This window comes from Rhinolophus sinicus, linkage group LG03, assembly GCF_036562045.2.
Source record: "Rhinolophus sinicus isolate RSC01 linkage group LG03, ASM3656204v1, whole genome shotgun sequence".
Taxonomy (NCBI): Eukaryota; Metazoa; Chordata; class Mammalia; order Chiroptera; family Rhinolophidae; genus Rhinolophus; species Rhinolophus sinicus.
The window spans coordinates 103,103,716-103,245,045 of NC_133753.1; the positions used below are offsets into that span (position 1 = coordinate 103,103,716).

Below are 141,330 nucleotides of genomic sequence, written 5' to 3' on the forward strand. Positions count from 1 at the left end.
CCAGTGAAGAATGTGTTAGCGAGCAGGTAACCTCTAGGGCTCCATGTTGCTATGGACCCTCTGAGAGCTGGGGACAACATGCCTCAGGATCGTCCCACTGAGTGAGGGCTGCTGGGGGGGGGGGGTCAGTCACCAGCTCCTGCCCCTCAATGGTTGAGGGTCCCCCAGGGTGTTCACACACTCACCTGGGGCCAGACATTGCCCTCAGAGAGAGTTATGGGAAGCTGTTGGCAGGAGACTCCAGATTGGCCAAGGGCATATGGGAAGGATACCAACAGTCTCAGCCAGGTGGGTAAAAGTGCCATGCCCCCTCCAACATTACAAGTGAGGTCCCCCCAACTCCAAGAGCGCTATCTCTTCCCTTTCCTGCCTTCTCTCCCACATTCAGGTCGAGCTGGACAGCTAACATTATTCTTGATCTTTCCTGCGCTGTCACCTGTCTCCTCGGTTGTGCTCAGGCTTTTGCCTCCTCCTGGCCTGGCCTCAGCTTCGTAGGTGCGGGTCAGACACTCAGACACTGGTGTCTCTCCCACCATGGCCTGCTACTTACTCTGCTCAGAGCATCCATCTAACTAACTGGTATTTATTCCTAGATGTGTCTGTTTCCCCAACTAAATTTAAGTTCTGAGAGGATGAGGTTGGTCCCATCTGCCTCCTCTGTGGATCCCAGGGTTTATCACTGTGCCCTGCACACAGCGACACTCCATAAAAACCTCATTCTCCAGACGAGGAGACACGGACCTGAGAAGCAAAGTGACCTAAATCCCCAAATGCTTTACTGAGTCCCAACAGTAAACTTAGCCCTACGGGGTAGGACTTGTTGGCCAAAAAGAGGAGATAATTTGGGCCCTGCCTTTGGCGTACATTCAGTCCAGCTGAGGAAAGGGGGACCCTTGTGGGCACCATTCACACATCCAGCGCACGTGGAGTGTCCTGCCAATTGTTGGAAATGCAGGCAGCCAGGGACTGCCAGCCCTGTTTGCTAAGCCACATATGGGTCTAGGAGGCAAGAAAACTAGGAATGAAGGGGATTCCATCCCTGTCCTCAGAGAAGCCCTGTCCAGCAAGGAGACCAGAGCACCCTGGGAGAAGAGGACCACCTGAGGGGATCAGGTGATGGTGCGCAACATGGACAGTAAGGGACAAAGTAGCTCAGAGAAGCAAGTGATCTGGGAAGACTTCATGAGGGAGGCAAATTGGGGCTGAAACCGGAGGAACAAAACAGGGTTTCCTGGCTGCCCCAGCCCTCAGGGACTGTGCCTCTGGCTTGCCTCACTTTTCCTTTCATCATTTTGCAGTGGAGGTTTGGTCTCTCCAAATACCCTGGGAGTTCATAGAGCTCAGGAGACCCTACTGGGTGAGATGAAAGGACTTGGTCGAATTCCAACACCAAAGCCCTGAGTGACCTCGGGCAAATCCCTCTGTTTCTCTGGGTCTCAGTTTCTTCATCTGTTAAATGGGTTCATCCTCACAAGTTTGCCAGGGGAAAAGGAGACCATGCATGGTTTCTGAGCCAGGAGTGGGCAGAGCCCCTTAGAGATCATGCCACCAGCCCCTTCATTTCACAAATGGGGAAACTGAGGCACAGAGAGGCCAAGGGCCTGCCCAAGCACACTTAGTCAAGCTCAACAAGTCCTTGTCTGGGACTTGGCTTTCAGGACGAGGGTAGTATGTTCCTCTCCTGAGAAGCCGAGTCCCTCCAGAGTGACGGGGTCCCTACTTGGGGGTGTGTGCTGTCTTAATTGGCATCTTGAAAATGTTAATTGAGGCAAATTATGCAAAGGAGCCCAGACTGGAGATGCTCATTTGAATCTCAACAAGATGCTACATTAAAAATAGCAGGAGGAAGGAGGTAAGTTTAAGAGTAGAGGGAGGCTGCCAGGCCAGATGCCCTGAGAAGGTCCAGGTTCCTGGGCCTCTGGTGGGGAGACCAGGCCTCAGAGCCTGGTCGTCAACTGTGGCTTTAATAACCAGGCATCCCCGCTGCAGTTCTACTCCCACCAGTGCCTGCCACACACTGGACAGCCAAGCAGTGACTAACAACCAGGCATGACCATGTCACTCTTCTGTATGCAACCTGCCGAGGTTGCCCGTTGCCATCAGGACAAAGCTAAACTCAGTCCTGTGCTCAGGCCTGTCCTGCCTGGACCCTCAGCCTCCTGTCCCACCATGTCCCCAGCACTCCCCATTTCTCTAGCCAAGGGAGCGCCCATTCTCATCACGCCATCCTCACCCCGTCTCTGAGCCTTTGCACAGGCCACTCCTAGAACAGCACCGTCTTCTTTCCCACCAGGAGAGCTACGTCAGATTTCAGGCATCAGCTCAAAGGCACCTTCCCAGCTCCTTCAGGCCAAGCTGGCTGTTTCCAGCTCTGCTCTTCCAGAGACTTCTGTAGCACCTGCTCTTGGGATCAATGTGTCTGTGGGTCTGGCCACCCTGGGCTTCATGCTCCCCGAGGTCGGAGGCCACATCTGGGTATCCCCTGGGCTCTGCCCGACCCAGAACTGGCTCCCTGTCCTGCACAGGGAAGGTTTGGGGTGTATGTCGGGAAATGACCAAGGGCCGCCTCCCTGTGCCCTGCCTTGCACCCCTCCCTCCAGATGTAGCTGAACAGGCCTGGGCGACTCTGGGCCCCCACCCCAGCCTGTCCTCAAGGACAGAAGGGGGAGGGAGGGGAGTGAGGAGGCCTGGTTATTAATTAAAAAGCAAGTCATGTGCAGGTCCTGCTTCATTCCAATAAAAACCGTCAAGGGTATTAATTACCAGATCTGGTGATAGACATGGGGTAGGTTTACTCAGCCTGGGTACGGAGCCTGGTGGTCAGAATGTCAATGAGCACCCAGCCTCTGAGGCTCAGTCTCGGCTGAACAGGGGCTGAGAGGTGAGGGCACCTGGCGTGATGACCGATAATAAATAGAACACCACCACCCGTTACCTCCTGCCCAGCAGTGACAGAGTACTAGGCAGGGGCCACGTGACCACCTTTTTCACGTGACTTCTGTCATCTCACTCCCAATATCCTCTTGAGACTGGTCCTATTTTTATCCCCATTTTGCAGCTGGGGACATTTGGGAGCAGAGAGGTTTTATCCCTTGGCAAGGTCACACGGCTAGCAAGTAGCAGCCTGTGCTCTTAATCAGGGAGCCAAGGACCTAGACGTGCTGGCTGGCGTCATCAAAGCAGCCCTTCATGACAGGCGGGGAAACCGTGGCAGGAGAGGGCATCACCTGCCAAAATCATACTTCACATTGGTGGAACATAAATCATGTCTCCTCCTCACCAGCTAAGTGTGTGTGTTAGGACAGGGTGTGAGGCCCCAGATGAGCCAGGGTTTGGGGGCTGAGGCCACCTGCTCCTGCCTCCCTCCTCACCTCCTCACCGCCTCCCCTCCTCCGTCTGCCAAACTCTCAGCAGCCCAGCTGGGCTGAACCAACCCAGTACTTCTCTGTGTCAGCCCCGGAAAGCGGTCTCAGCCCAGCATTAGTCCCAGTGGAATTAAAATAGGCCTGACCTAAATACGAACACAGTGCCAGCGCTGAAAATACGGCTGTGCCAGCAGAAATGCTGACTGGGAAGGAAACCAGTGCACTGTGGGATGAACAACCCCCACCTGGGAAGGGGGCCAGGCTGCCCCAGGCCCGGGGCCAGTGAAGTCTGTGGGACTGAACACTGACAGTTCACTAAAATGTCCCCAAGTGTGGCAAAGAGGTGGATGAGAGAGGACAACTGCCCCCCCACCCCCGGTCCCCCACCAGCCTGGCCAATGGCAAGCTCTTAGAGCAAGTCAGGGAGCCCGTGGCATCGCTGCTGTCTGAGACTCACAGAGGGGAGCTAGCCACCCAAGGCCGCACAACTCCTGAGTGGCAGGGGTGGGGAGAAAGGTTTCTGGTTTCTAGTTTCTGGGAGAGAGGAGTGAGTGGGGGATAGCAAATGGGCTCTGAAGCTGAAACTTGGGCCCATGACCCAGGGAGACCATGCTGGGGGCAATGGCTTTGACTGGCCTTCGGTGGAGTGGGGAGGGAGGCAAGCCTGAGCTTGGCCCCTAGGATTCTGGCAGAAAAAAGCAACAGCGCTGCGGGTCGATGTGCAAACAGGCAATGAGCGAACTGCTCTCGCTGGCAGGGGCAGCTTCTTGGGCCACACAAGGTCCTGTGCTCAGGGTTCCACGCTTGGTTTAATGCTCTGCAGTTGCCATCTTGAAATTCTTAATCATTTTATCTTTGAATGTGTGTTCTGTAAGTGAATCCAACGTGACAGCGAGCAGGAGCAGGACCAGGGCAGGTACTCAGGACATGTTTGTCCCTTCCGTGCCGTCATATTCACATACAGCGTTGGTGAGGCCCCATGGGCAGGGAATTTCGGTGGACCCAGGATGGGCAGTTCAGTAAGACTCAAGCAAATACAAGGTAAGTATCTCATATCAAGGAACCACTGGGGGCCGTGAGAGGCCCTGCTTTCTCTTCAAACCAAACCTTGCTCCAAATGCAGAAGGAAGGCAATGGCTTTCTAAGAAACACAGAGAACCAAGGCACCCCACCATATCCTTTCTTACTTGTTACTTCCCCGTATTAGCCAAAATGATGACACTGAAGGAAAAGGAAAGATAGGGCAACTCATAGTTTCTTTTCCTTTTAGTCCTTCCTCACATATCATAAGCCAAAGGCGGAGGGATAGTTGTGTATCAAGAAGTGAAATAAAAACAGTCGAGTTACTTGTGTGCAGTGTTTCCACTGTTGGGGTGAGAATGAAATATATATATGCACATACAAGCCACAATATGAATTGTGTAAATTTGGTGATTCTACATACAAGTTAAATGTTCTTATAGCTGCATTCAAGACTGGCATTGAACTACATAAAAATGAATGGTAAAGAATGAGATGTCGGGGCGGCCGGTTAGCTCAGTTGGTTAGAACACGGTGCTCTTAACAACAAGGTTGCTGGTTCGATCCCCACATGGGCCACTGTGAGCTGCGCCCTCCACAACTAGACTGAAACAACTACTTGACTTGGAGATGATGGGTCCTGGAAAAACACACTTAAAATAAATAAAAGTTAAAAAAAAAAAGAGATGTCAAAATGTGAATAATTGAAATTTTTAATTTTTCTGTACTTAGAATGACATCAAATAGCAAATTAAAAAACAAACAAAACACCACGAGAAGTCAAAAGAGAGACCACAGAAGGAAAACGTTTTATGTTTTAGTACTTTTAAGGACACATTTTTCCTGCTTCTTGAACAGTGTACCCCACGTTTTTGTTCTGGAGTTATATAGCTGGCCCCAGCCCTGGGGCTGAACCATTCAGGGACCAGGCAGGAGAAGCGTGTCTCGTGTGGTATTTTCTTCTTTTCCCAGTTCTCTGCAAAGCAGATTGAGCAGGGGTACTGGGGGCCTGCAGGGGCCCAGCCAGGCGGCTGACCAGCCTGAGATTAGAGACTCCTTCCTGGAGGTGGAGACAAGAGAGCTGGGCCTGGAGAAGGGAACAGAATGTTGGCAGACAAGGGGGCTTTGAGGACACCTGGTGGTCATCTGTCCAGGAACCTTAGGGTTCTCCGAGTGCCGGGCTGGCCCTGGCAAGTGTGACCACCTGAGCAGCAGTTCCAGGAGGCCTTTGGCACCGGCCCCAAAGGAGCCAGAGCAGGAGAGGGTGGAAGACCATGCCTCAGAGAGGGGGTCCTCAGTGCTCCCGGTCCAGGCCCTAGACAGGCCCCTACCCCCTCATTCAATGAACACACATCTACTGAGCTTCTTCTTGCAGTGCTCTGGGTACAGGACATAGAGCAGAGAACAAGACAGGCCAGAGCCCTGGCCTGTGGGGGACAGCTAACTGGAAATGACCAGGAGCTTAGGGAGAGACGATCTCGGCCATCATGGGGGACAGGAAGTTCCAGGTTCAGCGGGGTTTGAGATAGGTTGGGCCTGGACAAACTGTTTCTCCGAGCTGGACAGTGCTGTCAGGGAGCCTGGGCAGGAGGCTAAGATGTCCAGAAGTGTTAAAGGGCACCTCTCAGGAGAGCCCAGTGGGCAGGGGGCTAGCGGCCTTGAGCGGGTGGGCTCTGAACAAATTAGAAAGTGGCTCTGCTCTGGGCAGATGCTGTGCTGGGGTCCTAGGGGTGATGGGCTGCCTGTGGAGGCAATCCCGTGCCACAGGCCTGGTGAGCTCAGTGTGGCCTGCACTTCAGCCTGGCTCACCCGCCCACAGCCTGCCAGACCACTGAAGCCTCGCATGGCCGGTCTAGATGTCCAGTGTGTCTGTGTTCTCAGGTGTCTGGCCCACCACCCCACTAGGGTCCCTCAGGCTACAGTGGGATGGGGCCCAGGCCAGGGAGTAGGGGCCTCGCAGCTAATGCCCTGGATCCTTCTACATGCCACACACCATTCTGATCCTTTAGCACTCAGGAACTCACTTCGTTCTCATGGCACCTCCTCCAGGTGGGCAAACTCCTCATCCCATGTGATCAGTGAGGTCACTGATGCACAGAGAGATGAGGTTATTTGCCCAAAGACACACAGTTAGAAAGGGCTTAGCTAGAATTTGTATTCTTAACCAGTGGGCCAATGAGCTTTCTCTTTATCTCTGGGTTCCCTTTGGTTCTGGTTAGCTGGCCCCTTTTAGACCATTTAGAATGAAGATGAGATAAATTTATCAAAATGTTAGCTCAAGTCCTCATGTTTTATTAAAACAATTGCAAAAACTGCCATTACTTTTGCACCAGCCTAACACAAATGAATGAACTGAGGTGCAGAGAGAAGGGACTTGCCTGCACTTGCTCAGCAATGCCTGCCTCCCTGCTCCGGAGGGGACCAAACAGTCCCGTTCTGTCACCTGAATGCCCTCGGAGATCTCAAAGGGTCCCAGCCTTCAGTCTTGGGGGACATGACAGGCGAGGGCCTCAGTGATTGGGCGGTTTGTACCAAGAGGCAGAAGAGGGCTGAAATCCAGCCCAAACTCAGCTCCCTGGTGCAGGGTGGGGCCCTGGGATGGGACCTGCGGTTATGGGGCTTTGGAAAGGACGTGCAGAGGGTGAGCCCCTGGCTCCTTGCATCGGTATACTGCACCCCTTTGTCACCCGGGGAACAAGGACACACGCTTTGCCCATCTCCTTGGGGACCTGAGCTGAGAGTTAGTTGAATGTATTCTCCTACATTTTCCACCTGGGTTACTTTCCCCTCTCCTCCCTCATCTCAGCAGCCCAGTTGAAGGTGCAGCTCCCACCCACCCCTGACCACTTGACAACCCCTCTTGAACTTCAAATGGACAGTTTGCAATTTGCCCTCTTGCTATTGAAACCAAGGTCATTTTCTGTGACCTTGGTCCAGAGCACTAATCTTTTTAAGATCAATGTTGATTTAACTAAATCAACATCCCTCTGGGAGGCCCACCCTGGAGTTCCGGGCACACGGAGGTGCGGAGGCCTTCCTGTGTGACATGCTTCTCTGGAGATGTGTGGGGGCGGGTCGGGGAGGGGGCTTCAGGGCATCTTCCAGGTGATGGGGACAGCGGAGTGGTGTCTCTTATTTTTTCAGGCCACAATAGTGCCTGTTAAGGGTGTATCAGCCTGATTCTAGCAAGGAGCTGAGGCTTTCTCTGGGCCTGATCAGCTTCCCAGTTCATGGAGGTTGTACCAACTGCCCAGAACCCAACAACTCCCAAGGACCACAGTCACGTGGGATGTTGGGGGCTGGTCTGTCCCCAGGGCCAGGACAGGGAAAGTAGGCAGAGAGGGGCTTCAGGCCCTCTCTGGGCTCTGCCCAGTTAGCCAAGCTCATGGGTCTCTGGCCCCACCATTCAGCAGCCCCAGGTGAGGGGACAGAAAGAGGCCATCTGTGAGCTTTCCAGGGCTCTGAGGAGTCTGGGCCCACTGCCTCCATGAGCACCAGCATTCTCTGCTCATTTATTTATTTTCAGAGCAGGCAAGTGGATTTGAAACGCTCCTTCTGAATGTTTAGCCCAGGGGGGAACGTCAGGCTTATGAATAATGCAGCACATCAGGGACTAGGGCTTGGCTGGCTCGTCCTGTCCGGGAGGCTCCAAGTCACCACAAATGGGCCCTGGACAAATCCTGCCCTGCCACTTGCTGCTCTGTGCAGTTGGGCAAGACTCTCTGAGCCTCAGAGTCCCCAGACAGAACATGGGGCTGCTGAGCTTCTCCTCATTGCTGCCTTGGCCCTCCCCTGGGGCACTGCTGTCCTTGCTCACGGCCTCATAGACTATCAGAGCCCACCAGCCTTTTCTAAACACGGACCCCATAACAGCAGAGACTGACGGGGATTCCAGGCTGTTGGGGGGCACAGGTGGAGTGAGTGGGGCTGTTGGGTGGCAGCAGCGGGCACGTCTCACCCCGTCCTTGGAGCATCTGGGTGGGCTCTCTTAAAGGGACTGTTTTTACATAGGCAGGTTGCAGTCCTTGCTCCTAGCCTAGGCCTCCAGCCTCACTTCTCCTGGGCAGAAAGGGGGTCTCTGGATGCCAGGAATGTCCTGCCTCCCAGGACCTGTGCCTACAGCAGTGGTGCTGTCCTGCTCCTTAGCCCTCTGCCAAGACCCCTCAGACCACCTCTGAGCTCCTGGGGCACTAAGTCACCAGTGAAATCCAACTCAGGTGTGGAAGAACCATCCTCTCTAGGCTGCCTCACCTCCCCGTGGAAGTCACACCACAGCTCTAGAGTGCCCTCTGTTGGTGGGGCGACAGATGATGTGCCCCACAGCCCTCAGGCATCTAAGTGGCTACTGCCTAGGCTGCAGCAGGGATGGTTTCAGTTAGACATGGGGAGGATTGTTGGGTGTTAAAATGGATGAGCAAATGGTCAATCAGCGAGTTGTCTGCAGAGGAGTGGGTGGCTTGGCGGGAAGCAGGGGAGGGACATGCAACCCTGTGGCACTCCTATTCCCCACGCGTCCCTCAAGCTCTGGGAGGCAGTGACCTCATGCTACTCTCTATCATAATATTTACCAACAGCACTGCAATTGAGCCAGGCAGCTTGGCAATTATAATCATGTTATCATTATTGCTGATAATTCTGATCATAAGCATAAATTATAAACAGAAGCGGGGCACAGTCGGTGGGAGCAGAGGCAGGAAAACCTCTGGGAGGGTGTGTGGGGGGTGAGACTGGCTCCCTCCCCACTCACTCGATCCCACCCCCTTCTGTTTCTAGCCAAGGCCAAGTGTCCTCTCCAGAGGTTGGCCCAGGGATACTGGGGGCTCCGGGTGGCATTTCCCTGCCAGAGTCCCAGAGCGGTCCTGGCCACCTCACACAGAGCCCCACTATGCCTCACAGAAACTATTAAGGCACAATTATTACAGAGACAGTCATTCCAAATTGATCTTTCAGTTACTCCACAGCTGCAACCATGGAGACGGCCCTAGCTCAATTACATGCCTCTCGCTGTTCTTGAAAGATTCCAGCGGACAGAATCAGAGGAAGAGACAGAGAGCAGAGACGACGGAGACAGAGGCACACGGAGAGAGAGAGAGAGAGATGCAGAGAGCAATGGACACAGAGACCCCCAGAGACAGAGTCCCAGAGGCAGAGACAAATAGACCTGAGTGAGATAGCTGAGAGAGATAAAGGCTGAGAGAGAGAGAAAGAAAGAGAGAAATGACAGCGAGATCACAGGAAAGACAGAGCTGATTTAGACAGAGACAGAGACAATCGAGAGAGACAGCTGGGATCAGACACGGAGAGAGTATGGGAGGGGAGACAGAGGCCAAGCCACAAACAAGGACATAGAAACAGACCCACGCACACATTGTACTGGAACTACCTAAAAAGAGCAACAAACAGATGGAGAGAAATAGAGACCAACAAGTCACCTGAAAGCAGACAGATGATGTCCATTTTCTTTCCTTCATTCATTCAGCAAATGTTTGTAGAACTCTACTGTGTGCCCGGCTGGACACTGGGGTTGCCGAGGTGCACAAGCTCCCCCAACCCGCCCCCAACTTCTGCCCTCACATGAGCTTAGAATGTAATCAGTTAGACAGGGATGAAATAATCTCTCACCCCATGTAAAGTTTTGAACAGGCCAGGTGCTCTCTGAGGGCCTGGGTGGGGTGGGTGGCCCGGTCAGTGCACTCAGGAAGGCTGAGATCTGCAGCACAAGCTGCGCTTGGGGGGCAGGCAGGTTTAGGACTGTGCATGCAAAGGCGCCATGCAAAGGCCTCCCTGATGCAAAAGCAAGGACTTGGTTCCAAGGCCTGGGCCAGACCTTCCCTTGGAGGGGGTGGGGGCTAGAAAAGGCTGGTGGGGAAAAAAGGGAGATCTGTGTGATGTCTTCTCCTGGGGTGGGGAGTGGGGGTGCAGCAGGGTCTTGGGTTCCCAGATAATCCTGGGGTGGGAGAGAACTATTTTAGCACGTGCTGGGGCCCTGAACCAGTGGGTCTTTGGCATGGAGGCTGGAGGGGGCTGTCCAGTTGGTTCACCATTCCCAGGGGCCTCTGCAATCCCCATTCCCTCCTCAGGCTGAGTCGTGTGCCCCTTCCGGCTCCAGGGCCCAGGGCCCCTTCATTGCTGTACATATAACTGCTGGCCCAGAGTTCCCAGCAACAGGGACACAGTGTACATGACGCCTGGGGCAGAGGTGCACTTTGGCATGGAATCAGGGCCCTACCTCCTCAGGGCTAGTCTGGCAGCCTGTGACAGAGGAGCCAGCCTTGAGTGCCCTGTGGCATAAGGGAGGTGGCTGTGGGCCGGTGCCGCATGGCTGTGTGGTTAGACCACAGATGCCAGAGCTCAAATGGCTCTGAGAGCATGAAGCTCAATACTCCTGAATTGGCATGTGAGTCACAAAGAGCTGGGGACTCTGTACAAATGCAAAGTCCCAGACCTCTGTACCCCTCACGTCTGAGCCAATGCACCTCCTAGAAGGATCTGGACCTGTGCGTTTAACAAGCATACAAGTGAGAAAACTGAGGCCCAGGTCCCCCAAGGTCAACAGCTGGGCTGAGATGGAAGATGCTCTCACATGACCCCCAGTTCCAGCTCGTCCACTTGCCACATCCGATCCCTATCTGTGTGCCAAGCTCTAGGCTGGGGCTGAACTCACTGTAGGCCTTGGGCTGTAACACAACCTCTTCTGCAGGTGAGAAAACTGAGGCTCAGAGAAGAAACCACCCTAAAGATGCAGCTGAGTTTCAGCTTCTTGCCGTGCTAGACTTCTAGCAGGTAGAGGGTGCCTGGCTGTTTGGTGTCCCCTCTCCGCCCAGCCCTCCACTGAGACACACACCAAGCAGAAGTCCCCCCATAGCTCTCCAACAGACCTTGTTTTTCTGAGTGTCTGGGGAAGTTGCTTTGAAGTGCTTTTCCCTTCTTTTTCCTTTTTTGGCCCTGAAGTTGTCCTAAATCTTCACTGATTTATAACTAAATTTGCTTAGCAGAGCAGCTGCCTGGTGTTTGCTAGAAAATAAAGCCTGCTGGTTCCTGCTGTGGTTGGGAGGCTATGGTGGGGGGGAGAGGGGAGGTGCTGGGCCCAGGTAAGAGGCTGGAGGTGCTGGGACCTGGAAAGCAGGGGTCCCTTGTGGGGGGCTACATAAGAGGCAATGCCTTTGTCCCCCCTGTCCCAGGCCCTCCCAGCTAGGGGTCAGGGAGGCCTCACCGCAGCCTCAGTAATACCCGCTTCTGGACAGCATGTTAGACATGACCTCAGGCACCTATCTGAGCCTATTTCTTCCATAGAAGGGGCCTGATGTGAAACGTTAAGCACCACACCTGGCTTAGAGTAAGGAGTCAATAAATGTCAGTTATTGTTATTAGTCATATTCATAAGGGCGGCTCCAGGACCCTCACTCCTGCTCCCACCCAGTGCAGCACCATGTGCACCTCTTATATCTGAGCTTCTATATGAGAATCAACTGGAAAAAGGCTCTGTGGCTTAAAAAGAGTTGGAAAACTATCCCCCAGACCTGCATGATCCAATAAGTAGCCACGAGTCACATAATAAAGTCTGTTTCATCCAAATTGAGATGTGCTGCAAGTGTGAAACAAACACTGGATTTCGAAGACTTAGTGTAAGGAAAAGAATGTAAGGTATCTTAATTTTTTAAAATATTACACGTTGAAATGAGCACATTTTGGATAGGTTGAGTTAAATAAAATACGTTATTAAAATTAATTTCACCTGTTTCTTTTTAATTTTTTAATGTGGCTACAAGGAAATTTAAAATTTCCTCTGTGGCGTGCATTTGTGGGTCACTTATTTCTTTTGGCCAGCAGTCCCCTCAACTACTCACCAGGGCCAAGCCGAGTGCCTGCGAGGCTGGCTGCAGACCTGCCCACATCTGAAAGGAAGACCTCCCTGCGTCCCAGTTGTCCCGCTCCAGTTTGCCAGGGTGCCTAAAATCCCAACACTAGGGCTTTATTTTGGGGGTTCTGGAAGGTTTGGAGGACTCTAAGCGGTCACTCTGCTGATCAAAGACCTCAGTGAAGGAAATGGTTTGTCCTCAGCAGCCTAGATAAGCCATGGAGACAAAGGTCCAGGAGAACAGAGCCCAGACGGATGAAAGGAGATGCCAGGAGGCCTGGGGTGGCCCTTCGTAGGGAAAGGGGGCTGGAGATTTAAGTCACAGATTCTGGGGCCCCCAAACAAGCCCATCCCCTACACTTTGCCCCTGTGCAGCCCACACGACACCTACGCGCCCTGGCCGGTAGAGACAGTTAACATGGAGGCTACCACCTATGGCCACCTCGTCTGCCCTTGTCTCATGGATCCTGCATGCTATGCTGTCTTTGAAAGCATACTTCCAAATATCGAATTTTATTTTCCCTTTGGTTTCTATGATGGAATAAGAGATATGCCGCTCTGAAAATAAATATGGGTAGTTGATTCCAGAGCCATTCATCTCATTTTTAAAGGATAAATAGCAATTACCAGATAAAATCATATTGACGAAAATACAAGGAAAGCCATAGAGATGGTGAAAAGGAGTGGCAGGTGGGGTAAAGAGTCCTGAGGTCTACCCCAGCCGCTCACCCTGAGCTCCTGCAGGCAGTCTTTCACCTCTCAGTACAGCAGTGCACTTACCCAAAAGATGAGGGTGTCGGGTTCACTGTCCTCATCGTTAGTCCCTTGTGGTCACATACAGGGCATCACAGCTCCAGGCTCCCTCTGGGCTTGCCCTAATGTTCAGAGAAGGGTTACCTTGTTAGGGATGGCTGGGTTGTCTCTCTATTTCCTATCCCCATGGAGTCTTACCTTCAAGGAACAAAGAGCCAGAATTGGCCCAGAATCGTGGGAAAGGAAATGATACATGGAGGAGATCAGGGACCCAGGTCTGGGCCCAAACCGCAGGGGAGCAGGGGGTTGAGTCCATATGGACAGTTCTCCCTGGAACCCAGTTTGCTGGTCAGAGAACCTGGAACATACATGGCCAGGAAGAAGAGACCAGCTCCTTTTTCGGTCATTCCTGGGCTGATGGGGAAACAGGACGCCCCATTACATAATCATTCACTTCTGCAAATGACCCTACATTCTACATTCCCATCTGTGAAATGGGTACTGTTAGGCACACATGGTTAAGTGAACACGGGCATGGAAAGGACTTTGTAACAGGAGAAGTCCTGTGGCTTCAAGGCTGTTAAGAAGAAGGCAGCGAGAGGAGCCTCAGTTTCCACACCTGCATAGTAGGCGGGGACCTGGATTGGTGTGGGGCAGGATGTGGCAGGGCCAGTGCAAATGGGCTTCATAAGCCTGGCAGGAGAAATTCCTGAGGGTGAGGAGTAGCCACTTGCAAGTACTTCTCAACCAAACTCTCCTTGCAGCTGAGGGAGCAACTGCTGCCCATCCCAGAAGAACAGTTCAAGCAGACTCTGAGCCTGACGTCCCTAGATGAAGCAACAAATATACTCCAGGCACCACGCTAAACATTTTTGCTGTATTATATGTCATTTAATCCTCACAGCAATTTTATGAAGGACTATTTTAGCTCCATTTTACAGATGAGGAAGCTGAGGCCCAGAGAGGCCAATTGATTTGGCTGAGGACACACAGCCAGTGAATGTGGAGCCATTCGTTATACCCCAGTTACATGCGGCTGAACGGAGCCTAGACATGCCAAGCCAGGGCCTTCTGCTGTGCCACACTGCCCACAGTCTCTGCCTGGACAAGGTTCGGTCAGGCGGGCTGTTCCCACTGGGAAGACAGCCCAGAGGCAGGAGGGTGGAGGCATCCACCCCTGGTGCTCCACTTGTATTACTGCTGCTCTGGATTTTGCATGCAGAGGGCAGTACTGACCACACAGCAAGCCTCAGCTGTCTAGGCCTTTGGCTCCAGAGGCTTCTGGCACTCTGCCCCAGGATTTAGGGTCCAGGAAGCTTTCTGTCCAGAAACCAACAGCCTAGTCAGCCAGCTCTTTCTGAGACCAGCTTCCCCCGGCCAGGCCCACTGAGGCCATGCCTTACCATCAGCACCTCATGGGCAGGTACAGATGTGATGGAGGGACCACAGGACAATGGGCAAAATGAGGACTATAGAGCCAATCCCAACAGTGTCACTCACATGTTGTATGTCCCTAAGCAAGTCACTTCACCTCATTGTAAAACGAGGCCAATAGGACCCCTCTTCTAGGCTTAGTGTAAGAACAGCTATTTGATACACACTCTGCCCAGCACCTAGTAGACGCTTAACAAGGGAGCCCATCACCACTGTCATCCACCCTGGGGCCACGCTACAGTTGACTGAGAGGCTGCAGGAAGGGGGAAGTGGAGACTCAGAGAGATGAACTGCCTTGCCCTAGGTCACACAGTGGTGAAAGGAAGAGCCAGGAGGTGAACATGAACAGTCAGGCTCCCAGCCTTGGCTCTTCCCCTCGGCCATATTGCCATACCAAGGCCAGCACAGGGCGGGTGGGGATGTGGGTCTAAGGACCACACAACAAGGTGCCTCCTGGTGATGAGGGAGAACAGGAGGTACTCCAAGGGGGCAGGGGGGCGGCGCGGGATAGAGTGAGTGTACCTCATTCTTAATCCCCACTTCTCTGGTCAATACTCTCTGTGGGCAAGCCATCCAGGGGACACCAGAGCCCCTCTGGGCTCAGCCTTGGCCTGGGCATTGCCAACATGGCCTGCCAGGGAAAAGCGCAGTCTGGTAGGCTTGTGGGCTTGCCAGGAGGAGCCCTGGCCAGCCAAGGTTAGCCTTAACCAAGTGCCCACCATGTGTTCAACAGGGCCCCAGGGGGCTGGGGGGAGACCCTGCGGGTTTTGCTAGGACAGAGTAGATTCCCAATCCACATTTGGCTCTCTCCATCCAGGCCAGGAGCTCCCTGGGGTTGGGGCCTGCCTGGTTTGTGTCCCTCCCTGCAATGTCCGGCACAGCAAGGGCTTAGCACAGGGCTCAGGGCACTCCTTGTGCTGAGTTAACATGTATGGCCTTGGAGAGATGGGAAGTGTGCTTCCTGATTCCGAAGGACGCCTGGTATGGTGGGGGAAAGTGGTGGCAAAAACCTGGGTCAGGGGATCAGGAGGAGGGCTGCCCAGAGACAAGATGGGACCTGCGGTGTCCAACTGGATCTGCTGCGACCTTGGGCATGTCACTGCCTTCCTTCACATGCCAGGGGACAAAGGCTGAAAGAGGTACCTGGGCCACGCCACCGGAAGATAACCTGGGCAAGGCAGGAGTGACCAGCCGTGCTGACTTCAGTTTCCCCAGACGACGCGCGCCGGCCTACGGTCACTCCAGGCCCCGGTCTCTTCTCCTGGGATCCTCCCCGCGCCCGCTGAGTGACCTTGACCCTCCAGCCTGGTCTCTGAGCCCCGGCTTCCTAATCCGTCCGTGGCCAGCACTGAAGCTACGGAGGGGCCTCGCCGGGCAGCCAGGGGGCGCCGAGGTCGCAGCGCCCCTCCCGCAGGCCCCCTTAGTGGCGGGCGCTGGGGCGGCGCGAGCGCGCGCGCGGGGCGCGGGGCGGGGGCGCAGCACTCCCCCCGCGGTGCCCAGGCCAGGGCGCGGGGCGGGCCGGGCGGGCTAATCCCGTATGTAAATGGCAGCCAATGGAGGGTGGTGTTGCGCGGGGCTGGGATTAGGGCCGGGGCGAATGGCTGGCAATCTTACTGGGATTACAGAACAAAGAGCCTCCCCGCGCTCCCGCTCTCGGCTCCGCTCCCCGCGCCGCGCCCCGCCCTCCGCCGCAGCCCGCGCCGGGGGTGGGGGCCGCCGAGCGCCAGCCCCCCGGCCGGCCGAGAGCCCCCGCCGCGGCCCCCTCCCCGGCCCGCGCCCCGCGCCCGCCCGCCCCCGCCGCGCGCGCCGCCCCGCGCCTCCTCTGCCGCGCCGTCCCCCATTCTCCCGGATTAATTAAGGAGGCAGCGGCAGGAGGCTGCGTCCTGGCCGCGGGCCGGGGCCGGGGCGCCGCTGGCAGGAGCGCTTGGGGATCCTCCAAGGTAGGAGAAACTTTTGCGGGGGGCGGGCGCCCAGGCCCTTCTCCCCTCTCCTCCAACCTCCGTGGCCCCCGCCCCTCCCCCTCAAGGTGTTACAGAATCTGGGTCCGGCTTTTGGGTGCATTGCGAGGCACGTGACTGGGATTATAATTCGGGCCGGGGGAGGGGAGGCACGGCCGCCCCCACCTGCCGGGAGGGTGTGGGAATAGGGAGCTGTCACCCCCGGCCCTTCCGGAGGTGGGGGGCGTCCCAGGCGGGCAGCGGGCGCCCGCAGGCTGCTGCAGTTGGCGAATGAGGTCAGTTGTGCTGCCCGTGAGGCGGTCGCTCCCGTGTGGGAGCCGAGGGGGCTGGGAAGGCCGCGGTCCCCCCACCTCTGCCTTCCTCGGGCTGGGCCATCCCCTGGCCCGTGCCCCCCATTCGCAGGCTGAGTCTAACACAGCGAGTACTGGCCCAGCACACTGTTTGGGTCTTCGGGGAGGGGGCTGGCCTGAGCGGTAACATCTGAACCACTGGTGGGGGGCAGGAGTCTCAGAGGATGGCAGTGTGTGTGGGGGGGACAAAGGGTTCAGAGGAGCAAGTTGGGGCGCCCCGTCTGTGGGCAGTGTCTGAGTTTTGCAGATGGGTGGGGAGGCCAGGCAGTGGAGGAGCCACAGGGTGCGTGATGCCCACCCCCCATCCTGAATCCCTGGGAATGATGGGCTTCACACCTCTCCTGGGCTCCCCAGTCCCACCTTCAGCTAGGGAAAGGGATGATGCCCTGGGTCCAGAGGATGACCATGCATCTGAGAGTGCCCTCTCTGCGGTGCTGGAGGGGGCTCGAGCTCTGGAGGTCTGGCCCTGTGACCCAGCCTCCCAGGACCAGACCTGGGGTTGGAGGCTCCCAATCACAGCCAGAGTCAGGGAGCACAGTTTGTAGGGGTCTCCCTGCTGGGCACGTGGGGGAAGCACTAGCCTTGGATCCTTGGATGGAGGGTGGCACTGGTGATGTGGGGTGTGGGGCTGCCCTGTGATTGCTCTGGGCCTGGCAGCAGGGTGAGGGGTAGGCCCGGACAGCAGGCACCTGCCAGAGCTTCTCTTACTGCTCACGGCAGAAGGAAGGGGTGGCCAGAAGCTGTTCTCACCCTCTCCAGCCATCGTGTTCCTCTGTGTGTTTGGTGGCCGGGTGGCTAGGACTGCTCGCTCCTCAGTACTGGCCTTGGGCTTCGGGGCTTGGGAGGTGCCTCAGAGCAGCCCATTTATTTCAGCAGCGTCATTCCCAAAGGGAAAGGGCACCAGCATCGATTATTTATTCGGAGCAGGAGGCAGCGGTGGCTGGGAGGCTGGTGGCTGCTGGCTGCTGGCTGGGAGGGGATGGGCACAGAACAGCGACAGCAAGGATGGGGTCAGTAAGGTGGCCCTCTTGAGCCACCCAGTGCAGGGCCCAGGATGGTTTGAGGTGGACTTACCTCTCCTGAACAGGGACAGGTGGACCATGGGACAGGCCTGGCCCAAGGCGATAGGATGTTGGAACCCCCAACCTGCTTTTGGGATGTGGGAGGCTTAAGACCACACCCCATTCTGGAGCCTGCTCTGAGAGTGACCTAGAAAGTCGCAGCTCTGACTCAGTGGGTCCCAGAGGGCCCCAGCAGCGGAAACCAGGAGGATTGGCACTCTAGCCGCTCATCCAAAATGTGGGAGAACTTGGGGGGGGAAGGTTGTAAAATTGGGCCTTACAGACAGCATTATAGGGGTGCACTTAACCTACTTAAGAGGGCTGTTCTCTAGATGCTGGAGGAAGGGACATTTATTGCAATGTGCTAATCACAGATACTTTTTATGTGTTCATTTAAGGCAGTCTCCCAGAGCTGGGCTAGCCCCTGACACGGTGACAGTGCTTGAAATAGTTGGGAAGGCAGATGTGAACATAGGGGGCTCCGCTCGGAGGCAGCTGTTCTTGCAGCCAGCCTGTCTCCAGCAGCCAGGGTGGCTCAGTTTGGTCGTGGCCTGGTTATCAGAGACCCTAGGTGAGGATCTCAGGGTGACATGGTGGGTGATGGTTTGGGGCGATCATGCCCTAAGTGCGACCTTGGAACCACAGACCGCATCTGCTTCATCCCCATTCTCGGTCTGGTTCATCTCCTCCAGCTCTCATCTGCCCACGCAGGCTTCCTCGGTCCCCTCATTGAATCCTGTGGTTTTCCTGAAGTGCCTTTGCACATGCTGTTCTTACCTGGAAGGTTCTTCCCACCCTTCCCCTGAGGTGAACTTCCTGTAATGGCCGTGTCTGGCGAGGGTTGGGGGGCAGGGGTTATAGAATTTGTTTTTTTCCTCTCGTTGGTCTGGTCTTAGCTGGCTGTCACGTCCTCAGGCTAGAAGCCTGAGTTGGTCCCCAGAGCTGGCCAAGGTGCTACCTCTGTGTCCCCGTGCTATCCTGTCCTTCCTCTGTCCCAACATTGATCTCACTCAGAGGTTACATGACTATCTCCTCAGTTGCCCTAGGGACAGGGCAGGAACTGAGACTTGCTTTTGATTCCTTGGTGCCCCAGGGCTGGTACCCAAATACTTGGTGAATGGCTGCTTGAGTGAGTGAATGAATGAATGAATGAAGTCCTGCTCCAGAGCCTTGGCCCACATTGCTAAGCAGACTCTCCTGTTGTTCCTCAATTCCGGTCTCTGGGGCAGGTCCCCCACAGTGGTAGGAATCCCAGGGTCTTTGTCTGAGCTTCCTGCTCATCATCTTCCCAGGGCCTCCTCGTTCCCTGTGTCTTCTGAACCTGAGCTGGGCTTTGCTGCCCAGGTATCACCATCCATCCCACTTCTCTCAGTTCTCTGACTCTTGGCCATTCACGTGCATCTCTGTTTGATGGCCGGCAGCCAGGGACGCAGTCAGTTTCTTTGGGACAATCCAGGTGCGTGTGCCCAGCATGATGGGGCCCACAGAGGCCTTAGGGGGTACCCAGGAACAAGACCTGCAGGGTCAATTCACAAACACCGGAGAGCAGAGCAGGACCCTGGGCCAAGGGCTCAGGACCTCCCAGGATGTGGGGAGCCGTGGACCTTGGGGAGACTGGAAGGGAATTCCCAGCAGGAATTCATAAGCAGGGGCAGAGTGGGGGGAGAGGGTTTGACTGTGGGGGAGAAGGAGGAGGTGAACCTGGTCAGTTTACCTCCAGTGGGATGGATGTGCCCCTTGGTGGCAGGATAACCATGGAGACGTCTGTGTGTAGGTGTTGGTGGGTCCCAGCACTGGGCCCCCAGCTTCCTCCGTGTGGTGATGTCTGGCTGGGACTATCTGATCCTGCTGCTCACCGGGGCCGGTGTTGTGTCCTTTCAGACTTTGTGCTGTGGGTTATAGTGATGACAGCAGAAGCTCAGAGACCTGGGGGGAGGGTGCTGCCAGGGGCTGAGCCTCTGTTCTCTGGGGTGAGTTAGATTTCCTGAAGGAGCTGGTGGGCTGTACTTGGTTCATACCAGACTTGGGGTGACTGGTGGCAGTGTCTCAGGCAGAGAGGAGAGCTCTTCTTCCAAACGCCATTCCTCTTGGGCTGGAGCTGGGCCTGGCTGACCCAGAGCTGTTTGCGTGCCCACCTGTCTCCCTCCTTCAGGACCACCTGCTTCGGGTTGCCAGATTTAGCTAATAAAAATAGGGACGCCCAGTTAAATTTGGATTTCAGATAAGCAACGGATAATGCGGTGTTGGGGACATCACTTATACTGAAAAGTTAACTCATCGTTTATCTAAAGTTCAGACTGAACCGGGGGTCTTGTGTTATCTGGCAACCCTACAGCTGCGGTCTGTTGAGGACGGGGGAGGGAGAGGCTCGGGGTGGCTGGGGCCTGAGCTGGGGTCAGGGCTCCATGGGAGGCTGCGGGGGGAGGGTATGGAGTGCGATTGAGTCTAATTTCCTTGGTCAGGCATTCTCCAGTCTGTGGTCCAAGGTGCAGATCTCCTGTTAGGCCTGGTGGTGTGGGGGGCTCAGGGTCCCCAGTCTGTGCAGCCCTGCTTTTGTCTTCTGTGCCACTGGTTCATACGGCACAATAAGAGATGCTGGGAAGAGGGAAGTTGCCAGGGCCAGCCTGTCAGAAACGAACTCAGGATTTGCAGTCAAGATTTGCAGAGCCAGACCTGATCACCGGAAGGCTGTTTCTCGGATGCCCACCTTCAATGTTTGGAGGTTCTGTCCCTGGCGCCCCTGGTAGGAGAAGGTCCTTGCTGGGCCTGTCACAGGTGTGAGGGGCTATCCCTTTGGAGGGACGCTAGGTGGTTGCTGGGAATTGCTGCCATGCTGCCATCTGAGGTAGGGCCCTCCTCCCCGCACCCTCCTCCCTTAGCGCCTGTGCTGTGCTGAGGTCCCTGGAATGTGGGAGGATGGGGCCCATGGCCAGGAAATGAGGGGCGGGGTCTCATGGCTCATGCCCTTGCCACCAGTCCAGCCGTATGCTCACATGTAACATGGAGTTGATACCCCTGTCCTGCCTGAGCCCCAAGGTGGCACTGTGGTTTGAGGGGCTCAGTGTTGCATTGTGGGGACTCTGCAGCTGCTCTTGGGTATGTGGGTCACTCTGGTGCAGGTGTGGAGTGGAGACAGGCTGGGAAGCCAGAGGTAAGAGGTCCCAGCTTGAGGGCGCTGAGCCAGGCTGTGGTTGGGGAGGGCAGGGGAGTTGAGAGCGGGAGCAGCTGGGCCCACAGCTGGAAGAGACCCTTCAGGCTTCTCTCCTGGAGGCTTGGACAGGGCCAGGCCTGTTTGCTGGTTGGGGTCTATGGAGGCGGGGGGTCTGTGTCTGTCTGTCCATCTGCCTGTCAATCCAGCAGCAGTGAGACTTGCAGAGGCAGCACATCTAGGGCTCTGAGGTGCTGGCATCCCACCGCAGGTGGCAGGTAGGCGGGGCTCACCTGCCTGTTGTTACATAGTTGCTGAAATGCCCAGGTCTCAAGTATGCCATCCAAGGAGATCGACCAATGCATGCTCATGTGGCCCAGCCCCTGTCAAGACGTAGAACATTCCATCTCCTCCTAAAGTTTCCTCAAGCCCGTTTATAGCCAGACCCCTCTGCTCCCCACCTCCAGCCCCTACACCCTCTGGCCTGTTTTCTGTCTCTATAGCATCTTCCAGAGTATCACATGAATGCAATCACAGTTTGCAGCCTGTTTGGCTTGGTTTATGGGGCATAATGCATCTCTCACATTGTCTCAGGTTCCTTTTGCTTGCTGAGTAGTATTCCATCGTGTGGACCCACCACATAGCTGCACCCGCTCTCCTGGGGTGGAGATCTAGCACACCTGGCTTGACAAGCCCAGCTCTGGCTCAGGACCACCCAGAGGAGCGGGTGCCCTTTTCTCATTTTCACAAAGTCACTGCCTGCACCCTACCCCCATCCAGAGCTGACCTGAACCAGGAGAACTGCATGCCTCTGTCCGCAGAGCTGGAATTTCATCCTCCGGTTCTGGTGACTCACATACAGTGAGGCCCGATGAAATTACACCTGCCTGTGGCTGCCCTCAGGGCTGAATCGTCCGCCATGCTGGTGGGCTCCTGGACAGCTGGGGGGCGGGGGCTGGCCTGAAGGGAGGGGAGCTGTCTGTGCCCTGGGGTGTCTTGCCCTTCTCTGTGTGCCCCACTCCCCTGGGAAGCTGGGGGTCTCTGGCCATGTGTTTCTGGTCTCCACTCCTGTGGCTTGTTAGCTTGGGCTAAAACTCTTTTCCTGAAACAAGGGCAGGGCTTCTGGGGGTAGGGAAGGAGGGCAGTCACAACAGGGCTGTGTGACCTCGGGCAAGTGGCTTCACTTCTCTGTGCTTCCATTTGGTCATTTGTAAATAGGAGAACAGAGCATCTGGTGTACAGGGCCAGTGTAAGACTCAGCTCCGGTAACCGAAGCCGGTGGGGTTCCTCAGAACCTTGGAGGGCCCCGGGGGCTGCCAAGGGGAAGGAGGTAGGGACGTGTGGGCATCCAGCTCCCTGTGTCCGCCGTTGGGCCAGAGTAAGACCACTTTTGTCTGAGTTAACTGTTAGGGTTCTAAATAAAATATTAGGTTTGGGATGCACCGCTGCCTGTGGTCGGTCCTCATGAACAGTGGCGTTTCTCCTGAATGTTGGTGCACGCAGCGCTAAGATTTCAATTGGTCACGGAAACTTCTAGTCAGGCCGATTCCAGCTCTGCCACCTGCCCGCTGTGTGTGACTTGATCGGCCGCTGCATTGGCTAAGCCTCAGTTTGACCATCTGGAAACCCTGCAGGGTTCCCAGGTGGGCGTCATGACTGGCAGTGCACGAGTGATGGAGTCCAACAAGATGGTTGGGCTTTCAGGGCTCCCGAAGGAAAGGGCACTCCCTGGGTCATCGTCTGGCTCGCATGGGTGTCGTGAGAGATGTGGTTTTAACTTTGTTTTTTGTGCAGAAATGATTGACTTTTCCTGAGGAGCTGGGCTGCCCCCACACCTCCTCCCTGCACCCCACCATTGCCCCCCCAGACCCTGTGTCCTCAAAAGCTGGACCCCTCATTCCGACCTATGGACTGTACTCAGTGGGAAGCCTGCAAAGAATGTGGCAGGTTAGCCCGTGCAGAAGAGCCCTCGGGCGCTCCTGGGTGGCGCCCTAAGCAGACAGGACCCATGCCTGCCCACCCACCCAGCTCCAGGGTGGTCCTGGCGTACTCCAAGGGGGTCTTGTGACTGGGCCAGTCTGATGTCTCTATCATGTTTATCCAGGAGCTGGTTTTTCAGGTGTGGCAGCTTTTAGCAGAGAGGCCCAGGTTGGGAGAAGTAGGGCCTTTGGGAAGGAGGTGGTTGCCCTGGCTCCCAGCTGGGGATGCAGCCCTCTGGGCAGGTGGGCTAACCAACCACATCCTCCCTCTAATTCTGGGCCATGCCCATCTGGGGCCAGCCACTCCCTAAAACACTCTTCTCAGTACATCCTAGGGAGAGATGCTCTATGTCACCCTGGGTCAGAAGCCATGCCCCTCTTTGGGGGGTCTTTTGGCTGCCTCGGGGCTTCCCCACTTCACAGTAGGGTACCATGGAACCAAAGCCTTTGAAGCCACACAGACATGGGTTCAAGTCTCAGTTCTACCACTGACCTGCTGTGTGGCCTCAGATAAGTAACTTCACCACTCTGAGCTTCATTTGAACAAATGAGGATGGTTATCCAGACATTGCAGGGTTCTTGGGAGGATGAGCACATTCAGTCTGGGGAAGCTGGTAGACATTTCAGTTAAGAGCGTGTTATCATAAGAAACAGCCAAACCTGTAAAGAATTTTTATTAGAGTTTATTTGAGCCAAACTGACATATGCTGGGGAGCAAGATCTCAAATGCTCTGGAGAATAACAGTTTGCAGTTTCTTTTATGCACCTGAAATTAGGGAGGGAACATAAGGAAGATTACATGAAGGTGGGAGAAGGCAAGGTGAGGATTGGGTTACGGAATGGTTAAGATTATATGCTCTCTTGAGGGTGGTCACACTTCAGAAGGAGGGGTCTGAATAGGGGGCATTTCAAAGGTGTGTTAACCTAGATGCACAGAAACCATGGACAGGGCTATGCTTATGGTGAAAATAAGCCTTTTACTAAAGAAGTTCTGTGCCTGGGGTGTGACTAGTCACCCACCATGACCTGCCCAGTGAGGAATTTATGATCAGATCACACTGTGAGGTTACTTTCCCTGGAACCCCTTTTTCCTCCAGAAGTGTTTCCTCACCTTGTCACATGATGACCCCAGAGGGGAACTGGACACCATCATTTCCTACTTTGCTTTTAGCCCCCGCCCCTCTGGGGAACACACCCTCTGCCCATGGAACATGGGGTACGCTGTGCCTCAGTTTCTGCTGCTGCAAGCTGGGAAAGTTCCCAGGGTAGGACTGGTTAGTGCCCTTGGCCTGTTCCCCCCTTGGAGTGTGTAAGCTGCATCATTATGAGATGGCTGGGGCTGCTCGGGTATGGGCACTGCAGCTGGTTCCTGGAGAGCCTGCCCTCCCTGTAGGGCTGCAGGGGAGGGGAGACAAGCCCACTCTCAAGTGTGTCTAGGGCAGCCTGCAGGAGGTAATTTTGCTGGGCCCTGGAGGATGGGTGGGATTCAGACCCAGGAGTAGGCAGGGATGGGCATTGGAGGGGTGGGGGCAACAGTTTGAACAAAGGTCCAGAGACAGGAAATGACTGTGCATGTGGCCAAGTAAACATTTCACTACAGAAGTGGCAAGGCATCCCACAGAGACCAGCTTGGAGTATTGTGTTGAGTCCAGTGCGGACCTTCAGCTGGTCGCCTCACTCCCAGGCTGGGCGTGGCCCGGCTCTGCCTGTTTTCTGTGCCAGCCATGATGAGTTTCACTCAGTTTCTAGAAATACTGTGCTTTCCAATGTGCTGTTGCTTCTCCCTAGAACACGTTTTAATGCTCCCTGTCCATTTCAGTGGGCTAATTCTCACTTGCAGGTCTCAGCTTGGATGTCACTTCCTCCCAGAAGCCTTCCCTGATGCCCCTCCCAAGTCTGTGTTAGGGTCCCCTCTGTCCCTACAGGCCCTGAACTAACCCTGCGTAGCCCTCATCACATATTGTGTTCCAACTGCCCTTGGACTTGCCTGTCTCCTTCCAGTGTGTCGAGGCATGCTGCCTTGTCCCTCTGTATCCCCAACACCGAGCCACATAGAGTGAGCGTCCAGTACAAACTTATGATGTGAATTAGAAGTGAGCTAGGTGTCAGGGCATTTGGGGTAGGGTCTTGGAGGACGGGGGGCTTTTTCCACCCTTCAATACCAACTTCCTCTGATTCGCGCCCATGCTCCCCAAGGGCTGCCTCTGTTGGTCTGGCTGTGGCTGTCAGGAACGTCCAGAGACAGAGGTGGTGATGGTGGGGGTGCCATGTCTCCTAGGCTGGGGACAGCACAATTTTGGGGGTTTCCCCTCGTGAAGGGCAGCTGGTGTGCCTGGAGAGAGCACAAGTGTGGAAGCTCAGAACAGTTAATCCCTGGGGCTATTTAGACACACATGATTGATAGTATGCACGCACGTGTGTGTATGTGCATGCATGTGTGGTATTCTGGAGGCCAGCACTGCCTGTGCCAGATAAACTGACATTGAGCTGAATCCCAGCCACCAGCCTGGGATGAGTCGTGCCCGGTGTACAGAGCCCCCTCTAGATTCACCGGGTGGCAGAGGGGCATGAGTCCTTCAGTTAGGAGTATGTGTGGGTCCAGGTAATAGAAAACCTGACTACAGAGACTTAAACAAAGGATTTATTTGTTCCTCACAAGAAAAAGCCTGTGGGTAGGCAGTCAGGGACTGGAGTGGGGGCACAGTGATGTCTTCAGGGGTTCTTTTCCTCCCTAACAGTTTAGATTTTTTTTCGTTTAAAATTATTTTCTTTAAAATGTGCACTTCAGTGTGTTTCTATATATTCACAAAGTTGTGCGATACTCACCACTATATAATTTCAGGGCATTTTTATCACTCCAGGAAGAAATCCAGATTCATTAGGTCACTCTCCCTCTCCCCTCTCATCCCTGGCAACCACTGACTTTGTCCCTACAGATTTGCCTATTCTGGACATTTCATATAAATGGAGTCATGTATCATGTGGCCTTTGTGTCTGGCCTCTCTCACTTGGCATAATGTTTTTGAGGTTCATCCACATTGGTGGCCTGTGTCAGAATTTCATTCCTTTTTATGGCAGAATAATATTCCACATAATGGATATACCACATTTTGTTTATCCGTTTCTCAGTTGGTGAACATTTGGGTTGTTTCTACGCTTTGGCTGTTGAGAATACTGCTGCTGTATAAGTTTTGTGTATAAGTTTTTGTGTGAACTATGTTGTCCATTCTTTTGGCTAAATATCTAGGAGTGGAATTGCTGGGTCATGATGGAAGTTCTATGTTTAACGTTATGAGGAACTGCTAGACTACTTTCCAAAATGGCTGCACCATTTTCTATTCCCACCAGCAGTGTAATGAGGATGCCAGTTTCTCCACATCTTTGCCAAACTTGGTATCGTCCATCTTTTTGCTTATAGCCATCCTAGTAAGTGTGAAGTGCTGTTTCATGCGGTTTGGATTTAGCACGTTGGATTTTGTCTTCATGCTTGTGCCTCGTGGTCTCAAGATGGCTGCATCCCCTCCAACCTCACAGCCATGATTCAGGTAGAGAGGTATTAGGGCACACTCTTCTTGAAGCTTTGCCTTCATGCACACCTTCTGAGGGACTTCTCCATATTGCACAGGTCCAACCCAGGTCACATGGTGCCCCCTAGCTGCAAGGGAGCTGGAAAGACAGAGGCATCAGTTTCCTGGCCTATTGGGAGAGGACCAGGGTTGGGGATGCTTATGGGCAAGGCGACCCCTAGTCTCTGCCCCTTGTGGCCCAGGCCAGTGAGAATTCCTTCATTTCTCTAGGAGCAAGAAGAGGGATGTGGAGCCCCCCAATGGGTAGGGTGGGGACTTAGGTCATGGATGCCTGGCTCTGCTGTAGCCCAGGGTCACCGTTGCCCATTAGCCAGCCCCTGCCCTGGAGTCCAGGGGCCCACACCTTGCGGAAGACAGTGTCAGCCCCCTTCCAAGCCCCCCCGACTCCCCTGCCCACCCAGGAGTCCTGTAGCCCAGGCTCCCTCAGTCTTATCTCAGGGCCTTTGCTGCTCATTGCCTCCCAACCCAGAATGAGCTATGGGACTTCTCGCCTTTCAAACTGGCCCAGGCCAGAACTCTCATACACTGTTGATGTGAGTGTAAAGTGGCATGGCCGTTTTTGGAAGTTTGGTAGTTTGTTTATTATTGACGTAAAATCACACCATAAAATTTACCATTTAAAAGTACTCTATTTGGTTTCTAGTGTATTCACAAAGTTGTGCAATCATCATCACTATCTAATTCCAGAAAATTTTTATCACTCCCGAAGAAAACCCATACCCATTAGCTGTCACTCCCCATTCTCTCCCCACTCCCAGCCCCCTGGCAGCCACTAATGGTGTCTCTGGATTTTGGCATCTTTTTATAAGGTTAAATGTGCAGTTACCGTATTACCCAGCAATTCCATTCCTAGGTATTTATCCAAGAGAAATGAAAACTTAGATTCATATCAAAACCTGAGGAGAAATATCTATAGTGGCTTTATTCATGATTGTGTCAAAGTGGAAACAATCTAAATGTCCGAGTGTCGCACGGATACACAAACCCTGGTCCATCCATACCTTGGAAAGCTAGTTGGCAGTGGAAACAAGAGAACTCCTGATACAAACAACACAGGTGAGTCACAGCTGAGTGAAAGGCATAGACCCAGAAGGCTACATTCTGTATGGTTGCAGTTATATGACATTTTGGAAAATGTTAAAACTGTAGGGACAGAGATCGGGGTTGACTAAGAATCGGGTGGCTTGACTAGAGCTACAGGGGAGTTGGGCGTATTGATGCAACTGTTCTGTCTTGAATGTGGTGGCAATTACATGATTCTGCCTTTGTGAAAACTCATAAAACTACACCCTAAAGTGAATGTTACCGTATGTATATCACACCTGGATTTGGAACCCACCCTCCCATGTAGGGTTAACCTACCCATTTGTTCTAGTTGGGGTCACGTTCCCCTTGACATGTAACTATTGAGTTTGGGTCTTTCGGGACGGCTGATGTGACTTCTGCCTAGCGCTGGGGCCCAGGGCTCCTTTGGGGCTTCCTGCCACCTTCCTCAGACACTTCTCCCTCCCCTGTTCCTGAGCCTCTTGGGTGGGGTGTGCCATCATGTGCTTATGGGCCATGACCTGTTAGAGCAGAACATGCTGACCTCTTCCTTTTCAGTTGAGGAAACTGAGGTCCAGGACTGGAGGCAGAACAGCTGGTGAGAAGTTTTGGAGCCAAGACAGATGGGGAAATAGGGGAATGAGAGTGATCAAAGGCCCCTTTGGGGCCTCTGAAACCTCCCAAAGTGGGAGAGAAAGAGTCCTCAGCTGGACAGAGTGGCTCAGATTCTGCCTGGAGGCAGGAAGTGGCAAGTGGCTGATTGCTGTGAAGTGTGGGAATGGCTATTGGCCCCTGGAGAGAGGGCCACCGATTTCTGCCCGTGGAGCCCAGGGTGTCACTTTGGGTAACCCTCCAGCCTCATTATTATCCAGCTAAATCCCAGCAGACAGTCCTCAGGGTCTGCCAGGTGGGACTGACAACCTGGACTACCTCCTGGGGAGACCTCAGGAGACCAAGGTTGAGGGGGACGGACAGGTGGATATCTTGGGTGGTGACCCCCTAGGAGGTGTGGCTCCAGTCTCGGTGACACAGGCCTCAGGTTTATCCTGGTGGTAAGTCGCTCACCATGTGTCCACCCTGGTATCGCTGCCGAGAGCTCTTGAGACTTCCATGAGGATGGGCGTGGAGGGCATGGCCGCGGCTCAGCCTGTGGGCACAGTGTTGGAGCTGGCTCACGCCCAAGTGCCCACTGCCGGCCACCCACCTCGGGGAACTAGTTTGGAGCTATGTCAGCCCCATGAGGGGGATTCTCACGCTAAATGGATCCTCGGAGCGGGGGCTTAAGGGTGCCAGGGGCAGGGCCTGTGACTCCTCCCCACTGACCTGCGCTTCTGCTGGGACAGAACTTTGGAGAAGGAGTGACTTTCTCTTCCCAGGCTTCCGATGGGGTTTCTTTGGGGGCATGAAACTTGTTCCATTTTCTTGGCTCAACGTCCACTGCTACAGACGATGAAGGCAGACTGGGCAACCTGGAGTCTGGGGTCTGCTCAGAGGCTGGCGGCTCCAGGAATCCCCTTCTGCTGTCTCCGTAACCCACCCCACATCCCAGACAGCCTATGCTCTTGGCAGCACAGGACTCTTCCTTGGGCCGGCGACCCCATTTTTGGCTCAGACCATGACATCTCCTTACCGTTAGGATCCTTCTGGTTGTCAGGGCTCACAGTGCCTCTGGGAAGCCTGCCTCGGACCTCACTGATCCAGGAGAGAAAGCCCAGCCCCTTGTATGAAGCCCCTCCACCCACTGGAAGGGGGGAAGGCCCTCGAAGAAATTCTAGCCCAAGTTCTGAATTATAGATGGGGGAACAGGCCCAGGGAGGGGTGGTGCCCTGGCTGCCCTTTGGAGAGTTAGAAGCCTGGTCTCCTGACCCCTAGCCATGGAGCATGGCTGTCCCTGGTGGCCCAGAGGTGGGTGCTGGGTTGAGTAGAAGCCTAAGGAGGGTGAGGCCAGGTGCCTGCTGGGTGGGGCCGTGAGCCCATCGTTTTCCCCACCAGAAAGGCTCTGATGCTCCTCATCCAGGTTGCTCATCCTTCTGAGAGACCTGCTTCTGTCTGGCAAGGGGGCTCTGGGGACATGATCGCCCCAGGGGCTGGCACCACCCCAGTGTGGGCTTCTTCCCACCACCTCCTGACACCCAGCCCTCAAGCGCTGCAGATGCTTCAGAACCGGTACATCTCCACCCCTTCCACTACACTCTGCTGATGAGCTGCCGAGGACCAGCCAGAACTGGGGGGGGGGGGGGGGGCAGGTGCTGTGGTCTCCTACTGCCCAGCTGAGTGCCAGGCAGGCGTGCATTTCCCATCCAGGTTCCCTGCACATGAGGGAACAGAGATGTCACTGTCTTGCCAGTCAGGAGACCAGTGTGAGCTGGCCTAGAGCTGGAGACGCAGCGGTCGGGAGGAAGGAGCTCAGCAGATGATGTCAGTGAGAAGCCCTCATCGCTGCCGTTTCTTTAACGAGCGCGCATGATCTCAGGCCCCGTGCCAGACACTTTCCACATGGTAGCTGGCGCGGTCCTCACCATGCTGAGTGGCAGAATCAGTGGCACCATTTTGCTCATGAGGAAATAGGCACGGAGAGTTCAAGTGCCTCCATGGAAGCTACCATCTGGTGACAGCCGGGCCGGGACTTGATCCAGCTTTGGTTGACCCCAACACCCAGGCGTTTCCCCCTCATACTGAGGGGACAGCCTGGTGTCAACAGGGCAGCGGGGCACTCAGGCTGACCAGACGTGAGCGTGGTGGAGTTGGAAGAGCTGGAGGGGGGCCTTGGATGCCAAGGACACCATGTTGGCTAAGCTTCTCCCCTCCTCTCAGACCTCCAGTTCATTTTAGCTACTCGCTCACCCACCCGACACATGTGTGTGGAGTGCCTGCTGTGGTTCTGGGGCACAGCCGTGAAAATCCCTACCCCCAGGTGCACATGTCTGTTGTGGAGGCTGCCCGGCCTGGCCTTGGGTTCCGGCCTCTGACGTCCTACACACACCTTCCCATCCAATGGAATGAACCAGCCATGGGGTGGGGACCCTTCATGGTCTTAGATTGGCAGTGGGCCTGGGTGTACGGGCCTTTGGCTCAGCGTTTGGGCCTGTGTCCTGAATTCAGAGGCCTTGGTACCCATCTGGAAGGACCTGGGAGGCCTGGCCCCCATCTAAGAGACTGTGTGTGTCTCCATCCACCTCATTGGTTCTGGGTTTCTCATCTGAAAGAATGAAGCCCTTTTGAGCCCTTCACACCCCCCTTCTTTCTCCACCTCCTTTCTCCCCCGGATCCCACAGCCTCCACCCCTCCCACTCCTCGCCCTCTGCGCCGCTCCCCTGCCCGCCCTGTTTGCTGCACCAGCAGTGCTGTTCCTCTAGGCTCCTTCACCAGCCTCCTGTCTTCTGATCCCCCAGCCCTCAGGCCCCACCTTCCTCCCTTCCCCGGACTCTCTGATTCTCTTGTCCTCAGTTTCCCTCTGATTTCTCCCACTACATTCTCCCTGGGCACTCTAGTCCCTTTGAGTGCTGCCTTCTACCAGGTGTTCTCAGATTTTGTCCCTTCGGCCAGAACCCCCCACAAGCCTCCAGCCCCTGATACCCACAGATTACAGGTGGCACTCAGCATCCCAGACTTGGCCTCTCAACTCCTCCCTTCTGTTCCCTGCTGCGCTGGGGATGCCATCATCCCCTCCATGTCAGAACCAGGAAGTCCAGGTGCTTCCTTCTCCGGACTCCTCCATTGATTCCATTACAAACTCTGCCCTTCTCCCCCAACCCATTGCCACCGTCTGCCTCAGACCTGGCCGCGTCTGGCCCAGACTGTTAGAGAAGTTTGCTAACTCCCAGTCCCTGGCTCCAGTCCTGCCCACCATAGTTTGCCTGCCATATCCTGCCAGAACCCCTTAAAATGACCTTGTTTTACCCCCGCTCCAAACCTTATGGTGGTTTCTGTCCCTAAATGATGACCTTCTGAGGTCCTTGACCTGGCCCTAGCAGCCAAGCCTGTCTTTTCACCCACCACTTCCTGCCCTGACCTGAACATTTCTGCCACGCAGAGCCAGGCCCAGTGACCTACCCCATCCACTGACCTGCCTGAGCACAACTGCAACACGTGGGTGGCCCAGGCGGTGCTTGAGTTTCCTGGGTAGCCAGTAATTTGGCACTCTTTCAAACGGGGCTTGCTGTATTTGCTCAGCATTTATTTCCAGGGAGGTGGGCGCTGCAGGGGGCAGAGCGGTCATCCCCCTTGTAGATGAGCAGTGCTTGGGCACAGTTCCCTGGCCCTGCTCCTCCCCTGCAAACTCCTGCCCCCCCATAATGTCAGGCTCCGCTCAGCTCCGGTGTCACCTCCTCCAAGGAGCCTCCCCTGACTTCTCTACCTGCTGTCCTGTGCTCTGGTGTGTCACTGATTTTTATCTTTAACGGAAGTATAATAATTTACTTAGAGTAAAATGTGTAAATCTGAAGTGTCCAACATGATGAGGTTTCCCCTGTGTATACACCCATGGAACCACCACTCAAATCAAGTTGTGTCACACTGCGTTTTAATCTTTTCTCCCCTGCATAGCCTTTTTGATTGTAATTATCCTCTCCTCCCAGCCTGGGACTCTCTCAAGGGCAGAAGCACCGGCTGCCTGCCCCAATGCCGTATTAAGTGAAATGTGATGGTGTTGGTGTGTGTGCGTGTGGCTGTGTCCCCACATGCATGACCATGAGTTGGGGGAGGAAGGTGGCAGGGGCTGTGGCTGTGGGAACTTGTGTGTTTTGAGCCTGGCCAGGGGCCCCACTGCAAGGCCAGATGCCCACTCTTCAGTAGGGAGACGGGTTGGTCCCATTCCCCAGCCAAGGGCCTCAGCTGGGAGCAGCAGCCCCGCCCGGAGAGGCCCCTGCTGGCTGAAGCCTGGAGATTAGTCTCCAAGGCCACGACGCCAGTTGCCATAGGCACGCAGGCCTGAGTCAAGATTGCGATTTCTCATCCTGGTCACGCAGGCGGCGCCTGCCCCTGCCCACCTGCCATGAGCCGGAGCCAGGCTTTAAATAAGGGGTGGAAACTTGACCCCACCAGAGCCCAGACACCCCATAATACCAACACCATCCTTCCCATCTCCTCTGGGGTGGCAGAGAAATGGCAAAACCTGAATTTGGGGGTTCCCTTCATTGTTTTAGCTCCCAATTGTTTTAGCTCCCAGAGCACATGCATGGCCCTCGCCTGGTCCCAGGGCGCCCAGTCTGAGAGGAGGCAGTCCACCTTCATAAACCTCTTCTCCACCTGTAAAGGATAAAGCCCTGCCTTCTGGAACCCTGGACTAAGGAGGAGGAGACAGGGCTTCACACTGCCAGGCCATTGGCCTGTCCTGTTCCCCAGCTTCTCTGAGGAGAAGGCGGGGGGCTGCCCTCATTTTCCCCGGGAAGCAGCATCGGGCATGTGCTTCCCTGGCTTTGCCCTTTGCCCAGCCTGGGGCCGCTCTCCTGCCCTGGGGGTGGGGCAGCTATGTGGGTTGGTTGGTTATTTTTAAGTTTCTAAGAATGAGGTTTCTGTTAGTTTTTTCCAAATTGCAAAAGTGATACCTCCTTATCTCAGGTAATTTTCAAAATATGGAAGAGTAGAGGGAAGAAAAGTCCCTCGTGATCTAGCCACTGAGATGAACAGTCTGGAATTTGAATCCCCGGCTCTTCCGTGTGTACCCGAGGTCAGTAGTCTGTACAGCGTTGCTTTCAGCCCCCCGGGGCCTCTTAGAGTGTCTGCTGTGTCCTTTTTGTGCGTGGTGCGTTTTCACGGATGTATCATTGGCTTTGGCGAAATGCCTTCGTAGGTTCGTCCTCGCGTTTGGACAATTTTCTCAGGATAAAATGGATAGAAGTGCTGGGTCAAAGGGTAGGAAACTGGTTACACCTCTGGAGATGTGTCAGGGGGACTTTCCTGTTGTCCGCTGCCTAACTGGGGATCCCAATACCTGACGTCTTTTTAAAACACTTTATTGAGGAAAAAAGCTGTTATAAGTCAATAGCTCAATACGTTTTAGAAACCGAATTGCCCAGGTAACCAGCACCCAAGTCAGTAGCAGCGCATTTGCAGGCCCAGAGCCCCGTCCATGCCTCACTTGTGTCCCCCATGCCCCCAGCATGACCGCCATCCTGACTTCTAACGTCGGGGTTCGGCCTGACTGAACCGTACACAAATGGAATCCTCCAGTGTGACCTTTTGCTCCTGGATCCTTCCATCATACTTGAGAGATTCTGCCGCGGTGTGACATGTAGGTTGGTTGGTTGTATGTCTGACGGCTTTTTCAACAGATCAGGCCCCAGGGACGGTGCAATGCAAACAAACGCGTGGGCACTACACTGAGGACAGTGCATCTGAGTTACTGCACGTTTACAAAGAAACAGTTTGTTTCCTTAAAGGACCTGCCCTGGTGAATAGGAAAGAGTCTGGAATAGCAGTTATGCACATGGGAGAGCCCACTGTGGTGTGGCATGAACTTGCACTGGGTGTGCCGAGATCAGGGGTAAAGCCTGCCCCCTCTGGGCCTTGGTTTCTCCAGGTGCACATGGAGGTGGTTGCATGAGGGTCCCGTCCAGTTCTGAACACCGTGACACTAAGTGTGTACTTAGAAGCGCTAAGAGATCATTTTTTAAAGTGGCAGAAGTTTGCTTTTGCGATCCTGTTTACTAACTTGCCTCAGTTTCTCCGTAAGGCAAACATACACTGTCCTTGACCTCTGCCCATGTTCCCCCCAGGCCAGGTGATTGGTGGAAGGATCGTTGCAGCTAATCCTGTCTCTCCTGTAAAAACATGTACAGACCCTCTTTACAGGGGTCTTGATATGTGGACAGCTTCCATTTGAAAACCCCCTGGGGCCAGGGACCCAGTGCCAAGGAGGCAGCCTATTCTTCCATTTGGGGGGAGCCCTGCCAGCTGGGGAGCGTTTCCTTGGGTTGAGCCAAAGCCTGTATCCCTGTAACTTCCTCCGGTGTGACATGAATGAACCTGGACTTCGTGTGGGACTTTAGGAGCCAGTCATGGAATCGGATTGGCGAGATGACGTGCATTACCAGGCCTGGCGTGACAGGTGCCACTTGATAGCACTTGGTAAATGGAGCAGCTGCTCTTACTGTTATTTTAAAATTGCAGTAAAATACCTATCACATAAAATTTACCGTCTTCATCATCTTTTAAGGGTACAGTTTAGTAGTGTTAGGTACATTCATGTTGTGCAACCAATCTCCAGAACGTTTTTCATCTTCCCAAACTGAAACTCTATACAAAAAAACCACTATCGCCCTTTCCCCCCTCTTCACAACCCTTTGCAGCCTCCCTTCTGCTTTGTCTCTGTGCGTTTGACTATCCTAGGTACCTCAAACAAATGGAATCATCCAGTATTTGTCCTTTTGTGACTGGCTTATTTCACTTAGCATGATGTTCTCAAGGTTCATTCATGTAGTAGCATGTGACAGTGTTTTCTTCCTTTATAAGGCTGCATAATATTGCATTGTATGTGTATACCACATTTTCTTTGTCCATCTGTAGGTGGACACTTGATGGCTCCCACCTTTTGGTTATTGCAAATAATGCTGCTGTGAACATGGTACACAATTCTTGTTGAGACTTATTTTATCATCAACATCGCTATAACAGGATCTCTGAGAGGTCACCTCTTTCAACCCCTTGTCCAGTGCTTGAGTCTGTCTGTCTAGCTTCCTGCTGAAACTTCTTCCAGGGGCGGGATGGGAGCCCTTCTAATACCTCTGACTATTTGAGGACTGGGAACTGGAGTGGCTTAGGGTGGAGAAATGGGCTTCGTGAGCAGGATCCTGGCAGAGGGGAGGACAACCAGGCATCCTCTGTGTCTCCACATGCCCCACTAGAAGGAAGCAGGTGGGGGCTGCAGCAGGAGAAACTCAAGATTTGATGCTTGAACAAACGTTTCTTAATTGTGGAGACTGAGGGACAATGGTATTTATCAGGAGTGTCTTGGAGACGGAGGTCTTTAAGAATGGATTCCACTTCAACTAATGTTTAATCCCCCCAACAGCACAGTGAAGTGGGTCTGATTGGTCCCATTTTACAGATGAGGAAAGCAAGGTGTAGGGAGATTAAATAACTTGCTCATCAGACTGGCCCCCCAGGAAGACAGGGCTTTTAAAAGGTTGGTTGATTTTCATTTATTTTCCATCCCACCTTATTTCAGAAATTATTTGAAAGACTGATAAAGAAACACAAACTATAGTAAAGTGAATCTAAATTTGGAAATGCCTACCATGGAGTCTGGCCTTTAGGAACATGTTCAGTTATATGTAATCCGACAGATGGAAGAAGCACGGGGTTTGTGTTCTCCTGTAACGAGAAGTATGGAGGTGGGTGTTTCAGCCTTGGGGCGGCTACTCGGACATCACAGGGGTCGGCACCTCTGTTCCCTGGTTCTTCCAGCCTAGGCAGCCGCTCTGGTCATCCTGGCCTAAAGGGGCGGGAAGCATTGGGCAGCCTGCTCTGTGGGTGGGAGGAGAAGTTCAGTGGGGGTTGAGTGAAGCAGTGACAGCGTCTGCCACCGAATCCTAGATGCTCACTGTGGGTAGATCCCCAAGTGGGATGTATGCTTCGTAGCTGCCAATTGGAAAGGGAATCCTGGTCTGGTGCAAAATAAACTAGGAGACAAAAGCAAATGGATGACGTTACAATTGGTAACGGCTGACTTAACTAGGATATGCTTTTTCTTTATCTTTAAAACAATGTGATGTCCAGTGTGCAGAGTGTTTACCTGTAGATACAACTGCAAGGAAGAGAGACCTCCGCTAAAAGTGGCTTAAGCAGTATAAACTTTTATTATCCATAACCCAAAGGTGCCGGACCCAGGGTCGCAAAGGGCCATGTTCTTTCACTTGTCTGCTCTGCTGTTCTCCACATGATGGTTTTACCTCCCGGGCTGGCTCCTTTTGTCCCCAGAAGGTGGTCATGGTTGGGGGTGTCACGTGCAGGAGAAGGAGAACATCCTGGTTTGAGTTGCTTTCTGACAGCCAGGAAAACTTTCCTAGAAACCCACGTCTCCGTGGCCAGGACTGGGTTACCCGTAAGCTCCTCCTCAAACCTATCCCAGATAAGGGGATAATGGGATTGCTTTGGTCTGAGCCTTGGAGAGTCACTAGTTTGCTGCCCCAAGCACCCACCTTTAAATGAGGACTCAATGGGGCGCTTTGGCAGAGTGTGGCGAAGGACTTGGTGTCTTGACCACAAGTCTGGACCCCCTGCAGCTGCTCCAAGGAGCCTGCCCGAGCAAACAGGAGAGGAAGTTAGGGTTGCAGTCTCTGTTCTCTGCCATTTGCAGCAATGGGAGGACAGTGGGGAGGGGGCAGGAATTCAGGGCCCAGGCAATCCCGTTCCCACTGGGGGCCCCTGGGACAGGAAATGGAATGTCCAGTGGGGGGTGGGGTCTCTGAGGAGGAGGGATGCCCCTGCCCCACCCCCAAGAGGGAGAGATTCCTTTTTGTTTGTTCTCTCAAGCTTATTTTTCAAGAAACACAAGCATATGGCAGCGGATGGCGCGGGGGCTGTGTTTGGGTGGTGTATACGCTTGCCTTTTGCAGGGCTGAGTGTATTTTTTCGCCGACTCCAGCACCCAGCTGGTACACAGGGCAGTGAGTCAGAGGCACTCCCCCAGCATCCAAAAAAATCCAGTTCTTTTCAGTGGGTGGTTCTGGGGTTTCCACTGGGAAAGGGATTGGAGAACTTTACAGCAAACCCAGGGCTGAGCTTTGCAGAGGTCTGAGCTGAAGGCTGTGTGTCCAAGAGTTGAGGACTTGGACCAGAATTTATGAGTGGGATGTGGGGAGCAAGGGGGGCCTGGACTCATTTACTGAGGCTGCTGACAAATTACCATAAACTTTGTGCCTTAAAACTTCCGAAACTTAGTATTTCACAGTTCTGGAGGTCAGAACAAAATCAGTACCACTTGGTCAAAATCAAGGTGCCAGTAGGGCCATGCTCCCTGCTCTGGGGGAGAGTTCGCCCCTTGTCTCTTCCAGTGTCTGGTGGCTGCCAGCACTCTGGCTCGTGGCTGCTTCACTCCAGTCTTCAAGGCCGGCATCTTCAGATCTCTCTCTGTTCATCTTCATGTGGCATTCTCTAGGTATCAGATCTCCCTCTGCCTCCTTGTAAGGATACATGCGATGGCATTTAGGGTCTACCCACATAATCCAGGATAATCTCCCCATCTCAAGGTCATTAATTTAATTACATCTGCAAAAGTGATTTTTCCATATAAAGTGACATTTCAGGCTCTAGGGATTAGGGTGTGACTATCTCTGGGGGGCTGTGTTTGGGCCTGTCCTGAGTCCCTAAGGGAAAATTTGAGCAGCCATTCTTGTAGATGGACAGATGGAGATTCCCAGCTGACCCACCCCTTCTCTTCCCATCTCAGCTCTACCCCATGGTGCTGCTTGTGGGTACCCCAAATATATCCTACAGCTGCATGCTCTGCCCTCAGGGTGTATTGGTTATCTATCACTGTGTAACAAGTAGCCCCAAACTTAGCATGTCAAACCACAGTCATTTTTTGTTTTAATCTCTCACAGTTGGGGCTTGACTAGACTCAAATGGCTCTGGTTCAGGGTCTCTCCTATAACTGCAGTCAAAAGATGGCTGGGGTTGGGGTCATCTCAAAGACTTCCTTACACTCTGGTCTGGTGTCCGGTCTGGGGAAGGGCTGGGTCTTCTCAGGCATGTCTAGATCCACTTGGCCTCTCCAGCAAGGTCTCCAGCAAGGCCTCTCCATCAGGATAGCTAGACTTCTTACATGTTGGCTCAGAGCTCTAGTGGTGAGTGTCGCAGGCAGGAAGGAGATGGGAGCAGCTCAGTGCCTTTTAGGACCTGGCCTTGGAGGTGACATGGTTAGAAGTGAGACATTGAGGCCACATACAAGAGGAGAATTCCATGTCACTACTTTACGGGAGAAGTGTCAAAGAGTTTGCAGTCATGTTTCAATCTACTGCAAGAAGACACACCAAAGAGGCCCCTGGGGACCCGGAATGGAGATTTGTTTGCCCAATGGGTTCTGGGAGCCTGAGGACCCAGAAAAGGGCCCAGGGCAGATGTGGGTTCCAGTGGGGCATGTCCTGTTAGGCTTGCAGACTGCCTGCCCTTTGGAGGAGAGCTGGAACAGGGCCCTCTGAAATGCAGGCCCAGGCTCTGGGGCCACAGGGGGGACAGTGCAGGGTGTTTCCTGCTGGATAGTCCCAGAGTCTGACCACAGTCTGGGTTGAAAGCGCTTTAGGGGTCTGCACCAGCTCCCCTCCTGCCTCATTGAGGACCCTGTGCCATATCATGCTTGCTCATGCCTCAGTGCCGGTGCCCCCCTCCTCCCCACCCACCTTCTTCATGTTTCCTGATTCTTCCAAACCTGCATAAACAGCTCCTCCCCTTGGACGCCACTCCAGGCCCAGTTCTGTGTATCAGGCCAGTACTGGGCAGACCCGGGAGGCACACAGGAGTTGGTGGTCTCGTGGGGACCCAGATACCTCCCCCCTGGCAGAAGGATAGTTGCAAGAAGGAAGAAGGAGCTATGGGTGCCCAGCCAAGGGGCAGCATGCCAGCCTAGAGGGTCAGCACGTGAACCTGTCAACAGCTAAGAGTGAACCTGGCGAAGGGAAGGGGCGTCTTACAAAGGGCACAGAGGTGCCAAGAGGCAGAAGCCAGAGGACAGGTGTGTCCAGAGGCCTGCAGGCTAGAGGGAGGGCAGTGAGGCCAGGAGCAGGGGCAGGTCTGCTCGCAGTGTATGATAGTGACTCCCGAGGGCGAGGCTTGTCCTGTTGGTCTGCTCGAGCTGAGGTTGTGCTGCTGACCTGCGGGCTTGGGCTGGCGCCTCCTCCGTGAGGGGCCCCTGTAGTCAGAGTGACTGTGCTGGGATTGGCCCAGGAGGACTTGAATTAGTACACTTGTGCCTGTATGTGTTTGCCAGTGCTTACACTCACCTCTGTGTCAGAGATGTGCTCGTCAGGTACACCCTCTGTCCCTTTCTCTCCCCCTTGCCCCATTCCAGCAAAGGCCACTGAGCATCTACTCTAACCTTAGGATTAACGTTCAATGAATACAGCCAAGCACTTCCCTTTATGCATGGAGTGAAGGTTGTGTATCTCTAAGCCAAGCTTCTTCCCTGTGCCTCTCTTCACAGAAATGATAATATCATCTTTTCACTGGTGCTCTCAGAGAACTCCTATTCACCCTTCGAAACCCATCTCAACATTCATCAACTCAGGGAAATCTTGTTTGGAGACCCCTACTCTCTCAAAGCTAAACAAACAAAATGTTTAAATAAAAGGGGGTTAGCCCTTTCCCCCGTAGCAAGATCTATTCCTGGGCGAGCTCTTGTGCTCGTCCTCATTTCACAGTCCTGTAACTCTCAGTGGTCGTGCTGGCCCCTCAGGCGAGCTCTAGGAGGGCAGGCAGTGCTGTCTGAGTCATTTCCAGGAGGTCTTTAGTGAACAGGTTGGGGTGAAGGGAGACCAGTGAATCATCCCCCTGTGGCCAGGCCTCCAGCTTCTGCCGAGCTGTTGCAGGCTGGCTACCTGCTCCTAAGAGCACATTACCTGGGAGCTGCGACCCGGCTGATGGCCAGGTGGAGGTGTGCTCTCTGTTCTATCCCAGGGTAGCCTAGCTGGGTGGCTGATGAGTGTAGCCCTTGGGGTTCAACAAGTGTGTGTGGAAGGGAGGGTGGGGTACCCGACACAGGTACCCCTGATGCAGAGGGACCTGGACATGCTGGTCCGTGGGAGGAGGGCACGGACTGGGGTGCCCCTCGCTCACCATCCGCGGGATGTGCTGGTTGTAGGAGAGCTGGTGATGTTTGTTTCCTGGTTCGACTCCAAGCCAGTGGAGACCAGTGACCGTCCCTAGCCTGGTAGGACCAGGCCTCTTGCTGTCACTCTGGCTGGGGGCTGCTCTTACTCTGTGTGTGTAAAACACTATCTCCTTTCTTACCCACCCCTGTTCTTTCCATCACTGTGCTCGCTGTCACACACACACTCACCCTCTCAGACATACACTGTCACATCTGCACACACTCCAACACGCTCACTGATGCCCCTCACACTCCTGTTTCTTTAAGCCCGTACTTTGCAAGCTCTGGAGAGACTTGAGGGGTACGGTCTGGATTCCCAGTTGAGCCACTGGCCAGGGAAAGTGTCTGCCCAAGGTGGCCCTGGGCTCTGGGGACAGGTATGCTTCCCACAGGCCCAGGGAGGAGAGACAGACCCTTGTGGGGGTCTCCTCACCTGCGCCTGCCATGGGGCCCCACAGCTTGGGGAGCAGAGCTCTGGGTGAGCTCCACTCTTTGCAGTCTGCCGAGCCCGCTCATACGTGGGTATTCCAGAGGGAAGTGGACTGAACGCTGCAGCATGGGGTGAAAGGAACCCCGGTTTAGTCGGCAAGATCTGGGCTCAGGTCCTGCCTTTGCCACATCCTGGCTCTGGGACCTTGGGTCATGGTGCCTGAGCCTCCAAATCCTCTGACCTGAGGGTGGGTGTGAGAATTAGCTGTCTGCCGGGGGCCTATCTAGTCCTGGGAACTCAGGAAAAGCCCTATTGCTCCTTCCCTCCCCTGCCAGTCCCTGTCAGAGAGAATGGTGGCCAGGCCCCTGTGGCGGGTGGCCAGGCCCGCTTCCTTGGCACTCGTTAGCTTGGCTCTTGGGTCCTTCGGGTGTCCTGTGTGCCCCTTCAAGTTCCTGGGCTCATGGTGCAGATGATCGGCACCAGGGCCCCCGCCATCGAATGCACAAGCCCTGCCCCTGGTCCTCGCTGCCTCCAGCCAGGAACGCGGCCAGCCCTCTGGGTCTCGTCAGCCACCCAGCTGGCCTGTCGCAGCACCTGGGTATTAGTTCCAGTCCTCTGAATTAGGAGCCCTGCCCCGAGGAGGAGCAGAAAGAGAACGGACTGTGTGGCTCATGTGTCCCAAATCTCTTCCTGGCTTTGTCATTTGGGCAAGAATGTCCTGCCTCTGGGTCTTGGTTTGTTCACCCTTGAAGTGGGTGCAGCCCCCTGCATCATGCCACACCCCTGGTCGGAGGTCACAGATGTCAGAGTGCTTGTAAGCGGGTGGCAGCCTCCAAGGGGAGGTCGAGGCCCTGCTCAAGGGGACGCCCAGGGGCAGCCATGGTCAGCAGCAATGAGGCTGGCTCTCCAGCATGGGAGAGGAGGAAGCTGGCAGTGGAAGCAGGGCAAGGGGGGGGCGTGTTGAACCCCTGGATGAAGGGAGCATCTGGGATGGTGGGTGGGTTTTTAAATGGCCTGAGCTGGGAGGTTGGTCTGCAGCCCTGAATTTTTTGCCTCCACCCCTTCCCACATCTGACTCATTTACTTTTGCCAGGCACTGGAGGAGGTCAGGTGCCCATCAGAGCAAGCAACTGTCCCCTGAGGTGTCTAGGCCATGGGCAATGGACAGGAGAGGTGCAAGCGTCCCAGCTGGCCCGGAGTGCCCAGTGCAGGGTGTTTGGGATCAGAAAACCAGCTGAAGTGATGTCCCCTCCCCCTGGCCCCAGGGCTGGTGGGAATGGGCTTTCTGGGCCCCACCCCTGTGGGCACCTCCCATGTGGAGGCAGGGCAGCCGTGACTCAGACGGGGACACAGCACGTGGCTGATCTTTGGCTCAAGGACCGGGCTGGCCTCCAGCTCTCAGCGGCCAGCAGAGCTGCCACTGTCTGGGCAAGGAATCCCGGCAAGGGAGGGAGGTGACGCACAGGCAAAGCTGAGCAGACTGGAGTCGGAATGCTGGAGCTGGAAACATCCCCAGAGACCACCAGACTGTACCTGGCTGTGTGTCAGGATCCCCTGGGAACTTAAAAATACAGTGTGCTGGCCCCCACTGTGGGCCTGTCAACTCAGGGCTTCTGGGGCCCAGGAAGCTGGGGGGTGGGCTGGCAGGTGTTGGCAGCACCTGTGCTACCTGCCTGCTTCCCTCACAGGTGGGCAGAGCAAGGCGGGAAAGCTGGGTAATGGGGCAGGGGTCGCACAGACTGGGAACCAGGACCTTCGCTCCCCCTGCTCCAGCTCCACCTTTTGGAGCTTCATAAAACACGGCTGTCCCCTCTGGCCCATGTCTGACCCTCAGACACATCAAGAGAGTGGCTCGCTTTCCTCCTGTGACCTCCCTGGATAAAGCGGCCCTGCCTCCTCCTTTGGGAGGCCTCTTCTCTTTGTCCGCTCCCCCAGGGAGAGCCCCCAAGCCCGACTCTCACCTTGCAAAGTGAGGTCGAATATTTTGGAGCTGAAAGCAGGACCTGATCTCTTCATCTTCCTCGCTGGTGTCTGTTCCTGTTCTCAGAGTCATTTGCCTTCGTGGCCCTGCTGGTCCCTGTGTGGTGGGACGACCAACCATCCTGGTTTGCCTGGGACTAAGGGGTTTCTGGGCTAAACCCAGGAAAGTCCCGGGCGAACCAGGGCAAGTTAGTCAGCCTGACCGAGTGTTGGCTGTGGATTGGATCAGCTGGTCTCTCTGTTCCCCAAGTCCTGGCGAGTATGAGGAGTACAGTTCTCCCGCCACATGTCGACAGGAAAGGACCCCGCTTGGGGACAGACAGGCAGATGGACAGACCTCATCCCCACTGCCCATTGGCTAGGGGTCTTGGGCAAGTCCCTTCCTTGTCTCTGATGGAACACAGCTCACACACAGTGTGCTCTCCCCCAGACATTCTGACAGGTGTCTCTAGGTGTGCGATGCTGTGGGTCCTGGAGACGCTCTTGGAGGAACACCTGTCCAGGACACCTGTCTGACGCAGCAGCCTCCCTCACTTTCAGTTCCAGGGTTGTTCCTCTGGGGATCAGCTACTTCCAGAGTTGCAATCTCCCACATTGCTGCCTTTTTTCTGAGAGCCAGGCAAGCCGAAAGTGGTCTGACACTTTGTTTACAGCTTGCGAATGTCCCGGCCCCCGCCCGAGTGGCCTGCTGTCACACTTGTTAGTCCTTGAATATTTGTTGAATGCCCATGAAAACCCAAGTAGCGTGTGAGGCAGTGGGTATACGGTAAACCCGAAAGGCGTGGCCTCTGGCCTCCCAGAGCTCAATTTCTAGTTGGGGAAATCAGGCGAGAAGCCCGTGAACAAGTTGCTTCAGATCCATGAAGAAAACAAAAGGAGATGAGGAGCAAGTGCGAGGGGTGGGGCTCCCAGTGGGGCTGTGTGGTCAGGGAGCCTCTGGTGGGACAAGGAGGGAGCGGGAGGAGATGACCTGGAACAGCCTTCCGCCCCGAGGAACCTCGAGTACGAGACCCCGGTGACCTGGGCCTACAGCGCAGGGAGGTGTTGCTTTCCATTCTGCGTACAGTGGGAAACCACCAGAAGCCTCTAAGTGGGAGCGTGACACGAGAGTTTTGTGGCTGCCGTTTGCAGGAGGGACCGTGGAGGCAGGGAGGGCAGTGATGAGGCCATTGCCAGGGCACAGGCAAGCGAGGATGGTGGCCTGGGTGGGCAAGTGGCGAGGAGTGGGCAGATTTGGGTGCATTTGCCCCAGAATGTTTTAGAAGTGAGGGAGAAGGGACTCCAGGCGGAGGTCTCAGTTTCAGTCTAAGCGGATAACCGGAAAGGAGCAAATGTGAGTGGGAAACACGGGGCCCTGTTCCATTTGAATTTTTTGTTAGATGTAATGTTTAATAAAGTCAAGAGATTGCTTAGCAGTAAGGGAGGGAGCTGGACAGGGAAGAAGAGGGGGCCCGGCGTTTGGCAGTCAGTGCCAGGAGGGCAGTGCCTGGGAGGTGGGAGGAAAACCAAGTGTGTGGCACCCTGGCAGCCTTGGGAGGTGTTTGAGGAAGGGAAGGGCGCTCACGGTCTCCCTGCCTGACTCTTGGCCCTTGCAGGCCTTGTGCCCCCAGGCATCAGGGGTGGCTAAAAGTCCCTTGTCACCGAGGGCTTCCTGGCCACTTGTGCCCCAGACCAGAAGCCAGACACCTACATATCACCTGCGATGTCACTTCTGATGTCCTCTCCCAGGTGACACAGCAGCACTTGGCCGTCTCCAGCCTCTCCCCTCACCTAGCTCCAAGCCCTCCGTGTACCAGTATGTGATGGCTTCAGCTGGTACCTCCATTCTCACTGTCCCCTCCTCCAGGGACTTTCCTCCTCCTTATGCTTGGGTGCTTGCCTCCTGGTGAGCTGCATATCACTCTTTGTGCTCTCTGTTCTATGGAGTTTTTTGGTTTATTGGGTGATTTTCTTCCCTCCCTCATTTGCAGTTTAGCACTAGTCCCACCTTCCAAATGAGAAAACAGTGTTTAGGTGGTTGATCAGCGTGGCCGACAGGCCTGCACCTGGATTTCCCCTGGGGGCTCATGGCCCCCAGCTCAGTGTTCATGCCCCCGTCCCTCCCTCAGCAGCTCCAGCCATGTGCAAGCTGCCCCTCGCTCAGAGGCCTGGGCATTGGCAGGAGGGCCTTCTCCCTCCATTTTCCCCAAACGCCTGCCTAGGGCTGGGCCTCCTTAGGCTCCAGCTCAGGACAGAGGGTCCCAGGAGCGCAGATGGCCAGGACAAGGGAGCCCAGCCTTCCTTCTATGCCTCCCTCACCCTCCCTCTCTGACTCCCTGAATCCTTCCTAAATGGATTATGAGCTGGCAGCCGTCTGGTGCGACCTGGAGGCAGGGCTGCAGTGCTGTCTGGTGCCTCCTGCTTTGCCCTGATTCAATTTGTGCTCCAACAGCCGGAGGCCTTTCTGGGAATGGCTCGAGGGACTGGTGGGCAAGGGGCGGCTGAGGGGAGGGGACAAGCCTTGAAGCGCCCCAGGCAGGCAGACCTCAACTGGTCATGCCACGGAAAGCCCTGAACCATGGCGCCTGGCCGCCCTTTCATGCATGTCTCTCCGTGGCCTGTCATGCCCTGAATACTGTGGGTTTCGAACTTTTATAATACTGCAACCTGGGGGAAGAAATAATTTTATAAATGTTCAGTGAATCCAAAACATCTTTTAGCCAACTGCTGGCTGGCCAGTGGTTAAGCTCAGTATTTATCCACAGCAAACAGCAGGCTTGGGCCAGGACAGGCCAGAGCCGAGCTCTAATGCTTCATCCCTAATTCCTTTGAATGCTTCTGTAACTGAAGTTGGACACCTCTTACCTTGTTACATGTGCCAAGCTCCGGTATGTGCTGTTCTGTGTCGTCGATTTCGTGAGCCACTTAAAGGCCACAGTCCATGGTTTGGACCACACTACTTTGCTCTATCTTATACATCGGGCCCTGAGCTGGGCCCTGGGGTGCAGCAGTGACCGGCAGACCGGTCCCTGGCCTCACAGAGCTTATGGTCCAGGGGCAGCTGCAGTGGTAGAAGGCACTCTCGGTTTGGCACCCTTTAAGGTGCCAGGCCCAGCTGTCACCTGCTCGGTGCTCCTCCCCACCATGCCCCTGGTCATGTGCACAGACTCCTTGATCCCCATGGGCCGGAAGCAGCGAGGGCAGGGTTTATGGCCCCCCTCTGATGCCCGCAGCCCTGCTCCTTCTCACTCCCCTGAACTGGGGCCTGTGTACAAAGTACTAGTGGAGGCTGGGCTCAGGGAGGGAAACCTACTGACCTCTCCCTTCTCTTTTGCTTGGATTGGTGAGGAGCGAGCTGCCTCAAAGGAAGGAGCTGGCACTGGGGCAGCCTGTGTGTGGGCCCCCGAGACCTGGTTCCTGAGGACTGGAAAGGGAGGGGCAGGTGGAACAGGAACCGAGAGAGGCTGACTGGTATCTTGTGGGCACCCAGGCCAGGCTGGTGGTGCAGGGACACCAGGCCCGTTTCTTGCCTGAGGTCACCCTGGTGGGGTCGGGGGGAACCTGGTCTGAGGTCGCCCCAGCACAGAGGAAGATGCAGCTCTCCTCCAGGAGCCTCGTGAAGAGGGGACAAAGTCCTTTTTGGGGAGAAACCCTCGTCTGAGATGAAGCCACCTCCGCCCCTCTGAGACCGCGTCCTGACAGCCAGAAAGGGGACTGACTTGGAGGCTTTGGGACAGTGACTTTGTCGGGGGGAGCACGTGGCTTGATACAGAGCTGTAATGGAGGAGCTCGGGGACATGGGGGGGGGGCAGTGAGGGCACCTGACCCAGTCAGGCAGGAGAGGGCAGGAGGTGGGGCGGGAGGGGTTCCTCCCCAGCAGAAGCAACAATTAAAAGCTGAGTGGACAGTCAGTAGATGATAAAGCAGCCAGGAAAGGTGCTCAGCGCAGAGAGAATGGGACCTGTGACAGCTGGGGAGCCATGAAGAATGTTGGCATGTTTGGGGGACTGTCATGCTTAGACGCCCGGAACGTGGGCATCTGGACCAGGAACCTTGAATACCAAGCTGAGGAGTCAAGAGCTAATGTGGGCACTAGGGAGCCACAGAGAGTGTGTGAGCGAGAGAGGGCCATGGCCAGAGCACTGTGCATGGGGAGAGTTGGCGTCTGGGGTGCTGGGCTCAGCTCTGGGGCTGCAGACTTGGGGGACGTGCTGTGGGGCACACTCCTGCCATCTGACCCACTCCTATATGGGCTGCGTGCGAGCTGCTGCACGTCCAGGCCTGTCAAGGCTCCAATTCCATCCTGCATGTAAGACTCTCAGGGCAAAGAAAAGGCCAGCTCTTGATTTGTCCCACCTGGGCAGTAGAGACAGCCCAGGGGCCCAGCGGGTTGGGGTGGGCAGCTGCCACATGTGCCACACCCTGTGGCCCACACCCACCTCTGCCTCCTCCCTTCCTCTATCCAGGTGACCATGGCCTTGCTGGGGAAGCGCTGCGACGTTCCCGCCAACGGCTGCGGGCCTGACCGCTGGAACTCTGCCTTCACCCGCAAAGACGAGATCATCACCAGCCTTGTGTCTGCCTTAGATTCCATGGTGAGTGCCCCTGCCTGCCCCTGGAGGAGTGGCACACCCAGTTTTGTAAGCAGACAGAGCTCCAATCCCAGCTCTGCCACTGAGAGCAGCCTTCACCAACCTGAGCCTGAGTCCCCACCTGCAACAAGGGTCTCTGCCGACATGGAGGCAGGAGGCGTAAGTGAGATCGAATATATAAAAATGAAGTCCTGGGAATAAACGCTAGCTCTGGTCTGCATCCCCTTGTCCTCATTTTATCACCTCTTGCCGTTCAAGGCCAGTCCTTGGCATGGTCACAAGTCTCCCTCCCAGCAGGTCACCTGGCAGATAATGTGTGGCCGTGATTCATTAGAAAGCTGTAATCCCTGATGTTACAGCAAGAGCTGTAGCTGCATCTCATAAATCACGCCTCTGGCACCGCTGCCTGCATATCGAAGCCTGTAGCCATTTATCCCAAATGAAGAAATAATAATGTTGTTTCCCACCAGCCTTTTCCCTCGGGAAAGTTCTGTGATGGAGAAGGTAGGCAGGTGTTAAAAAAAAATCTGCTGTCAGTTAGCTGCATCCCTGCATTTTAGGGTGGTGAAGTTGAAATTCAAAGAGGGCGTGAAGTCACACGGCATGATCAGTTTTTCTTTTCTTCTTAAAACACCTGTCGTGCTCTTTTTTTTTTTTTTTTAACTTTTATTTATTTAGGTATGTTTTTCCAGGACCCATCCGCTCCAAGTCAAATAGTTGTTTCAGTCTAGTTGTGGAGGGTGCAGCTCACAGTGGCCCATGTCGGGATCAAACCGGCAACCTTGTTAAAAGCACCGCGCTCTAACCAACTGAGCTAACCAGTCGCCCCCGGGGCATGACTAGTTTTTAAAGTGAATTTCCAGGTGCAAAGTCTTCAGTTCCCCTAGGACAAAGGGGCTCCTTCCACGCTGTTGCTGTTGTGGATGGCTCTAGGGCAGTTTAGGTGGTGTTTGGGCCAGAGGTGGTGGGTACCCCTGGGGAAGCCGGCTGGGTGCAGGCCCGCCCCTGTGCAGGGCAGCCTTCCTGAGGCGGGGAGCCCCAGGAGCTCAGCCCGGGGTCCTGCAGCAGTGTTAGTTTGCTGGTAGTGGAAGTCTAGCCAACGCGGGCAATGGTGGCCAACACCACAGCCACTAGCCACAGGTGGCCATTGACATTTAAACTGTAACCAGTTAAAATTAAATAATTAAATAAACAATTCAGTTGCTCAGTCGCACTAGCTTCATTTCAAGTACCCAATAGCCACATGTGGCCAGTGTCCACAGTACTGGACAGTGCAGTCATAGGACATTTCCATCATGGCAGGAAGTTCTGTCAGACAGCACTGGTCTGGAGGGTGTTTCAGAGGCTCCAGTGACCCTGTAGTTAGCCTGGTGCCGTGAACAAGACAGGCTCCCGCGGCCCTGGGGCCTTCACCGGGTAGGGTCATTCATCCATTCCCACTGCGATTCTAAGACCGAGAAGGCTGGAGGAGAGACCTCTCCCCGGAACTCATATCCTGCCCCCAGAGCTGGCGTGGAGGGGTCCTGGGATGGGGCACCTTCCCTGGCTCACACCCCCTGCTCCCCCCGCAGTGCTCAGCGCTCTCCAAGCTGAATGCAGAAGTGGCCTGTGTCGCCGTGCACGATGAGAGTGCCTTCGTGGTGGGCACCGAGAAGGGGAGAATGTTCCTGAATGCGCGAAAGGAGCTGCAATCAGACTTCCTCAGGTTCTGCCGTGAGTACCCCGGGGCTCTGGAGGCCCAGGGCACTGGGTCCCCAGTGCAACACCAGCGTGGCTGTGTCGGGGGATGCCCTGGACAGGAGAGGGTTGTGCGAGCTTCCCGATGTGGCCTTATCGGGGTGACCCCAGTTTTAGTTGGAATCATACAGCAGCCTCTCGGTCGATCGAGCCTGGCTGACTGAACGTCAGGGCCAGCCAGACCCAGCCACCCCCATCTGCTCATTGACAGAAGGGGGCACTGATGCCCAGTGTTGTGGCCCAGTTGCGCCCTGACACAGGGACCGAGCACACTTGTCCAGATAGTACTTGCTGAGCGCCTGCTGTGTGCAACACCCTTCACAATGCCAACTCATTTATCCTGACGTCAGTCTTAGGAGGTAGGCACTGTCATTGTTACAGTAACATAATCTTGGAGCCTCCTCCTGGTGGCTCATGGGGACAGAGTGACTCAGGACACGTCCAGCAGCACGTAGGAAGTGCTTGATTAGTGTGAGTGGTTGGTGTGATAGTGCTGCAAGCAGGGCCATGTGCTGGTGTTCTGTTTACTTTTCCCAGCAGGCTTAGCACAGTTACCACTGGTTTACAAAGGAGAAACTGAGGCGCAGTGAACATAAGCCACTTCCCCAGGGACACAAAGCCGACAAGAGATGGAGGCAGGATTCAAGGCCAGGCCTCTGGTTCTGAAACCCATGCTCTTTCTGCTGTGCCCCTTCAAAATCTGGGAGATGCAGCAGGGCACTCCCGGGAGGGGTCCTGGTTGCTCTTAGAAGAAATCAGTAATCAGGGCTGTGAGCCGGAAGCCCCGAGGCAGAGGGGTCGTTCTGAAGACCCCAACTCTTCAACACTGGGCCTTAAGGGCCCACTAACCCAGCCCGTGCCTCTGCATTCTGTCCTCTGGTGTCTTGTACTCACCCTGGCTGCGCTGTGCCCAAGTGCTAGCTCACCAGCCCTGTGTGTCCCTTCTCACCTCTGCCTTTGTCCTGCTGTTCCCGGACCTGGAAGGCCCTCACGCTCCTCTGCCTAGCAGATGCCTCCCCAGACTCCCGCCCCAGGCCCCATTTGGGCCCATCTACCCCTTGCACCTATGCTGTGCTTGCTCCCCACACCACGCCAGCCCCCCACGTGCCCTAGATTTCTATCTGCGCCTGGAGTCCCGGTTGGCAGCAAACTCCTGGGGGAGGTCAGCTTCACCTTTCTGGCGGACTAGGTACTACAGGGTTAGGGCCTGGCCCCAGCACTGAAGGCCAGCATCCAAGCAGACCTTTGAGCCACAATTTGGGACTCAGAGCAGGCCCTTGAGTCACATGCCTGGGGCCACATCCTGGCTCTGCCCCCTGCTACATACTGGGCCTCAACTTCCTCATCTGTGAAAGGGGAGGACAGTGCTACCTTGTCATGGGTCAGTCTGAGGATTAAATGAATTAATACACGGCAAGCACTTGGAACACTGCCTGGCACTTAGTTCACACTCAGTAAACATCAGCTGCTGTCTTACCATTATTAGCATTTTCATTACACCCCGGGCCTGGACCCTAGGATTAGCCATTTCAGGGAAGGCTGTCCCCCAGCATTGGACATATCATTACTGGGGTCCAGCTGCTTCCTTGGCCATTCCCTGGTCCCACTCAGCCCTAAGAGCCCGTACCCTCTGCAAGGTGCGGTGGGGGCTAGGCCAGGGCAGGGTGGGCAGTGGCGGGGTCCTTTGGCCCCCAGTTGGCCAGGCTGGGAGCCAGGCTGGGGCCTGAGGAAGGTGCACCTGGCTTCCCGGAGCCAGGCAGAGCCACTATTTATAGCGCCAGGAACTCGGCTGCTTTATTTCAAGCTTCAAAGATCCCTGGAGGAGAACAGGCTCCAAGCTGGGAGGGGGCCTCTAGGTCCTCCTCTCGTCCCCTTTTCAATACTGTTTTTAGCATCTTCCCCACCCAAGGATTTACTTACACTCCTAAGCCTTCACCCTGGCCTAGCCTAGCAGGAACCTGCCTCTTTACAGCCTCTTGGCCTCCTGGTAGGTTCCCCTTTGTATCACCATTTGGCAGAGCAGAAAACTGGGGCTTTGATTGGTTAAGACAGAGTGTTAGTTTTAGTGCACAGAAAGGGGCAGATAGAATGGACGTTCGTTGAACCTGTTCTGAGCCAGGCCAGCTGGTTTCCCATGAGAGCTCACAGACTAAGGCCCAGAGAGGGAAGGGACTTGCCCAAGGTCACACAGCAAGTTAGAGGTGACCAGGGATGAGACCCAGGCCCTATGACCAGCCCTGGACCTGGGTAGGGTGGTTGAGGTTGAGGCAGGGCTTGCTCACTCATTAATTATTCATTCATTCATTTGTAGTTTGTGTTGGGTGCCCACCTTCTGGGCTCAGCACAGGGCAGGGACATCCCAGCTTACTGGACAGGTGGTGAAATGATGCTCACCACGGCCCCCGTGCTCTGTGTCCCACAGGAGGGCCCCCGTGGAAGGAGCCGGAGGCAGAGCACCCCAAGAAGCTGCCTCGGGGCGAGGTTGGCGGCCGCAACGCCCCGCGGTCTACCCTGGAGCATGGCTCGGATGTGTATCTTCTGCAGAAGATGGTAGAGGAGGTGTTTGATGTTCTTTATAGTAAGATCCTTCCTCATTCCATTTGGGGCCCCTAGGCGGGTGGGAGCCCCAATCTCTGCTCAGCTGAGGAGGCCCCCTCCTGCCACACTATGCACCCTGGGCAAAACCTCAAGGAGTGAGGGCATTGCTCCCCGCCCTTCTGCACCCCCAGGCATGGATCTTCTGACTCAGCACTGTTTCCTGAACCACCGTCCCCTCTGCCTCTGCCCTGTCATTGGTCACTGCCACCTCTCACCTGGAAATGGCCCCAGGCCTGCTTTGGCCTTGGCACCTCCAGGCTGGCTCCCTGCTGCCCACCCACCCTGTGACCAAGGGCGTCTTTCCGAAGCACAAGTCTGATCATGCTCTTCCCTCCACTGTCTTCAAGGAATCCCCATCATCCTCAGCGTGGCGTGAGCGTAAGCGCCCACCGTAGCTCCCTCCCTCCCACCTCCCCAGCCGTGCAGACCCACCTCACAGAACTGCTTCCTGTTCTCCAGCACACGCTGGCTTCATTTCATACCTCGCCTTTGTGCTTCTGTGCCTCTTGGGACTGCTTTCTCCTCTGTGTGTTAGACGCTATTACTCTCTAAGGCTCAGCTCCAGGAAGCACCCCGCACACCGGGTTAGGGTCTCCTCTGGGCACCCACTATGCCCTGTCCCCTCACTAGCCCAGTTGTTCTCAACTGCCAGGGACTGTGGCTGCCCTTTTCTGCCATCCCCGGCCTGCAGTTCAGGGCCCAGCAACAGCAGGTGCTCAGAGGGTGTTTGTTGAATGATGCAGTGAAGGCTGACTGTCAGCCAAGTCCAGGCCTGGCTTTTCTTGGGAAGTTTCAGGCTGCAGAGTCTCAGGGCCCAGTGGTGACCTTCTTATGCCCTAGGTGACCTTGGGCATGTCCCTAAGGGTCCCACCTCATTTATCTCTGACCTGCTTTATTCCTTTCCCTGTTCAGCCTTTGGTTCTATGCAGCAAAGGTCTGTGAGGAAACTCCTGCTGTTGTTTAGATGTCAGGAGAAGGAAGCCAAGGGGTCTAGGGCGCCCAGAAGTCCTGGGTGGGAGGACTTTTCATGCATGATTGTCTGGGCCACTGCAGACACTTTAGCCAGCTGTAGGGTTTGTGCAGCCCCCTGCACCCCTGCCCACTCTGCCCTGGCCCCCCCTTCCCCACCTCAGACAGAATAAGGTGGCAAGGAGGTGACGGGCATCTTTCTGCCTCTGGGTGGGGGCTGTAGTAGGGGAAACAACAGATGTTCCTGACCCCTGGCCCCTTGGCCATCCCACTTCCTCCGTCCTCAGCCAGTCTCCTCTCTACTCTCCCCGTCCCTCATTTGTACCATCTTCTCAGTCTGTCTCTCCTCGCTCTTTTTCTGAATCCCTTCTTCTTGTTTCCTCTCTACTTGCTGTCTTCCTTACTTTCTCTGCCTCTCTCTCAGTCTTCTTTCTTCCTCCCTATGGCTTTTTCTTTTCAGTCTTTCTCCTGCCCTCTTTTCTCTCTCTCACCCCTCTCTCCTCCTCACCGTCTGCCCACAGCCCCGGGCCTACTTTCCCCTCTACCCAGATGCCTGGAGTGGAGAAGAGAAAGGCACGGGAAACCCTCAATGGAGAAGCCCCAGCCCTCAGACAATGGGGCCTTGTCCTCAGATCCTGCCCACCCCACTCCCAGCCTGTGGGGGTTATTCTGTGTGAAGTTTGCAGTTAAGTAGCCGATGGGGTCCAGTTTCTGGAAAACCAGCACCAGGGGGAGTCATTCAACATAGGGCATGCCTGGCCCCCTCCCCATCCTGGCTGCCTTCTCATACTAGGCCCTCTCTTCAACCCCCTCCCCAACAGGCGAGGCCCTGGGAAGGGCCAGCGTGGTGCCACTGCCCTATGAGAGACTGCTCAGGGAGCCAGGGCTGCTGGCCGTTCAGGGGCTGCCCGAGGGCCTGGCCTTCCGGAGGCCGGCTGAGTATGACCCCAAGGCCCTCATGGCTATACTGGAGCACAGCCACCGTATCCGCTTCAAGCTCAAGAGGTGAGTGAGTCAGCTCACTGAGAGTGGGCCAGGGCCTGGTGGCTGTACCATGAGGGCCGGGCCAGGAGAGGTTAGGAGGGTGGCCTGCTTCCATGCTGGCTCAGCCACCTGTGGTCACTTAACCCAGCCAGAGGGGAGGAAACTTCAGACCCCAAAGGGGACCCCGGTTGTAAAAGCTCCCAATCTGATGGTGGAGGTGAGCTCATGGGGCATGATCTGAGCCATGTGTTTGGTCACGGAAGTCCTCCCAGGGGACCTCTTTGTTGCAAAGAGGCTGGACAACACTTGGTTGGGGAACAAATAGCCCCAGTAGCACTCCAGATGTCAGGAACTGCCCGTGCAAAAGTGTGGAGGAGGGAAGCCAGCCTGAGGGCCAGCAGCTCAGGCCCCACCGTCAGCACACAATCCCGAAAGAAGAGGGAGGCAATGGGAGATGGGAGACGATCAGCTGCAGCTGGAAGAACACAGCTGATAGACTGGGGCACAGGCTGAGGGGCAGGGCTGGGATCCTCCGGGACCCAGCTGTGTGGCCCTGGACGCTCAAGCCCTGCCCCAGACCTGCTCCCCCACCTGTGAAATGGGACTGGTTCCTGTCCTATGTACCTCACAGTCTGTTGTGTTCTGCAGAGGGCGGGCTGAGGGGCTGGGCAGTAAGAAGACAGCCGGCAGGACAGGGGTACGAAGCCATCATGTGTCCTCTCCTTCACCCAGGCCACTCGAGGATGGCGGGCGGGACTCGAAGGCCCTCGTAGAGCTGAATGGTGTCTCCCTGACAGCCAAGGGCTCTCGGGACTGTAGCCTGCATGGCCAGGCCACCAAGGGGCCGCCCCAGGACCTGCCCCCTACTGCCACCTCGTCCTCTGTGGCCAGCTTCCTGTACAGTGCCACACTCCCCAGCCACGCCGTGAGAGAGCTCAAGCAGGAGGCCCCGGCCTGCCCACTTGTCCCCAGCGACCTGGGCCTCGGCCGGCCCGGGCCTGAGCCCAAGACGCCTGCTGCCCAAGACTTCCCTGACTGCTGTGGTAAGCTGCTGGGGCCCCCCAAGTCCGGTTGGGGCTGAGGTCACTTAGGCAGGGCCCCTTCCAGGGCACGTCAGGGTGGTGAGGCCTTCCCCAGGCTGAAGGAGGAACGTTGAGGCAAGAGGCTGCGCAGGACAGATGTGCCCTAAGGTAGACCCAGTGAGACCCCAGGCCTTCGCTGAGCCAACACTGTCCTTGGCCTGGGACCCAGAGACCCCCGAGAGGACTCCCGGAGGAGTCTATGGAGAGTAAACATGCTAGGCAGTCACATGCATTTAATGAGCACCGATTACCTACCCATTGGATTAGGGGTCTGGAAGCATCAGAGAAGGAACAGCTGGGTAGGAGAAAGACCTGTAATCATATCCTGACTTCTCTGCTTAGTGGCTGTGTGCCCTGGGACAAATCTCTACCTCTCTGAGCCTCAGTTTCCTCATGTGTAAAATGGAGATGTCCGTAGTACCTGCCTTGCAGGGTCATTATGATTAAATGACAGAGTGTTAGAAATGACAGAGCGTGTTAGTTCTCAGGCCCCGCCACAGCCCTGCTGAATCTGGCGCTTTGGGGGTGGGGCCCAGCCGTCTGAGTACTGACAAGTCCATCATGTGCTTCCGTGTATGCGCAAGTTTGAGAACTGCTGTATTAAAACACACCCAATGCTTGGCACATGGTAGGTGCTTATAAGTTAAATTTACTGCTATTGTTACTGTGAGAAGGGGGAAAAGGACACCATACACAAATACAAATGTGTGGGTTGAGCAGGGGGATGGGATGTAATAGGCCTGAAAAAGTGTTTCCCCCTGTCAAAGGTGGCCTCCGACACCCTGCCCTCCCTGACCTGCCGTTTGGAAAGCAGACTCTGCTGAAGAATGTGCCAGGCCTCTGGTCAGGGAACTTGCCTAGAGTTCATGATCACAGGGCTCAGTTCTGGGGTGCTCCTGGTTGGTGAGACTGTTACCCCAGAGCTAGTGCCTGTGCACTCAGGCTGGGTCAGGGGATCCCTTTGGGGCCCCCCTCGAACCTATACCTTTTCTCTCCCTTGTCCAGGACAGAAGCCCACTGGATCCGGTGGGCCTCTCATTCAGAACGTCCATGCCTCTAAGCGCATTCTCTTCTCCATTGTCCATGACAAGTCAGGTAGGACAGTGCCCATGGCAGCACCCTGACCAGAGTGGGGATCCAGGGCTGGGGGCGGTGCTTACTGAAATGGAAATGTGTCCACCAGCTCTTTGTGAGAGAAAGGACAGCTCTGCACAAAGGACTTGTGAGTAAAACCAGAGTGTAATAGTTACATGTTGCTACATAACAAATTGCCTGAAAACTTAGCTTAAAACAACAAGCATTTTACCTTGTAGTTTCTGTGGGTCAGGAATTCAGGAGCAGCTCAGCTGGGCGGTTCTGGCTCAGGGCCTCTCATGAGACTGTTGTCAAGAAGTTGGCTGGGGCTGAGATCATCTGAAGGCCTGACTGGGGCTGGAGGAGACACTTCCAGGATCACCGGTGTGGCTGTTGGCAAGAGGCCTATTCCTTCCGATGTGGGCCTTTGTAGGGCTGCTTGCTGTCCTCACAATGTGGCGGCTGGTTTCCTGAAGTTAGTGATCCGAGAGAGAATAAGGAGGAAACCACATGTCTTTTATGACCCAGCCTCAGAAATCACTGTCACTTCTGCCATGTTTTACCCATTAGAAGCCAGAAGCTTGATCCAGTCCACAAAGGGAGAGAGGGGAATTAAACTCCACCTTGAAGGAAGGAGTATCAAAAACATGTGGACAGATTTTGAAAGTACTTCATAGAGTACTGAGAGCAGGAAAATTTGGGATTCATTTATACCAAAAAGAGATGCAGTAAGATTTTCCAGCAGTTTTGCCTTGTGGTCTCCACCTCACCTTCAGTGAGAGGCTCTTTCGGAAAAACCTGGTTCCCTGGGATCAAAATGGAGACCTCACTGCCCCAAACAAGGTCCATCCCTGGCAGAGAGAAGACCTGGATATCCATCCAGATGGAACGGTGTCATGGGAGGCCGTGGTGGGCAAGGGTACCAGCTGGAATAGAATTTCGCCCCTACTAGCTGGGTAATCTCAGGCAAGACACTCGGTCCCTCTGAGCCTCAGTTTTCCCTTCTGAAAAATAGGAATAATATCTATGTTTAAAGGTTGTCCTGAGGGATTCAGTAGGATATTATATGTATGAAGTACTTAGCACAGATAAGCTCTTAATAAATTAAAGATGTTACTTTTATAGTTATAATGAACCAAACGATCACCCTTGTTATTCATATTAAATTGAGGCAGAGGCTTTGGTTTTATGGAAGAGGCCATCAGGGCTGGGAGTTTGGGGGAAGCTGACAAGGCTGAGGCTGGTGAGACCCCAGATGTATGAGGCACGAGGGTTTGGTCTTTGAGGTCAGGGTTCAGCCTCTCCTTACTCAGAGGGAACGTTCTCCCCACCTCCTGCTTGTCTGGGGCAGGACGGGCCCAGGATGGACAGGCTGAGCCTGCATGATACCCACTGCCTGTGGGGGAGAGCAGGTGGGGAGACCATCAGAGTACCCTGGATTTGTGTAGGGCCCCTTTCTGGAGGAGGCTGGGGTGTCAGGGTCCGAGGTGGGAATGGGTGGAAGGACTGGGGCTCATCTCTGGGGCTCTGGAGAGGAAGGCCCAGGGCCCGGGGCTGTGGGAAGAGTGTGGCTGTCTCTGGGGCACGACCCCAGCTGGGAGTGTCCACAGGGCAGTGGGGGACGGGGGGCTCCTCACGAGGTAGCCAGGCCATGAGGCCCCGTCTCCAACGGGCCCTCACTTGTACCTCCTGTGTTTTGATAGAGAAGTGGGACGCCTTCATAAAGGAAACCGAGGACATCAACACGCTCCGGGAGTGTGTGCAGATCCTGTTTAACAGCAGATATGGTGAGTGGGCGGCATGGCCCACTGTGTGGCCCAGCAGCGTGCCGAGCATCTCATTACATGGCCGTCACTTGTGTTCTCTAACGTGACAGCAGGAGCCGTATGCTGGCACCCGCGTGCAGTCAACACTAATGTCATCCCCTCTCTAGGTGGGAGGTGCTTGTGTCAATATTTCTGCTCCAGATTCTCCAAGGGGAGGGGCTGATGGCAGAGCCCCAGACCTTCACTCACCTGTGGGAGGCAGGCAGGTCAGGGGTAGGCTGTCAGGTGGAAAATGGCTGTTGACCTCACACGCTTGCAGGTTCCCCACGCACCACGCCGTTTCCTACCTGGCATGGCCTTTGCATCATTTGGGGGCAAACTCCTGCTTGTTCTTCGAGACTCAGCCTGGGCCCCCAAAGCCCTGAGGGTTTCGTCTCTTACACGTCACACACTTGATGTGCCTTATCCCTATGAGGGCCAGGACAGAGCCAGGCTCACAGCACACGTCAGCCCGCCACACTCTGGGCAGCAAACACAGGTGGTAACTGGGCAGGTGTGCCATCTGTGTGGCCAAGCTTCGTGCCCAGTAGAAAGCTCAGCCACTAGTTGGCTGGGAGACGAGGTCTCTGGGCGCCCCCACCATACCTGTTCTCCTCGTCTCCTTGGCAGTCCTCACTCGCTGTCACTGGCTTGCTCACCTTTATGAAGCTCCATCTGTAAGCCCCACTCAGGGTCAGACACAGTGTGGTCCTGGCCGGAGTGGGTGGCTCTCAGTCACTGGGGAGATGACCACACAGGTGAGATGTCATTCAATTCCACCTGAATTGTGCAGCCCCACTGTGGGGAAGTCTGCAGGATGGGGCCGGGGAGGGGACGGGGGGCACACCCCAGAGCTTTCTCCTCTGACAGAGGAGAGTCAGGGTCTCTGGAGCTCCCTGTGTGTTGGGGGTGGGGGGATGAGCACTGCACTGGGAGTCCACGGCTACCTGCCTGGCGACCTGGAGTTGGATGGTCTCCCTCCCTAACCTTGGCCTTCTCGCCGTGACTGCACCTGACGGGGTGGGGCTTTACTGCCCTCCTCTCCTCCTCCTCTCTACTTCCCTTTCTCTCATCTCGTTTCTTCTTCTTCCCTCCCCTCCTACCTTACTAAAGGAAAACTCTTTCTCTACTCGTAACACTTCTGACACCAGAAGTGTGGGTTTTCCCAAGCAACTGGGTGTCCCACAATTCAATTCCATTCTGACACTAACTACCCAGAGTTACACAGACCCTGTAGGTTAAAGGTTCAGTCCCACAAGACTGCCCCCACTGCAGGCACCAGTCACAAATAGTGGGTTCGCAGGGTACCCACACTTCTGTGTGACTTGGCTACACATCCATGGTTCCCACGACCCCCTCTTCTGGTTCGATAATTTGCTGTAACAGCTGACAGAATTCAGGGAGACACTTTACTTATGTTTACCTGCCTATTACAAAGGATGCAAATGAATAGTCAGATGAAGAGGTACATAAGGCAAGGTCTGGAAGGGTCTTCCGTGTGGGAGCTTCTATCCCCATGGACTTTGGGGTGTGCCAGTCTCCTGGCACACAGATTCACCAACCCCTGCGAACCCTTTCATTTAGAGTTTTTATAGAAGTTCCATTAAGTAGGCACGATTGATTAATCATTGGCTTGGTCATTGGCCTTCAGTGATTAGCTCAGTCTCCAGCACCTCCCCTCCCAGGAGGTGGGCTGGGAGGCAGCTGAAAGTGCCAGCCCTCTAGTTACACTGTTGGTTCCTTTGGTGAGCGGCCCACATCCTGAAGCTAACCGTGGGCCCACCGAGAGTCACCTAATTAACATGTACTCAGGTATGATTCTCGCCCCTATCATGGGGTGGGGGGGGGTGGAATAACAAAGGTTTTAGGAGCCCTAGTGCCAAGAACCCAAGTTGAAGATCACATATATTTACTTATTATATCACACATCAGTCTTGCTTTCCTCCTCTCTTTTTTCTACTCGTACATTTACTGGTTTGCTCACTTACCAGTCATGCATTTTGAGCCCCCCACCTTGTGCCAGGCACTCAGGCCAATTCTCGTCTCAAGGTTCTTCAGCAGTTGCCTGAAAATGTGTCTGAAGTAGCAGCAGCAGCCTGCAGCCACGTGCAGTGGTCGCAGGAGGTGGTATATAGCCGCATGATCTAGGACGTGGCAGTGTACATGGTAGGGGCCTCAGAAAGAGAACACAGGTGAGACGGTGAGGTCTCAACCGGTTTGGGGAGTCAGGGGCGGCTTCATGGAGGAGCTGCCCTTTGATCCACGCTGGGGCTGGGGAGACCTGGGCGGTGGGTTTGGCAGTTCCAGGTTGGGGTGCGGCTGAGCGAGGCCCTGGAGGCCTTAGTGAGGAGTCTGATAGCCTGTGTGCCTTTGATGTGGCCACCTGGCCCCCCTGCTCCGCCCCTCTGCCCAGTACTGCTGGTACTGGAGGGCTGTGTGCACCTGAGTCCTCCTGGCCCCGGCAGGTGTGAGCGAGATGGGCGGCAGCTGGGGAGGGCTGGCTCTGTCTGCCCTTAGGGGAGGGCTCTGCCCCAGCAGAGCTGGCAGGCAGCCACCAGTCTTCAGGCCTGTTGTGAGCTCTGGATGTTTCCAGAATGTGGAGCCTTTTCCAGACTTGAGCACCTGGCCCCCACCCACTGCCAAATCCAAGAAGTACTGGGCTTGGAGTGGTCCAGGCCTTGCCCCTCCTCAGGCCGGAGCTCCCTCTGAGCTTTCCTGTCAGCTGTCCTGGGGAGAAGGAGGTTCCCCAGGAATATTGGGGGATCCCATGGGTGGGGACATTTGGCAAGCGGAGGCCTCCCACAGACCCTGAATGGGCAGCTCCTGCTCCTGATTCTGTCCTTTCAGCTACCAGCCCTGGATGAGGTAGGCCAGCGATGGGGCTGGGGATGCAGAGGGGGAAGAAAACCAGAAGAAATGGGGGTTCCCAGCCTTCAGGAAGCCTCACGGACATTGTAACCTGGGAAGAAGTTGAGACGGGATTAGCACTGTGCATGGTGGCTTCCTTCTCTGCGTCCCAGCGGGTCGTGGCTGGAGGCTGGACAGGGTCGTGCCTCCATCCGCTGGATCTCATTGCTGCTGAAAAGACAGGCCCAGAACATCCGATGAACCTGAGTGCTGATGAATTCATGTAGACTCGAAGAACCCATCACTCGAGTGCTGGGGCTGGCTTGGGGTGTGGCTGATGATGTTGGGGGGTGGGGGGAGAAGAAATGGTTTGACAGCTGCTGAGATTTCCAGGGTTTAATTTGACAGTGAGCTAAGTGTGACTTCACAGTGAAATTCGACTGCCAAAGCCACCAACGCAGACCTGAGCTGTATCAACAGAAAAACAATGTTGACAGAGCCCCGGAGAGGGCCCCAGACTACTCTGCCCTGCCCTGCTCAGGGAATGGCTGTAGGGGGGTCCAGCTGGCACTTCAGGACACAAGCAAAGCCTGGTGGGGACACAGACAAGGCCAGGATGGGGAGGGTCCTGGGGAACAGTGAGGAGATGTGGGACCCTTGGGAAAATCAGAATGACGAGGCACAGCTGGTCTCCTGAGACCTCCCAGTCCTTGGGGAGAACAGGGAAGTGTGAAAGTACCATCAAGCACTCAGCGGGTGCTCAAGAAGTGTTTGGTGAGTGAGTGAATGAACACACGGAGCTGGGGTGTAAGTGCACAACCAACATTTATAAGACCAAACCTAATGGTCTGGAGGAAAAGAACAAGTAACCAGTCATGAGCCCAGATTCTGTCTACACTGCTGTCGGCAAAGCTGTCAGCTTCTGGCCGGGTCTCATTTATGTCACTGAAGAGTGAGAGGGGTGCCAGGCCCCTCCTTGGAGGAAAGGGCACACCTGTGCAGCAGAGGCGTCCTGCCAAGAGCCGCCTTGAGCCTGAGAGCTTCCTGCGGCCATTCATCCACTCACCAAATATGCAGGGAGCAGCTATTAATACTATGTGCTGGTCCTATTAGATCCCAGGCATGGAGCTAGAACGAATGCCCCTATTCCAGTGGACCTTAGGTTCCAGACAGTGAACCAGCGTATAGATGAGCATGTTTGTAATGTCAGGTCATGATAAACTAGGGATGAAAAACAAAGCAGGGTGGGTTAGGGAGGGATGGAGGCGGCTGTTTTATGCTGATGAGGTGTCATTTGAGTAAACATTTGAATAGAGAAGGGAGGGAAGCATATGATTATCTGACAGAAGCGCGAGTGCAAAGGCCCTGGGGTTTGTGCCTGGTGTGTGAGGGAAGCAACAAGGAGGCTGGAGAGACAGGGTGAGTAAGCAGAGGGGTGAAAGGAGGGAGATAAGGCCAGAGGTGATAGGGTACTGGTCACATAGAGCCTCATAGGCCCAGGCAGGTCTTTGGCCATCGCTGAGCTATGTGGGAGCCTGTAGGCATTTTTGACAGAAGTGAGATGACTTGACATTTCAGCATGGCCAGAGTGGTGCCAGGGAGGTGGGAGGTGCTGAAGACCGTGTCCCTGGGGCCCCTTGTGTGTCCTGCCGCCTCTGTCTGGCACTCAGCCATACCATTGCCTTCCAGCGGAAGCCTTGGGCCTGGACCACATGGTCCCCGTCCCCTACAGGAAGATCGCCTGTGACCCAGAGGCAGTGGAGATCGTGGGCATCCCAGACAAGATCCCCTTCAAGCGCCCCTGCACCTATGGGGTCCCCAAGCTGAAGCGGATCCTGGAGGAGCGGCACAGCATCCACTTCATCATTAAGAGGTGCGGGGTGAGGTGCAGGGGAATGGCCTGTGCTCTGGGCTGGGCCTGGGCTCAGAGTGTTGGGGTGCGAGGGAGGGCTAGGCAGGGGCAACAGCAGGCATGCGGCAGGGCCCTGGGGAGGCGATAATGGGGCAGGGTTGGAATGAAGGGGTTCTGTGACTTAACAGCGAGAGTTGGGTGGATCTGGCAGAGAATTCAGGCTCCTTAACCTAACAGCTGTGCAACCTCCTCCTCCCTGGGGAGGGTGTTGGCCCTTATAGCTGGCAGGGGAGTTGCCTGGACTCACCACCAAGCTGGCACCAGCAGCTCCAGGCAATGCCCAGACTTCCTGGATGCTCCCTCCTGAATGGTTAGAGATGGGGGGGTGGCCAGAGGCCATGCCAGCCAGTCCCCTGCCTCCAGGCAGCGCTGTACCAGTCCCTTCCCAGGCATCTGTTCCAGAAGCTCCCTGAGGGTGCAGCTCTCAGTGTGTTCCTGTACTCGTGTGCCTTGCTCACTCGCTTGTTGCCAGTAGACTGTAAAGTAAGCAGGGACTGCAGGCAGGGCTGTGTTTGGCTCATTGCTGATTCCCTAGTACCCAGAACAGTCCCAGGTGTGTAGGTGATACCTAGTATCTGTGGAATGAATGAATGAATGAACAAATGAATACTTGTCCAAATTCGGACTCATGCCTTCTGACTTCTTAGAGCTCAGGAAATAAACAGGGTAATGGGAGAGAGAGAAATGGATGGGGGGTCCAGGTGGAGGACTCACCTATTTAGGGTGAGTTGGGAGTTTGAGAAGGGGCAGCCCACACTGAGCTGGGCAGGGTCTGGGTGGAAGGGTTGGCCTCAGTGAGCAGCCTAGATGCCCAGGGGTAGAAGGAACAGAGGTTGGGGATCAACTTTGAGAGTGGAGATCATTCTAGAGCCATGGGAAGGACCTCTGCAGGGTTGCTAGAGGCCAGAGCCAGGGTCTGATGGGGGACATTGGACTGTGGGGAGTGGGGAGACTCGCAAGGAGGCTGGGGCAGGGGGACAGGCCAGCGTGGCAGGTGGAGGGAGAGAAGAGGCTGGATTTGGGGTAGATCCTGAGCTGTGGTGTGGTTGGCTGGTGGATGGAATGTGGGAGCAGGAAGGCAAGGGTCACCGCCATGTTTCTGAGTGAGCTCATTTTGGATACGTTAACTCAGAGAAGCTCAGGACGTGGAATTCTCAGAGGCCAAGTTGAGATGTCAGATGTTAGAGATAAAAATCTGAGGGTTGTCAGCGTGGACCAGGAAGGGATCGTGGGAGGAGAGCGGCGAGACGAGAAGAGGGCCCAGGTGGACCCTGGGATCCCACGGTAGAGGCAGGGAGAGGACAAGACGCTGAGACAAATGGTCTGGACCTCTCGATGCCTCCCAGGAGATGATTCTAAAAGTCAGCTCTTACCATGTGGGTCTCCACTCAGAACCCGTCACTGCCCCCGGCCCTCGGGGTACAGCGCACGCTCTCTGGCCTGTTGGCAGCCACCATGCCAGCCTCTGTGTCCCTCCGCCTCCCATTCCTGGGAACTCCTGCCTCTTCACCTTCCGGGCGTTTGCTGAAGCCCTTCCCTCCACCTGGACCAGCTTGCACCTGTCTGCCCACCTGTCTGTTTCTCAAGGCCCTCTTGCTTTTCTCTGCATCTGAAAGCCCTCCCCTGGTAACGAATTTTGCCCTCTGGTAACAAGTAGTTTCTTCCACCATTAGCGCGCTGCTCACCTCCTACGGCAGCTGGAGCGCATCTGAGCCCTCTTGTACCTTTACAACCCTTGCCTGACGGGTCCTGGTCACAACGGGCACTGGATAAATGATTGTGTAGGTGAACTGGGATCAGTCGCCTCTCTGTCAGTGCCTACTAGTGTCTGGCTTAAATCTCTCTCGCTGCTGCTCAAGTTGCTTTCCTTCACTTGACTCTTGTAGGGGGATAAGGGAGAAGAAAAGCAACAGGGGCACCCCAGTGTCCCCTTACATGCCTGACCGTGGTATTTGATCTCCCTGATTCAAACTATAGTGCATTTAATTCCTCACGAGTATGTGCTGAATGCCTGCTACAGACCCAGCCCTTCACTGGGCTTTGCTGAGGACTTCATGAAACAACATGCACAGTCCCCTCCTGCCCCCAGAAGCCAGTGCCTGTCATAGGGGGTGGTCACTCCTGTGATGAGTCCAGGACACATGAAATGTGTTCCCAGGTGAGCAGCAAGCCTGTAAGGCTTCCTGGAGGAAGAGGCTTTGGCATCAGGCAGACTGGGCTTGAATCCACTTGCAGCTTGATAATCTTGAAAAGCAGCTTCTCTTCTGAGCATCAGATTCCTTGTCTATAAAAATGTGACAGTGATGTTCTTCCAGGTTTTTTTCAACATAAACTGAGGAAGTGGACATAACACACCTAACATGTGGTAGATGCTCAATAAACACGGGTCCTTTTCCTTGACCTCATTAAGTAGTTAAGCACATGAGCACTGACGGCCTGGGTTTGAATCCTGCCCCTGCCACTTCCCGGCTGTGTGTCCTTGGGCAAATTACTTGACTGCCTTGTGCCTCACTTTCCTCATGTGTACAATGGGGCTACTGATTGTCCGTGCCTCCCAGTGCCGATTGGAGGCTAAATGACTGTGTGAGTAAGTGCTTAGGAGTGGCTGCTCTGTTCTGAGCCCTCTGTACATTTCCCACTATTACACATCCCAGCCTCTTCCAAGGACCATCTGAGATCATCCTAGCAGACATGGGTCAGAAGAAAGGGGGGCTAGGAAGCAGCTAAGAGGTGGAGTCTTTACCCCAGCCCAGGCATCTGCGGGGTGGGGGGAAGTCAGAGTGTTCTCCTGCCAAATGGAGAAGCCCCTTGACAAGGCCTGTGGGTCTTGTTATTGGTAGTAGGGGACTCCCTGGCCCATAGGCCCCCACTTGTGTCGAGCTCTGGCCTCCAAATCTCCTGTGCCTCCAGGACACAGCCCCTCCTAGTGAGGGGATCTGAATTCACAACCTGAGGGGCCGACATGTCGCTTTTACCTATGGCAGAACTTCAGAGGCAACTTAAGAGGGGAAGTGTCTGGAGGGTTCCTAGGACTATGGAGTGCGCTGTGGAAGATTGGCAGCAGCCCTTGGTCAGCACCCATCAAGCGGGCGTTCAGGCTGGGCAGCTCATGAGCCTGTCCGTCACAGTCTTGGAGCCACCATCAGACTCTCTCCTTATCATCTGCTTCCCAGCTCCACCCAGGGAGCTATGCAAGCCCCCTATCCACCTGTGCGCCCGGATAAATAACTACAACCCTAAATAACAAAACCACAGGTGAAGCTGGCAGCCTCTGGTCACTGGGTGCGGCCTCACTGCCCTGATGACCCAGGCCTCGCCTCCTGTCACTGACTTTTTTGCCTCTGAATTTTCCACTGGGCCTGCCTTAGGCATTGCCCCTTGTATTTGTACTCGGACACCCCTTCATTTGCCCCATGTCGCCTCTGTAGCCTGGGTTCAGTGACCAAGGCCCAGCCCCCTTGTTCAGCTGTTCCTGGCACGCGGGCTGTGCTGCAGTCCCAGACCAGCTGCCCGAGGCTCCCCAGCCTGCCAGATGCCACCTAGTTGGGGCTGGGGCAGAACAAAGAGAACGCCAGCCCTGGAGGCGGGTGGGCAGGTGACCCAGCTCCCTCACCCACCTTTTCTCCATCCTCATTTTCCTGGCCAGGCTTGCATGTGTCTTACCAGCATGATTCAGGGGTCCCTGAATGGCCCCGGCGCTCCCAGCCATCCCCCCTCCAGTTCATCCTCTGTGCTAATGGAGTGATCTGATGGTGCCGTGTCCCTCAGGGGCTCCCTGTTGGCCACAGGTAGAGACCATGTGCCTGAGCATCAGCCAGCTCTGTGGAGTCCCCCACCCTTCCCTGTGCCTTTACCTGGAGAACCTCTCAGCCATCCCAGCTGAGCTTGCCATCCCCTCCTCACAAAGTCTTTCCCGATCTTCTGCTTGCGTCGCCTTGGCTTCTGAGACACATGTGAGGGGTCCCACGTCACCCTCCATGGCTGTGATCTGCACAGGCCTGGCTTGTGCAGTCAACAGAGAGCTGCTTGGGGGCGGGCCTCCCTTGTGCCAGTCCCTGAGACACAGGCGGTGTTAGGTAAAAGCTTGCGGGGCCCTGGTGGGAAAGGATGTGAGTCATTAGCCAACTGTGGCCAAGGAGAGCTTGGGGCTAGAGGAGGCCCCTGGGGCCTCGTTACCCGCAGGTTGGACCCTGCAGGACCACCCAGGGACTGGCCCATGCTTTCCCTGGCTGAGGAGCAATGGTTTGGGGTATCTGGCTATTCTGGACCCTGCCCTCTCCTGCCTACATGCATGGCTAGCCCGGGGCCCAGGTCTGCAGGTATAGCCATGCATGTGGGACTCGAGTGACTGTCACTGAGGGGACCTAGAGGCCAGCTCCCTGAGCCTGGGGGAGCCATCGGGCCTGCACCACTCTCATGCCCATCTCTCCTCTCTCCCCAGGATGTTCGATGAGCGAATTTTCACAGGTATGTGTGGGTACCATCTAGTCTATTCTGAAGCTCCAATCTGATGCCCCTAAGAGTGTTTGAGCTGCCCTTACACCGGACCCTAGGGCAGTGAGGGAGCCTGGGTGTGGCAATTGCATCCTGGGGCAGAAACAAGGCCCCAGCTCCCAGAAGCAGACAGCCCCTCGACTTGGGATGGCCTAGGCAGGGAATAATAAAGTTAACGTTTATTGAATACCAACATGTGCCAGGCACTCTTCTAAGCTGTTAGAATATGTAATTTTAACTTAATTTAGTTTTTGACAGTCCTGTGAAGTTTTTTCTTTTCCCTGAAGCCTGGCTAGTGGGCAGTGGGAACTGGCTGCAAATCCAGGCATGTGGCCCCAGCGTCCAGGCCGTATCCTGTAGGCAGCACGCCTCTCAGGAGGAAGAAGCCAGCTCTGCCTGGTGCAACAAAGGCAGCATGAAGCTTAGGGTGCAGTGTACCCTGGCCCTCGTTCCTGCCCGAACTCCCACCAGCTTTGTGACCGTAGACAGGGTCTTATGGGCCTTAGTTTTCACATCTGGGAAGTGGGGGTGATAGAGTCCCTTCCTCTGGGTTCCTGGGGTAATTAAATGAGAGAGTGGTCCCACAGTACAGCCTTGGAGGAGACTTAGCAACTTTCTCGAGGGCTCCCTGAGCCCCAGCATCCTGTGTGAGCTCAGGACCCTTCATTCCTGGCAGCTCCATCCTGCTGCGCAGACCTCACAGATCCCTGCCCTCCCCTGGCACTGGGGCATTTATTCCTTCTCCCAGGGGACTTGGCTGGACATGGAGCCCACAAAAAGGAGGGGCAGATGCCAGACCATACCCAGGGGTGCCCCCAAGAGCTTCACATAGACCTCAGGCAGGAGGAGGCTGGAGAGCTTTTGCCCTGACTCCCCTTCCCCTTCCCTTCTTGACTCTCCACCCAGGGAACAAGTTTACCAAAGACCCCACAAAACTGGAGCCAGCCAGCCCGCCAGAGGACACCTCTGCAGAGTTTTCCCGTGCCGCTGTCCTTGACCTGGCTGGGACTGCTCGGTAAGGCCCCACCCAGCTTTTGTCCCACACTCCCCCCGTCACTCTGGGCTGTGGTGGTGTCGCCTGTGGGGAGGGGCTGGCCAACGGTCTCTCTACCCCCTGACGCCCTGCACAGGCATGGGGTCAGCCCATACACACACTGTGTGCCCTCACCGCACTCTGTGCCAGGGAGAATCTGAAGGCAAAGAGAACAGAGACTGCCGGCTTTCCTCCACCTGGACAACTCTTGTCCCCCCTTGGGAACAGGCCACATGTCACCAGGTCTCAGAAGCCTTCCCTGGCCCCCAAACACCTGCCCTACCTGTCCACAAGGCCCTGCATTCAATTCATGGCCCAGTCACCATTCCCCAGTGCCCCCCACCCAGACTCCGGGCTCCTGGGGGCCAGGGGTAGACCATTTACCCCAAATCCTTGCGTCCAGCTCAGGCCTCCCCCACAGGCTCCATGAATTAACTGAATCGTCTGTCCCAGGGATTCTGCCCAGCTTCACTCCCAGCCTCCTTCCCAGGCTCCCATCTCCCCTCCTGGCTGATGGTCCCTGCAGCTCTCAGTCCCCCCAACAAACACTGATCAAACCCCCACTGTGCTACTTTGTGGGCTCCCAACCTGGCCAGAACCAGGCCTGAGGAGCTCAGCTGGTTCACTCCAGGATGGCGAGCAGGCCAGTGGCTGGGGCAACAGGAGACTGTTGTCCCAGGAGACAAGGCCCTGGGAACCTCACTGTGGGGAGGGCCGTTGGTGAGGGTGGCAGTGAGCACGGTCAGGGGTGCGTTCTGAATTGGCAGCCACCATGGGCCCTTGACTGCCTGGAGGGGAAACGAAATGGCATGTCGCCATATGGTTTCTCGGCTTCCTTCCCACAGGTCAGACAAGAGCGGGATCTCCGAAGACTGTGGGCCAGGTGAGGAGGAGTAGGACCCCGCAGTGTGTGCTGGGGCGGGAGAGCATCTGTCAGCACCCCCAGCAGCCTTGAGGAGGAGCCGAGCTCAGACCATGAGCCTGGAGTACTAATGAGTTTCCTCTGCCTGTTCCTGTCCCATCACCCACCCCCGAGGCCTCAGAGCATGCTGGGAGGTCCTGGGTGGCCGGGGCCTGTGTGGGGCAGATGGGATGCGGGTGGTTGGGAGACCTGGATTCTGGCATCACTGCCTCCTACTGTGTCTGTGACAAGTGGCTTCCCCTCAGTGGGCCCCAGTTGCCAGGGCTGTAAATTGGAGACATTAGGACTGGCCTGAGGTCCTGCCTGACCCTCTGTTCTTGGTCTGGGCAAGAGCATGGGGGCTGATATGACTTTTCCTGGGTGCTACTAACAAGTCACACACAGAGGACTATTCTGAAATGACTTGCCCTTCCTGGCCAAGCTCATGTCCACACCTGACTGGATCCCTTGTTTCCTCCTCTCAGGAACCTCCGGGGAGCTAGGTGTGCTGAGACCCATAAAAATTGAGCCAGAGGATCTGGATATCATTCAGGTCACCGTCCCAGGTAAGGGACAAACGTCTGAAGGGCTGACCTTGCTGCTCCATCTGAACCTACAGGAATCAAACAACTCTTACAGCAGGGCTCATCGGTCCCCTTCTGTAGCACCACTGCGTCCCCTTCTAGCTAGACTGGGCTGTCCTGTCTCCGAGGCCGTGTCCTGGCCAAGAAGGGGTCTCCAGACCATTGCTTTTCTAGTTTGATCCTGAGAGCAGTGGGGGAATCACAAAGCCCTGTGTGCCAGGAGTCAGGCAGGTCTCAGCGCCACCCTTCCTAAAGGTGCCCCCCAGCCTTCACCTCTCTGGCCTGGCTTCCCTGGGATTTGGGAGGCAGGAGGGGAGAGAAGAAAAGTCACTGGAGTAAAAGGCTCTGAGTTTGACTCCAGACTTGAAACCCCTGAGCCTCAGTTTCCACGTCTGTAGACAGGAAGGTGTACTTAGCCCCCCAGGGTTCAGTGTGGGGTAACCACAGGGAGTCGCCAGGATTCCAGGCCCCGGCCTGGACTCTGGTCCTTACGGCTGCCCTCCCAGAGTTTTAGGGTATGGTTTCCGTAAAGGTCCTGCTCTGTGGGATGATAGACTGGGGTCCCTGGGAGGCTATGACAAGGTGGGGCAGGCAGAAGATTCTCTTGTCATTTGGAGTTTTGTCTTCAGACCCTTCTCCAACCTCTGAGGAAATGACAGACTCGATGCCTGGGCATCTGCCCTCGGAAGATTCTGGTTATGGAATGGAGATGCTCACTGGTAAGAAATGGGCTGGAGACCCACCTTCCTGGGGTATAACAGGCAGAGGAGTAGCCCCTAAGCTTTTCTTCATATTGACTTCTCTTAGAGGAAACCCAGTACGTGCCTGACTCCTCCAGCCAGGCTCGGTTCTTTTCTGAAAACTTGAAGCTGGCCTTGATTTATATTAAGCCTGGGTACTAGTCTTTCCTAGGAGCTCCCATTTGGATTAATTTCTTTATTTATTCAACAACTATTTATTGAGCACCTACTATGCACCAGATTTAGTAAGAGGTGCTGGGGACAGAGCAGTGAACCAGACAGATAAAAGTCCCTGCCCTCATGGCTGACAGCCCAGTGTTGGGAGACAGACATGGTAAGCAAATCAATAAGTAAAACAGAAAGTCAGATGGTGGTACGTGCTGTGGGGAACACAAAGCCAGGAGGGGAAGTGTTGGGTGCAGGAATGAGCTGTTACTACAGGACTTCGTGGTCAGTGGACCTCACTGAGAAAGTGATGTGGGAGCAAAGACCTCAAGGAGCCATGCAGATGTCAGGAAAGAGCTTTGTAGGCAGAGGGAACAGCAAGTGCAAAGGCTTTGAGGTGGACTGTGCCCAGCATGTCTGCAAGGAGGCCCAGGTGGCTGGAGCAGAGTGAGGTGCGAAGGTGAGGGCAGGGAAGTGATCGGGTGGGTTGCGCAGGGCAAGTACATCAAAGGAAGGAGTGGGGACTTGATTGTGAGGACACAGGAACCCCTGGGGGGTTGGAGCTAACACTGAACATTTTAACACAGTATTTACTCTGTCAGCTTGAGAACAGACTGCAGAGGAATGGGGACAAAGACAGAAACAGGCTATTGCAATAATCTAGGCAAGGGGAGTTGTTGGGCCAGTAAATAGCAGCAGGGAGGAGTGGGGTTCTATATGATTTGGTTTTCAAAAGTGAATCATTATAAAGATAAATAGTATGTAAATTCTAGTACAGAAGGTTCGTGGATATGGCAGAAAAGATACCAGTACTCAGGTGACTAGAGTTTAGAAAGCTCTGTAATAGGGATGCAGGGCGAGGCCAGAGAACATTTAAGAAAAAGGATGGTATTTGTTGCTTTTCCTGTGTGTGATGTCCAATGTGGGCTTGGTTGGGAGGGGAGAGGAGGGGCAGCTGTTATTTAAGGGTACTATACAAAAGCATAGTACACAGCATTTAAATGAATAGTGCAAAGAAAGCTCAAAAATGTAATGTTCTGTGTGAAAAGCAAGTGCAGACAGATATGGACAATATAGTATTTATCTAAATTTGGAAACATAAAAACAGTATTGCTTAATGTTTTATTAAAAACTCAGGTGTGAATATGACCAAATGCTAACATATATTCATTCCGGCTGGTGGGTACACGGGTGTTTATTATAATGTTCTGTATGCTCTTCTGCACTTTTTAATTTTTCCTCTACCAAAAATAAACAAATGTCTAGAAAAATAAATAAGGTTTCCTGCTGGCCAAGGTGGGTGGTGCCATATGAATTGATGATAGAATAAAGGCAGAACATTTCTGCCCCTTGTTCGCTTCCATTTTCTCCGTCAGGGAAAAGGGTCTGGAAATGGGAAAGAGTGAGGAGGACAGGGAGTCCCAGTCCTTAAGGAGATACGAGGGTCTGTAGAGCTGCTGTGGATGAGTATAGATCTCGAGCTTCTGAGCCGTCAAATCCCGGGCAGCCAACGCCTAAGATCCGCTGTCCAGAGCACGTGAGAAGTCATAGTGGACAGAAGATGAGCTGACAGCAGGAACACAGACTTCAAGATGAGGGTTTGCCCGAATTGCAGACAGGTAGACCAGGTGTTACAGATTGTTACCTGGACAGCTGATTCATCAGAAACGTGGGTTATTCATGAGGAATGAGTCCGCTCGTGGGCCTTCAGGATCTCAGCCTGGCCTTGGGCCAGCGGGGGAAGCAGGGTTGCAAGGGAACCCTATCCTCCACCTGCGGGATGTTTTCCGTTCTATCCTGGAGGGCTTGGTTCTTCCTCAAATATTTATCCGTTAGTTGGCTACAGGGGCGTCAGGCAGCAGGATTATGCCATTTGCAGATGCCGCGGGAAGGAACAGGCAGTCCACTGAGAAGGATGTTGTCCGTGGCCTTGACAGCCCAGAAACTGGGCTGCGATGCACTAGGAGAATTCACAGCCCAAGAAAATGTTTCGTGGGTTGTGTTGCCCAGGAACAGACTCTGAAAGGGAGTTTCATGCGGGGCGTTTCTGAGGGGCTGCCCCTGGGATCAACACCTATGTAAAGAAGGGGAAGGAAGCACAAGGGGGCAGAGGAGAGGTCAAGCCATGATGCAGCCCCAGCCACAGCTCTGCCTACCCCCTGGGGAGCTCTGGAGCCAGAACAGCCCCGCAGAGTTGTTCCAAATTGAGGCGGGATGCCCTGGCCTTGATACCCCTACATGGGGCTGCTAAAGAGGCCGTCCTCGCAGGGCATTGCCCCAGGCTGCCGGCTGACCACAGTCCCTGCCGCCGGGGCAACAAGCTGCAGGTGAGAGTGCTGCGACCCAGTGTCCAGCACCTTAATGGATGCTTGCACCAAAAAAAGAGAGACAGTCAGTAAGCAAACACATGCAGCCACAGAGAAATGAGGGCTTGCGCAGGGCATGTCCCTTTTGCACCTTTTAATTGGACAGAACTTTTGTTGAGCATATTGGGAAATAGGTACTTACACAGTTTGGTTAAGAATGCAAATGCACGAATTGCTCTTTAAAGAAATTTGTAAGCTTGAAGAGCCATGAAAATGAGCGCCCCCGGTCGTTCCAGGAATCCCATCCGAGGAGAACATGTGAAATACAGACAATGTTTTCTGCACAGAGAGGTGTTCGTGGCAGTGTTACTGATGACAATGAAAAACTGGAAAGAGCCCTTCCAACTACGGGGGCGCCATTAGTGCTATCCTCCTGATGGCAGCCACTAAAATAGGCAGCAAGGGCGACTGCAGAAGACACAGCGATGCATGTGCTGCCTGGGGCTGGAATCCAGGGTGCCAACTCCCCTCCAGGGCTCCTTTCAAGGCGCCCCACTCAAAGCTGATGAGTTATGAAGATGCTGAGGTTTTCAAGACCACCATGGGTTAGAGATTGTGTGCATGCGCTGTATTTTTTTCTGTTTACACATGCACAGTGTACAATAAATGCTACAGAGCTCTGTAATACATAGAGGAAAAGTGCCCACTGCCCCCTCCTCCGGCACCCACTAGCTTAGTGTCCACCCTCCGTGTTTTCTACGCACACGCTAACTCCTGCTGTTACTGTGTGTACCTTGTGCCTCGTTTCCTCCCCTAGTGCCTTGGACGTCCCTGTGCGGCGTGGTATTCGCTGTGTCAGCATGTCCTTGATCCTTTATTAAGGTTGTTTGCAGTTTCTCACCGTTAAAACGGGGCGTGGTGAGCTCGTGAATGGGTGTGTTCAGAGGAAATAGCTCAGCCCTCCACGTCTGGGTGGAGAATCACACAAGCTCCCTTTGTTTAAATTTGGGCCCCCCAAACACCCAGGTTGTCTCCCGCTGCCTTGATAGGCTCCACAAGAGTGGACCCAGCCCGCTTTCTTCTATTTGAGGGACCCAACAAAGCTGGCAAAAACCCCTCGCGACTTGGGCTCCTATGGATGGCTGGGTCAGGTCAGCTGCCTGGCTCTCTAGATTGTTGCTACCGCCTGGGGAGGTGGGGGGGGCACTGCACACATGGACAGCCCACAGCGGGGACAGATTCCTGGGCCAGGTCTCCGCTCTCCTGCCCCTCACAGACTACCTGCTGAACTTAATAGGTGTTCCAGGTGTGAAACCTGGGCAGCTTCCTTCACCTCGGGCCTGACACAGTACCTGACTCCTTGTCACAGGCCCCTGCCCAGGGAAACCCTCCCTTGTGGCCCTGCTTGCCTCTCTGTCCCCACCAGACTCATTTCTTCCTGCCTGCCCTGCTCTCTAGTGTTATTAGTGGGATCCCCCCTGCAGAAGCTGACCCTGGGACAAGTGCATTCGTTCATTTGGGAAGAGATCCGGGAACACCGATACAGGGTGAAGTGGGGCTGAGGCAATACAGCAGTGTTATCAGTTTACCAGGTCTGTGAGCTCTGCAGGCAGCTGAGCAGAGGGCCCATGGGAGCCCCCTAACCACACGCCTGAGTTTACGCCGCTGGGTGAAGAGGAAGCTGGGTTAGAAATCTGCCAAATCGCCCCCCATTATTGGCTGAGCTGTTTCCAGGGCGTTAACCACAGGCTCGCAGCTTGCTGGTTGTTCTGCAGCTAGTTCTTTAGACAGAGTCAGGTGGACCCTGTCTCTGCGCCCAGTGTGTCCATTTCTCTGAGGAAAGGTTAGGCCTAAACCCTTAAGTTTAGGCTGGCCCTCAACCTTTGCAAGTCAGCGGCTGAGCATACCCGTAGTTGAAACCTTCCAGCTCCTTCTGAGCTGAGGCCCATGTCTCAGGCTTCTTGGTGATCCCTAGTGCTCACCTTCCCTCCGTCGGTGAGCAGGCATTGACCACTGTCGGCTCTCCCAGGATTAGCCCCTTTCCTTCAGCTCAGGATCCCGTCTGGGACAGGGGACAGTGACAGGGGACAGTGCCCTGCATCCCTCAGCACTGAGTGCTCTCAAGCTGGCGGGAAAGCAGACCTGGGACCCGCCACTCCCCAGTTCACCTGCACATCTGGGCTGCAAGGGGCTGTTTAAGGGTTAGCGCTGCGTGTGAAGGCGCCAGCAAGCTTCCTAAGTCACAGCTCCCATCTGGTGGTTACAAGTGTGGAAAATCCCTCAATGCCTTTTTTACCTTTGGTGCTAAAGGGGCCACACCCCATTCACCCCACTCCCACTGTCTGCACTTGCATGTCACCCTCCAGCCAAAGCCAGTCATCTCCAGGTTTGCCCCCTGCCCCTCTCCTCCCCCTCCCGCTCCCCACATGTGCTCCTTCCTCCCTGCATGTGTCCTTCCCACTTCACTGCTTTTCCTGGACACTGGGGTCCGGCCCGGTGTTGGCCTCCTGCAGAGAGCCTCCCCTCCTCAGCCCCCCAAGTACAGCCGCAGCAGTCACCTCCGTGTTGGCTGCACTCTGGCCTTGCTACCTGGGGATAAGGTTGGATGCATTGCTGCCAGCCAGTGCTGGGATCAGCGCCCCCTCCTCGGCCCCACCCCAACCACCTGACCTCCTGTAGCTCCACGCCTCCCCCCTGCCTCTCCCTCTGTTCCCTTTCTTGCCTCTGTTTTGCTTCATGGCATCACCACCATCTGGCGTTGTGTTATGTCTGCGTCACACCAGGAGGACAGGGCTTTCTTTTTCCCATAGTGCCTGGAACGACGTAGCATGTAGTAGTAGGGACTGGCAGGCTCAGGGTGGGCCCCCCGGGGGTTACATGCCAGATCTGATGGGGTGCCTGGTCTCTGAACCTGCCCTCTTCACATAGAGGCGGGGGGGTGCCTGTACTGAATCGGGGTCCCTGCTCCCAGCTGGGGGTCACCATGCTGTGCTCCAGAGTCAGAGCCCACCAGCCTGCCGTTCCCCACCTGTCTGGCCTGACTGGTGGCACAGGGTACAGGAGGTGATGGGCATGGCTTTCCAGCTCCCTCTGTTCTCTTTCAGACAAAGGCCCCAGTGAGGATCTGCGGCCCGAGGACAGGCCCGTGGAGGGTGAGGCGCTGACCAGCTCCCACATTTCACCTCTTCTCCCTTTCGTCTCCCCTTTGTGTCTCTCCAACACCCCATTTGGGTGTGGAAGTCCCGTGGGCTACCTGAGATGGGAGGTTTGCAGACCTGTCTTCTAGGACTAGGAGGTACCTGGTCAGAGGTATAGCAGCTCTTTGTGGTAAGGGAAATTGCAAGCCTTTCTTTTTTTGTTTTTATACACACCCTGCTTCTTTCCACAAAAGTTTTAAGGCTGAGGGAGGTCTGAACCTAGTCTTCCTGAGCAAATAGAATTTAGGCCTGAAAACAAAAAGTTGGCTTTGTTTCCATCAGCCCCGCTCATTCCCTTTCTGCTGAGAGTGGGAGTAGGCTAGGAAGGGAGATCAAGGTGAGGATGGGTCTGTTTCATCTCTGGAGTATCCGTGGAATGGAATGAGTGAGTGTCAAAGGAGAGAAGTGTCACTTCCCCAAATCCAGACTGCCAGGGCCAGAGAACCGGGAAGTGTTAACAAAAGTCCACTGCCACCTGGTGGTGGCATACTCAATTTGCAGGCCTAGTATTTACTAGTTAAATCACTGAGCTGGTCCAGAGTGACACTTACCTAGAAAGGCCCATGGTCATTCTTAGTACACAAAACCTTCTAGATCTCCATTCAGGCCTGGTGATGCACTAGACTGGATTTCACAAGCAGGTATTTGAGCTCAGGAATTGCAAACCTGTGTGGGGATGCCATTTCTGAGGGAATGGGTTACTTGCCCCCACCATCCAGGCCTTCCCCATTCCAAGGTCCCACCACAGGGTCATTCTTGGTGCCAGCAGAGCTGGGCCATGAGCTGAGAAGCAGGGTGCCACTGCCACTGGGAAGGTTTAGCAGGCTGCTTTTGCCTTTCAGATAGCCATGGTGACGTGATCCGGCCCCTGCGGAAGCAGGTGGAGCTGCTCTTTAACACGCGCTATGGTGAGCATGGAGCTGGACGGGGCCAGGGGCATCCTAGCCAGCCTTCCAGCTGCTCTGTGTTCAGAGGGACTTGGGGCCCAGCCCCCCATCCCAGCCACTCCCTCTACAGCAACAAGGGGAAGGGGAGGGAGGGACTGGAATCCATTGGGAAGGGATGGGGGCACCCAGGAAGACAGGCACTGGCAAAAAACCCCACCCTCTGAAACACCGCATGCTGGCCTCAGTCATCACACTCACATCTGCCTCAGCCTCACGCTGGAGAGGCCATTTTCTCCTCTGTCAGAACTGTCTCTCTGTCCTTGTGGACACCCTCATTCAGGGTCCTCAGGAGGACTCATACATAGCAAGAGCTTTCCTTCGAGAGAGACAAGGAGAGAAAATGGGGAGGCAGGGGAGAAAGCTATTCCTTATTAAGTGCCTATAGTTTGCCAGGCACTGGCTAAGTACTTCACACAAGTTCTCTCATCCCATCTCACAAAATCCCTGTGTCCTAATACCCATTTTACAGATGAGGAAATGAGGCCTGGTGAAGTGACATGGCTTGTCTGAGGCCTCACAACTAGTAGTGAGTGGCAGCATCTGGCCTGGGCCTCAGATATGTCTTCTTCCCAAGGCATGGTGTTGGGCCACACAGATTTTTGGGGTTGTTTATGGTACTGGGGGACCTGCTGGAGGGCATTTCTTGCAACATGTGGTCACACGGACTTGGGGAGAGCCAATGCCAGGTCTTACCAGCCATCAGTGGTTTTTCCTGCAGTGCCTGGGTGAAGGCACAGAATGAGCATGAGTTTGGGGTTCACACCCCCCAGTTCCGGGGCTCTGGCACCTGACATGAGTCACATCCCCTCTGAGCTCCAGGTTTCTTACCTGGAGACTGGGTATCAGTACTCACCTCTCAGGAAGGTTGGGAAGGCTCACTGCCTCTCAAAGGGCTCTGGCATCTCTGGTCCCCGGCACAGACATGGGAGGGGGAATTGAGGCTGGTGGCCCCATAGCTGTGGGTGGCCCTACAGTAGCCGTGTCTCTGCAGCCAAGGCCATTGGCATCTCGGAGCCCGTCAAGGTGCCCTACTCCAAGTTCCTGATGTACCCAGAGGAGCTGTTTGTGGTGGGTCTGCCTGAAGGCATCTCCCTCCGCAGGCCCAACTGCTTCGGGATCGCCAAGCTCCGGAAGATCCTGGAGGCCAGCAACAGCATCCAGTTTGTCATCAAGAGGTAAGGCCTGGCCAGCTCCCCAGGCCCTCCAGGCTTGCCCAGCACTCAGGAACAGAGTCACATTACCATCTTCCTCTTCAGAGTAGGGCAGGCTTTTGTTTTGTTTTTAAAACAGTGGGGTCTTAGGGTTTGGGCACAGTTGGGTGCACACGAGGTTGTCCAGGCCCAGCCCAGGCCTGCCAAATCTGAAGCAACCAGACTGACATCCTCTCAGTACTCAGTTTGCCGACCTGTGGAATGGGAATGTGCCCACTGGCTTGCTCTCCTAGACCATTCTGAGTACCCTCTGGGCAGGTGTGTTGGTGTCCTGGGCCAGGGGGACATCAGGACACTCCTGGGGGAAAGGCCCCGTGATCCCAGGATGGCAATGGCATTTCCAGATCCTTCTGGTTTCCTTGGGCATCTCAGTTTTGTCAGTGAGGGCCCAACGGAACTGTATGCCCAGCTCAGATAGGAAGTCCCTCCGGAGAAGGTGGAGGCGGCTATTAATTTTTAAAAGGAGAGGGATGACCTTGGGGGACCTGTTTTGTGTTTGTTGCTTCTGTGTGTTACTGTCATGTTTTGTAAGTTTAGGTTTGGTTTGGTTGAAAGTGGCAAGAAAGAGGAGAGTCTTAAGGATGTGTTGCCCCTAGGGGAGCAGATGGCCCCCCAAGTGGGAAAACTCACGGTGTTCTTCACACACAGAGTGGCAGGTTTGTGATGGAGCCCAGGGGGCTCTCCCCGCGCTCTCCCATGGGGCCTGGTTTGCACTAAGGAAGGTGGTGCTCCCGGAGATGCAAATAGTGGATACCTGGTTCCTTCCTTCAACAAATACATCTTGAGAGCCAACCCTGTGCCAGGCTGTGATACAGCAGCAAATGGCATTGAGTCCTGCCCTTGAGTTGGCCAATCTCACAGAATAAAATCACAATATAATGTCAGGTAGAGATAAGTGCTATAATGCAAAGTAAGGGGGCAGAGAGGGGCAAGAGGAACCTGTCTAAGGAAGTGACATTGGAACAGATCCAGTAAAGCAAGCCATGCCAGTACCTTGTGGAAGAGTGTTCAGTCAGAGGGAACAGCAGGTGCAAAGGTGAGACAGAGACGTGCTTTTGTGTCTGAAGACTAACAAGCATGGCATGGCCGGAGCAGAGTGAGCAGGGGAAAGGGGTAAAGCCCAAGAGATAGCAAGGGCCGATTACACAGGCTCGTGGGCTGGCTCAAAGAGTTTGGATTTTATTTCAAACTTAATGAGAACTCACTGGAAGCTTTTGAGGAAGGTACGACATGATCTGGTCATTTAATTTTAGTTTCTCCAGCTGCAAGGCAGAGGAGGGAGGACCTGGGGGGATATGAGCAGGGGCAGAAGCAGGGACCAGTGAGGAGGCTTTACTCTTGCTCAGGGGACAGGGCAGCAGCTTGGACCGGGTAAAGGTAGGGTGGGAGTGGTGAAAGTTGTCAGATTCAGGCGTATTTTGAAGATGGGGCTGGTAGAATTCGTTGATATATTGGATGTGAGCTGTGAGAGGAGGCAAGACCTGAATGACTCAGAGTTGGGGCTGAGTAACCAGGCTGCTGAGGATACCGTTTTCTGAGATGGAGACAGTGTGGGTGGAGACCACAGTCAAGAGTTGGGTCTGACATGTGTTAGGTTTGGAATGCTTTGGACCTTCCAGGGAGGGATGGCAGGTGGATAACAGGATGCATAGATGTGATGCTCAGGGAGAGTCGGGTGTGAACAGAACTTTGGGTTCTGCCAGCATCCAGGCAGGATGGAGCACATGAGGGCTGCTTGCTACGACCACCCCTGTAAACCCAGACCCAGGAGCACTTGGGTGGCTCGAAGGGAGGAGCCAAATCAACAGCAAACCCTCGTGAACTGACCTTTCTTGTTGTCTCCCACAGAGAAGGCCTCTCCCCTGTGCTCCGGAGTATTTTTTAATGCTGTTTTATATTTAGAAAGGAGGCATGGGAGCCGGGTGGCTCTGTGGCAGACTGGCAGTCTCCTGGGCCTCGGGCCTGGCAGTCTCCTCGGTGGTTGACTCCCTGTGACCTTGGGCAGGTTGCTTGGGGTGTTAAATGGGGTGCACTGTACCACTTTACAGGGTAGCAGTAGAGTTCAAGGCTTAGCAAAGAACCTGGCACACTGTAAGAACTCTGTCAAGATGGAGTTTGTTTGTTTAATGTCAGGTTTATTGAAGTTTAATTTACATTTAGTAAAATTCGCCCTTTGTAAATGTACAGCTCTTTGAACTTGGGCAAACTCATACAGTCGTATAAACCACCACCACAATCAAGATACAAAGCAGTTTCCAGAAACTACCGTGTGCCCCCTTTGTTGGCAGCCCTCACCTCTGGCAGCCACTGGTCAGTTCCCCCATCATGTTGCCTTTTCCAGAATGTCATCCAAACGGAATGACACGGTGTACAGCCTTTGGTGTTTGGGTTCTTGCACTTAGCTTTTGAGACTCATCCATGTGGTTGCCTGTATGAAGAATTCATTTCTTTAAAAATATATCAATTTTAAAAAGTGAATTTAACTAATTCCAGTTTCCTGAAAGCCAAGTGAAGAAAGCGATTCAAGTGGGAGAGAGTAATTAACTTTGTCGAGTGCAAGGTGAGGTGATGGAACTCAAGACTAGTTGGGGTGATTTTAAGAAATGATTAGCAGAGAGAGATTGAACGCTTGAGTATATTTATTTTGTTATTTCTTACTTTAAAAATTAGAAAATACACTGTTGGGAATATTAAGTGAAAAATAGCTGCTTCTCATTAATCTTATTTTAAAATTTTGGGGGTGATGTGAATGTTCTAGAATTAGAAGTATAGCTGCTTAAATAACTTCGTGAATATACTAAAAACCACTGATTGGTATACTTTAAAAGTGAATGTTATGGTATGTGAATTACATCTCTAAAGCATATGTGTGTGTATATAAGATATATATATATATATATATAGTGTGTGTGTGTGTGTGTGTGTGTGTGTGTGTAGTGTGCTGGGGCTGCCATAACAAAATATTACAGATTGGGTAGCTTAAACAAAAGAAATTTATTTCTTACAATTCTGGAAGCTAGAAGTTCAAGATTAAGGTGTTGGCAGGTTTAGCTTCTCCTGAGCCCTCTCTCTGTGGTTTGCAGACGGCCACTTCCTCGCAGTGTCTTCTAATGGTTTTTTCTCGTGCATACATCCCTGATATCTCTCTCTGCATTACCTAATCTCCTCTTACAAGGATGCCAGTCAGACGGATTAGGGCCCATCTTAACATCCTCATTTAAATTTAATCACCTCCTTAAACACCCTATCTTCAAATATAGTCATCACATTCTGAGGTACTGGGGGTTACAGCTTCAATATATGAAGTTGGGGAGAGGGCACCATTCAGCCCATAAAAATATATATAAGAAATTATCATCTGCAGGAGACGTTACTAATTGACACTCCACCTGAACCCGACCTCCACATCCTTCTAAACAATACCCCAGACAACCACTACCAATCAATGAGAGTTGGCACAAAATCAAATTAAACTTTCTAATCTTTGGTCAGAAAACATTCTTAACCCAGATCCTTGAACTTGTATGCAAAATTTTCATATTCTTTTGTGCATTCTTCTGGAGAGAGGGTCTCTTGCTTTCATCAAATTCTCCAAAATTATAAAACCCTTAGGAAATTTAAAACCATGGGCAGATTTTCATGGGTGGAAGCCTGGGGCCCAGGGCAGTAGTAGTAGAAGGTTCTGTCTGATTGTAGTACTACCGAGCAGTTCTGACACTGCCACCCAACGTTAGCAGATCCCACAGCTGGGGCCTTGCTGGCACAGGCCCAGCAAGACTGCCCCCGCTTCAGACACCAGCCCCAAGTTCAAGGGTCCCTATGCCACCTACACTTCTGAGTAACTGGATTCAAATTCAGGACTTCCCATGACTCCCCCAGGTTCAATAATTAGCTAGGACAACTCTTAGAACTCAGGGTAGGCTCTATTACAATTACAGTTGTATATAAAGGATAAAAATCAAGACCAGCCAATTGAAGAGACACAATGGATGAGGTCTGAGAGGGCACCCACATAGCTTCCATGCCCTCTACCATGAAATCCGGAGACATCACCCTCCCAGCACATGGGTGTGTTCACCAACCAGGCAGCGCCACGGAGCTTCAGTGCCCACAGATTTCACTGGGACTCATTACATAAGATCGGTGGATTACTGGTCACGTGATTGAACTCAGTCTCCAGCCCCTCCCCTCCCTAGAAGTCAGGAGGTTGGGCTGATGTCAGATGGCTCAGAACTCCAGACCTCTCCTCAGGTGCTTGCTCTTCCTGAATCCTGAGTCATCTCGTTAGCATAAATGTAGATGTGATCCAGGGAGCCCACCATGAGTAACAAAGACACTCCTGTCACTCTAGAAATTCCAAAGATTTAGAGGTTCTCTTCCAGAAACCAGAGACAAAGACCAGACAAACTGTTGTACAGCACTGATTCTGAATGCCCCATTTTCCGCGCAACCCTACCCAGCTAGAGTAGGCCTGTCTGGGTGGGTGGAGGTCTGGGGTCTGTGGCAGCCTGAGGGCACTGGGCAGTCAAGCTGGCCAGAGAGCTGCCCTGGCATGGTGGAGTGAGACAGTGAGTAGAACCACTCCTTCAAACCTCCCGAAGGGAAGGGATGCTGGAGCAGGGTTTAGTGTGAGGATTGGTCTGTAGAAGCTTCCCGCAGAGGTGAGCTCTCTGTCACAGGTGGGGTCCAAGCGGCAGCACAGAGACCCTGCCTGGGAGTGAAGCCACAGGCCACACTCTCAGGGCACCCCGCCCCCAGGGCAGGTGGCCAGTGAATGAGGATTTGGTGCCTGTCCTGACAGCAGGCCTCTGGGCATCAGCTCGGTGCCTGGCACAGAGCTGGGCTCCCCGGGCCAGGAAAAAAGGAGGAATAATCCTGCCTTGGACCACAGTCTCAGGAGCTGAAAAAAGCTTCAGACTGCTTTCCGTCCCCCCACCACTACCTCTCCTCCTAATGGGGAAATTGAGCCCAGAAAGTGGAATGACGTACTGCAGTCACCTTCAAGCGTCAGGAGCTGAGCTAGGCTCGCGACTCCCAGGCCAAAGTGCCTTCCGCAGTCTTGTGTTGCCTCCTCAGGCTTGGATTTGTAAGGCCCGCTCCTCTGTCTGAGCCAAGGCCAGGGTTATCCCATTTTGTATGAGGAAACAGAGGCCCAGGGTGGGGAGACGTTATCCCTCAGCTGGTGACAAGGAGAGAGGCCCCTGGAGCTCTGCCCCTCGAGCTATGTGGTCTTGGACATGGTACTCACCTTGCCAATGCCTCAGTCTCCTCATCCTGAGAATGGGATGATGAAAACAGTACCTTCCTCAAGGACATTGGATGGGTTACCTCTGACCCTGGATAGTGACAGTCATTCACTGGAACTGAGAGTGATGGTGTCAGCCCTACTGGGCCAGTACTAGGCTGGTCTCACTCGCAAATGAGTCCTCAGCCCAGCGCAGCCCCCCAGATCTCACACGTAGGTCAGCAGGACACGGGGGGGAGGAGCGGGGGAGGGAACCAGACCTGGACTGTCCGGAGCCAGGAGGGCCCATTGCATAGATGTGTAGACTGAGGCCCAGAGGGGAGGGCTGGGCAGTACGGGGGAAGCCTGGAGGGACCTTGGTGATAGCCCTACTTGTGGTGTTTTTCAGGCCCGAGCTGCTCACCGAGGGAATCAAAGAACCCATCACGGACAGCCAAGGTACCCTGCACTGGGTCATGGGCCGAGGTGTGGGCTGAGCGTGGGCGGGGTCCCAGGCTCTGCCACCACCCCTCCTGCTTCCTCTGTTCTGATCCCATCCTCCCCTGGCATTCCCCCACTGCCCTCCCCATTGGGTTTACCCCTACCAGTTACCACCTTTGTCCCTGGGTCTCAGGAGCTAGCTGCCTGCTCACCCTGGCTTCTCTCCCCCGCCCCCAGAGAGGGATTCCGGGGACCCTTTTGTGGACGAGAGCCTGAAGAGACAGGGCTTTCAAGGTAAGGTTGCAGCTCAGGATGGGGTCATCTGTTCCAGCACCGTGACCTTGACCTGGCTTGGGTTTGGAGGACCAGGCTGGGGGTGGAGCTGGCCACTACCTCAGGACTTGGGGGGCTGGATGAGGTGGGCTGGCAGCCAGGAGCGGGCTGTAGCCTGCCAGCTCTTGAGTGAGAGGCTCCACAGGGGCACTGAGCAATGGGAGGGACGGTGGGGTGCAGGGTCAGGAGCTGCCCGGTATCCATCTGGGGAGTCAGCTGACCTGCCCACTGTATATTAGACAGTCAGCCTTGCTCTTACAGCTTTGAAATCAGAGGAGGCGGATGTCCCCAAGCGCAAAGAGGGCTCTCCAGAGGAGGGGAACTGTGGCTAGGCCAAGAAGGGATGGGAAGAAGTGAGTGTGGAGGAAGAGGTGTAGAAAAGGGGGTAAAGCTTGACTGAAGGTGTGAAGTGCACACCGTACAAGAGAAGCAGAAGCAAGAAGGGACCAGACTCAGGGGGGCTCTGTTCCTCCCGTCAATGGGGGTGCAGTATCACTTCTCAGCCTTTTGGTTCTTCTCTGCCCCCTCCCTGTATTGGGAGGGGGCAGAGAACAGCCGTCTGTCTGCCTGTTGGGATAGTTCTGGGTGTGGCTGTGAGCGAGTCCCAAGGGTGGGGGTTTCCCAGGTGGGCCCTGGGTGGTCACGGTGGCTCTGAGGAGAGAATGAGTCAGCGAGCCAGTGGCAGGAAGGGCCGGCCTGGAGGTGGAGGAGCCTCGAGATAGGACCCAAGGCTACTCAATGCCCAGTCTCTCACTCCTTCCCAGGCGGCTGGAACTTTTCGTGATAAGGAGAGTTGAGTCTCTCACCTCAGCCCCTGGCTCCTTATACCCAGTCCTTTTAGCAAACTGGGGTCTTCACCCCTCTCCCCACCCAAACTACCCTGACATCCACTTCCTTCTCCCCCCTCACCTCTCTCTCCTCACAGGACAATACCAGGCTGTAATCTCCCCAATGACAGGGCCCGTGCTGGCACACGGGCTCCTTAACAAACCCCCTCTGGGTGAGTGACCGTTGGGAGCTGCTAGCCTGGCTCCCTGCCTCTCCGGGGGCTGCCCGGTCACCTGAGTTCATGGGCCCCTGCTCCGAGCCCACCATGGCGTAGGCACCGCTCCTCTTCCTGGTGTCTGTCACCTCCAGGGCTTATTTATTGCTGTGGTGGTTTTCAAATGTCAACAATTCACTTAATTTCAAACTCGTTGCTGTGGTTTCAACAGTGTGTGTCCTTCCGGAAAAACACACATCTCTGTCAAGATGTTAGCTCTGAAGGACTCTGAGGGGCCCACTCCAAGGATCTGATAATTGCCAGAGAGGAGTTCCCCATAATTAGAAAATCATATTCCTTAAAAGTCACCAAGTGCCTTTTAATTTAACAGCCCATTCCATAATTGTTTTTCACTTTGCAGAGAATTATGACACCAGACTCTCCCGGATTGACATTGCCAACACGCTGAGGGAACAAGTCCAGGATCTGTTCAATAAGAAATACGGTGAGCCCTGGGCACCTGGTGGCAGGGAAGCTGGCGGGTGGGAAGAGAGGCAGGAGCTTCCCAGGTCCAACCCTGGTCACTGCTGGGAAAACCAGTCATCGCTTATAAATATTTCCGGAGCACTTACTATGTGCCAGGCACTGGAGATATAGTAATGAAGAAAACACACAGTCTCTGCTCTCATGGGTCCCATAGATCAGTGAGATGAGACAGACGTTTATCAACTATCCACAGAATCTAATACCGTGTTTCCCCGAAAATAAGACCTAGCCAGACCATCAGCTCTAATGCGTCTTTTGGAGCAAACATTAAGACCCACTATTATATTATATTTATATTATATTATATATTATAATATAATACATATTGTGTTGTATATTGTATTATATATATAACGCCCGGTCTTATGTAAGACCCGGTCTTATAATAAAATAAGACCTGGTCTTATATTAATTTTTGCTCCAAAAGATGCATTAGAGCTGATGGTCCGACTAGGTCTTATTTTCGGGGAAACATGGTAAACAATGAAGAATTGTTCTACGATCGTGCAGGAAAAGAGCAGGCTGCTCAAGAGAGAATAACTTGTGTGCTTACCTTAAATTGGGGGCCAGGGAAGGCCTCTTTGAAGAAAGAACTGAAGGATAGGTAAGGAATTAATCACACAGAATGTGAAAGAAGGACATTCCAGCTGAGGTAATGGCATGTGCAAAGGCCCTGAGGCTTGTCCTAAGAAGGGGAGAAAGCTGAAGCATGGGGATGAGGTGGGGGAAGGAGGCCCCCCCATGGAGCTGGCCAGGAAACAGAGCTGGTCATCCATGGGATCAGCTTCGTATCAGTTTTGCATTTGGTTGGGAGGGCTAAAGTGACTAGAGCCACTTTGCACTTTTGAAGTATCTTCCTGGCTGCTGTGAGGAAAGGGAATGGGTGCAGGAGGGCGAGGGTGCACGCTGGGAGACCAGCTCAGAGGTTGGAGCGGTAGTTCAGGCCAGAGTAATGATCTCGGGCAGGGCCTTGGCTTCAGTGCTGGCTGGAAGAGAGTGGATGGAGTTGAGATGTGCTCAGGGGGAGAATCACTGGTGCTGAATTGGCAGAGATGGGGGAGGAAAATAGAGGCCTCCAGTTGAGTCCTGGCTTGCAGAAAACAAGCTAGAATCAGTTAAGATTTTAGTTTTTTTGGTCTCAAGTAACAAAAACTCAAACTGGCTTCAACAATAAAGGGGGTTAATTGGGTTATGATTCAGTTACTATGACTACAGAACAGATCACCCCAAAACATACTGGCCTGAATAACAATGACCATTTATTATCTCTCTTGGTATCAGTGAGTCAGGAATTTGGGAGCAGCTCAGCTGGGTGGCTCTCACTCAGGTTGTCTCCCGAGGTTGCAGTCTGGATGGCTGAGGCTGGAATCATCTGCTTCCTGACTCACATGTCTGAGCCCTGGGCTGGGGAAACAGCTGGGCCCCTCAGGCATCTCTCTTGATTTCTCTGTGATCCTTCCATGTGGGCTTTCCCGCATAGTGACTCCAGGGTAGCTGGATTTCCTGCTAGTCATTCAGGGCTCCTGAGGCATGTGTTCTGAGAGAGAGAGCCAGGTGGAAGCTGTGCGGCTTCAGAGGTCATGCCGTGTCACCCTTGTTGTGCTCTTGGTCAAGGCAGTTACAAAGTCCCACCTCCAGTTCTCTATGGAGGAGTGTCGATGTTACACTGTAAGAGTATGTGAGATGGAAGATTGGGGTAGCTCTCTTTGGACAGTATAATCAGCCATAGCTCATAGCAAGGGAAGTCCAGCACGGTGGACTTCAGAATCAGCTGGATCCAGCAGCCTAGGAATGTCCTTGGTGTCTTTCCAGTGTCAGCATCATCTCAGCCTTGCTTCCTGCTTGTTCGCAGAAAGGCTGCGGCAGGTCCAGACATCCCACCGGCACACTGGAAGGAGGGTGAGGGCTGGCTCTCCTATAGGTTTTCTCAAGGAAGCTGGGTTATTTCTTTCCCAGAATTCCCTGAGCTCTCCCCTTGTTTCTCATTGGTCCCCATTGAGTCATATGTCCATTCCTTAACAATTCCCTGTAGTAGGGGAAGGCCACATGCTCATTAGGTTACCCGGACCTGTCACCATGACAGAGGGGGAGGGTAGAGCACATGGTGTATCAAGGACAGGTGGACACCCGAACTGTCAGCCAGGGAGAAGGGGCACCACCCTCACCGATGGGGAAGTTAGAGGGGGGAGGTGATGGGTTCCATCTGCGACTTGTAGAGTTTGAGAAGTGAGTGGAGATGACCCACAGGCAAGCAGAGATACACACAGTCTGCTGTTCAGAAAGGGTGTCTGGATTAGACTAAAAAATTAGGTCATGGGGAATAGAGGAGGCACTCCTGGGGGTGCAGAGGGGGCAGCTAGAGACCCAGACCAAAGGCCAGGGCACCTGTGTTTAGAGGTCAGGTCCAGGAGGGGGAGGGGTGGCCAGAAAGAGGGGAAACCAGGAAAGTGTGGGGTTATGGACACCGAGGAGGGGAGAGTGGTCATCTGTTTCGGATTTTGCCAAAGAGTGCAAGTGTCTACAGGGTTTGCAACGTGGCGGGTACTGGTCATTGTAGCAACAGCCATTTTGGCGGCAAGAGGAGAAGTAGAGATGACAGTGTTCCCATTCGTGAATCCGTGAATCATGGGTACACATATTCCTGCTTGTCTGATTTTTTTTTTGCATTAACATATAAACTAGTCAGCAACAAAGTCAAGATAAAGAATGAAAAACAGCCTGGAAATCTAGAGAGACAGAAAATAGATTAGTGGTGGCCAAGGCAGGGGGAGGGGGAAAGCTAATGGGAACAGGGTTTCTTTTTGGAGCGGTGAAACTGTTCTAGAATTAGATGGTAATGATAATTTCACAACCTTGTGAGTGTACTAAAAACCACTGGATTATACACTTTAAAATGGTAAATTTTATGGTATTATATGAATTATATCTCAATTAAATAAAACCAAACAGGCTGAAGCAATGGCACGAAGCCAGGAGTGACATGAAGACTCAGAAATTCTGTACTTGCTAGATACAGGGCACACGTTGGGCTCTGAGTTTCCTAGGAGTCAGAGCAAAAAGGGAAATGAGGCAAGTTTTACCATTCCTAGTGAGTGGCCGTGAGATAACAATTAGTTTATTGCACGAGAAAGTTCAGTTGTTCCTCCTAGTGCAAGACATATGAAGATTCCTACAGTGTCTTCATAAAGGGGAATCCTATGACACTGGGGATGATGGTCTCAACCAGCCCCTCGGATCACAGTGAGCTCAGCTCTGTCCGAGAGGGGCTCCTATAGTGGATCTCGTATAAGTCTGGGAAAGCCGTGGACTTTTGTCAGCCTCACAGCATCCAGGCTGCAGTGTCTGCACCTGTGTCCTGGGCCCTGTCAGCAGGAACTATGAGAGGACCAGCCGAGCAGTGCCTCAGAGGTGGCCCCTGACAGCAGGTGGCAGCCCTTGGCTCAGAATGGGGCAGCAGGGGCCACCCTCCACCCCAGGACTGTCCCTAGGCCAGCTGTGAGACAAAGTATTGTCACCGAGGGCATGCCACAGCCCTGCACAGAGGCTTGGTGACAGTAAGAGAAAATGCCCAGATAGGGAAAGAGGGCCCCAAGGTCTGGGACAGACCCCGAGGTCTGAGCTGCACCGGGCTGGCTTCAGGCTGCCTTCCTTGCTCCCAATTGCAGTCTGTCCTGTCAGGCCAGGCCGGTCCTGAAACAGGGTGAGGCAGGGCCCTGGGGCTGATGGAGGGTTGGGCGTTGTGGGAAAGGCCAGCTGTGCCCAGAAGAGACCATCCTTGAGATGGGCTTCATATTAGCCACTGCCTTCCCCACAGCAGCTGTAGCTACATATCCCTGCCACACGTCCGCCCGGCCCAGGCACAGACTCACACACCCAACCCCCTAAGTATCCTGCACAACATACCCGCTAACTCCCACTCCCCCACCGATTTTGCCTTTCCTCAGTGCTACCCGACAGCTTTTTCTTTCCCACTCGTGCACAGAGCACCCCCCATGCACCCCCATGTCCACACACCAGCACTGCCTCTGGCTCCTGATGACACTTTCTCTGTCCCTTGTCCACAGGGGAAGCCTTGGGCATCAAGTACCCAGTCCAGGTCCCCTACAAGCGGATCAAGAGTAACCCCGGCTCCGTGATCATTGAGGGGCTGCCCCCAGGAATCCCATTCCGAAAGCCCTGCACCTTTGGCTCCCAGAACCTGGAGAGGATCCTCGCGGTGGCTGACAAGATCAAGTTCACAGTCACCAGGTACGAAGGGGAAGGGGAAAGGAGAGGAGGCAAGACTAGGACGGGTGGGGGCTTGCACCCAGGGATGCCTGGCCTTTCCTTCAGTGGGTCCTGCCCTCCCTGATGGACAAGAGGGCTGTCCCAGCCGTCCTGGGGATTGTGGGGAGGATTGCAGGCCAGCTGGGGTGCAGAAGGCCCCACAGAGGTGAGACCAGCACCTCAACCACCATAGCAGGGGCGGCCTTCCTGGGCACCTTCTACCTGCTCACAGCACCTGATCGCTGCACTCCTAGCCCCCTGGGAGAGGTATTAGGCCTACTTCAGAGGGGAGGGAACCGAGACAAGTGATTAGCCCAAGGTCACAGAGCCAGCCAGAGCACAGCCAGTGGGAAATCCTGGTCACCCTCCTGCACAGTGTCCCATGAACACGAATCACCGGGCAGCTTGTGAAAATGACACATTCTAATGCAGTAGGTCTGGGTGGGCCCCAAACAATTTCTAATGAGCTCCCAGGCCCTCCCCCTGACACCCGCCTCTCTGTTTCTCTTCTAGACCTTTCCAAGGACTCATCCCAAAGCCTGGTAAGAGGCGCTGGCTTGGAGTGGGGGTGGGGGGCCTGCTGGCGTGGGAGCCGGCCATGGTGCTGGGGGCCAGAGGCGGAACCAAGCTTGCTGTGGGACACAGGTTGTGAGGCCCTGAAGCAGGAGCCAGGCCCCTGCTCTTCTGTCCTCCCACCTTACCTGGACACCAGCCCCAGGAGGCAGGGGGAAGGCCAAGCTGGAACCTGGGCAGAGAGAGGGGTGGTAGGTGGCATTGGCGACTTGTAAGCTTCACACAGCCAGGGTTTGAGAAGAAGGCGTCAGCTCAGTGCTCCCCACTCCTCTTCATGAAGGGGCCCAGTTGCCCTTGGTGAGTAGATGAGGTTGATGCCAGGGGGTTTCTAACCTCAGAGGGAGGAAGGTCTGCATGGGGACCGGTGAGCTTGGCAGTAAGATGTAAGAGGTGCCCACCAGCCTTAGCGGGTAAAATGCCTCTCCTGACCCTCTTGCAAGGCATCTGTGCCCCTCCATCTCCTCCATGGCCTGTGTCCTAGCCCTCCCAAACCCAGTATGAGCGGAGGCTGACCCTTGGGTGAACACACCGGGCTGGCCAGGGCCTCCAGGGAGGAGGCTGCATACATTGAACGAGTGACCCCAGAGCCTGTGTAGGAGAGACGAGAGGAGCCCTGCCACCTCACCCCCGCCCCACGCCCACCCCAGGAGCCGCTGCTGGTGTAAAGACTAGCCCGCCTGTGCCCTTGGGGAGGGAGGCTGTGCTGATGTGCTGAGAACGGCTGAGCCATCACGGCATTCCCAGATCAGAGGAAGCCAGTTCCATGCCCGGGAACATCACCTGTTACCCCCCTGCACGCACATTCACCCCCACTCCCTGGAGCTGTCCACTCCCTGGAGCTGTCCACTCCCTGTGCCAGCCTGGCTTGGTGGGCTTCTGGGGAAGGGGTATGAGGCCATCACACTGGAAGGAGCAAGACTTCCTGAGGGGTGAAGTAATGTGACAGCTGCTGTCAGGCTGCAGGGACCCCCACCCTCCCACCCCAGGGAGAGTGGGGTTGGCTGGGGAGGGTTTCCTGGAGAGGAAGTCTCCATGGTGCCTCAGGGGAAGGCAGGACTTGGAGAGGGAGGAGTAAGGTGGGTAAGCAGCAGGTGTCCGAGGCCCACCCCAAAGGTGTTTTCCCAGAGCTCTCAGACATGGGGAAGTGATGGGGTGTTAGGAAGGTGAAGGTGGTGGAAGTAGCAGCCAGATGCAGCCGTGGTGGCCCCAGCCGAAAACTTACCGAAAGATTATTGGGTATCAGACCCGCCTCGCGTGGGTTCATTTTACATGTATTTCCGAGGCCCTCCTGGGGCCAGCAGTGCTCTAAGCACTAGGGTTACAGCAGTGAACACACAGGAGGCGTCGCGTTTACTCCTCAGACCTGTGAGGTAGGTGCAAGAACCCTACTCACAGTGGGAAACAGGCTCTGCGTTTCATCAGTGTGCTCGTGTCACACAGCTAGCAGGTGGCCTTAAGGCCTGTACTCTTAGAGGCAGAACCAGGGGTCCGCCCAATTCAGGTGACCACAGTGGAAGTGAGTGTTTCCCTGGGAAGCAAGCTGGGTCCAGCAGGTACAGGGCAGGGAAACGGAGGCTCGAATGCTCGTGAGAAAATCACAGGCCTTTGGACTTGAACAGTTCCCTCCTCGTAATGGGAACCAGAACACACCTTTCCTGGTACCACCAGTCCCTCCCCTCTCTGTGACAGGCTGCTTGGCCCCAACTCTGTGGACCGGCCTTGCTGCAGGATTGTGGTCGGTGCCTGTGGTTCACTCGCCTGGCTCCAAGCCTGGTAGACGTCAGTGCTGGTGCCACCGCGTCCGCTTCCAGCCACGGCTGCCCCGAGTTGGGTTTCTGCCTAAGTTGGTGTGAGTGCTGGGCCCGGTCCCACAAGCAGCTGCAGGAAGCATGGCCCGGCCTCCCTCTGCCGATGGAAAGTAGAAATGCAGTGTGGCCGCCCCTCGGCCGCCCCTCGGCTCCTCCTGTGCTCCCCAGCCCCTCCAGGAAGGGTTCACATGTCCTGAAGTACAGCTGCTTGAAGGGCATGTACATTTTTAATGAACTTGGAAAGCAGGAAAAGAAAAGTCATTTATGACACCTTATGTATGCCAGGCTGTACGTCCAGCGCTTTGCACTGTCCCCTTTTTCTGTCCCCTTTTTATGGATGGAGGGAACTTCCGTGACTGGCCTGGGATGCCCCACCTGTAAGGAAAGGAACTGTTAGCTCCAAAGCCCGGCTCCCTGCATTCTGTGAGGGACGCCACAGATTACGAGCGTGCAGTCCATAAATCAGAGCAGCCACTGAACAGTGTGTGTCAGGCTTGGGGAGAAGCACTGCGGGCAGAGGGTCAGCCAGCCGCCCTCACGCAGACCAGAGCTCCTGCACCCTTCTAGGGGTGACCTCTTCCACTGACCAGGACTCTCCCTCCAGTTAGGCGAGCTCAACGGCCCATCTTGTTGTTTGAGCAGCTTCTTGACTCTCAGCCATTGTCCCTCAGTCTCTGCCAGTCTGTTGACCTTCCCTTTGGCTCCTCTGTGTACAGACAGAGCCCTGAGAAATGCTTCCTCTGCCCATGTGGTATGGGAGAGAATGGCAGGCTGCCTGGAAGAGGAGATGGGAAAGAGGCCCTGGTCCCAGCCCTCGGGTGGAACTGCCAGCGCCTTTCCAGGCATTGGCACCCCGGGCCTGGAGGGGCCAAGCAGGCTGGCTTGCAGGCCAGCTCCACGCTTACTCAAGTCCCTTGTCACACTGGGCTGGGAAGGTGTCCAGGCTCACATGGGCCTCCGAGGGTTCACCAGAGGTCATTGAGTGCTGTTCCTGCCCCAGAAAGGGCTGTTCCAAACCTTCCATGAGAAAATCACTGAAACCTGATACAGGCCAGCGTCTGGGGGTGATATTGGAGCAGGCACTCAGGTCATTGGGGGAGGCAGGACTTTAGCAGGTGCCCTGGGCATGTGGAGGGGTGGCAGATGATCTCTGGGGTTGTGGGTCCAAGGCAGCCTGTGGGCCGTGGGAAAGCACAGGCCGGTGCTCAGGGAGACCCAGGTTCAGATCCCTGCACCCCTCTTCCTGGCCGTGTGACTGGGCTCATTATTTCACATCCTTGAGCCTACACTTCCTCATCTGTGAGATGAAGAGAGTGATACCTGCCGCCCCAGGTGATCTGAATTGGACAAATGATGGGCAGTGGTGGGTGAGCTCTTGAGGACAGTTTCCACCTGCTGCCCTGGGGGTTTTGTCCTGACACTCAAGTAAGATGTTTGTAAAGCCTTCAGCCCAGGACCGGCTATGGGAAGAGCTTAGCCAATGGGGGTGTTGGTTATTGTTATTCCTGGGGCTCTGGAAGGCTTCTTGGAGGAGGTGACATTGAACTGGGCCTCAGAGGTGAGCAGAACAGTGTGTGTTGCTGACACAGGGCACAGCCTAAGCGAAATCGCAAGTGTCTAGTAGGAATGGAGCTGGCGCACACAGGAGGGTAAGGCTTGTCATGAGAAGGAGGCAGGCCTTATCCCAGGCACAGTGGAACTTTGAGACTTTTTCCTTTTTCTTAACATCTCTTCTAAAAATAGGGAATGGACTTTAGTCTACAAACTCAGAAGTGCAAGACGTGTAAACTTTCTTTTCGGTTCTTCTAAAATTGAACTAGATTTCTACCAAAAGCCCTCCTTACATAGTGGCAGAAACTTAATGTGAGTCCACTTAGGCTCCCCCGTTCCCTGGGCTTATGTGCAAGTCCCAGAGGGTTCCACAGTGCCAAGAAGTAAGCGGGAGGGGGCCCATCAAGTCTTGAATGTCACGTGTCCACCCTGGTACACAGAAGACATCACGGACAACTGTCCACTCAGGTGATTGGAGAGACGCCCCTTGTTCCTACCCACTGAGCCCCCGCCCCAGGGCCCGAAGCTTCTGTGAAGTCCACCTCTGCAGCCACCTGTGCAGAGGGTTGAGCGTGAGCTGTCCAGTGCTGGGGGAGGCTAGGTCAGTGGGAGAGCTTAGAGGGGGAGGCTTGGAAGGAGGGGGACTTCCCTGGGGAGGGGAGGGACCCCAGTAAGGATGGCTGTCAGGTTTTCTAGGTCATTTATTGAAGCCTTTCCTAACAGAACCATCCTGAGAAGGTTAATGGTAAAGAAGGAAACTGTGCTTTGGAGGTAAATTGGTTGTTAAGTCTGGGCCTTTCACGATATGGCTTGGAACAATGGGCTGGCCCAGAGCAGGGTGAGGGTACGGTCATTCCTGGGCTGGTTTTGTTCTGGGTGAAAAGAGATGAGCCCAGAAGGCCTTTGGTGTTGTCCAACTGGATACACATCTGCCCTCAGTTTCCCCACTGGTGTCTGGTAGTCTGTCCTGCTTGTACTGAGTGGTGGTAGGCACCTGGCTAGAGAGGAAGACAGACTTGGACCGAGCCTGAGAGGACAGTGGGGGGAGTGCAGGCCTTGGTCAGAGCAGCTGTGGGCCAGGGGTTTCACGGGATCCCTGGGGGATGGGCATGCAGGCAGGAGGAGCCTGGGGCTACAGAGGGATGGTGGGGCCAGGCCCCCACTTATACTAGAGTGAGCTCCAGCCCTGGCTTCAAGGGGCCAAGATAACCCAGGCCTAACCCCAGGGGCCCAAGCAAGTAAGGCTGGAGAGATGCACACCATTGGTAGCTCCTTGCTGCCTGTGTAGGTGCCCCCCACCTTACCCACCTGCCTGCAGTACCATGAGTTCGAGTAGGGAGACTGGACCAGGGGCCAGACAGGTTGGTGCTAGGAACAGCAGTAGGGCATCTCTGCCCTCCAAGCACCAGGCATCCATCTGGCTCTCAGGAACAGATGTGCACCAGGGGCCACAGGTTATTGGGCACCCAGGAGGCAAGTCACAGAGCACGGCCGGGACGTTTGCTGTGGGAGGGGCTCTGAGTAAGCCTGACACAGCCCTCTGTGCTCTCAGCAGCACCAAGTCCAGGTGACCTCTCCCAAACCCAGAGGGCCCAAGGCCTCAAAAACCCAGGACAGCAAAGGAAGATGTCCGGGGTATGTTGGGAGAGGCCCTCTGCCCAAGTAGTGGTTATACAGTGTTTCCCCGAAAATAAGCCCCAGTTAAGATCTCAGCCCGACGGACACATTAAGTTAAGTACGTTATGACGATGTTCCAGAAGAAGATGACATGACTGTATTTGAATAAATGTAGATTGTTGTACATGAAAAAATAAGACATCTGCTGAAAATAAGCCCTAATGGAGGAAAAATTAATGTAAGACCAGGTCTTATTTTTGGGGAAACACGGTAGTAACAGCCACAGAACGTTCTTCTGGTAGGTCAGAAAAACCTAAGAGGAATCACAAATACATACCCATGGCAAAAATTTGGAAAATACAGAAATCTAACTGCCCAGATGGCTTTTGATTTTTATGATGATACGTTTCTTTCAGATTTTTCCACAAACTTAATTAATTTCACATCTCACTGTTTTTCTTTCTGTGATATTTACATATACACAAACTTAAAACATAAGCATTTCCCCCATGTCCTTAAAACGCTTTATAATATTCCCTCACCAGGCTGCATCATAGTTACATGATTGCCCTGTCCCCTACTGTGGACATTTGGGCAGCTCCTCGTACTGTGGACATCTAATATCCATGTGCTTGTGATTTGCCAATTACAAAGCCTTCCCATACCAGCACATGTGATCTCCCCCAATAACCTGTGTAACAGGAAGAAACAAGCTCAGAGAGGTTAAGGACCTTGCTTGATGTCACACAGCATGTGCTCATGCTCATTTTTCATCTACACGGGGGTGGCTCTTTGCTGCCCCCTTCTGGCTGACATTATAACATTGATCCTACCTATCCAAACCTTGAGGCTCACAATTAATGCTTTGGGTTCCTTTATTTGTACAACAAAAATGTATTGAGTACCTGCTCTGTGCCAAGCAAGATATGGGAATATAAAATAGACAAAAATCTCTACTCTTGTAGTGCTTATATTCTAATGCCCCAGGAGACAAATATTAAAAACAAATAGTATATTTCATAGCGACTAATGCCATAGAGACAAATAAAGCAGAAATAGGACTATCTATTGAGGGGACAATTTTAAATAGGCCACCAGAGTTAAGGCCTGAAAAAATTGAGGCTATGAGCCATGTAGAAATGTTTGAAACATCCAGGGGCTGGAACCCAGTCAGAGCAAAGGCTCTGGGACCCTGGACGTATTTTGAAAGTAGAGCCAACAAAATTGCTGACATAGAGTGGGGGGGCGTGGGGTGAAAGAGGTCAAGGATGACATTGCAGGGGAGGAACAAACTTTCCTGGTTCTTCTGGCTGGTCCAATAATCAAGTAACATGAGGCAGATTAGCAAGAGAAAATAAGCAAATTTAATACATGCATATGTATGGGAATGCCCGAGAGAGTCAGAGACCCCACATACAGTAGAGGTTCAGAGATAGAAAGGGACACTGAGGTATATCAGACATCCTGAGCCAGGAACGAAGTAAGGAGCCTTGGGGGCTTCAAAGGGTCAGTGCAGGATAAGAGCAGACTTTTAGTAAATAGAAGTTTGCTCTGCCCTGTAGATGGGTCAAAAGACGGGGAGGATTGGACCAGGGGCTTCACAGGATCCCTGGGGGATGGGGGATAATTATGGGCAAGGCCCCTAATTCAAGTTCTTCTAGGTAGTCAAGGGAGGGGCAGAACTTCCTCTTGAGCCTGTGGCCTTTAGTTCAAGACAATCTATACATACCACAGAGGCATATCTAGGGGTGACTCACTCTGAACCCCCACAACATCAAGATTTTGTCCCGAGCAGCTCGAGAGCAAGAGGGGGCAGGATCTGATTGGTGGGCAAGTTGGACACCCAAGTGAAGAGGCGGGTCAGGTGGTTAGAGCTACCCATCAGGGAGGACCCCAGTAGGCACGTGCAGTCGAGAGCCATTCTGTATTTCATGTACTTAAGTCGTGACACTGGACCAGAGGGCATGAGTATGGACAGTCAGAAGGGTTCCCAGGATGAGTCGTGGGGCGCTCCAGCATTTAGGTGGAGAGCTAGGTGGATCACCCGGAGGGATGATGTCCCGGGAGGCAAGTGAGAAGCTGTTAAAGGAGAGTGATCACCTGAGCCAGGTCAAGTAGACGAGGCTGGAAAGAGGACCATGGCAGTGAGCAGCCCGGAGGTCGTAGGCGGCCTGGTTAAGGGCAGTTTCTGTGAGAGGTGGAGACCTGTGGGCTCAGGAAAGAATGAGAGAAGAGAAATGGAACTCACTGGGACAGACGACCCTTTGAGGGCAGGAGAGAGATGGCATGGGAGCTGCAGGGTGAAATGGATCAGGAGAGGGTTTTAGAGGTGGGAATGGCAGCCTCGTAATTTGAGAGAGAGAGAGATGAGTGATGCAGCAGAGAGGGTGGGGAGAATGGTGAGAGGAGGAGCATCCCCCCAAGAAACAGGATGGGCTGAAGAGGGGCTGCTGAGAGCTTGTACAAGAGTCCCTCTGCCAGCTCCTCCGAGGGGGATGGAAAGGGTGACGGGGGACTACAGGGCCCAATGGGGATAAAAGACTATTGGAGTCAGGGTCCTAGAGGGGAGGGCTAGACAGACGGGAAGGGACAGTCAGAGAAGGATGCATGACGTGTGCCATGGAGAGGCCACCATTGTGGCTAGAGGAAGGAGAGGAGGTCGGGGCCAGAGGGCCAGGGACGTGGAAGGCTTATGTGCTTGCAGGTTGATCCCCAGGAAATAAGAGGGAGCAGTGTGGGTTTCCTAGGCCCCGGCCACCATGTGAGTTCAGTGCCAGCCACAGGCAAAGACCAGTTCCTCTTCCCCCAGGAGAACCAGATGCACGGGGGGTCAGGGCAAGCTCCCCAAGGAGCTGGGGCGTTCCAGACTGCGGGCAGCACCACACAGGTGGGCAGCCATGAAATCACCACATCCAACCTTTGCTGAGCCCATGGCATGCCGGGCCTGTGCCCTTCACACAAGCCTGTGAGGTCGAGCATTGTCATCCTCACTTTGCAGCTGGGCACACTGAGGCTGAAAGAGGCAAAAATCACATCATTAGCACTGAGCTAAAGCCATACCCAGGTCTCTGCTATTCTGGAGCCTGAACAGGGTGTGGGCAGGGGGTGTTGGGCGGTGAGGGAGGAGGGTAGCAAAAAAATGAGGCCAGAATTATAAAAGATCTTGACCTAAACGCTTGTGACTCAAGCTTTATCTGGTAACATTGGAAGTTTTTTTCAGTTGAAATGATAGGATCGGATTTGCTTTGTCCTACGATTACCATGGTAACCACACTTCCACCCACCATGGGTGGATTGTAGAAAGCAAAACGGGGGCAGTGAAGCCAGGCAGTGGGCTGCAGGACCCAGACATGGGTGGAGTTAGAACCTAGAGGTCGTAGCAGGGTGCAAGGAGGGAGGGAGTGCAGAAGGTTCCGGAAGGGTGATTGTGGTTCCTGTGCCCAAAGTTTGGTCTGCAGGCCTGTGAGACATCCAGGGCCAAATGCGGAGTTGGCGGGACCTGAGTGGTGCTTAGAGCCGACAGGATGGTGATAGGGCTGGCACGGTCAGTGTGAAGGTGGCAGCTACATCACCAGGAATGAATGTGGAGCTAGCAGAGGGCCCAGGGCTACAGCGACCTCCAGGGGACCTTGAAGGAAAAGAGTCTATAAGGAACAAAAGGAGAAGAAGTGGAAGGAAAGGCGGTGGAGGAATGTGAGGATAAGAAAAACTGTCAGGCAGCTGTTTGCCAATCTCGGAAGAGAGAGCAGAGTCCTTCTGGGCAACACCAGAGGGATCAAAGAAATAAAGAACATTCTAGAACTGTTCTCAAGTAGCGCTAGCGTAAAAAAAGCCTTGGAAGGTAGGGAACTCCCTGTTACTGGAAACAGTTGAGTAGAGGTTGAGCCTACAGAGCACATGAGAGGCTGCTTCCCACAAGGAGCCCTGCAGGAAAGGAGGGAAGGACTTTTCCAACTGAAGCTACCTTGGGTTTGTGCATAATCCACCTGCCTGTGGAGAAAGGGAAGCAAGAGCCCAGGCCCTTCAGAACCTGGGAGGGTGCAGAGGGAGGGCCCCCCTCACCCCTGCCCTCCCATACCAGATCACTTCCCTCTGCTACCCAGCCCCAAGCTTCCTCACAGCTCCCCTTGGGTCTGGGAGCCAAATGATAACCAGAGTTACAGGCCCAGCTGCCCTGCCCCAGCTTCCTCTCCTTTGGGTTCCCTCCGCCCCTGGGGTACAGCCCTCCCTGCCAGCTTGAGGGAACTCTGCGAGCAGCCAGACCCTCTCCACCTCCTTCCCGCCCCAGAGCAAGGGCTCGGGCCCCAGAGACAAAACAGAGCTGCTGACTTCCTGTTTGACTCCAGTAAGTCAGGTTTGCCTGTCTGGGCCTCGGTTTCCCTACTTGTAAAATGTAAAAAGTCCCACGCTAGGGCTACCCTGGGGCACACAGCCAATCAAGGAGAAGAATGAATGACCTGTCAAGAGCAGGAGGCGGTGAAGCGGAAAGGCCGGCCAGGCTGGAGCGAGGAGGGCCTGGAAGGCCAGGCTTTGCAGCGTGGACTAGACCCTGCAGACCCAGCCTTGGCAAGCTCTTCCGCTGATGTCTCCGCAGCCGGAGCCCAAGCACCCCCGAGGGCCAGGGCTCAAGTTCTTGGCCAGCCCTAGCTTTATCTAGGAAGTTCTCACGTAGTCTACCCCATATACTCTAGTTTTAATTTAAGGAACTCCGGTGTATGTTAAATTATATTCTCCTGAGGAAAATAGATCATTCTACCTAAATCACTTCATATTCCCCAGCATTGCCTAAGACCCCAGTTTGAGAAGCTCAGCTGTTGGTGAAGGGACTGCCAAGCAAAGGGTATGACCCTGTTTTCAGGGAGGGTACAGCAGGGAAAGGCCCTCCCCCCAAATGTCATTGTCCTCATTGGGGCCCCTGCTAGGTCAGTCTCCTCTGTGGGGCTTCCTGGAAAAGAGGCCATGAGTGGGGCCTGGGTGCCAGCATGGTGCTGACCTCAGCAGAGGGCCTGGGGGGGGGGGAGCTGAACAGGAGCAGGAATAGGTCCTCTTGTGCCCCTTCAGAAACTGGTTCCACCACTTCTGAGCTGTGTGATCTTAGATAAGTTAACTGTCTGTAATCTTGAATAAGTTAGCTTACTGTCTGTGATCTCAGGGATAAATTAAGTAATTGTCTCTGGGCCCTGAGGTTGCAAGGAGCAGGAATGCCCTCCATGGTGTGTCCTCCCCCGCCCCCCTCCCGCCCCCTATTCCACCGCAGACGACCTGAGGGTCATTTCCCCACCCCAGCCACACACAGGCCTCTGGCCTCGGCCTTCCCCACCGCCTCTCCACCCTTCCAACTCTGTCATGTTCTTGAGAGCTCAAAATAAAACCGTCCCTTCTCAAGTTTCTAAAGATATCACAATTCCAGCGCCAGCCACATGTTTCTCCACTTAATTATCTCTGCTTTTCTTTGTTAATTAGGCTCCAGTAATGATCTCCCTTCTGCCTTCCCCGAGGAGCTGGCATCTGCTGGGCGGGGCTTGGAGGCCTTTGTGGGCAGACAGACGCCTGGCTGCCAGGCCCAGAGTTGGCCCGCTGCCTCCTTTCTTCCAGGCGAGGCAGCACAGTGGGGGATGGAATGATGTGCTGTCAGGAGGCTCCACCCTTTTCCTGGCCTGTGGGGGCTCTGCGGGATCATTGCCTCCCCATTCTGCCCATGGGCTGGTTGGTGGTCCCCAGTCCTGCCAGGTGGGGGTGGGGGGGACTCAAGGTTCCCAGTGGTTGTTAGATGGGCTCAGTAGGCCCCAGAAGGGAGCAGTGGGGGGCTTCTGACTCTTCTGCAACATTCCAGAAAACCTCACTGAAACTATTTCCCCAGCTGGGACCACCCAAGTTGACAGGAACAACTAGTGCCTTTATTTGGGTGGGAATGAAATCAGCTTGAGGGGTCACCAGGCACTGCATGCTGAACAGAAGCTCTCCCTGGCTGATAAATGGGCCTTTGAGCCACAAAAGTGGAGGCCTAGGCGCCAGACACTAAGTAGGGCTCAGCACCTGTGGATTACTGGGTGGATTCCATCATTCCAACCTTATGAAGAGGGGTCTGGTGACAGAAGAGGCCTCATGGTGGGGATGGGGGATGTGGAGCTCCCAGGTGTGGGGACCAGGGCAGCAGGGGCCTCTTCAAGGCTTTAGGAGCTCAGGTGCACTGACCTCGTCCATGAACAGTTCCAGGTAGACTGGGGTCAGGCGCTGGGCTGGGTGCTGGGCTTTTGACCAACACCGATTTAGAAAATCCCTGCCTCGTGGCGCTTACGTTCTGGTGTGGATGCAGCGAATAAACAATGGGAAGTGTAAAGCAAGTTAGACGTGAGCACCAAGGAGCAGAAAAGCGGATGGGAGAGGTTGTTTATTTTCAGGGGTATGCAATGTTACATGGGGGTGTCCAGGAAAGGCCTTGAGTAAAGGCCTGAAGGAAATGGTGGGGCGCTGGGGGGGACAAGAAAAGCACTGCAGGCATAGAGAACAACAGCTGCAAAGGCCCTGAGATCCCTAGGCAGCGTGTTGGAGGACGGAGGTGGGGGACGTGGTAGGAGATGAAGTGGAAACGGGAGAGAAGGCAGCTTGTGTGGGGCTGGGTAAGAATGACGCCTTTTGTTCCCAGTGAGCTGGAGCTGCTTCTGAGCAGAAGAAAGAATCCAATTTAGGATTTAACAGGATTACTCTGGCTGCCGGATGAGGACAGACAGGGTGGTACGTAGCAGGGAGAAACGGAAGGAGGTGAGGCCCAGTGGTGAATCGTTGGCTCCGGGTATGTTTTGTAGCTAAAGCCAACAGAACTTGCTGATGTGGCTGAGAGAGGAGTCAAGTTTGACGTCAGGGATTTAGGCTGAGCTGGAAGGACGGAGCTACCTGTAGCTGAGATGAGGAGCACACAGGAGGAGTGGGCTACGAGGGCTGGAATGCCAGGCATTGCCTCTGGCATATTAAGTCTGGGGTGTCATTAAATCTGGGGTTCCATGCGCAAGTTGGGGGCTCAGGAGAGCCGTCCAGGCTTGAGGTATAATTGTATAATTTTGAGAATTCATTAGCATGTTGTTGGTATTTAAATCCCTAAGACAGGATGAGATCATCGGGAGAGTCAAGTCAGAGCCGGAGTCCTGGTGCCTTTGGGGAACGGGTGAGGCAGGAGGGAACCAGGAGTGGGCCGTGACCTGGAGCCAGTGTCAAACCCTGTTCTCCCTTATGGCCATGAAGAGCCCAGAGACTTGGCTGGGCATTTTGCAGGGACATGGGGGGTGGCCCTGAGCAGTGGTGGCCACTTAGCAGGACCCAGTCTTGGGCAGAGAGAAAAATTACCCTTTGTAGGTAGAGACTCCCCCACACATACACCCTCATGCAGGATTATAAGTGCCACACAAGGCAGGGCAGGGAAAGAAGGTCCTCTTGACACTCCATGACGTAGGGAACCCTGAGATTCCATTATCTGTTCCATGAAGCTGAATAGATTTCCCATGACCTCTTTGGTGGGGACCTGGAGAATGGCAGGCAGAACACATTGCCTGGGTGAAAAACGGGAAGAGGGGTATCGGCAGAAGGTCTTGTTTGGTGGAAGGAGGATGGATTTGCCCCGTGGACAACAAAAACTTCTTAAATTTTAAGCAAGAGAATGACACAGTCAAATAGACTTTAGAAATATCCACAGGCTTACAGATCAGAGGATGGATTCAGGGAGGCCAGGTGAGAAGTTCTTGCCTCAGTGAGAGGAGAGGTGACGAGGCCTAACTCATCCTCGGGCTGGACCTGTGGGAAGTTTCTCTAGGAAAGTGGTCCATCCACCTGGATTTGTGGATGGAGGCAAAGGCACGCAAGGAGTTTGTATTAATTTCCTGTGACTGCTGTAACGAATTACCCAAACTTAGTGGCTTAAAGCAATAGTTATTCCCTTACAGCTGTAGAGGTAAAAAGTCCGAAATGCATCTTATAGGGTTAAAGTCATGGCGTCAGCTGGGCAGGTTCCTTCCATAGGCTCCAAGGGGGAATCGTTTTCTTGTCTTTTCCAGCTTCTAGAGGCCACTTTAATGCCTCAGTTCATGGCCTCTCCTCCATCTTCAAAGCTTATCACTCCAGTCTCTGCTTCTGTTGTCCCATCTCTTGCTTTTGACCTTGCTTCCTTTAAAGGACTCTTGTGATTATATTTGTGGTCCACTTGAATCACTCAGGATAATCTCCCATCCCAAGATTCTTAACTTAATCACAACCCAAAGTCCCTTCTGCCACAGGCCCCGGGGATCAGGACGTGAACAGCTTTGGGGCCACTGCTCAGCCTACCAAGGGTTGGAGGCAGCCTCAGTTTCTCTCTTGAGCACCCACATAGGAGAGTGGGGCTAGGCACCCGTCACCCATGAGAAGCCGAGGGAGGAGGGATGGGTTGGAAGCCTGTTTGGGGATGTGTGGAATCCACGGTGCTCAAGGAGGCAGTTGGGAACATGGGTTTGGGGGTTGTGAGTGCAGAAAGAGTGAGAAGGGGCTGCCGCGTGGCCAGGGTGGGAGGAAGATTGCTCTTCCCTCGCCCATGTGTGGAAACAAGGTCCTAACAAGCAGTCAGCATGGTTATAAGCCTGGGTTTTGGACACTTCCCCCTGTGCTCACAGCCAGGACAGAGAGGCTATACTACGAGGTGGTTAGGAGTCGGGGGTAAATCCTGGCTCCCCCACTCACTCACTGTGTGACCTGGGACAGGTCGCTTCTTCCCTGTTTCCACGCCTGTAAAGTGGAGATGCTCATAGGTACAACCTCATAGGGTTGTTGCACAGATTAAGTGAATGAATCCATGCAAAGATCTAAGAACAGTGCCCGGCATGTAAGAGCTTGATTTCTCTAACATTTAATGGGCGCCTATAATGTGTCGGGCATATTGTAGGTGCTGGGGCTGTAATCATGAACGGACAGCGGAAAACAGACCACAACCTCAGCCCCCACGGAGCGTCCATGCTGCTGTAGTTGGCTGTAGCCTTGGCCGCTGCTGCTGCACAGTGTGAGGACGTGTTCTCAGAACCATCTAGGAGACGTAGGACAGTGTGCATCCTCGCTGCCCCAGCCTATGCGGTCACCTGCCCAAATGTGTCCCTGTTCCCAGGAGAAGGCACTGATGCCCTGCTCGTGGTGCTGAACACACAATATTCTGGGCCTGGCAGTGTGGCCACAGCTCTGCCTGGGCCTGGGCCGGCCTTGGGTCAGGACTGTCCCTGGCTGGGTCAGCTGTGTGCTGGGACCTCGGAGGAAGGGAAAGGAGAGGGAAGGAGGCATTTTCCCTTGGGAAGGGCCACGCATGCGGCTGGCCCCAGGATTGTCTGTCCAGGACAGACCCCCAAGACAAAACCTGGTGCCTGCTCTGCCCAGCCATAGGGCTGCAGGACAGAAGATGCTGGGCTGTTCTCAGACAGGAATGCAGTTCCCAGGGGTCAGAAAGACCTGGGTTCAAATCCTAGCGCCACCGATTGCAGACCACGGTCCTTGGTGGCTTTCAAAAGGCGCCTTGACTCCTCTGAGCCCCAGCTTTCTTATCTATACAATGGGGGACACAACACCTAAAGGTCAGGCTTGTTGTGAGGAATAAAGGACATCACTGTGTATGTTTCCAGCACAGTCTCCGGGGGGCATGTAATAGGCAGATGTGGGATTTGCTTCCCAGTGTTGGCAGCTAAAGGGGCAGTGGAAGGGCCTGGTAGCCCCAACAGGGGAGGCCCCAGCCAGAGAGCCCACTGTCAGCCACTGTTCTAGCCCAGAAGGCTGGGCTCCAGGGAGGGACATAGAGCACCTGCCCCAGCGGGTGTGGTCCCCTACCCTCACCCCAGGGAAGGGAGATGGATTGAAGGGGGCACAGAGCCGGCCTGAGGGAACTGTCAGAGAAGGCTTTCTTCCCTCCCCAGTGGACCTCATGCACTGATCACATCAATGATTCTGCCATTGATCTCTGCATGTAATTATCAAGTGATTGCTATAACTTTATTTTGAAATAATTTTTAATTTACAAATAATTGCAAAGGTAGTGGAGTTCCCAAATACCGTCTGACCATGTAGGATGTTAACATCTTACATAACACGGTACATTTGTCAAAACTAAGAAATTAGCATGGATTGGTGCAATGCGATAAACTAAACTACAGTCTATTTCGATGTCATCAGTTTTTCCACTAATGTCCTTTTTATATTCCGGAATCCAATCCAGAAGACCACATTGCACTTTATTTATTTTTATTCTTTCATTCATATCCCCTCATATTTGTCTACTCACTTGTTAATACATCCTACAAAGGACACCCCTGAACCCAGCACCCGTCTGAGAATTAGGACAGTGCCAGTAACGTACTCCTGCCCACATGCTCTCCCTCATCCTGTCCTCCTCTCTCCCTAGAACAAATATCCTGAATTTTATGTGTGTCGTTCTCTTGGTTTTTGCCTCCAAAATTTCAAAACTGCAGGAAAATAGTGGAAGAAAAGTATAATGACTTCATATATCCTTTCTCTGCATTCATGCATTCTTAATATTTTGCCATGTTTTTCTTTCTCTTCCCTCCCTCTCTCTCCCCCACATGCAGACCCCACCCCATTTATTTCTGTGTCTTTGTCTGTTTCTCCATTTGAAGTAAGCTGCAGACATCTTGACTCTTCACACCTAAATATTTCAACACACGTCTCCCACGTCGCCTCAGCACAATGCTATTTTACATACCCACAATACTATTATAACACTTATGAAACTTAGCAACTCCCTCTCATCTAATACAGTCTATATTCAAATTCCCCAAAATGTCTTTTATGGCTGTTTTCTCCCATGATATAATCATTGTTCACAGGTTGATTTTTTTAAATGGTTCTATTGCATATAGCATTTTTCTGAACAAAAATTGTTTCATTTGCTTGTTTTTTACTTTTCTGACCAAGGTATGCTGTTGTAGCAAGTCTGGGCTTGATTTTGTATGTAACCTTCTGTAACGTAACGTGGAAATGTGTAGCTAGCTATAGCTCGTTTGTTTTCACTGGTCCATCATATTCCACCCAGTGACTGTTCCACCATAGTTTTATGTATCCTGTCCTCAGCCACTTGGGTTGTTCCATGACCTTGCTGGTCGCGCCCTTGAACATGTTTCTTTTCGCACGTATACAAGTTTCTCTTGGGTACATGAGATCACGGCCTGGGCAAAGGCCTCCACCCCACTGCAGCACAGCCATCCCCTCTCTTGAGCCTCAGTTTCTCCATCTGTAAAACAGATGACGGAATTCCTGCTGCACCAACGTACAGGCCCAAGAAGGGGCTACAAGGTGAACCCAAGCGCACCTTCTTATTCTGGCAAAGGTCTGGTGCCAGGAAAGGGAGGTATTGTACGAGCTGCAGGCCTGAGAGAGGGACGTGGCCCTTCTGGTGGTCCCCGACCTCCACCCCCACCCCGGCTCCCTGCCAGAGGCAGCTGTGCCACCAGGGTGGAGCATTCCAGATACCCACCCACCCTCTGTCCCTGGAGGGCCAGGCCTGCCCCGACCTCCGTCATGCCTCCATCATGCCTGGATCGCCCAGCCCAGGCCCGGCAGAGAGGGGAAAGGAGGATATTTATTCCCCTCTCTGGACAGATCCGTCTCCCCCGACGCAGCCTGCGGTCGCTGCTGGCTGCCTCTGTGCCTGTTGTGATCGCCATCAGCCTATGGTCCTCAGTCTGAGCTGCAGCCTCAGATGCGGCAGAGAAAGGCCAGGCTGTTCCGGGCTCTTGTACTTTGCCCCCGAGAGGGCTGTGGGGCCACCCCAGGCATCACCCCGAGCTGATTGGCTTAAAATTGTATGTCCAGCATGGCTGTGATTTAATAAGCTTGGTTGCTTTCTTTCCCTAGGCAGAATTCAGTTAATCCCAGGCTAACAGCAGATTAGAAGAGCTACTGGGGCAGACAGTAGTGAGACACAGGAGACCAGGAAACGCATGAGCAGGAAGTGGCCGGATAAAGGCTGCAGGATGGGGCAGGGACCGTGGGGTGCAGGTCACTGCTGCAGGGGCAGGCTCAGCAGCACTCTCTGGATGGCACTGGGGCACAGATCATGAGGGTGACCTCCCCCAACCCCCATTGTGTGCTTAATAAGACCAGGGCGTTTTAGAAAACATTCTACCCAAAATGGGTAAAACAAACTCAGAGAGAATAAATTTCCTTTATCTGCAAGAGTCTCATGTAAAATTTAAGTTTCTGAGACTACAGGATAATTGAGGCATTATCTAGTACTAACATCAACATCTTGACTTTGATGGCATGAGACCTTAAACTTTTTTATATGTGATATTATTGGATCCTCCCAACAGGCCAGGATGCCCATTTGAAGGATGTAGAGACTAAAGTCCAGAGAGACTGAGTGATTTCAAGCATCGCACAGCATTAGGGGTACGATCAAGATTGCCTTGCGGTCTGCTGGGCCAGCGACCTTCCCTGTCACTGCGCCTGGGGACCCCCTTCCTCCCCACTGTATACAGGCATTCAAGCAGGTACATTAAGGACACACACACACACCACACTGAGCCCTTGCTATGACATTTCCAAATGGGGAATATTCTGAAGTGTTTGCAGCTACTGGTGACTTTTACAGCCACCCTGGGTACAGGGAGCTCAGGAAAGTCCCCCCAGAATAGGTTTGCTGACTCAGGGTTCAGAACAGTAATAAGTGGCCTTCAGACCAGGGAGTGTAGCTCCCCTCCCTCGCCCACCCTTCGCCCCCGGGGTCACCAGGGAGCTGGGGCAAGCTTCATCGGCCATGGACCATGGTGACGATTCACGTCAGGGGAGTGGGACCAGCTCTGTCCTGCGCACCTCCGAGCCACATCACGAGTGTTCAGATTGGCATGTTGCCCTCTCCCCTGCATGGAACTGGGCAGGATGGATGGGGGCGGGAGCAGAGACGTGCGGGGCTCCTTCACTTCTGCTTCGGGTTCCCTCCCAAAAAGTGGGTCAGTCCCTTGGCCACACAGCCCAAGGAGCTGCCTCCTGTTTCTTCTGAGTACTCAGAGGGGCAGGGGCACGGTCCCCTCAAGCCCCCACCAGAACCTACCCAGCCCAATTCATTCAGCTGATCCTTTAAGAAAAATGGAACTTCTTCCTCCAAATTCAATAAAAACAGGTGAGGAAAAGCCGAGAGCATCCTCTCTGAGGCCTGAAAGTGAGCCAGGAGAACCCAGTGATGACATGTGTTGTGGGCCTGGCACAGTCTTCACGTCGCATGTGCTCGGTACACAGCAGCACCTGTGGTTATTCTCGGTACTACCAGAGGGTTCAGGACACCTCCCGGTGCCACCACCGTCCCTGAGACAGCCCTGGTCCCACTCTCCTGACATTTAACCGACCCCGCCATTTCCCGTTTACTGCTTAGGACTCTAACGCATCTCCTGTAGGCTCCTCCTGGTGGCATTTCTCCCTGTCAGCTGCAGCCTGATTTGAGGTGCTCTGCCCGTCAGACCAGGCAGGACTTGGAAGGGGGGGAAAGTTTTCACATGTTTTAACGTGTTGAGCGCCCATCGGAGGCCTGGGGCCCTTGTGCAGATGAGGCCACACAGCCACTGCCTCCTCTGGAAACCCTCCCTGACCCCCTCGGGCTTGGGCCCCCCACATGCTCCCATGGCCCTGCACTGGCAGTGTTCAAACCCGGCGTGTCCCCAAGCGTTCCTCACCATCTCCTGCCTCTAGCTAGGGCTGTTTTCTGTGCTCTGTTAAACGCCGAGGAACAGGACCGCGTCCAAGTGGGACCGTGCTTTTGAAATACCTGTTCAGGGGACAAATGAGCAGTGAGCAGGGACACTGAGAGGTGACATCACATGACCCACAAGCCCAGGTTTCTGACTCCAAGTTCTGAGCTCCTTTGGGGCCTGGCTTCACCTCTCCCAAGGCAGGGCAGCCTCGGCTTGGCCTCTCCCCACCCACACAGCAACAGGAGCCGCGAGGGGCCGGCGGGGCGGATGCATGAGGCGTGTGCACTCGCAGACACACCCGAGTGCACAGAGATGGCCGTGCCCGGCAGCCACGACACCCTGCGTTGGGCTCGTCTTCCAGTGCTGTCCACTTTTAATCCAACAGGCTTTGTCGAGACCCAGCTGTAAGTGCAGCCCTGTCCTGGGCTCAAGAGGAGATAAGATATGGAACTGTGAGCTGATAAAGCTAGAGATTTAGAGGAAACACCTTAAAAATCAACTCTTCTTTTTACAGATGGGGGAACAGAGACTTCAGGAAACCCAGGGTTCATGGTAGAGTGAAAAAGCGAGATCAGACAGAGTGTTCCTGGTACTTAGCAGCTATGTGACCTTGGGCAACTTTCTTAACCTCTCCAAGCCTCTGTGTCCTTGGCTGTGGTGACAAGGGGCCATGATCGTGTCTGGGAGAGTTGCCAGCAGAGCGTCTGGCACCCACTGGTGTGAATCCAGGCCCTCCTTTCCATGTCCTGTGTAGTGTGCCAGTGCCTGTGCAGAATCCTGGCCACCAGAGGAATTCCTAGGGGCAAGGGGATAGGTAGAAATTGCTGCCTCCCTGTAGGCTCAAGGTGGCCCTGGGCCCAGAATTCTGTCACAGTAGTCTGCCTGGGACCTGGAGAAGGGTCAGGTCAATTCTTGCCATGTCTAGGGTCTGAAAACCACCTGGTGGGGCCACGTGTAGGAAGGAGGGTCCCAGGGGGGCTGAGTTTGGGGTCTTGGTGTGGCTGAGAAGGGCCGTCACTTGCCAACACAGGGACATAAGAGGAAGCTTTTGGCTGATGTTTGCAGTGTCTCAGGTTGGTCATGGTTGAAGAAAGATGCAGCATCTCCGAGACATGGCAGCTGTAGATTCCAGAGTCAGGACTGTGGCCATGAAAGGGACCAGACAAGGGACAGTGGGATTTTGGCGGCGCAGGGCAGGGGGTGAAAGACTGCTGGGAGGAAGGGCATCGGGCAGTGCCGAAAGCTCTCTGACCTGAGGGGCAGCCCCCAGACAGCATGGGCTACTCCCAGGCAGTAGGTTCATGGGACGGGCTGGGCCCCCCCACCGGGGTGTGGTGTGCAGGCAGGAACAGCAGACACAGAGGCACAGAGCCTCTGCCTGGGAGACGCCTCCTAAATGGAGCTGAGGTTTGTGCCATTTTCCAGATAAAACCAGGAGTTGTTTTTCTCCACAAACCCATTCTGTCTGTTCTGCCCCTTATCTCCCAGGCCCTGGCTCCCTGCCTGTGTCCAGCTCCACCCCCGTCCCAGTGTGGTTACTGTGTGTGTGCAAAGTGCCCTTCCTGGAACTCCAGCTCCATCCCTGACCGGCCACAAGCCTGGCTGCTCTGGCCAGCACCCGCTCTGTCCCATTCCTCCCGTGGACTCTCCCACTCTCCACATCCCCCAGCCCAGCCCCAGCCCTGTCTCTGGGGCTCCCCTGACTTCAGCTACTATAGGCTGAGGAGAGGGGTGAAGGCTGCACAGGGTCCAAGCAACAGTGCCCACTAAGGACTGCCCTGGGCAGAGGGCAGCGCCCACACTCAAGGTGCTCTGGCTCCCCGCCACAGGCCTGGGGCTCTTGGTCTGCAAGGCAGCCAGGGTGGGTGCCTGCTCGCCTAGCTGGATCACACCAGTGCCCACAGCCCTCCCCTCACACCGCCCTGTGCTTCAGCTGCATCCAGCATGCTGTGACCTTCCACCGTTTGCTGCCGTGCATGGGCCAGTCCTTCTGCCTGAGTGTCTTTTTGCAGCCCCACTCCATCCATCACACACTTGTGCCTGCCATATGAGAGACCACTTAGACACCCTGCTTTCCCAGGGGGCCTCCCCAGACTTACACAGATGGGGTGAGCACCCAGATTCCTGCCCACGTCTCCCTGGAGGTGTCTCCTGTTACACTTGACTGTGTGCCACCCCCTCTAGTTTGTGAGTTCCTTGGGGGAGGGGCTCTGCCTCCCTCTCCTGGGGTGCTCCATGCCTGACTTTGGGCATGTGCTGCGGGAGCTGTTCAGAGAATTTGGGATGGATGGGTGGATATGCACACAGACAGCTGCGGCCAGAAACCGGCTGCAGGGGTGTGGGGAGGTCCTAGAGAGACCGCTCCAGCAGGTGAGGCGCAGGGACGTCGCAGGAGAAGGAGCAGGTCCAGTGGCTGAGCTGGTGCCTACCCTCATGTCCCCTTGTGTCCCTCTTACAGACGAAGATGACGCCAACAGACTCGGGGAGAAGGTTATCCTGCGGGAGCAGGTGAAGGAGCTCTTCAATGAGAAATACGGTCAGTGCCCGGGGACGGTCTGTGGGGCCAGTGTTCCTAGGTGGCCCATCCTCCCTCTGCAGCCAGCCTAGCCTCTGGCTGCCCCCAGCTGGCCTGCCACTCCCTGGAGACAAAGTTCTGCCCGTGACTAAAAGAGCCCCAATCTGTGGTGCGCGGGGCAGCGATGGCAGTCAGCATTTCTGTTCCTGTAGGGCTGGGTTGCACGGCACAAGCCATGGCCCATGGCCAAGAGCTTGTTCATGCAGATACCCTTCTGCCCACAGGCACTTAGTCTTGAGGACTCCAGGGGAAGGAGTCTGCTCCCACCGTCAGGGAGCTCGAAGTCTACGGAGGGAGATGGACATGGAGTAGACGAGAGCCAGGAGATGCTAGGCCCTGTGCTGAAGGCACCCAGGGTGCCAGGGCAGCACCCAGGGTGGCACGGTTAACACACAGTTACACACGATACCGTGCTTTCTGGATTAATGAGGACTGGGCTGGACAGCTGCGCTACATACGTTTTATTTGTGATGAACTTAGTATGATCTCCATTTTGCATTGTAGCACAGGAGACATAATAGTAAAATTTTTAAAAGAAAAATTTCAGAGAGTGAGAAAGGAAAAGGAGAAAATGCAGTCATGTGAGCGAGAGCGCTGACGGGTCGGAGGTGTGGGAGCTGTTCAGAGAATTTGGGATGGATGGGTGGATATGCACACAGACAGCTGCGGCCAGAAACCGGCTGCAGGGGTGTGGGGAGGTCCTAGAGAGACCGCTCCAGCAGCAAGGCCTCTCTGGCTCGATGAACAGGAAAGCCCCTTGAAGAAGGGACATTTTAGCTGAGACTTTAATGTCAAGAGAGGACAAACGTTCGAGGGAAAGCTTGCCGGGCAGAGGGAGCAGCTGCATGACGGGGGACCAGCGAGAAGACCAGAGGGCCCAGAGCAAGCAAGCAAGTGGGGGAGAGGGGGGCAGGCCTCACGTGACTTAGGGTTTCATTTTGAGAGTAATGGAAAGGCTCTGTGGTTTGTGCTGTTGTCTTTTTCACTTTTTATTTTGGAACCAATTTTCAAACACACAAAAACAGAAAGAATGACATAATGGCCCACCATATACCCCAAAGCCGGCTTCTGTGATTACCACACTTTGCCAATCTTATCTATTTCCACAGACTCACTTTGAGATTTTTAGTACTTTAAAACAAATTCAAAGCATCATGTTATTTTATCCATAAATACAGAAGTACTTAATTTTTTCTAATACATAAGTAGTGGATCTTAAGCAGACATCAAGTCCTCATTTGTGATTTCTAGGTGTGCACATTTAACACATCGTTGAACCAGGCACACATGTGCCGGTATTTATTTCATTATGAGCATTGGGTATTAGATTTTTAGTTTTGCTAATTGGATTTTTTTAAATGGTGTGTGTGTTGACTTTTAAACTCTCAGGGGTGTGGTGGCTTCTGAGCTGGGCCATGCCAGGTTCCAGCCCTTTCCCAGACGGCTTGGTCTTTCACAGGGGGTATCCTGCCCTTGCCTTGACCCCCTGTGCCTTCCAGGTGAGGCCCTGGGCCTGAACCGGCCTGTGCTGGTCCCATACAAACTGATCCGAGACAGCCCAGATGCCGTTGAGGTCACAGGCCTGCCCGATGACATCCCTTTCCGGAACCCCAACACGTACGACATCCACCGGCTGGAGAAGATCCTGAAGGCCCGAGAGCACGTCCGAATGGTCATCATCAACCAGCTCCAGTGAGTGCCCCCAGCACCCAGGCAGGAGGCAGAGTAGGGAAGGGTGCTGCATGGATTCTGGAGGGGAATCGCCAAGGAGTCCCAGCCAGGAGTTGAGGGGAGGAGGGGGAGCGGAGGGAGAGAGAGAGAGAGAAAAAGAGAGAGGGAGGCTTATGATGCACTTGCACAGAATCCAGGAGACTTGATAATTGAATACTCTCATCTTAAACATGAAGAAACTGATACCCAGAGCAAGGAAAGGGACAGTGTAAGTCACAGTGGGTCAGCTTGGCTCCAGACCGGTACTTACTCTATCCAGGGTGCTATTACAGAATACCACAGACTGGGTGGCTTAAACGACAGAAATGTATTTCTTATTATAGTTCTGGAAGCTGAGAATGCACCGGCAGATTCGGAGTCTGGTGAGGGCCCACTTCCTGGCCATCTTCTCACTGTGTCCTCACATGGCGGAGGGGACAGAGGAGCTCTCTGCGGCCTTTTTTCTAAGGGCACTCATCCCATTCACGAGGGCCCCACCCTCATGACCTGATCACCTCTCAAAGGACCCACCTCCTAATACCATCATATTGGGGGTTAGGTTTCAACATAGGAATTTGGGGAGAGCCAAAACATTCGGCCTATAGCACCAGGTGTCCTGATTACAACCCCTTTCTACTGAAACACATAGTCTCAACATTCATGGGTGTTTGTTTATTTTTAAAATTTTAATTAAGTTTGACTTTCTGACTATCATTAATTTTTACCCATTTTAATATATTTATTATAGAAAATAACATTCATTCAGTACTCTCATTGTCCAGAGATAACCACTGTTCCTATTTTACCATATATCCTTATAGTCTATTTATTTTATTTTATTTTTATTGGCGAATACTGGGGAACAGTGTGTTTTTCTAGGACTCATCAGCTCAAGGTCAAGTCATTGTTTTCAATCTAGTTGTGGAAGGCACAGTTCACTGGCCCATGTGGGAATTGAACCTGCGACTTGGGTGTTAGGAGCACGGTGCTCCAACCAACTGAGCCAACCGGCTCCCCCCTTATAGTCTTTTTATAAAATAAAAATAAAATAGTTTATTTGAATGTTTTCAGATTTAAAAACAATACACACAGCAAACTATAGAAATCCAAAAAAGTAGAAAAAAAAATAACCCATAACTCTCCTCTGCAGAGTTAACGCTTTGGTGTGTTTCTTCCATATTTTTCCTCTACACATATTTTCTTTTCAATTGTATATTAGATGTTTTAAAATTAAAATAATATTTGCATGTGTCCAAAAAAAACCAAATTACCGGTATTCAGAAAAGTCTCAAATGAAAAGTAGAGGTTTTCTCCCTCTCCCACCTACAGTCCACTCCCTGAAGTAACTACTAGAAAATACAGGAAACCAGAGAAGAAAATGCCACCCCGCCCTCCAGGTGGACCTCCCAGAGAGAATCACCAGGGACATTCTGGGGCTTTCCTTCCATATTTCCACTTTTTTTTTTCCTTCTTTTAAACTTTTATTTATTTTAAGTGTGTTTTTCCAAGACCCATCAGCTTCAAGTCAAGTAGTTGTTTCAATCTAGTTATGGAGGGTGCAGCTCATAGTGACCCATTTGGGGATCGAACTGGCAACCTTGTTGTGAAGAGCACCGTGCTCTAACCAACTGAGCAACTGGCCGCCCCACCACTTTTCCAATTTTCTTTTAATGCCTGTTAGATATGCTTTGGGGGAAAATGAAACTGAGCTCATACAATATTTATCAGTAGACAGTAAATAAAACTTGATGTCTCCTGTCTGGCTGTCTTGAATGTACTTGAGTGTTACCACATGTCCATGACAATTCCCTTTAATGACTGTACACATGGACCATATTGTCCTCTACTGATGGACATTTGGGTTGAGTCTGATTTTGTGGGTAGGTCCTATAAATAATGCTGCAAGTAAAATAATCCATAACATTAAAAGATGTAAAAACGAATATTGTGATGAATATCCATTTGTATAAATCTAGACACATATTTCTGATCACTTGGTCAGACAATACCCTCGCTTTGTAGCTGAGGAAGCCAGACCCCAAGGGGTTATTTGCCCGGCACAGCACTGCCTGCTCTGTGGGGGTGCTGACCGTTTTCACCCCTTCGGCACTCCAGCAGCAGCAGCATCTCATCTCTTGAGAGACGTCGCCCATATTCAGGGCGCAGGTGAGAAGGAGAAGAGAAAACCTCATTTTCTAACTGGCACCTCATTTCTTTCTTTTTCAGACCTTTTGCAGAAATCTGCAATGACACCAAGGTACCAGGTAAATCAGAGGCTGAAGAAGCCACCCTTCTACCTCTCAGGGACCAGTCTGTGGTGACCACTGAGAGAAAAATGTGTGCTCCCTCCACCAAGTACCTCTCCGGGGAGCTGCAGATCTCCCTCTGCAGGGCCAGTATTCCCAGAGGCCCCAGGAAGCTTGCAGGTGCCCTTCGGAGGGGGGCCCCGCCACAGTATGGCTGATGGTATCAGATCAGCTAGAGGGAGAGGATGAGGGGCAGGCTGGAGTCAGGAGGAAGGGACATCAGATAGGATCACGGAAGCCACCTGGAGAGCAAAGGGGTGACATTTGACTGGCAGGTGTAAGGCAGGCAAGTGCTGCCCGAGACTAGCTGGACCCTCTTGATTCTGCCTGCTTTTGCAGGGCACACCCCTACACCAGCACTGCACTTTTAGAACCTTTTGGTTTGCAGACACCTGGGACGTTGTCTGGTACAATGGTTCTGATTGAGAAAATGTGCGATAGAACATGAGAGGATGGACCCCTGCGTGATTGGGTGGTGCACCCTCATTGTACATCTGGGAAACGGAGGCCCAGAGAGGGAAAGAGACTTGCCACGTAGTGAGTTGGTGGCCGCCTAGAGCCCTGTGTCCAGATCATCTATCTGAACCCCTGGCCACTGTGAGCTGCAGGCCCCAGTGTGGCTGCTCAGTGGGGACAATGATGGGATTTAGCAAGGCCTCCCCACCCCAGTCGAAACCTGAGGTCCTAACTCCACTTGGGTCCTGGTTCATTTGGAGCTCCACTGCCTGGAGTGGCACAGCCCAACCAGAGGCCACGTCTTTCTGTCACGTGCCAGGCAGGGCACCAGGTACCTGGGGTAGGGAGGTGAGCAGGTTTGGGAGCTGCTCCCAGGTCAAAGGCAGAGATGGAGGAGGCCTCAGGGAGGAGGAGAGTCTGGGACAAATTTTCAGAGGGCAGAAGCCATCACCTACATCTGCTGCTCCCACACCAGGGCCATCTTTAGGCTCCTATGGTGACCCCGGCTGGCCACAGCCCTGGGCCAACACCTCCGACTTTTTCACGTGGAGGTGAAAACGGTCTCCTAGGTTCCTGCGAACTGAAAGAGTGTAAAAGCCCAGGTCTTGTATAAGTATGTGCCCTGCAAATACAGATGGACTCCAGACGGCCCAGGCTAGCGGATGCCTCCCACAAAATTCCCTCCTCCCCAGCTCACAGCCAGGCTCCCCCTGCCTCCAAGCCTTCTATTTCCCGGGGTCTCTATTTATACCACAACACAGCCCCCGGGCTCTGGTTTTTCTTCACCAGTTAGACGAACATTTGCCGCCTGGACCCAGGCTGCCCTCACACTGTGTCATTAAGACGCTTCTGGTGGGCTGTGTTAGGTTTCTACTCAGTAACCTGTCCACTCAGTCAAGCCTCAAACCCCACTTAGGTAGCACACAGTTACAAATCTTTTTTATAAGTCTTACATATTCACATCAATTCAATTCAGCAGCAACAAACACCTGCTGAGTCCTGCTCTGCGCTGGGCTTGGTACTGAGTTTTTTCACCACAATTTCCTTTGAGTCTCACATCACACTGTTATCCCCTTTTGGCTCAGAGAGGTTAATCAATTTCCCAAGGTCACACAGCTAGTAAGTAGCAGCAGTGGAATTCGAACTTAGGACTTCTGACTCTAAACTGGAGGGGTTTTTTTCCCTCCACTGGGACACTGCCTGTCCACTCATTGTACCTGTGAACTGTCATCTGTCACAGCATTATCAGGGTCATCACACATGTGCAATAACAGTAGCAATATCAATGATACCAGTTCTCAGTTTCTGAGCATTTACTGGGGGCGAGGCATGTTATCGCATGGGACCCTCCCAGCAACCCTGCAGGATCTTATGCACATTCTACTCACAAGGAAATGAAGGTGCAGGGACATTGAGTGACTCTCCCCAAGGCCCAAGTCTGTGCTGCCCTGGAAGCCATGCTCTGCACCCTGGGATGCAGGGCCCCAGAGGGAGCTCTGGGGTTCTGGGAAGGCTAGCACCTTCTGGCCAGGCAGTCTGGGAAGGGCCTGGGGAGGCCTGCCTGCGGGGTGAGGATATAGTACTAGCAAGGCAGGCAGGTGAGCAGGAGCAGGAGCAGGAGGGAGGCAAATGGGCTGTGGGGCCTGCTTATGGGAAGGAGGCTGCAGAGATGGGCCTCAGTGGGTGGGTCAGAAGCCTTGAATGCTGAGAAGGGACTTAAAACCTGAAAATAAAGGCCTCCTCCAGGGTTGCCAGGGAGGCGGAGACAGTGACCTTGGCATCCAGTGTCAGCAACTTTTTCTCCCACCAGCCAAAGACAGCAGCATCCCCAAGCGCAAGAGGAAGCGGGTCTCCGAAGGGAACTCTGTCTCCTCTTCTTCCTCGTCTTCCTCTTCCTCGTCCTCCAACCCGGAGTCTGTGGCATCCACCAACCAGATCTCACTCGTGGTAAAGTTGCAGAGATCTGGACCTGACCACTCTTCTCTCTGGCCTTCGCCCTGCACTCGGGCAGGACCCTCCACTGTGGGGCATGGGTTTGGGGTGTGGGGAGGCAGTGGGCTCTGAGTGGGCTCCGCAGCCTCGGGGTCACAGACACATCTGCCTGGTCTCCCCACGAGATAGTCCGCCCCTCTCATCAAGGGTTCACAGTTGTAGGGGCAGGAAGTCACATCCCCACTGGGCAGGTGGGCAGGCTGAGACTGGGAGAGGCAGGGACCTGCCCACTGCCCTCGGCAGTGCCAGAGCAGGGCCCTAAGCAGAGTCCAGGTCCTGGGACAGGGACAGTCAGATGCTAGGCTGATCTCTGTGCTCCCATCATGTGCTCCCAGCCCCACCACAGCCCTAGGAAGTATGCGTGTTACCCGAAGTGTGTAGACGAGGAAAAGGAGCGTCAGAGACTGGCTGACTGCATCCTCACTGCGGTCAGTGGTAGATGAAGAACCCACCTGCAAATCCTGCCTGTTCTGCCATGTGGCTGGGTTTGGTTCTCTCTCACCCAAGAAGAAAGCCTTATTGGGGGCATACACATGAAAGTTCTTTCTGATTTCAAAATATTAGCTTTGAAATCCTGAGTCTAAGTGGGGACATTGTTAGAACACATTTGGAATAGATTTTAGGATTCTTTTTTTTTGACGTGTAATTGACATACAACATTCTATTAGTTTCAGATGTACAGCATCATGATTCAGTATCTGTATATATTGTGAAATATCATAATAAGTGTAGTTAACATCCGTCACCATACATAGTTACAGAATTTTTTTTTTCTTGTGGATTTTAGGATTTCTTTATCCTTTGAACCTGTTGTTCCCCTTCAACACCTTCCCGGAAAATCCCCGAGTTCAGTCGGCCTTTTTCCCTGCCTGGGTGTATGAGTGCACACGGAGGGTCACTAGCTCCTCCCTCCCACCCCACCCCACCCCAAGACATGACAGCTTCTTTGGAGCATGAGGCCTAGAAGGGCTGAGTTGCTCGGGTAACCACCTGTTTCGAGCCAATCCCCACTTCCCTTTGGCCTTCATGTCTGGTCCACATGATTAGCCCCTGGGATATATGTGGGAACAGGTCAGAAGGCTCTGGCCCAGGCTCCATGGCCACTGGTGAAGTGTGTGACCTTGGACAGGTCACATCCCTTGGCCTTCAGCAACCTAAAGATAAATAGCATCTGACGAAGCCCTTCAGAAAGCAAAGCTAAGTGTTCTAGTGTTCTTTCCGTGTCACCTAGAGTCCTAACCCGGACCATTTGTCCCCCTCTCTCTAGCAATGGCCAATGTACATGGTGGACTATGCCGGCCTGAACGTGCAGCTGCCGGGACCTCTGAATTACTAGACCTCAGTGCTGAATCAGAACCTCACTCAGAAAGACTAAAGGAAATGTAATTTATGTACAAAGTGTATATTCGAATATGTATCAATGCCTTTTAGTTTTTCCAATGATTTTTACACTATATTCCTGCCACCAAGGCCTTTTTAAAATAAGTAAAAAAAAAAAAAAAAAAAAAAAAAAAAAGCATTGCTTTTTCTCTTAACTGTTGACTGTTCTCTTTTGGAATGGCGGCCGCAGCCATCCCTGGGACGAGGTCAGGAAACCCAGCTCAGCTGGCCTACCAACACCTTCTGTCCTTGCCATAGCAGAAGCGGTGTTTCTGACCAGTAGGCCCTGGGCTCTGGGTACAAACTCCACTCATTTCTCTGGTGCTGGGCCCATGTGACCTCAGGATGATGTGCCATGGAAGGCCAAGTACTAGACTGGTCCCTTGGCCTCAGGGAGTACATGGTAGGAGCCTCTCTTAGCCCCAATACCTCAGGTGAGGTCAAACATCTCAAGCACGATCAAATGTGAGATCTCCATGGCTGGAGGGAAAGCATCGTGGAGAAGGGGCTTTGCGTTGGGCCTGGAGGGTGGGGTAGATTTTAATAAAGCTCAGGGCATTTGAGCAGCAGAGGGATGGGTCACAGCTGTGTCTCAGAAAGACCACTTCAGTGGCAAGTGGAAAGGTAGAAGGAGGGTTAAGACTGGAGGCAGAAACACAAGTCAAAAGGGCCTGGTCATCATCCGGGGCCTGGCACACTGGCTGCTTCTTCACTCCCAGCGGGTAAGATAGGCATGTGGGCCTAGTGTCCTGATGGGGAAGGACAGGGTGTCCTGGGAGCACAAGGCAGAACCTCACCTAGTGCAGAATCAGTGAACAATCCCTGAAGCTGAGACCTGAAAAGCGTATTAGAAGTTGGTGGGACAAAGTGTGGAGGGGTGGGCAGACAGTGTTCTGGGAGAGACCCACATGCAAAGGCAAGGAGCTTTGAGAACGAGAAGGAGTCGCTGGAGCAGAGGGCTCAAGGAGAATGGCTGGAGGTGAGATGGAGAGATTGGTGGGGGTGGTCAGCAGGCAGTGAAAATGGTGCTACACTAAAGGGGTGAGTGGGGACAGAAGTGCTGCCTGGGTTCTGCTGATCCAGCCGTTTACTCTGGGGCCAGGCTGCATCCTTTTTCTCACAGGCGTGTGTGTGTGTGTGTGTGTGTGTGTGTGTGTGCCACAGCAGGGTACCAGGGGAGAGCCATGCATTTTGGAAGCATCAGCCTTCCTGCAGAGAGAACATCAGAGGTGAGAGGAGAAGCTGGAAGACCACATGGGAGGCTCTTAACAGTTGTTCCAGTGAGAACTGGCAGTGGTTTGGGCCAGATGGAGAATAACAAGGTCAGCCAACAGAACTTGAAGGTCAATTGGTCAGGAGTGCTGGGGCGTGGAGGGATCAGGGTAACCGCAGGAGCCAGCCAAGGTCCAGCAAAAAGGCCTAAGACTTGGCGGAACAAATTCTGAGTCACCTAAGTACGTGATCCAAATAGTCCAGGAGCTTCTGCCAGCCCTCTGGGTCAGACCCGCACCCGGAGCTGGGAGGCAAGGCCCTCTTCTAGCCTTCCAGATTCTGCTTCCTCCTGGAAAGATTCAAGAAGTCTGAAACCACAAGCTTGGCACAACCCACCCAAACTCTTCCTCTCTCTGCTCGTGTCACCACTTCCTCCCATATCCCGGTGGCTCCAGGACTCGCCAGGGCTCTCCACTCCATCCTTGGGCTTCTGCTCTTGGCCGGGCTTCCTCTCTCCAAGATCAACGGAAAGTCGACCCCCTACACTGACCACCAAGGCAGAAATTGCCCATGAAATCAAGGCCAGCGTAACAGCCGACACCTTGCCTTCAGCCCCCTCTCCTAGAACCGTCTTTCATTCAACCCTCTCCCTGAATTAAAGACCTCCACGCTTTTCCTACCCCACAGCACTGAGTGCAAACTTCTAAACCCCGCGTTCCAGGCTCCTCCGGCCGGGTCCGTCCCCCTCCCCTGCCTCTCATCCCACCGTTTGTCCCCTTTCTTCTCCACGGCAGCCACTGAACAGTGAGTGGCTGCAGCCTGGGCACCGGCCTCCCTGAGCCTGCCTGGGGATTGGGTCCACCTGGCGCCCCCGCAGCCCTCCCGGCGGCCGGCTGGCGCCTCTCGGTAGTCTAGACCAGCCGGGGCCGCCCCCGCCCCGCGGCTCAGATCTGCGGCCAAAGCCGGAAGTGGCTCCCGCCGGGCTAGACAGGCGAAAGGAGGCGCTCGCGGGGCTCTGCCTGCGCGAGACGGGGCCCGCCGGCCTGCGCCCCCGGCGGCTGCTGGGAGAGGCGGGGAGCCCAAGGGAAGGTTCGGAGGTCCCGGATCCAGCGGCGCTGCGGCCTGCAGAGCCTCCCCCGTCTGTCCCCTTTCACTCTCACTACTGACGCGTGCAATTAAGTGTGTTGGTGCAGCAAATCCTCGAGCCTTGGCGCCCCGACCTCATTCCATAAAATCAGGAGGGGATAACACACACACACACACACACACACCGTCAAAACCTTTGAACCAAGCGGCGGCCTGTGTCAGTTTCCCCTCCTGTTCGCGAGCTCTGGGCTTTGGCAGGTGTATCCAGGCAGAGGGCAGAGATCAGAGGATAGAGGACAAACGTGGGGGCCGCTGGCCACCCACCCGCCTGGTCGCTTTGCTCAGGCCCTGTTCCTATGCGGACGCCTTCCCAAGTGTTTCCTCGCAAGCAGGCCCTGCTTTCTGCAGAACAGCCCAGATGCTGTTTATGCAACCTCTCCAGAATCTCAGTGTACTGTACTTTTTAAAGTGATTTGATTCAAAGCATTCATTCTTTAATTAAACTTCATTTAGCTGCCATCTGTTGGGGTTCAAAATGGCTTCGTGTTTTGCAACTCTAAATGAGAATTGTTATTGGATTTGTAAACACATCCACACACACACAAAATCACAAAACACTTTCAAAAGTAATAATTGAGGAATGTGCGGAAGGAGTGTAAGGAGCTGCGTCTTAAATGTTCTAATTGCTGGGGAATGTATTCTGGCGGGTACATAATCATTTTATATACAAATCTTTGTATAAAAATCTGGTATCAACGGAAGGATCGAGATTATAGAAAGTGCCAGAATTATATCTGACTGAAAACAGTAATAAAGCAATAACCAGCGCAGGGACAAAGCTAGGGTGAGGCGCGGGGAGGGAAGGTGATGGGACAGGTGATGATGTAGGGGCGGTGCTCTCACTGCACCTGCTCCTTGGCTGCAGCCTCCCTCACCACCCAGGTGCCTCCCTTCTGCAAAAAAAAGGGGGGTCATTCTGAGCTCCAGAGACAGTGGCTTCACAGCAACCCTGCCCATGTACTTTTTTTTCCCATAAGAAGTCAGTTTTATTTTTTCTCCCTTTCTTCCACCTCTCCCCACTCCGGATCAAGCCATTGTTTCTCAGTCTAGTTGTGTAGGACACAGCTCCCTGGCCCATGCTGGTGTTATGAGCCTTGCGCTCCCCCGGCTGAGGCAGCCGGTCACCGGTTGTCCGTCAGCCGCTCACAGCAGCTCATGGCAGTTCTCCCCGGCTGCCAGCCACTCATGATGGCTGCCAGCCACTCACTCTGGCCACCGGCCCCTCATGGCAGCACATGGTAGCCCACAACAGCGCACACCGAGCTTTGGCTGCTCATGGCAGCCCAGCTCCAAGGAGAACCATTGTTCACAATCTTAGCTATAGAGGGTGCAGCTCACTGGCCCATGTGGGAATTGAACCGGTGACCTCAGCGTTAGGAGCATGGCGCTCCAACCACCTGAGCCACCGCCATGCTCCAACCACCTGAGCCACCGGGCCGGCCCCGAAGTTTTGTTAATGGTAGTCTGGCCCCAAGATGCAGGGTCCCCTCCCTCCCACCTGGCCCAGGCAAAGAAAGAGAAAGAAGAGAAGAGAGGGAGAGGAATGACAGCCCCTCTTTTAAGCCTCATGTAGTGGTTCAATGAAAGATGAATGCTTTGGGAGAAAATACTAATGATTTTTCAGTAGGGAAATTGAGCCCCAAAGAGAGTGAAGGAGCAGTGCTGGGGGCTGATGGTCTCTGGGCAGGCAGCTCTTAGGCTACAAGCACTGCTCTTGTTGGCAACGTTTTGGGTGATCGCGGTTTGAGGATACAGGAGTGGGAATTGCATAGAAGTTGAGATGTGGAGTAAAACAGGACCCCAATAATCCGGAGACTCTCTTTGCACGATCTAGCCTCTGCCCCATGCTTCTCTGTCTCATCTCCAGAACAATCTCCACAGCACCAACTTTCTGTCACATGGGGTTGAGTGTCCTTTCATTTCCTCAAAACAGCCTCCTCTTTCCAACTTATATGGCAGTTCCTTCCTTTTTTACCTTCCACTGAAATGTCGCTGAATGTCCCCTCCTCAAAAAGGCCTTTCCAGAACACCCAGTTTAAAGCAGAGCCCCACCACCTCATAATTTTTAAAATTTCATCCCTTTTTTACAAATCCTGTTATTACTACCATGTGTAATACTTTATTTTCTGTGTGGTTATTTTCTGGCTATCTGCCCTGCTATAGCTTTATGATGGCAGGCACGACATCCATCTGTTCGTTGTCATAGCCTAGCACCTACCACAGACGTGGGACATGGGAACTACTCACTAAATGTGAGCCACATAGATGGAAGATTAAACTACACCCATGTCCATAGGAAACAGAAAATGAGTGCTCCCTTAACTCTAAATCCTCCTTCCACGATGATTCCAGAAATCTTGCCCCAACCCCCCTCCCAGATCCATATATGGGAAAACCATGACTGGTGCCTCTGCCTGTTCTTCTACCATTAAAGCTTTCTTTATTTCTGGTCAAGTGTTTCAACTCCAGAAGCCGTAGATTTCAAAATCAATTTCCCTGAGACAGCCCACATAAGATGTAGGAAATGGGACCCAGGATAAACACTAGGTACGGCAGAAGCAGAGGCAGCCTCTACTAGAGGTACCAAAAACACTCCGCCTTGCTTACATGTTTGCAGGTAATAGTAAAAACAAGTACTATGTACTTGACGTATACAACATCAGGGCCATTAGGCAAGACCTTTCGTGTGCAGTTAATCCTCACAGCCCTGCTAAGGAAATGTTTCTTCCTTTTACAGATGAAAATCTGAGGTTCAGAAAGATCAAGGGCTATATCCTGGGTTACACAGCCAGCAAACATTAAGCACCAATCCAGGATTCAAAGCTAGGGCCCCTGACTCAAAGACTCAAGCCACTAAGTCTATACCAGGGTGGATCCTGCCTGCAGCTGCCCTTCCCAGCAGGACTGGAAAAGCAGTGGCAACTTGAGCTTGGGGGGAGTTTGTTTTCTGATTTCCCTCTTGTTTGAAGAAGAGAGGTACATTGGAAAAGAAAATGAGTGGATGCCAGCTGCTTCAGGTTTGCTCAGACTGGACACTACTCTCAGGTCACAGAAAAGGGACATCAGTGGGAAGCCAGAGCTGGAAGGACCAGAGGAATACACACACACACAAACTCACACTCATACTCACACATGCATACACTCACACATACACCTACATACACGTATACTCACACACATACACTCATATGCAGTCACATGCACTCACACACACACATGCACACACATTCACACACACACATATAAAAACTGTTCATAAAAGGTGTTGCCATAATCCCTAAGTATAGCATAGTGCTTGGCTCACAGATATTAAGAAACTGGCGTTTGAAAAACAGAACGCAGCAGTGAGGAGCCATGTTTACCCACAGCTCTGAGCATGCCCCGTCCAGACTTAAGCCTGGCTCTGCTGGCCTCTGCTATCCCAGCAGGAAATCCGCAGGCCTCACTCTGGCATCGGCGGCCCAGCCCCCAACAACTCATTGCTGTATCTCCCAGTGTGCCTTGGACTCCAGCCAAACCATGTCCTCACTGTTCTCAGAACTTTCTGGAACCTCTCAGACCTCCATGCTGCTGCCCAGGCCTTGGGATGGCTGGCCCTTCCCCCACCTTTTTTTTTGTTTGTTTGTTTGTTTTTGCTTGACAAGGGTCTGCCCTCCCTGCTTTATAATCCAGCGGAAGGATCCTCTCTGCACAGACCCAGGAGGTGCTGGTCCAGCAGGTGCTCTTAGCACTTAACACAATGTGCTATTGTCCTCTGAAAAATAGCTTATCGATCACATGGCCTGAAACACAAGCTCCAAATATCTCCTAAATATCCCCCAGGAAAAAAATAAGGTCTTTTATTTCTTCTCTGTCGCCTTCCAGACATCATGCTGTATGAGCGTGCATATCGAGGCCTTCTTTGCTCAGGAAATGTGCCATTCCTCTCGAAGCCTCTTTTGTTAAGCACATCGTGCGTTATATCCCCAGGACCTGCTTATTTTATAACTGGAAGTTTGAATCTTCTGATCTCCTTCACCTATTTTGCTCAACCCCCCTACCTCACCCCAGCCCACAAGTTTGGTTTTCCTGTGTTGTATTTTCAGATTCCACATATAAGTGAAAGCATACTGGTCTTTAATTTATTTCACTTAACATGATGCCCTCACGTTCCTTCCGAGTTCCATCCATATTCTCACAAATGACAGGATCTCCTTTCTTTTTCTTTTCTTCTTATTATTTATTTTATTTATTTATTTTTAAAGATTTTATTGGGGAAGGGAACAGGACTTTTATTGGGGAACAGTGTGTACTTCCGGAACTTTTCCAATTCAAGTTGTTGTCCTTTCAATCTTAGTTGCAGGGGGCACAGCCCACCATCCCTTGCGGGAGTTGAGCCCAACCAGCAACCTTGTGGTTGAGAGCACAATGTCCAACCAACTGAGCCATCTGGCCACCCGGGAGCTGAGCGGCAGCTCATTGACTTCATTCTAGTTGCGGAGGGCGCAGCTCGCTGGCCCATGTGGGAGTCGCACCGGCAGCCCTGTTGCCCAGGGTTCGCGTTCTAACCAACTGAGCCACCCGTCCGCTCCTTTTTTTTTTTTTAATATTGGGGAACAGTGTGTTTTTCCAGGACCCATCAGTCGTTGTCCTTCAATCTAGTTGTGGAGGGCACAGCTCAACTCCAAGTCCAGTCGCCATTTTCAATCTTAGTGGCAGGGGGTGCAGGCCACCATCCCATGCGGGAATTGAAGCGGCAGCCCTGCTGGTAAGAGCTCATGCTCTAACCAACTGAGCCATCCAGCTGCCCCTCCTTTCCTTTTTATGGCTAAATAATATTCCCCTGTGTACATGTACCACTTTTTATTTACCATTCACCCAACAGTGGACACTTAAGTACCTGTTTCCAGATCATGGCTATTGTAAGTAATGCTGCAATGAACATGGGGGTGCAAATATCTTTTTAAGTCAGTGTTTTCATTTTCTTTGGATAAATACCCAGGAAAGGAATTGCTGGATCATATGGTAGTTCTATTTTTAATATTTTGAGGGAACTCCATACTGTTTTTCATAGCAGCTGCACCAATTTACACCCACCAACAGTGCACAGGGCTCCCTTTTCTCCCAGCCTCGCCAGCATTTGCTGCTTCTTGTCTTTTGGTGACAGCCATTCTAACAGGTGGTTTTGATTTGCATTCTCCTGATCATTAGTGATGTTGAGCACCCTTCCATGTACCTGTTGGCCATCTGTACGCCTTCTTGCGAAAATGTCTATTCAGGTCCTCTGTCCAGTTTTAAATCGGATTGTTAGTTTTTTTGCTATTGAGTTGCATGCATTCTTTATATATTTTGGATACTAAATACCCTTTATTTTCTCCTAGTCAGTAGGTTCTGGGAGCCTCATGTTTTTTGGTCTCTGACGCTTTGTCCTTCCACAGAAGCTCTCCCTGCTCTGCCATCCCATGAGGTACTGCAGTTGATCAGCTGCAGTCTGGCTCTACTCCCTTGGTTTCCGCCTCTTCCCTTCTCTCATTCTTGCTGCTGCCCCCGCCTCCTATCAGAAGAGAAACTCGTGGGGCTCCGGGCAGGCACACACTTGCCTTGCCCAGGACCTAATCTTTGGATCGTGGGCATCCTCACAGCCTAGGCACCTGGTTCCCTGGGCCCAAAGGAAGAGAATGGTTTGAGGTGAATCTGGAAAAGGGCGAGGGACCTCAGAAGCTGGGAGGAGTCACTTGATGTGGCTTCAGTACATTTGTGAGACTTGTCCCCTTGGTTTGGCTGTCACAGCCAGGAGGTGGTGTGATCACCGTGTCTCCCGAAAGGCCCATTAGAGAGACAATTCATCAGTTTATTTAGTCATTAAACAAGATTCATGAAGCATCTGCCACATACTCTGCCAAGACTCTGTGCCCTGTTACTGATGGACAACATGCAAGTAAATAGCCAACATGTAACTACAAGTGAAGACCAGAGCTGTGAAGAAAACAAACAAGGTGTAGGGACCAAGGCTAGGGCCTGCCAGGGAAGCCCTCCCTGCAGAGACAGGGTGAAGCTGAGTCCTGAAGGGGCAGTAGGAGTCAGCCAGGCAAAGAGCAGAAAGAAGGCAAACCCCTCCAGAGAGGGGGAGCAGCGCCTGCCCGTGGGCCCTGAGGTGGGGGGTGGGAGGAGAGCTTCTTCTTTCTGTGAAGGTGGCAAGTGGTGGGTGAAGGGGAGAGAGGCACAAGGCTGGAAAGGTGAGCAGAGGCAAGACTTTTCTCAGAGCGCCCCAGGACATCACCATCAGGGAGTGACAATCCAATTGATGTTTTTTTAAAAAATCATCCGGGTTGCTGTGTGGAGAATATAAAGAACTCCTACAACTCAGCAACAACAAAAACACACAGCCCCACTAAGAAATGGGAGAAGGATTTGAGTGGTCATCTCTCCAAAGATAATATACAGATGGCCAATCAGTACATGAAAAGATGCTCACCATCATTACTCACTGGGGAAATACAAATCAAACCCACAGTGAGATGCCGTTTCACATCCACTGGGATGGCTATTATGAAAAATAAAGCAGGACATAACAAGTGTTGGTGAGGTTATAGGGAAATGGGAATGCAAAACGGTACAGCCACTGTGGGAAACAACTGGTGGTTTTCCAAAAAGCTAATCATAGAATTATCATATGACTCAGTGTGACAGTGTGATGTAATAAGGAATACATGTTTTGGTCTTCACTTGCTTTCCTGGCACCAGCTCCCAAAACCCTTGTTATTGCTTAAGTGATAAGAACAACAAAGGTGTCATTTGTCATTCATAACAAGTCCTTTCAACCATCCCTGAGTTTGTGTTAATGAAGTGACTTTTGGACAGCACCTAAGGATGGAGTCTGGTTGCCAGGCGAACCAACCATGTGATTAGAGGGTTGGAAATTTCAGCCCCACCCCCAGACCTCCAGGAAGGTGGGGGATGGGGACAGAGATTGAATTAATCACCACTGGCCAGTGATTTGATCAGTCATGACTACACAATGAAGCCTCCATAGAAAACCCTACAGTACAGGTTCAGAGAGCTTCCAGGTCGGTGAACAAGAATGCATCCACATGCCAGGAGGGTGGCACATGTCAAACTCCATGAGGGACAGAAGTCCCTGTGCTCTGGACCCTTCCTGACTTCGGCTTATGTATCTCTTCATCTGGTGAGGATGAGGGGAAATGGGGACCTTCATTTGTATCCTTTAATATCCTTTGTAATAAACCAGAAATCTAGTAAGTAAACTGTCTTCCTGAGTTGTGTGAGCCACTCTAGCAAATGACTGAACCCAAGGAAGGGGTCACGGGCACCTCCAATTTATAGCCAGTCTGTCAGCACAGGTGACAACCTGGACTTGCAATTGGTATCTGAGGTGGTGGCAGAATTGTAGGACTGAGCCCTTCACGTGTGTGATCTGAGGCTATGTCCAGGTAGATAGTGTCGGAACTGAGTTAAATCATAGGATACCCAGCTAGTGTCTGAGACTTGTTTGGTACGGGAAGACCCCACACATTTGGTGACCAGAAGTGGAGAGTGTTATAGTAGAGAAGAAACACAGGAAAGTTTTTCCTTTTCACCCAGCAATTCTTCTCCAGGCACATACCCTAAAGAATTGAAAGCAGAGACTCACACAGATACTTCTGTGCCAATGTTCATTGCAGCATTATTCACAATAGACAAAAGGTAAAAACAACCCAAGTGTCCACCAACAGATAAACTGATAAACAAAATGTGGTCTATCCATACAGTGGAATATTATTCAGCCACAAAAAGGAACGAAGTGCTGACACGCTACAACATGGATGACTCGAAAACATTATGTTGAGTGTAAGAAGTCAGTCACAAAAGGACAAATACGGTATGGTTCCACTTATATAAGGTATTTAGAACAGGCAAATTCAGAGACAGAAAGTAGATTAGAGGTTACCAGGGGTTGGGAGGTGTGGGGGGAGGAAAAAACTCTCCTCTACCCTCAAGGTTCTTCTGGCTGATCTAATAAGCAAATAGACATAAGACAGATTAGCAAGAGAAAATAACCAAATTTAATATATACGTATGTATGGGAACCCCACATACATGAGACTCAGAGACCCCACATGTACAAGAGGTTCAGTAGAAGGGGGGATTGAGGTATATAATGCATCCTGAACTGAGGTGAGGTTAGGTGCCTTGGGGGCTTCAAAGGGTCATTGCAGGATGACAAGAAGAGCAGACGTTTAGTAAATAGCAGTTTGTCCTGCCCTATAGGTAGATCAAAAGAGGTGATCTCTGATAATCTTTTATTATAGTCAAGGCCCTTAATTCAAGTTCTAGGTAGTTAAGGGAGGGACAGAAGTTTCTTTTGAGCCTGCAGCCAAAGTTGCCTTTAGCTCAGAACAATCTGTGTACCACAGAAGCACATCTTGGGGTGACTCATTCTGAACCCCCACGGAGGGAAGGGGGAGGAACAGGGAGTTATTATTTAATGGGTACAGAGTTTCTGTTTGGGTTGACGAAAAAGTCCTGGAAATAGCGATAACGGTTACACAACATTGTGAATGTACTTAATGCCACTGAACTGTACACCTAAATAATAAATGTTATGACATACATCTATAGAGGGTGCCAAAAATGTATACACGTTTTAAGAAAGGAAAACTGTAAAAATTGTAATACTCAGTATATACCAATAACAAAAGATGAATGCAAGTCACATTTGACTTCTGCAATTACAAGAGGCGCTCAAAGTGATTACCATCAGCGTCCAGACACTTCTGATTACGGAGAACTACTGCTTGAGCAACGCTGACCAAAGTGTCGACTTGTATGCATTTTTTTGGCACCCCTGGGAATTTAAAATTTTAAATTAAAAAAAAATAAATTTGTTTTTTAAAAGCACTCTGGGTGCTGTGTGGAGAATGGTGGCTTCTAAATTACCCCCTTAGTCATCAACATCCAATTCTTTCCTTCCCTTTTTCCTGCTACTCATCCATGCTGGAAAAAGCAGATAGTATTTATTGACCAGACCAACCCCAGCCTGCCATTCAGAGACGCCCACTTCGGTCTCATCCCTGCTCCAGCAAGGATCTGAAGCCCTGGATAGGTGAGCGTCTGGGAGACCCGAGCTTGCCTCTATCCAACCCAACCCAGCTGGTCCAAGGAAAGCAAATCCCTCCAGGACGCCTTACTGTTCACGAAGCTCACCGCCACCATCCTGGGGGCTGCAGGAGAAAGAATGGCTGCATAGATGGCTTTCTGTTGATAATGGCAGTGCCACCGCTGGGTACTGTGAGAAGTGTCATCGCAGCCGATGCTGCTCATAGTCAGGCCCTGCAGATCCCTGAGCAGCCCCTGGCACCAGACAGAGGGCAGGTGCAGGGCCCCGGGGGGCCGAGTAACTCCATTTGAAGGAGGGAAGCAGAAATTCTATCTCCCTGGATCACAGGGATCCATTTTCGTGTCTGTGTCCTCCACATGCCAACTGCTGGCCAGCTGCTCAAGGGCCCAGGAGTCCTGCTCCTCTCCCAGGCATCAGTCTGGCACACAGAAGGGGTATTCAGGACAGGTGCCATGAATGAATGACTGCTGGAGGCCACAGATGCCAGCCTAGGAGCCAGGGAGGCCCAGCCACTGCCCAGAGTGACCCACAGAAAGTTGGTGCCTGAGCCAGGATTATAATACTCAATACATTTTTCCCAGGCCCCCTCTTGGCCTGGCCCTCTCTCCCAGGGCACCCGTCTCTGGGCCCACAGGGGGTCCCCCAGCTCTCAGACCCCAAGGGCAGCTGTGAGTCACAGACATGCTCTCTTCTGGGGATTTCTTTTTTCTTTTCTTTTGTGCTGTCTCCTCCTCCCCCTCTTTCCTTGCTGGGAAATCTGATTAGAACTTTGAAAGCTGAGCCATCTTAGGATCAGGTTGCCAGATTTAGCAAATAAAAATACAGGAAGCCCAGTTAAATGTGAACTTCAGATAAATAACAAATAATTCTTTAGTGTTTAAGTATGTTCCATGAAACGTTTGGGACATAACATACTAAAAAAAAATTATTTGTTGTTCATCTGAAATTCAAATTGAACTGGGCTTCCTGTATTTTTCTGGCATCCCTACCTTAGGAGCAGACTCTTATCTGCAAACAGAAGGCCTTTGAGTGCGGGGAGGGAGGAGGAAGAAGAAGCAGAGCAGACAGGCCCCGGGCAGGAAAATGGCAGCCTCCCTGCATTGGATCCCCCAGAACCTAGCTGGGCCCTGCTGAGCTGAGGAAGTGAGGGGCACCGTTCCTTCCATGCTGTACCTTTGAACAATCCCAGAGGCTCTCTGCTTGGCCCCAGCTGGAGTTTTCAAGAGGAGAAGCAATCAGACCCTTGCTCTAAGATGCTGAGAGAGAAAGAAGGAAGCTGCTCAGACAGCCAGATAGGACAGGAAGCCCCTGGCTGCCATAAGAGAGGAAACTGGAGCAGACAGGCAGTGGTGGGGAAGGCGGTCCAGGACCATAGCACTATCACCCCACCCCCAACCCCTTGGCTACACAGAGTGGGTGCCATGAAGGCCCCAAGAAGCAAGGAGCCACTGACTAAGAAGACAAATCATGAGCACATCAGCTGTACGATTTTTTGTGCTTTGGGCTGAACACCTGGCTTCTGTGTGCCCTGGACCTGCTCAGCTGCATGAACAGTGGGAATCAACTGTAAGCCCAGGCCTCAGGAGCAGGGAGGGTAACTGAGCCCAGCTTCTGAAAGTAAGAACCCCTCTCTGGGGAGCTCAGGGCCAGCCTCACGTACCAGATCTCTGCTGAGCCAAAGGTCAGGGCCCCTGCATTTTATCTCCTTCCCCTGGACCCCAGCTTCCCCTGGACACTTCCCTCCTCTACTAGGCTACACCTTCTGCTCTGGGCCTCCTGCCCTGTGGGACTCCGAGAATCTGAGGGATGCCTGCAGTATTAGGCTGCTGGGCTGGGGCCTGACCCTGCATACCAAGACCTGTCGAACAACTCTGAAGCTGGTGGTGTTGGCTCAAACTGCAGAGCTCTGCTGACACTTCCATCCCTGCCTGTCTCCCCCCACAGTCTGCCCAGTATTTGCCAAGTCACTGGAGCCGAGCTTGCCTTGAGCCTGAGCTAGCTGAGTGATGACAGGTAATTCCAGAGCGCTTTCTTTCTCTCTTTTTATAAGGGTTTTGGACATTATTATATTTTTCACAAAATTAACAAATGTTTGATATAATAATGTAAACAACATAGAGTAAACATAAAAACTTTATAATCTTTCCTTTGCCTTCAATCTTATCCCTTGCTATTAACTGTCAGTGTTAATGGCGAGATATGTATCTTTCGTCTTTAGGCTCATGAAGCACATATACATGCACATGACTTTTCTCCTTTTCCTTTTCAATGAAAATGGGTCATAAGGTAATCAGAACTGCATTCAGCACCTACACAGTGGCTTAAATAAGAAACGTGTTTCATTAGATGGTGCAGGTTGCTACAGCCACTAAAGCACATGCTTCATCTCCATATGTTTCCCCATCCCAAGGGTGACTTTGGTCCCCACAGTCACACGATGGCTCCAAGCATTAAGTCCATGTTCGAAGCAGGAAGAAGAGGGAGGCAAAAGACAACAGGCACATACCAGCTGACTCTGATTAAAAACGTATGTAATACATGCTACTAAAAAAAAACTAATAGTTTTCCCAGAAGTTCTTCCCTGTACATTTCCACTTGTATCTCATTAGCCAGAAATATGTCATGCGATGGTGCCTAGCTGCAAGGGAAGCTGAGAAATCAAAATTTATTTTTGAACCCGGGTACATGACCTGTGAATAAGGAAGCAGGGGCGTATAGGTAGTGGGGAGACACATTTGGCAATGCCTACCCTAGATACCATCCATCTAGGTTTCTATACTTTAGTATTTCTCCCTACTTGATATGCCATGACTCTTTCCAGACTAATGCATATAGGTCTACCTAATTCCTATCGAAAGCTGCACAATAGTCCCACAGAATGATACCACCATAATTTATAATTATATCCAATATTTTTCTAAAATAAAGACAGTGGCAATAAACATCCTTGAAGATACATCCCTTGGTGCTGGTACTTCTGTTTCTGAAGTTTAGATTTCCCCAAGTGGCTTACTGAATGAAAGAGTGTTGTATCTATTGCTGTTATCCATTGCTATGGAAAAATTACCCTGCAACTTAATACCTTAAAATAACAAACATCTACTATCTAATAAACGAGATTCTGAGGGTATCCAGGAGTAGCTTAGATGGATGGTTCTGTGTCAGAGTCTCCCAGGATGTTTCCCTCAAGCTGTTGGTTGGGCTGCAGTCATCTGAAGGATCCATTGGGGCTGGAGAATCTGCTTTCAAGCTCATTCACCCGGCTGTTGGCAGACCTCAGTTCCTTGATGACTGTTGGCCAGAGGTTTTGGTTTCCTAGCACGTGAGCCTCTCCATAGGACTGCCACAACACGGCAGCATTCTTCCCCCAGAAAGAGTGATGCAAGAGAGAAAGTGAGCACTGAAGACAGAAGCCACAGTCTTTTTTATAACCTAATGTCATCACTTCTGCCTTATATTACTGATCACACAAATAAACCCTAAGGTGTGAACACCAGGAGGCGGGGAACATTGGGGGCCATATTGCCCCAGTGGCTGGCTACCACAGGGGAGCACATATTCTTTTCTTTTTTTTAATTTATTTTTTAAATTTATTGGGGTGACAATTGTTAGCAAAATTACATAGATTTCAGGTATACAATTCTGTATTACATCATCTATAAATCCCATTGTGTGTTCACCACCCAGAGTCAGTTCTCCTTCCATCACCATATATTTGATCCCCCTTACCCTCATCTCCCACCCCCCCACACATATTCTTTTATATTCCCTTTTTCTTTGAAAAACTTATAGTTTTTACCCTGACTAAAAGTCTAGTACATGCTAAATTTAGAAAAATTGGAAAACAGAAAAACATAGAGAAGAAATTTAAAAAACCCCTAATCCCACTGCTGAAAGATAATTGCTACTTATGTTTTTATACATTTCCTTCTTTCTTCTATGCATATTGTATATTGTTAGGATGCCTTTGTCAGATAACAAAAACTACCCTGACTCAAAGAAGCTAAAATACGAGAGCTGTTAATGATCTCGGGGGGCAGGAAACACAGAGGCAGCCAGGTGTTAGGGTGTTGGAGGTTAATGACATCCTAAAGGAACCAGGTGCTGTTTCCTGGGTCATTCAAACATTGACTTCATCCCAAGCCTTATTCGGCAACAGCCCTACAATGGTAGCATCTCTTTCACCTCTTAGAGCAGAGAGATGATTGAAGGGGCTAAAAGTCTTTCCCTTCAGTCTGATTGGGCCAACCTGGTTCACTCCTGAGCCAATCACTGTCATTGGGAATGCCATATGCTAATCAACCTGTATGGACCAGATAAAGGGGTGGGATTACTGTTATTAGCTTACAGGAATCATCCCCAGAGTTGGGTCAGCTTCCCTGCGTTACATGGTCTGTTAGGTTGGAAGAAGAGGAAAAAGAGGCTGGGGTGGCTGCCAACAGTGTCTCCTACACAGATATATTTAGATAGTTGATATGATACAATTTTGTATACTTATTGTTTTAACTGAACATCATGTTATGAATATATTCTTTATAATTTAAATGTTTTTACAAACAAATAGGCATATATCAGTCCAACAAGTAGATATAATTTACTTCTTATAACAGTTATATTGAAATACAATTCACTTGGTTAAAACTATACATTTCAATGGTTTTTAGTATAGTCACAGAGTTGTGCAACTATCATCACAATCAATTTAGAATATTTTTATCACCTCAGAAAGAAACCCCATATCCATTAGCAGTCACACCCCATTTTCCCCCAACTCCCACAGCCCTAGGCAACTATGAATCTACTTTCTGTCTCTATGGATTTGCCTATTCTGGACATTTCATGTAAATGGAATCCTACAATATGTGGTCCTTTGTAACTGGCTTCTTTTACCTAGCATAGTGTTTTCAAGGCTCATCCCTGTAGCATGTATCAGTATTTTATTTCTTTTCATTGCTGAATAATATTTCATTGTGTGGATACATTACATTTTATAAAATCTATTCATCAGTTGATGGACATTTGGGTTGTTTCCATTTTGGGGCTATTATGAACATTTCCTTAGTTTATTTGGGCTGCTATAACAAAATACTAGGTAGCACATACACAACAGAAGTTTATTTCTCACAGTTCTGGAGACTGGGAAGTCCAAGATCCAGGTGCCAGCAGATTTCGTGTCTGGTGAGAACCCACTTCCTCTCTGAGGGCGATCTTCTCATTGTAATCTCAGATAATGGAAGAGGGAAGGGAGCTTTCTGGGCCTCTTTTAACACGTTGCCTACGGATCACGAGAATCTTCACGAGGAATTTAAACCCCGCTGTACGCAACGTGTTAAAAGGACACTAATTCCATTCATGAGGGTTGCACCTTCATGACCAAATAACCTACCAAATGCCCCACCCAGCTCCATATATGTTCATGTTGGGGGAATAGGTTTCAACATCTAAACTTTGGAGGAAGATAAATATTCAGTCCATTGCAAATATGTCACTACGAACATTCATGTACAAGTTATGGTGTGGACATAATGTCTTCACTTCTCTTGGGTAGAGAGAATACCTGTGAATGGAACTGCTGCATCACATGGTAACTCTGTTTGACCATTTGAGGAACTACCAGACTACTTTCCAAAGTGGCTGCACCAGTTCACATTCCCACTTTCAGTGTAAGAGGGTTCCCTTTTCTCCATATCATTGTCAATACTTGTCACTGTCTGTCTTTTTTAGTTTAGCTATCCTACTGGGTGTGAAGTTGTATTTCACTGTGGTTTTGATTTGCATTTCCCTGATAACTAACGACGTTATCATCTTTTCATGTGCTTATTGGCCATTTATATCGTCTTTGGAGAAATGGTTATTTAAGTTATTTGCCCATTTTTTAATTGGGTTGTCTTTTTATTATTGAGTTACAGGAGTTCTTTATATATTCTAGATACAAGTTTCTTATCAGAGATATGATTTGTAAAAATGTTCTCCCATTCTGTGGGTTGTCTTTTCACTTTTTTGATGGTGTCTTTTAAAGCATAATTTTAAAAAATTTAATGATGTCCAGTTTATTTTATCTGTTTTTGATTATGCTTTAGCTGTCAAGCTGTCATATCATCTATGAAACGACTGCTTAATTCAAGGTCACATAGATTCACTCTGTTTTCTTCTGAAACGGTAACGATTTCCTTACATTTAAGTCTATATCCCATTTTGAGTTAATTTTTGTATATTGTGTGAAATAGGGGTCTAATTTTATTTTTTTGCATATACATATATACATTACATATATACATACATATATATATATATATATATATATATATATATATATATATTTACATATATTTATACCTATATAATTGTACCAGCCCCATTTGTTGAAAAGACTATTTTCACCCCTTTGAATGGCATTGCCACCCTTGTGGAAGACCAATAGACCATGAAAGTGAGAGTTTATTTCTAGGCTTTCAATTCTATTCCTTTGATAGATACTACGTCTATCCTCGTGCCCGCACGGCAGTCTGTTGATTACTGAAAGTTTATAGTAGTTTTTGAGCCAGGAAGTAGTGAGTCCTCCAACTTCATTCTTTGTTTTGGCTATTCTGGGTCCCTTACATCCCCATATAAATCTTAGAATCAGCTTCTCAATTTCTGCAAAAAAACTAGTTAGGATTTTGATATTGATCACTTTCAAACTATAAATCAATATGGGGAGTACTGCCATTTTAACAATATTAAGTCTTCTGATCAATGAACATGGGATATCCTTACATTAATTGAGGTTTTCCTTAAATTCTTTAATGGATGTGTTGTCTTCGGGGTAAAGATCTTACATTTCTTTTAAAAATTTTTATTTATTCCTAAATATTTAATTCTTTTTGATGATAAGTAGAATTTGTTTCTTAATTTCATTTTTGGATTGAAATACAATTGATTTTTTGTATATTGGTTTGTATCCTGCAACCTTGCTACATTTATTTATTAGCTCTAAGTGTGTGTGTGTGTGTGTGTGTGTGTGTGTGTGTGTGCGTGTGTGTGTGTATGGGTTCCTTAGGATTTATATGTACACGATGATGTCATCTGTAAGTAGAAGTAACTTAGTTCTTTCTTTCCAACCTGGATGCCTTTCACTTCTTCTTCTTCCCTAATTGTCCTGGCTAGAATGTCCAGTACCAGGTTGAATAGCAATGGCAAAAATGGATATCCTCGTTCTATTCCTGATCTTAGGGGAAAAGCTTTTAGTGTCTCACCACTAAGTATGACGTTAGCTTGCCGGGGGAGGGGTTTGTAGACGACCATTATCAGGCTGAGAAACCATAACTTACACTTAAATGGTAATTTTCATATAAAGTCATGGGTATAGTGTTGGCACAGAGTAAGCCATGAAGAATGTTAGTCATCATCATCATCATCTACTTAATCATCCTCCTACTGTGGGATGTTCACATATTTCGTCTATTTGACCATTAAGATAACTCAGTAACCATGAACACCTCTGCCGATCCCTGTGCCTTTTAAAAACCAAATAGTATTTCACAATGTATGTAAGTCAAGTCATTATGCTGTAAACCTTAAACTTATATGAGGTGTGACAATTAAGTTTGCGAACTCATTCTAGAACAAGTGCTACGTACCTCATTGCTGAATGTCACTACGCTCACCTTCAAAGTACTCCCCTTGGGAAGCTGTGCACCGACACCACCACCTAGTCTACCCTTCAAAGCAATTTTGGAACTCTTTTTCTGGAATGGCCATCAGAGCTGTCATCGTATTACCCTTGATGTCTTGAATGTCATCAAAATGTCTTCCTTTCAATATTTCTTTTATCTTCAGGTAAAGAAAGAAGTCATTGGGGGCCAGATCAGGTGAGTAGGGAGGGTCATTGTTTACTGGCTAAAAACTCCCTCACAGACAGTGCCATGTGAGCTGGTGCATTGTCGTGATGCAAGAGCCATGAATTGTTGGTGACAAGTTCAGGTCATCTAACTTTTTCACGCAGCCTTTTCAGAACTTCCAAATAGTAAATTTGGTTAACTGTTTGTCCAGTTGGTACAAATTCATAATGAATAATCCCTCTGATATCAAAAAAAGTTAGCAACATCATTTTGACTCTTGGTTTGTATTGATGTAATTTTTTGGTCATGGAGAATTGGCTGAGTTCCACTGTGCATTTTGATGCTTTGTTTCAGGGTCGTATTGGTACACCCAGGTTTCATCACCAGTGATAACATGGCCCAAAACATCATTTCCCTCTCCAAAAGGTCTTGGCAAACTTCGACTCTTCTTTGCTTTTGTTCATCGGTGAGCTCCTTTGGGACCATTTTTGCACACACCTTTCTCATGCCAAGATTTTCAGTTAAGATTTTCCTAACTGCTTCTCTATCAATGTTTACTTGGTCTGCTATGCTTCTCACAGTCAGCCAACGATTTTGATTCACAATTCGACAAATTTTTGCAATGTTTTCATCAGTTCAGCTCGTTACTGGCTGCCCTGACCTCTCTTCATCAGTGACGCGTTCACTCCCCTCTGAAAAACATTTAATCCATTTGCACACTGCCATTTTCTTCATGGCATTATCCCCATAAACTTGGACTAACATGTCCCTGATTTCACTTCCACTCTTGACAAGTTTAACAAGAAATTTAATGTGTGTTCGTTGCTCTATTTCAAGCTCAGATATTCTCGCGATGGCGCACAAAAACACGCAACAACAACAACAATGAACGCCACTCAGCAAGACACCGTCACATGTCGACATGAACACAGCTGTGAGACACTGATATATCAAGGTTATGCCAATGTAAATGCACGGTGGCAAGTTCATGAACTTAGTTGTCAAACCTCATACAGTGCTGTATGTCAATTACATCTCTATAAAACTGGAAAAACTTAGTAGCCTCCAAATCTGAAATACTATATCACATCCGCTTCAACTTCACTCATGAAGCTTAAGAATGAAAATTCTGCCACTCCTCCAGCAGTATTATCTCCAAATCTTCTCCATAACTGTTATGGGTTGACTTGTGTCTTCCCAAAAAGAAGTCCTTCCTAACCTTTCCACTGCGTTAATTGATTTCAAGTATGTTCTCCAAAATGTGTCAAAAATACACAGAAAATAATTACAGTATTTATACTTTTAAGTAAATACAGTTAAGGTGCTACATTTTATTAAAATAAATGATTACTTTTAAAGTATAAAAATTTCCTATTGCTATTCTCTCTTGAAAAACACAAAAATATAGAAAAATGTGCATCTGCTTTCCTAAACTTCCTTTCTGGCACACTGAGCTCGTGGGGTAAAGTCGAACGCCGCAGTCAGTGGCATGGAGATATAGATATCATTCGACTATAGACGAAATCGCAGCAAAAATGCTAACCCCCAGTACCTCAGAATGTGACCTTATTTGGAAATAGGGTCTTCACAGAGGTAATTAAGTTAAAATGACTTCTTGGGAGGGGGCCTAAAACAATATGACTGGTCTCCTTATAAAAAGGGGAAATTTGGACAGAGACAGACACGCAGAGGGGGAAGACACACTGTGAAGAGACACAAGGAGAACACTATGTGAAAGCAAAGGAAAGCCAAAGGTGGCTGACAAACCACCAGAAGGTAGGAGAGGGGCCTAGAACGGAACCTCAGAAGGAACCAATCCTGCTGATATGTTGATCTTGGACTTCTAGCCTCGAGGACTATGGGACAATACATTTCTGATGTTTTAAAGTCACCTAGTTTCTGGTCCTTTGTCACGGCAGCCCTAGGAAATGAACACAATAACTGAGATGGGGAAATGGAGATATTGGGAGGCAACTGGCAGTGTCTGCGGCTCATGGTCTGTAAAGGAAACTTTACTTCCCATGTTGGATTTCTGACACAGATGTGTTACTATCATGTGCACACCACCAGTTCTGCTCTGGGTGACGGATTAGCTGTTGTCGACTTTGCATGCCTGACGCTGCCTGGAGCCTGGCACTTCCTCAGCCTGGCATAATGTACACATGTTGGGGCTGGACTTGGCGTGTGGAGCGAGAACATGCCAGGGCAGTGGTAAGGCAGCTACGGCTCCAGCACACACACAGTCACTGCGAGATCATTACTGTGAGAATACTTGTGTGGAAAAGTTTTTAAATGTCTCATTCGTGCACACCTGCATCCATCAAACACAACTGAGCATTGCTTGACACACTCTGTTCAGCACAGGGGCATCCAAGATGAGCAGAGCCCATCCTTCTCTGAGAAGCCAGTCCGCTGGCAGAGATGGGCCTGCATGTGGGCAATTACATCGTGGGCAGCAGCAGTGAGACTTCATACCAACACACTGCTCTCTCTGTGCCATGCCCTGCTCTCAGCACCTGAGGAACAGCAACGCATTTCAGGCTCACAACAACCCTTTGAGGTGACACGATCATCTCCCTTTTGCAGCAGAGAAAACTTGCCCAAAGTTACACAGCGAGTGATAGGACAGCCAGGACTGGGACCTGGAGTGGGAGCTCTTAGCTCTC

The 141,330-nt window shown here is 52.8% G+C and overlaps 1 protein-coding gene and 1 long non-coding RNA gene across 9 annotated transcripts; one reads left to right on the forward strand and one right to left on the reverse strand.

The window, feature by feature from the left end:
- Positions 1-5,189: 5,189 nt before the first annotated feature.
- Positions 5,190-15,923, reverse strand: LOC109460000 (uncharacterized). The gene is made up of 3 exons (XR_002139471.2): positions 15,574-15,923; positions 13,024-13,118; positions 5,190-5,472 (listed from the first exon to the last, which is right to left on the reverse strand). It is a non-coding gene; the product is annotated as an uncharacterized LOC109460000 (long non-coding RNA).
- On the forward strand, positions 15,458-119,513 carry GTF2IRD1 (GTF2I repeat domain containing 1). Of its 8 annotated transcripts, XM_074328433.1 has the most exons (27): positions 15,463-15,569; positions 47,218-47,346; positions 48,915-49,056; positions 51,503-51,658; positions 53,469-53,652; positions 54,364-54,674; positions 55,719-55,808; positions 57,491-57,574; positions 62,129-62,312; positions 66,793-66,818; positions 67,752-67,860; positions 68,724-68,761; positions 69,265-69,345; positions 69,993-70,082; positions 75,679-75,726; positions 76,614-76,679; positions 77,710-77,893; positions 83,563-83,612; positions 83,832-83,888; positions 85,331-85,414; positions 89,520-89,703; positions 90,235-90,263; positions 111,429-111,506; positions 113,045-113,237; positions 115,482-115,519; positions 117,828-117,964; positions 119,277-119,510. In XM_074328433.1, the coding sequence occupies exons 2-27, from the start codon at positions 47,224-47,226 to the stop codon at positions 119,343-119,345; spliced, it is 2,835 nt and encodes a 944-aa protein (XP_074184534.1). In that variant the 5' UTR covers positions 15,463-15,569; positions 47,218-47,223; the 3' UTR covers positions 119,346-119,510. The 8 variants fall into 8 exon arrangements, with proteins under 8 accessions (XP_074184536.1, XP_074184538.1, XP_074184533.1 ...); XM_074328432.1 differs by having other exon boundaries at positions 15,460-15,569; positions 117,828-119,512; XM_019754983.2 differs by lacking the exon at positions 15,463-15,569 and adding an exon at positions 16,218-16,370 and having other exon boundaries at positions 117,828-119,512.
- The last annotated feature ends 21,817 nt before the right edge of the window (positions 119,514-141,330 follow it).

What these genes read in the sequence shown, in the direction of transcription:
- GTF2IRD1 (XM_074328436.1), top strand. An exon ending in TGTCTGCCTTAGATTCCATG is followed by an intron (nt 47,347 to 48,914) that starts GTGAGTGCCCCT and finishes CTCCCCCCGCAG; the next exon opens with TGCTCAGCGCTCTCCAAGCT. An exon ending in CATTCAGGTCACCGTCCCAG is followed by an intron (nt 69,346 to 69,992) that starts GTAAGGGACAAA and finishes TTTTGTCTTCAG; the next exon opens with ACCCTTCTCCAACCTCTGAG.